This window comes from Ornithorhynchus anatinus, chromosome 1 (assembly GCF_004115215.2).
Source record: "Ornithorhynchus anatinus isolate Pmale09 chromosome 1, mOrnAna1.pri.v4, whole genome shotgun sequence".
Classification (NCBI taxonomy): Eukaryota; Metazoa; Chordata; class Mammalia; order Monotremata; family Ornithorhynchidae; genus Ornithorhynchus; species Ornithorhynchus anatinus.
This window is the reverse complement of record NC_041728.1, coordinates 49,027,397-49,171,575: the sequence shown is the minus strand read 5'-3', so window position 1 is coordinate 49,171,575 and position 144,179 is coordinate 49,027,397. Positions and strand designations below refer to the sequence as shown.

Genomic DNA, 144,179 nt, shown 5'->3' with positions numbered 1-144,179 from the left:
AAATGATTTCTGGGCCTGGATAAAAAAACCCTCATTCTTTTAGTGAAAACATATGTATTATCCAACTCCCTTTTTTGGAAAAATAAAGATGAACTAGTGTAGAAGGTACAACATTGATAAATATGTTTCTTTTAAGAGCCAGGTACCCTAAACAACCTTTAACCAATTCGGAATCATTAGACTATTGCATGACATAGTTGTGGTATTCCTTAACAAATATAAACATGGTATTTGTTAGCCACTTAGTAGAGTGATGGACACATAGTTAAGTGCTGGAGAAGATATACAATAACCAGGTTTGAAACAGCCCCTGTCTCATGGGGCTCACATTCTAAGTAGGAGGTAAATAATGGGTTCATAACCCCTATTTTACAGATGAGGAAACTGAAGCACAGAGCAATTAAGTGACTTCTCCAATGAAACCCAGCAGGTTACTAGCAGAGTTGGGATTAGAACCCAGGTCCCCTGATTCCCCGGACAGCGGTCTTTCCATGAGACATCTCTGGGCCCAAGCTGGCACACTTCTTTATATCAAACTGCTCAGTGCCTTGAACAAGAATTGTCTTGCATAGCTCCTTTAGTCTGAAGTGTAAGGGAAGAGTGTAAAGGAGGCTGAGAATGTTTTGGCAGTGAACAATCACCAGTGTGGCTCAGGGGAAAGAGCACGGGCCTGGGAGTCAGAGGTCATGGGTTAGAAACCCGGTTCTGCCACTTGTCAGCTGTGTGACCGTGGGCAAGTCGCTTAACTTCTCTGTGCCTCAGTTACCTCATCTGCAAAATGGGGATTAAGGCTGTGAGCCCCACGTGGGACAACCTTATTACCCTGTATCTACCCCAGCGCTTAGAACAGTGCTCTGCACATAGTAAGCACTTAACAATACCAACATTATTATTAAATGGTAAAATGAAAAAATTTAATTAAAACGTAGTCAAATATAAAAATGATTCATTCAATAGTATTTATTGAGTGCTTACTATGTGCAGAGCACTGTACTAAGCACTTGGAATGTACGATTCGGCAACAGAAATGATAGAACTTTCACTCCTCTCCACCATTCCCATTCCATTCTGTTCCATACACAGCCCCATTATATGGTTAAGCCTGGGTATACACCCAGATCACAATGATGATTGAATCGCCTAGTGGAAAAGGGATGATACTAATAGACAGGAGACCCGAGTTCTAGTGACAATTCTACTGCTGGCCTGCTAGATAATCTTGTGCAAGTCTCATAGTCTTTCTGAGTTACTGTTTCCTCATTTGTAAAACTGGGGATTAGATCTCTGTTCTCCTAACAACTTAGATAGTTAGCCCCAGGGGGGCAGGGAAGGTGAACCATGTGTTCATCTTGTAACTCCCCCAGTAGTTAGCATGGTTGCTTACATTTAAAAGGCACTGAGTAAATATAGCAATGATAGTAATTATTATTATTATTATTTGAGAATGAAGTAAGGCACACTTCCTCCTTATCTATTCACTCTCTTTTCCCACTATACCTCAGCTCATGCTCTTTGTTCCTTTCAAGCTAACCCACCCATTCATCTCCATGCTCTCTTTTCCTACTGCTGACCTCTTGCTTAAACCCTCTCTCCTACCCCAGATTCCTTCGCTCTCACATCTTCACTCCACTCTCCTCCCACCTTCGGTAATTCTTCTGAAATCATGTCTCTCCCAGGAGCCTTTTTGTAATTGAGTCCCAAACTTCTCATCTTAAATCCCCCCAGCTGCCCTTTTAGCACTTATGCGCCACAGAGCATTTCCAGATTTTCCTTTCTCCAAGCCCAGAAGCCTACTTTGTTGCCACTCTGAGTGGCTACAGTTCAGTCTCCCAAAGCCATGTGGTTGGTGGAGGGGGAAGGAGAGGACTCAGGAAGATGCCAGTCCCCTGTAGCAGTAGCTACCCATCAGATTCCTGCGTCAATCATACGGTATCATATAGTCAATATAATAATACTGAACTCTAATGTAAATACAGGATAATTAGGGTGGGCACAGTCCCTATCCCACAAGGGGCTCACAATTTAAGCAAGGAATGGAAGATAGGTAGTTGAACCCCATTTTACAGATGGGAAACTTTACAGAGAAGTTAAGTGATTTGGCCACAGTCATACAGCAGATAAATGTCAGAGACAGTGTTAGAACCCAAGTCCACTAGCTCCCAGGTCTGTACTCTTTCCACTAGGCCACGCTGTTCCTCTTTCAGAGTCAATCTGAAAGCATGTATGAGAGTTCAATCGAGTGCCAAAACAGCTCTATGTGCAAGGCTTCAAGCATATTCCTTTTAAAGTCTAATATGCTGAATTTCAACGAAACATTCTCCTAGCCAGTTTCCCAGTAGTTAACCAGCTAGCAAGCCAAACACCGCTTTCAATCGATCAATCAATCATATTCCTGGAGCATTTACTGGGAGCAGAACACTGTAGTAAGCACTTGGGTGAGTAAAATATAGCTCAGTTCCCTGCCCACAATGAGCTTAAAGTCTAGAGGAGGAGACAGACAACTCAGATTACTTAACTTTGGATGCATACATAAATGTCCTGATGCTGAGGGAGAGATTAATAAAGGGTGAAAATCCGAGGGTGACATAGAAGGAGAGGAAATGAGCATCTTTAAGACCCCTTCAAGAGGGTGTCAAGGACTATTTTTCAAACTGCTGTTGTATTTGCTCTGGGTAGAAACGGGTAATTCAAGTTGTACTGCAGTCTAAAGCTCCTTCAGTGCAGGCTCTGTCCCTTCCACTTCTCCCCTTGTAGGATAGAGATTATTTCCGTTCTGTTTGAATCGTATCTACCCCAGTGCCTGGCACACTGCTTAGTATATAGTAAGTGCTTAACAAGCACTACAATTACTACTGTCATCATTACTGATGCATTGTCTGTTAGTGCTTAGTACAGTAATCTGCCTCAAGTAGAAGCACATTAAATGTTATTAAACAAAAGAAGGAATGAAACTGAAGATGCCATTCTGAACACTTAAGAAGAGATATATGGCTTAACATGGCCCTGATGCATTGTCTGTTAGTGCTTACCTCAAGTAGAAGCACATTAAATATTATTAAACAAAAGAAGGAATGAAACTGAAGATGCCATTCTGAACACTTAGGAAGAGATATATGGCTTAACATGGCCCTGCCAACTTAATGTTGACAAGATTTTCTTTTCATGTTATTATAATAATAATAATGTTGGTATTTGTTAAGCGCTTACTATGTGCCGAGCACTGTTCTAAGCGCTGGGGTAAACACAGGGGAATCAGGTTGTCCCACGTGGGGCTCACAGTCTTAATCCCCATTTTACAGATGAGGGAACTGAGGCACAGAGAAGTTAAGTGACTTGCCCACAGTCACACAGCTGACAAGTGGCAGAGCTGGGATTCGAACTCATGAGCCCTGACTCCAAAGCCCGTGCTCTTTCCACTGAGCCACGCTGCTTCTCTAATTATTATCAAGTGCTTACTATGTTCCAGGCACTGAACTAAGCTCTGGGGTAGTTACAAGCTAATCAGGTTGGACACAATCCATGTCCCACATGGGACTTACAGTCTAAATTTCCATTTTACAGATGAAGTAACTGAGGCATACAGAAGTTGTCACTTACCCAAGGTCACAGATTTCAATTTGACACACAAGCAATTGATTTAGAAAAAGTGGATTTAACTTGCCATGGAGTAAAACACATTAATCCCCAAATTTTGTTCCATTTCCAAACCTTTCTGCTCAGCAGAACAGATAACAACCTTTTCTCTTTCTGCAATACCCTATTGTTGCATTTTACTACAGTGCAGCCCAGGATAAAAGGAGCAAAAGGAAGATGGCAGAGAGAGAGAGAAGGGGAGTAACAGAGCAAGTGTCACTGGCATTTTTTTTTAATGGAACAGTTCTTAAAGACTGCATTTGGCAGGAAACTGCTGGGCGATGAGTGGATTTAACAGATTAATTGTTAACCATCATCATCATCAAGTGTCTGTGTGCTTACTTGGAGCAAAGTACTGCTTGTTGTCATTTTCCTATATGTCCTCTAAAGAAACTGCTCCTTTCAGCTTGAGAATGGAGGGATATTCAGGAGATCTGCTTCTTTGTCAGCACTCACTGTCCAGGGAAATTGGACTTCTCTCCGAAACTGCTATTGGTATACAGAGATTAAGAGTTTAGATTGGTTTTATGTAAATGTATCCAGGGGTAGAGAGCATGGTCACACATTATACATGGAAAAAGAAATTGATTCAAGGAATCAGAAGCATGCATTCGTTGCCTTTAGGGGAGAGTAGGCATTTTTATTGGAGCTTCTGTAACCTGCAGTTTATACTGAACGACCTTGTGTACAATGTCTCGGCAGTCATTTCTATCTAAACATTAAACTCCTTGAATGGGCTGAATTGTGGGTTGATAAGTTCTCAACTCTGAAACAAGAACATTAGGTCCCTTTCTTATCTTCGCTATTCCAGAATAATTATGAACTGTCCTATAAAATTTAGATTTAGAAAACCAGGTAATATTTAGAAAAGGAATTTTGAAATATGCAGAGTTTTTTATGCTATTTAAGTGTTTATTATATGCCAGGACCATACTAAGTATTGGGGTAGATACAACGTAATAGAGTTGGATACAGTCTTAACCCTCATTTTATTCATTCATTCAATGTATTTATTGAGTGCTTACTGTGTGCAGAGCTTGGAAAGTACAGTTCATATTTTATACATGAGGTAATTTTATACATGAGGTAACTGAGGCACAGAGAAGTTAAGTGACTTGCCTGAAGTTCCATAGCAGAGAAGTGGTGGATCCAGAATTAGAACCCAAGTCCTCTGATTCCCAGGTCTGTACTGTTTCCATTAGGCTACATTCACTTCAGGGATGAGAAGTAAAAGTAAAGATTTGTTTGAAGGCACCTTCCTTTGATCTCATGGCTCCCTCCTACCATTCCTCTCTAAATTCCTTGAGGAAGTTGTCTATACCCACTGTCCCAGGTTCCTCTCCTTCACTTCTCTCCTTGATTCCCTCCAATCTGGCTCTCCTCTGCTCCATCCAAGAGACTCCATTCTGTCCTGTTTCTCTCCCCTCTAGAGGGAAAAAGAAAAGCACCTGCAGCATGAGCCCACCACAAAATCTTGGAAACTCTCATTACTATAGCTATGAGTATGCTTTGGACTCTGGGCCACAAGGTGCCTGAAATTTTGCTTCTATAGCCCCAGCTTCTGACTGTAAGCTTGTTGTGGGCAAGGAATGTATCTATTATATTGTTTTGTTGTACTCTCTCAAGAGCTTAGTACAGTGTCCTACACATAATAAGCCCTCAAATATGATCAACTTTTTTCTTTTGTGTATGTGTGCGCACATAGGTGCCTGTTTACTGTTCTTTAATGTTAACTTAACATTGAACTGTTTCATCACTTTTGTGTCTATTCCTTGTCCCCTCTTATAATATTAGACTGTGATCCCATTGAGGGTTAAGGACTGTGTCTAATTCCCTGTAAGCCTTATTTTCCTAGGACTTGCCCCCTCCTGCCTCACCTCGATGCTCTCCTACTACACACCATCCTTCACACTTAGCTCCTCTAATGCCAATCTACTCACTCTACCTCAGTCTCATCTCACTCAACACGTACCTCTTGCTCATACCTTGCCTCTGTCTTCATATAACAGACAATTGTTCTCCCAAGTTCAAAGCCTTATTGAAAGCACATCTCCCCTGAAAGGTAGTCCCTGATTAAGCCCTCATTTCTTCTCTCCCACTCCCCTTTATGTCACTCTATTTTGTTCCCTTTATTCACCCCTCTCTCAGTCCCACGTAACTTACGTATCCATAATTTATTTCCATTTACATTAATTTCAGTTTCCTCCTCTAGAATTTAAATTTGTTGTGGACAGGGACAGTGTATATAAACTCTGTTATACTGTGCTTTCCTAAGTTCTTAGTTCAGTCCTCTGCACACAGTAAGTGCTCAGTAAATATGGATGAATGAATGAACGAATGAATGGAAGAAAAGAGGTTGTGAACAAGAGGTCAGTAGTGAGGAGAACAGGGCACAATGAAGAAGTGGAATTGAGAAGTGTAAAGTGGGGCATCATGGAAAAAGAGTGATAAGTAAGGGGGAGAGAGCTGATTGAGTGCCTTAATGCTTGTGGTAAAGAGTTTCTGTTTGATTCAGAAAGGAATGTTAACCACTGGAGGGTTTTGAGGAATGGAGAATGTGAAAGCACTTAGTATGCTTTGCACACAGTAAGCACTCAATAAATATGATTAAATCACTGAAAAGAGCAATGTTTTAGAAAAATAATCTGTGCTGATCACCTCAAGTGCTTAGTACAGTGCTCTGCACATAGTAAGTACTCAATAAATACTACTGAATGAAAAACAGGATCTCCCCATAACCATATTCCAGTTGCGGTTTGCCCAGGGCCTTCTCAACCTCATAAGTAATAATTGGAGGGTGAATGCCTAGTAAGCTTGTTTTGTATAGGGAATTGTCTACCAACTCTGTTGTATCGTACTCTTCCATGTCCTTAGCATAGTGATCTGCATACAGTAAGCATTCAGTAAATTACATTGATTAATTGATAGTAAATTAATCCACTGGTTTCTTCCACAAGTAGGGGTGAGGTCTAGTTTCTGCTGGAATTAGCCTTGTTAAATAACTGAATTTGGTTTCTGCAGGAATTGAGAAACAACGTGGCCTAGCTGATAGAGTTCTGGCCTCGGAGTCAGAAGGATATGGGTTCTAACCGAAGCTGAGCCACTTTTCTGCAGTGTGACCTTGAACAAGTCAGTTAACTTCTCTGTGCCTCAGTTACCTCATATGTAAAATGGGGATTAAGACTGTAAGAATGGTGTGGGGCAGGAACTATGTCCAACCTAATTATCTTGAATCTATCCCAGTGCTTAGTACAGTGCCTAGTACATAGTCAGTATTTAAGAAATGCCATACAAAATGAACTTGTGGCATTTCCTTCCCTGATAAATTTGAATATTTAACAGAATGTTATCTACTCTGGAGGACTAGGTCACATGGGGTCTACTGTAGGCCACAGGGCTGGACCCGATGATATTTCCATGTTCCATCCACTTCTCTAATTCTATGACTGGAGAATGTCCACCTAGTTTGTTTCAACATCTGCAGTGTTGTTACTTGAACTGGCTAGTGAATTGATGAAGAATTCCTGATGAGGCCGAGCTGTGGCCTTTACCTTCCCCATGTATAGATTCAGAGGGTCCACAATGCAGGTGGAGTTTGCATAGGAAGCATTTGGTTGGTTTATGAATTTGTTTGGTTCTCCCAATCTCAAGGCAGAGGATTCAGCGTAAAGTGAGCTTCCCCAGCTGGTCATATGATTGAGTGTAACACCAGCCCCAGAGAGAGTCTGATGTGGATATCGAGGTGAGTGGCAAATTGCAGGCCTTTCTGGGAAAAGGAATTAAAATGTCAGATACAGATTTATTTTTTCATTGGTCTTTTAAATAAAAAGTAAAATTAAAATTAAAAAAAAAAACATGAGAAGGTGGATAAACCTATCTTTGCTACTTCTCATTCTCCGGCTCCAGCTTTGGAACCTGGACTAATGAGCCAGGACAGTGAAGGAAAACACGCTTTCCTGCTGTCTCTGCTCAGGCTACTGCTGCAGCAGACACATGTCCACATGTTCCCCTTGACCCACATAGACCTCTGCCACCTCCCTGTGCCCTGTTCCAGAGGTGGAAGTCATACACCCCCTTTACCCTCATGACCCTCCACCTGCTCTCTGACCCTTGGGCCAGTGGTGAAAGCTGCTCTCCCTTCGTCACCCACATGGCCCTCTAGTTCTTCTCTGCTCCGGATCCAGTGGTGGAATTCATGTGCCCCCTTCACCCACATGACCCTCCGCCTCCTCTCTGTCCCCTGGGAAGATGGTGGAAGCCGTTCATCCCTCTTCACCCACTTGCCCACCATCTTCTCTCTATCCCCTGATCCAGCAGGAGAAGCCATGTAACCTTCCCCCCCGACACAGCCCTTAAGCTCCTCTGTTGCTTCATCCAGGAGCAGAAACCATTCACACACAGCCTCCTTCACCCATACATGCTTTAGATTTGGAAAATGTGTGGCCTTGGTGGACATTCCACTAACTGCACGTGACTCCCTCCCTCCTATAGAGCTTCAGGGAAGGCCCTGCCTTTCTTTTCCTGCACACCACCCCCTCTTCAGAAGATCTGGAGAGCTAGTTAATGCATACTATGAGACAATCAATCGGTACTCATCAAAAACCCTTGTTAGTCATATCAAAGGGAAGGATTGCACCTCATTAACATTTCACAGCACAAAGTGTGCAAACCCATCACGGAGTTGATTCAGAAGTTTATATGGAATACGTAATAGAATGGAGAACTTTTGTTGCCTCAAACTTCCTTTTTTTTAAGTCTTTATTAGAAAGAAAAGTCAGAAAAAGTATCAAACATGAGTTCTTCAAACCCAATCCCTTTAAAATAGACCAAAGAAATTTCCTAAAGTGAAATAACTCTTCAGAGAGGGAGTGTGGCCTAATGGAAAGGGCAGAGGCCTGGGAGTTGGTTCTAGTTTCGGCTCCACTGCTTGCCTGTCGGCAACATTGGGCAAGAGAAGCAGCACTGCCTAGTGGATACAGCATGGGACTAGGAGTCAGAAGGACCTGGGTTCTAATCCCAACTCTGCCACTTGTCCACTGTATGACCTTTAGCAGGTCCCTTAACATCTTTGTGCCTTAGTTACCTCATCTGTAAAATGGAGATTAAGACTATGAGCCCTATACAGAACAGGGACTGTGTCCAAACTGATTAACGTGTATCTACCACAGCACACAGTACAGTGCATGGCACATAGTAAACACTTAACAAGTACCATAAAAATAAGTTGCTTAACCTATCCGTGGTTCGTTTCCTCATCCGTAAACTGGGGATAAAGTGTTCTGCTCATTCTCCCTCTTAAACTGTTAATCCTATAGAGACGATGTCCTATTTTATCATTTTATGTTTGCCCCAGGGCTTAGCACAGTGCTTGGTGATTTATGAATGCCATCATTCTCAAGACAGATAAGATTAGTTGGATCTAAACATTAACTGAATGCAGATTAGCCCTAGCCATGAATTTAAGAGAAATGAACCTCCAAGGGCAGACACAAAGATTTATTTTATCTAGAAAAGAAAAGAAAAAGGTTCACAAGAAAATGGGCAGCAGAAAATCTGTACAGCTTTTATAGTGATATTCTTATTTTTGCTCACTCTTAACCCTTTTCCCTCCTAATTTATCTCCTCTTGTAGGAATTAGGACTCTGGATGGGTTAGGGTTAGCACTGCTAGGAAACACAAAGATGGGCAATTTGGGTGCCGAGTTTATCTTCATTACTATTTACTGAGTGCTTACTTTGTGCAGAGCACCATAGTAAGCACTTGGGAGAGTACAATACAACAGAATTGTGGACATGTTCCCTGCCCACAGTAAGCTAGCAGTCTAGAGGGGAGAAAGATGTCAATATATAAATAAATAATTTATAATATATAGTTTTTATATACAGAGATATAAATATAGATAAAGTTGGGAAAAGGGAGTGCAGAAATCAGTAGCAATCCCCAGAAGATAAACCATGATTGTATTTTGTGTACTGGGTTGATGAGTTTGTCTCTTGGTCAAATAAATCAATAACAGTAATAGCACAAAAGATTTATTTATGGTTCTGCTTACTTTCTTTGGATCATGGCATTCCAAATAGACTTCCAAATCCTGTGTCATGTTATGGGAGTTCAGCATGCCAACTAATGCCTCCAAGAATGTATTGTTTTCTTTCTCAAGGACAAATCTGTGCATGAGTTCAACAGCTCCAATTCATGCTGCGTTTACATAGATTAGTGCATGTGCAGACAATGAGTAGTTGTGGCCATAAAGGAGGAGTCAGGGTTGATGTCCCCTGATGTCCCCTAGGTGGACACTGAAGTCCTTCTGTCTTGTAGGTGCTATAGAGCTACTAGGAGTCATCACATCAAACACACACAGGCAATGACAAAGATGAACTGGAGATGAAAACAAACATCATCATATTTACATTAGCTAGCAAGATAATGGTTCTTACTACTGCAGACCTTTTTTGTCTCCTACTACTAAATGGGCTCTGCAGTAAAACTGGCAAAGCCTCTAGAGTCGGCTGGATTTTGTTTTTTGGGTACCATGGAGGTATGTGATGAGACATTATTTATACTGCATGACTTACTTTAAAATCTTTCTCCTGCCACTGCAAAGAAGAGATAATAATATTTGTCACTTAGCTCATAAAGCTTATGTGAACACTACCAAACACAATGTATTAAGTGCTCTCATGCATACCACTGTGCCTGGCACTATACATAATTCATTTTTTTTAAAAAAAGCTGGCTCTTGCCTTCTTGGAGCTTACAGTGAAAGGAAAGGCAACACGGTTACAGTGTGAGTCCTAGGATGTCTTCCTGGTCAATGTGAGGGCAAGAGAGGAAGAAATGAGACAATTACTTTTGTGTTTTTTTCTTCCCTTCTGCAGTACTACCTTTCCATAATTTCATAAATCGTCCGGCAGAGAGGAGAACATGAAAGGACAGAGCAGACAGGGGAAAGGATGGGGAAGTTAATGTGGTTTAGAGAACACTAGTATACATTGAGGAGGGGGCTGACGATGTTGGAAAGTGTCAGCATGTTGAGGATAGAGGTGGCCGAATGGAACTTATGTCATTATTCTTTACGACTTCCCTCCATCCACGGCCAGTGGCTCTAAGGAGCTTTGAGGGCCAGAGAGGCCTCTAGGTAATTTGCATGCTATTAGCACAATGATAATAATAATAATAATATATCATTATTTATGGTATTTGGTAAGCGCTTAACTATGTGCCAGACACTGTACTGAGTGCTGGGGTTGTTACAAGCAAATTGGTTTGGACACAGTCCCTGTCCCCTTTGGGGCTCGCAGTCTCAATCCCCATTTTACAGATGAGGTAACTGAGGCCCAGAGAAATGAAATGACTTACCCAAGGTTCCCACGTGGGGCTCACAGTCGTAATTCTCATTTTACAAAAGCAAGAACTGATGCACAGAGATGTTAATTGATTTGCCCAAAGTCACACAGCTGATAAAAGGTGGAGCCATGATTAGAACCCATGACCTCTGACTCCTAAGCCTGTGCTCTTTCTAGTAAACCATACTGCTTCTCAAAGCATGCCTCTTTGTGTCACAGGCTTGCTAGAGTGAACATTCATAGGAGATAATCATTGCCATTTATTAGGTGTTTAAGGTGTGTAGAGCACTGTCCTAAATGCTTTGGAGAGCACAATACAGTTGGTAACCTTATCCTTGGCCCCGGGTAGCTTCCAGTCTGCCAGAGGAACTTAGGTTCTTGGGACCTGACTCCCTGGGAATGCTTGCCACATCATACCACCATTGCATCCCTCCTGCTTCCAGCTGTCCTTCCCAGGAGCCTCAGCAGGATATGAGGCAGAGATAGGTCTGGGGGGTGTGTGTGGGATGTGTGGGGTGTGTGGGGTGTGTGTGTGTGTATGTGGAACGCAGTGCCAGGGACTGCAGTGCCATATCACATCTTATCTTTCCAACTCTTCTTTCTACCCAAAGTAAGTTTGTGTCATGGACACATATAGTATTGACATATTGACATTTTCCAAAATAAATTGCTTAACTGAGTCTGGAAGAGTGGAGATAGAGTATGTAATAAAAACATTCCTGAGATTTCAGCCTCACTTTTCCCCTCTAATTTATCTGCATTTCCTTTTGCATTTCTTTGCTCTTACCCAGTTTGCTGCTGTTAATTCAGTGGATGTGATCATGTCTGCTATGTGCAAACCATTTGAAAATGCCCCTCTAGTGCTAACATTCTCACTGTACCTCAATCTTGCCTATCTCACTGCTGACCCCTAGCCCACATTTTGCTTCTGGCCTGGAATTCCCTCCTTCCTCAAATTCTACAGACAATTACTCTACTCCCTTTTAAAGGCTTATTGAAGGCACATCACCTCCAAGTGGCCTTCCCAGATCAAGCCACACTTTTCCTCATCTTCCATTCCCTACTGAGTCTCCCTGACTTGCCCCCTTTGCTCTTCCCTCCTCTATGCATCTGAAGTTTTATTTATTTTTGTTGATATCTGTCTCCCCAACTCTATACTTTAAGTTTGTTGTGGGCAGGGAATCTCTTTATTGTTGTACTGTACTCTCCCAAGCTCTTTGTATAGTGCTCTGCACACAGTAACCACTCAATAAATATGATTGAATGAATAAATGAATGAATGAAAGAATCTTTTGTGGCATTGTGATCTTGTGGAAATAGCATAGGACTGAAATTCAGGAAACCTGTAATCTGGACCCAGCTCTTTGCACTTGCCTGCTGTGTGACGTTGGGAAAGACACTTCACCTCTCTGTGGCTCTGTTTTCTCCCCAGAAAGATGGGGATAAATTACCTGTTCCCTAACTCTCTTGGAGTGAAAGCCTAGTATGGGACAGGGATTGGATCCAATTTAATTATCTTGTATATACCCCAGAATTTAGCACAGTACTTGGTATATAATATACACCTAATAAATATTATCATCATTGTTAATATTAGTTCCAGGAAGTTGAACTATTGTTTGTGCTTCTCCAGTTCCTTTCTAGGACTTATCTTCTCAGTCACTTATTCCTTGGTTTTTATGATGATCAATAACTAATTTCCAAAAGCAGCATAATCATATTTGCCTGTGGATGTGAGAAGCATGGGACTCCCAATTGAGCAGATTCCCCTTGTATTGTTAGGCAGTGGTAGGCCTTGCTAATCCCAGAACAAGAGGACTATGAAGGCCCGGGGACCACATGAGCCAATCTCATCTGTCTCGCCACTGACTGCTTTCTCCCATCTTCCACCTAGCCTAGAACTCCCTTCCTATCCATATCTGCCAGACCACCATTCTCTCCAACTTCAGAGCTTTGTTGAGGTCACATCTCCTCCAAGAGGCCTTCCCCACTTAACCCCTCTTTTCCCCAGCTTGCTGTCCTGTCTGCATTGTCTAAGCACTTGTATCTATGACCTTTGGAGATTTGATATTCTCTTCACCCCCAACCCTATGACACTTAAGTACATATCTTTAAATTATATATAATTCATCTATTTATTGATATTACTGTCTATCTCCCCCTCTACGCTGTAAGATCCAACAATCAATCAATGGTATTTACTGAGCACTTACTGTGTGCAAAGCACTGTAGTAATGTCTTGGGAGAGTATAATACATAATAAAACTTATGTACATATCCAGAATAGATTTTAATGTCTGTCTCCCTTTCTAGACTGTAAGCTCCTTGTACCATTGATTGATTGACTGATGTGGGTTTGAGATTCATTTCAATCTTTTTACAATAAGCTCGTAGTGGGCCAGGGAAGGTATCTACCAATTTTATTACACTGTACTTTCCCAGGCGTTTACTACAGTGCCCTGTATACAGTAAGTTTTCATTAACTAAATTGATTGATTCCCCTTTGCCTTCCCTTTGTTGTTTCAGTTTTTGTATTTCCATTGTCCTCATCAATGTGGAATTCAGTCAGTCATGAGAATGAATGAAATGTAATACTATAATTTAGGGACAAATTTCTCCCTCCAAGATTGAGCCCCTGATCTTCTTGGGCTCACTTTCCTCCCTCAACACCTAACAGTTATTTTTTTTAATGACACTTTCACTGAGCTCACACAACTAAACAGTTTGCTCATTTCTCCCTTGCATTAGCCTCTGGTACCATCTGTTTCTTTGTCTCTGCAGCTGATACACATTTAATAGGATTTTCTTGCATCATTGCCAGTTATATTCAACAGGATGGGGAAAGAGGGGAAAAGAGAAGGAAGACCACAAATAAATGAGCCACACCTAGGGATCATCTTTGCACACAGAAAAAAGAGGCTTCCTGTTGGCTGATAAGTCTAAATGAAAGATCAAGTACACTTTTTTGACTAAGCGCCCATGTCATTGCTTCCTCTTTTGAGTCTGACCCTTTGTGTTTCACCTGATTAGACTCATAGCATATGCTATTTCTGACAGAAGGTTGAAGACTGTACGACAACCAGGATTAAGGGGTAGATATCCTCAGCATCTTTGGAAATCACCATTGTGGTGCCCGCTCGACAAGCATTTTAGGTTTTGGTTGTGTTTCTCATTTTAGAAAGGAGAGAAGAGAGAAAAACTGGGAGGACTGGATCTCTGCATGCTTATTATATTAATGCATGTCAATCAATCAATAAATCAATCATGTTTATTGAGTGCTTACTGTGTGTGCAGAGCACTGCATTAAGTGCTTGGGAGAGTACAATGTAATAGAATTGGTAGACATGTTCCCTGGCCCATTACAAGCTTACTGTAAAAAGGTTAAAATGATTCTCAAATTGACATTAGTCAATAAATCAATGGTATAAGGAGCTTACAGTTTAGAGAGGGAGACAGACATTAAAATCTATTCTGGACATGTACATAAGTATAAAAATATGTACATTAGTGTGGGGCTGAGGGTGGGGTGAATATTAAGTCTTTAAAGGGTACAGATCTAAGTGCATAGGTGACACAGAAGGGAGAGGGAGTAAGGGAAATGAGGGCTTAGTTGGGGAAGGCCTCTTGGAGGAGATGTTATTTTAGTAGGGCTTTGAAGAAAGGGAAAGTGTTGGCCTGTTGTACATATGAAGTGGGAGGGAGTTCCAGGCCAGAGGGAGGATATGGGCAAGGAGTCAGTGGTGAGATTAATGAGATGGATATTCAGTGAGTAGATTGGCTTTGATGGAGCGAAGTGGACTGTCACATAATATACATGACTTCTAAACCTGAAGTGTCAAAAGACATTTTTGTCAGTGTATACAAACCTGGTTTTTTTATGTCCTTAGTCACATTCAGAAGAAAAATGAAGGAGCTTCAGAATATATTTTTATTGTTTAAAATTTCTCATGTATAAAGGAAATTATAATTTAACCTCTCTCTAGCACGTTTTACTTAGTAATATTAGAAGATTCTACAAACCCTGGACTCCAGTTTTTCCCTTTCTTCCAGAAGTTCATGTGAGCTTTTGTCCACATCTTTTTTTTCCCCCATTGTGACTTTTCTCTCTAGCTATGACTCTATCCTATCCTACCACAGAAACTGTCCCAAAAACACTGAATTAAGTCCCTGCAGTGTATAGAGCACTCTTCTGGATGTCTATTGTATATCAAGAACACTCTACTACTGGGCTCCTTCTCGAAGTAGAAAACTGAACAGGTTCTCTCTGGGTGACTAATTATGTAATAGTTGCAGAGTTTATAATGGGAAACTATTGGCTCCAGAGAACATGTACTGATTGCCTGTTATCTGAAAAGAGCTGCCCTGGGGTTCTGCTGTATGCATAGAGTACTGTACTGGGCTCCTAATGGGAGTCGAACACTGAGCTAGGTTCCTTCTGCATACAAAGCTCTCTACTGGATACCCTTTCATGTGGAGAGCACTGTAGTTTGTGTCTGCTGGATGTAGAGTACTAAACTGAGTTCCTTCTCTTGTATGCTCAATGTGTGCAGAGCACTGTACTGGGTGCCTGTCGTTTGCAGACATACTGAACTGCAGCGCTTTTGTGATACCTAAATATTCAAGTACTCTCCACTTCCTATAGAACTTATGTCGTATATTTTTGCTTTTCTTCCTATCTGTCATTTATTTTAATGTCTTGCTCCTCCTCTCGCCCGTGAACACTGTGAGGGAAGAGATCATGTCTCCCAACTCTCTTATACTGCACTCTCCAAGGAGCTTCGTCACAAATCTCTGCCCTCAGGTGGGGACAGACATCATGTTTAATTCCTAACTGTTTTTGGTACAGAACTCTACACATAAAAAGTGCTTAATAATAATAATAATGATGGTATTTGTTAAGCGCTTACTATATGCAAAGTACTATTCTAAGTCCTGGGGTTGATACAAGGTAATCAGGTTGTCCCACATTGGGCTCACGGTCTTAATCCCCAATTTACAGATGAGGTAACTGAGGCACAGAGAAGTTAAGTGACTTGCCCAAAGTCACACATCTGCTAAGTGGCAGAGCAGGGATTAGAACCCTTGACCTCTGACTCTCAAGCCCGGACTCGTTCCACTAAGCCACGCTGCTTCTCGTAAATGCTATTACTCCTGCTTAGAATCTAACAAAAGATTAGCTATTCAGAAATCAATATCACAAGGCTGGTTTGGATTCAGACTGATTTCTAGATTGGTATTTATATTAATTATTCTTTTAACATAGTCATTCTGGCTTGCTGTTTTCAACTCCATTTTATTGCTCATGAAAAAGATGTTTTGGTATTTGTGATGCTTGGATTTTCTTTTGGATTCAAGATGATATATAGACTTGAAGCCTATATAGGAGTAGCATGCCCTAGTGGAAAGAACATGGGCCTAGGAATAAGAGGACCCGGGTTCTAATCTTAGCTCTATCGCCTCCTGGGTGATCAAGTGGGCAAGTCACTTGAGCTGTCTGGATCTTAGTTTCCTCAGCTAGAAAACAATACTTGTTTTCCCTCCTACTTAGACTATGAGACCCTCTGTCTCACCTGATTAGCTTATATTAACAGAGTTTAGAAGCGTGTGACACATAGTAAGCACTTAAAAATACCATAATTATCATTATTACTCAAAATCAGCTAGGAAAATCATTCTATTAGTATTTTTCTATGTCTGATCTGATTGGATTGTGTCTCCCCCAGTACACACACAGTAAGAACTTAACAAATACCATTATGTTTTTTTTAAAAAATGGCATCCATAGCCAGTTGGTTCAGGGGTGGAGGGGGAGTCCTGGATGTCAGCTGACAACCAGGGATAAAACATCCCTCTACTCCCTAGGGAGAGCACAAACCAGAAAAACTCTCCCTGAGTTCACAAAAATTCTGTAGCAACTGTCCTCATTAACCTGGTGGTATATTAGGCTGAACAACTGGGTCCAAGGTCAGAATTGAAAGTAACTTAGATTACCTCCTGCACTATTTTCTCTTCAATTTTCTCTTTTTAGGTGGATCACTCAGCGATTCATAATATTTTCCAAGACATTGTTTTCAGTTTTTAGAACAGATTTTCTTGTACTAAACTTAGTAGACACTAAGACATACTACTATTCATAATCTTACATTTATAAGCTTAGTCCCCTCCTTCTTCCTGAATTGTGAACTACTTTGTCTCCCATGAGGTTGTTGGTTTTTTTATATACTTGTTAAGTGTTTACTATGTTCCAGTTTCTGTACTAAGTGCTGGGGTAGATACAAGCTAATCCAGCTGGACACAGTCCATGTCCCTCAGAGGGCTCACAGTCTGAATCCCCATATTACAGAGGAGGTAACTGAGGCACAGAGAAGTTAAGTGAATTGCCCAAGGTAGCGCATTAGACAAGTGGAGGAGCTGGGATTAGAATCTGACCCCCAGGCCTATACTCTGTCTTTCAGACAATGGTGCTTCTCTCTTGCTTATTTTCCCTCTTCAAATTACCCTATAAGCTTCAGTTTTTGTATTTGATTGGCTATCGCTACCTATCAGCAATGGACAATTTTCTGCACGAATCATGTTCCCACTCTAGACATGTGAACTGTCCTTTTATTCAACCCACATATTCAATCTATCACTAAATCCTGTCAGTTCCACCTTCACAACATCGTAAAAATCCACCCTTTCCTCTCTATCCAAAGTGCTACCTCATTAATCTAAGCACTTATCCTATTCTGCCTTGATTACTGTGTCAGCCTCCTTGCTGACCTCCCTGCCTCCTGTCTCTCCCCACTCCTGTCCATACTTCACTCTGCTGTCCAGATCATTTTTCTACAAAAACATTTAGGCCATGTTTCCCCATTCCTCAAGAACATCCAGTGGTTGCCCAGCCACCTCCGCATCAAAAAGAAACTCCTTACCATCAGCTTTAAAGCACTAAATGACCTTGTCTGCTCCTACTTCACCTCATTGCTCTACAATCCAGTCCGCAAACTTTGCTCCGCTAATTCCAACCTACTCACAGTACCTCAGTTTCGCCTATCTTGCAACCAATCTCTTGCCCATATCCTGCTTTTGGTGTGGAACACCCTCCCTCTTCGCATCTGACAGACAATTCTCCTCTTTCAAAGCCTTATTGAAGGCACATCTCCTCCACTAGGCCTTCCCTAAACCCTCTTTTACTTTTCTTCCATCCCCTTCTTCATCACCTTGACTTGCTCCCTTATTCATCCCCCTTCCCAGCCCCACAGGACTCATGGACATATCTGTAATTTTATTTATTTACATTAATGTCAGTCTCGCACTCTAGACTGTAAGCTCATTGTGGGCAGAGAATGTGTCTATTATACTGTATTCTCCAGAGCACTTAATACAGTGCTCTGCACATAGTAAGGGCTCAATAAATGTGATTGATTGATTGACTTGTAGTACTTTGCAGGGTAGAGGAGCAGAATATTCAGTAGTTGTTCATTTAGCTCATCTTGTAGAGAAATTCAGTGGATGGAGGGAATGACGAGGATGAAATGCCTGGCCTGTCCCCACCACCATGAAAAACGTGAAAGTGATTTCCACTGATACAAGAATGGAGGGAAAAAGGCATATTCACTGAATAAGTAAAACTTACTCAAAAGTCCTTAGTCAGCCTCCTGACTCAGTCCAGGAAAAAAAAAAAAAACAAGGGAAAAAAACAAGGGAAAATTAAGGGAAAATGGTCTCTGAAAATCATGAAAAGACTTCCTGCACATTAGTAGACTGCAAAGCTTCAACAATCGGTGTACCTTATGATAAAGTTTAACTGAAATGAACAGATCAAACTTGTCAGACAGACATTTCTCAGTTGAACTTGGTGTGAGGAACAGATTGTAGTCATCTTTCTGTGCATTGTGAAATAAGCTTAGCTCTTTGTAAGCTCCTTGAAGGTGAGGATTGTATCTAATAGCTCATGGGCAGGGAATGTGTTGGTTGATTGTTCCATTGTACTCTTCCAACCACTTAGTATGGTGCTCTGCACATAGTAAGACCTCAGTAAATACGACTGAATGAATGAATGTGATACTCTCTCAAGCATTTGGTATAGTGCTCCACATAGAACAATTCCTGAGAAAATACTTTTGATTGCTTCAATGTGGGTAAGAACTCTTGCTTGCAAATGTGGTCATTTTATTTTTAAATTTGCTTCATCATGCGACAAATCATCGTTCTGTTTTTTGTTTTTTTTTAAAACCAGAATTTGAAATTCAGATGAGGCATCCCTCATCCTCCAGCACTGTCACTATACACTGACACATTGCATTTGGTCCAGATCTTCCCCATCACCCATCAATAAATCAATCAATCATATTTATTGAGCACTTACTGTGTGCAGAGCACTTTATTAAGTGTTTGGGAGAGCACAGTGTAACAGATTTGGTAGGCATGCTCTTTGACCGTAATGAACTTGCACCCTAGAGGGGATAGGATGAAGAGTGCTCTGGGCCTGGAGTTGGAAATTTCTGGGTACTCTCAGGGGTAGGGTCGATCTTTGAGTGCTTACTGTCTGCAGAATACTGTACTGAGCACTTGGGAGAGTACCATATAACAGTATAGCAGTCACATTCCCTTCCCACAATTAGTAGGAACTCAAGGAAGCCTAACACCTTTTTCTATGGTATTTGTTAAGTTTTTATTATGTACCAGGTACTATACTAAGTACTGGGATAGATACAAATTAATCCCTGTCCCATAAGGGGCTCAAAGTCTTATTCTCCATTTTACAGATGAGGTAACTGAGGCATAGAAGGCCTAAGTGACTTGCCCAATTTCACACAGCTGACATATGGAAGAATCGGGATTAGAACCCAGGTCTTTCTGACTCCCAGGCTCAGGCCCATGCTCTATCCACTAGTATTTATTGATCATCTACTGGAAGCAGAACAATGTAATAAGTGAAAATGATTTTCAGATGGGAGGAAGATAAAGAATTGGATATGTACATGAGTTCGTCCTCAGGAAATTAGATGAGTAAGATATAATACTTAATTGCTATGGCAGGCCTTGGTTGTGATTTTAGCAGCCAACCCATCACCTACATCTTTGTCCTCTGGATCTGTGGGAATTTCTGTCAATCCACTAAATTTCCTGGAATGATCACCCTTAATATGAAGTTCATTATGGGCCAGAAACATGTCTGCTAATTCTGCTGTATTGTACTCCCACAAGTGCTTAGTACAGTGCTCTTCACACAGTAATGCTCAGTAAATACCATTCGTTGATTGATTTTATATCATTGGCGATACTTAAAGAACTTTTAAATGTGCCATTCATCCAGGAAGAAGGATTCAACTACCATGTCAAAATGCGCAAATATATGTGCAAATACAAGCAGAACTTTTCCATCATTGCTTTTAAAATGTTAAGTGTGCCAATTAAAAAAAAAATTATAATCGAGAAACAGCCAGTTGAGTTAATGACTACAGATGCTATGGTGCTTTTACCAATCTAATTAACAATTACAGCATCAGAGCTATGATGAGTTAAATGCCATGTGGGAAACTGAGTGCTAGAATGACTATTCTAAGCAGAACAATTCATAATAGTTTTACTTTTATAGTGACAACTCTTACCCTGTATTTACTTTCTACTTTGCATTCAGCTTATTAAGTTACACCAAGGCAATAGCTTTGAAATTAGATAAAATAAAATAATGGTGGTAGTAGCAGTATAGTATTTATGAAGTACTTACTATGGGCAAAATAGCACTGGGAGAGAATTCACAGGGGAGAATTAGACCAGATCCCTGCCCTTTGAGGGGCTCACAGTCTTTGAATGGTATTTATTCAGCTCTAATCTGTGGGGTAGATAGAAGAAAGATAAATCAGATACAGCCCCCAGACCATATAGCTCTCCCAATGGAAGAGGGAGGACATTTCCATTTAAGAGCTGAGAAAACTGAGACCTAGAAGTGAAGTGACTGGCCTATGGTCACACAACAGACAAATGGCAGAGGCAGAACTAGAATACGAGACTCCTGGCTCCCAGTCCGCTAAGCCATGCTGGATAGTCTCCCTGCCACAAATGGAAAAGCTTTAGAATCCACTTTTTCATGCTGCAAAGACTAGCAATGCCCCCTCCCCTGCCAACTTTCCTTACCTTCAAATCCTTCAGTTTGATTTAGATGTGGGTAGACAAAGCTAGTTCCTCAGTGGTTATCTGTTTTTATTTCTGTTTTCATTCTTATGGTATTAAGTGTTTACTATGGGCAAGGCACTGTACCAAGTGCTGGAGTAGATATAAGCTAATCAGTTTGGACACATTCCATGTCCAACATGTCCAATTTATGTATATAGCCTTAATTTATTTATTTACATTAATATCTGTCTCCCCTTCTAGCCTGTACATACCTTGTGGGCAGGGGATGTGTCTACCAAATCTGTTATATTGCACTTTCTCAAACACTTAGCACAATGCTCTGCATATAGTAAGCACTCAATAAGTATGACTGATTCATTGATTGATTGCAGTTATCTTCCCATTTTACATATCAGTCCTCTTCATCTACTACTCTCTAGCTCACTCCCTTTGTACCTTCCAAGCCAACCATCTAACTGTACCACACTCTCCACAATCCCACGTTGGTCCATTCATTCTTGCTGTTCCACCAACTTAGAATTCCTGCTCCCACCAAAACTTGTCAGACCACAGGTCTCTCCATCCTATAGACTGTAAGCTCATTGTGGGTAGGGAATGGGTCTGTTATATAGTTAGGTTGTACTCTCCCAGGCACTTAATACAGTTCTCTGCACACAGTAAATGCTCAACAAATATGATTTACTGATTGACTTAATAGTCCTTGTGAAATCCCAGCCCCTCCAAGAAGCTTTACTAGATTAACTCTTAATTCCCAAGCTGCACTGACCATCAGCCAACTCTAACACTTACATAATCATTTATTTAGACCTCAGTGCTTATTTACAAAGGTATGATCAGTTATGTAATTTATTTCTTCTGATTATCTCCTCTGCAATATATCGACATCTTTCTCCCCTAACATAATTTACAATATCTGTGGGCAGGACTCACACTACTTTTCTACTACCCCAAACCTTTAGTACAGAGCATTGCAACTGAATAGGGTTCCATAAATAACTTTGCTTTGCCTACCTCCACTGCTATAAGTAATGATTACTATTAATTATTGAGATTAATGTGTTCCTAATGTCAAAATAAACCAAAATGAGCTCTAGTTCACCCTTAGATGGATGGAATCCATGAATATATAGCATAAGCAAACAGGGTAAGGAAGGATGGGCCAATTCAATTTCCCCCATGCAGCTTTCCAGGTGTTCCAGGACTGCTTACTCCTTAGCCCTTCATAAATTTCCCAATCCCCTTTTTCAATCCTTGCACATCAGGATTAGTGACTCAGCTCATTTACTTCTCCCTGGAAAGCTGTCAAGAGGCCCACCATTTCTCTTCTAATCCATCTTGAAGTTTCCCTGGAGATTCTCTCCCTCTACTGAGAGATTTCATTTCTCCTTCCCTGGGGCTTCTGGTATCTTTTTTTCAGGAGGGTGGAAAAAGGGCTGAGAATTGCATGCTGAGCCAGCCCAAGGATATGGAATCTGATATCCCTTTCATTACTTAACATGACATCAGCATTCCAAGATCAGGGACCATTAATGTGAATGGCCATGCTAGCATCTGTGTTCTTCTGGGTTTTCACCTCGACCTACAGCAGTTTCCTCCTTTGACTAAGTAGATCCTCTTCCCCTTTGCAACTATTTCCTCCCCACCATTTCTGAGGTATAGCAATCCCATGTAGACCTACCACTCAAATTCCTCTCAAAAATATAATGGACAAACACAGTATGGAAGAAATGAAGAAAACTTTTAATTCAGTAACTTTCCCCAAGTCTCTTTCCCAGAAATCAGTCAGATTTGTTCAGTCTAACTTATTTAGGTTGAGGTAGGAGTATAATTTGCTAATTTTAACTGTTGAGCACATTCTTAGGACTTAAAAAATGAATCAAGATGTATCATTGTTTGCCTAGAAGTTGTGTCAGCCCCCTTGAAAACAATTTGGGTTCATCACAGATCTTCAATATATTCCTGTACCTGACTCATTCCAGCTGAATTTATCACTTCCTTAGAAACAGGATGGTTTTTCCAGGAAGAAATAAACCTACATATAAAATAATCCATGCATGAAATATAGGGACCATAAAGGTTTAAGTAGGTTTTCACTGTGGCAGGGCCTGTTAGTCTTCTTTCCTAAATTGTAAACTGCTCATGGGTTAAGTTTTTGCAGTTGAGGAGGCAGTTCAGTATGTAGCACACAGGCCATTGCCTTTAAGCTTGGCCCATTGTAATTTACTGGTGTCCTGCCAGTTCTGGGTGATATAAAGAAGAAAGATTGGCTCTATTAAGTGCTCACTGCTGTTTCATGGGCATTCTTCTAACATAGGTAGTGCTTCTTTTACAGGTAATAACAAAGAGCAACTTGATGTCATTTACCCTAATTTTATTGTAGCATTTGATAGATGATGGATTTCAGTGCTCTCTAAAGTAAGGGATGACTCATTGACCGCCAATGTCAGGAATAGTGTAGCGAGGAGCTACAAAAGGTCAATTTTGACTTGACATCAACCCTGCTGCTTTAGCTCTGGGCCTCTTTGAGTGCAATCTGACATTTGTGGCAAATTGTTTGGGGCTTTGGAAAGCAATTAAAAGAACATTTGGATGCCCTACCTTGGCCAAATTCCCTCTCCCTCCAACCGAGAGAGAAATTCCAAGCAGGCTCGGAATATAGGAAGAAAAAATTCCACATATATCCTGGTCTTTGTCTCTTACCTCCCTGCAAACTCTTAAAGTCACGCCATCCAGCGTCTGCCTTTCCTACCAACCTGTTCTTTCATTCAGTCTATAAAATAGATGCCAATCATCTCCTCACCCATAGCTATTTTAACCACTGGTTAGCCTTCAGGGCTCAGTGGAGACTGGTTATTTCTACAGCACTCACCCTTCAGTTCTTACGTTGGCCTCTCTTAAGTTCAAACTATTCCAAGCAGGGTCCAAGGAAAAATTGTGTGCATGTCTGGATTTTCTCTTATATGCGTGTTCATGTGAGTACATGTAATGCTCTAGGTGGAGTGACAGAGGGTGACTTTAGCCTGACTCCCTCCTTTGCTCCAAACTTACTCAACTAAGACTTAAGTCTGGCTCTGGCCCAACACCTTCATTGGAAAACTACACTTTACTCTTAAACATGGTGTTTTGCTACAGGTGAATTAGCTATCAGTTCACTTGGTTCTGCTGTAACACGTTTTCACTACATATTTTGGGTAGAACTTTGTTGGGGAAATAAGGAGTGTTCATCAGACAGCACATGTCTGTCTGGATAAAGTGTGGTTACTAAAGGTGGGCAGGGACCTGGTTGGCAGGTGATAGATGATAGAACAGGCTAGATCTACAAAGAGTTCTTAACACAGTTTTTTGAGAGAACTCCATCCTAGTGTTTCAGGACCATTATGCATTTTTATTGTTTGATATCAGTCAGTCAATTATATTTATTGAGCAGTTACTACATGCAGAGAACTGTACCAAGTACTTGGAAATGTACAATATAACAACAAACAGACACATATCCTGCCCATAATAAGCTTGGCATTTCATACAAGAGTCACAGAAACAGGGGGCAACACATCTTGAATTGTACTTACCCCTCATTGTGATGTTAAAATACAATCTCTACTCATTCCTTTTTTATAATCTGTACTGATGTCTTAAGCACTCTGATCCTCACCCCATCCCCACAACATTTATATACATACACTTATATTCTACTGTTTCTCGTATCTGTCACTAATTTTAAAGTCTGCCTCCCCCTTTGACTGAAAGTTCCTTGTGGACAGGGATCATGTCTACAAATTCTATTGAGTTGTACTTTCTCGAGAGCATAGTATAGTGCTTTGCACATAGTAATCACTCAGTAAATGCCACTGATCGACTGATTATAATGAGTAACCTGCTTTTTTCTTCCATTCAAAAATGGTACGGTTATTGAGCACGTAGTATCCATTAGTGTAGATACCAGATGATAAGATTGTTATAGTCACTGTAATCCCTGCCCCACACAGGGTTAACAATCTAAGTAAGAGAAGGAATACTCCAAAGGCTTCCTTGAAGATTCAGCACATTTGTGTTTCTGTGTTTTATTTTCCCTTCTCCCACCACAGCTCTCTGGTGGAATGTAATAATTCCTTAATGTTGATTGATATGAAATGCCCTGGAGCACTTGGAAGAATGAACTTGGAGGAGTGGAAAGAACCCCACTGGCCTAAGCTGAGAATGGCAGATTTTTTCCTGAGCCAGTTTTTTTGCTTCCTTTCTAATGCATTATTTGCCGATCAGTGTCCTCTTGTCTTGAAAATTATTTTGTGAACTTTCATTCAATAGTATTTATTGAGCACTCACTATGTGCAGAGCACTGTACTAAGCGCTTGGAATGAACAAGTTGGCAACAGATAGAGATAGTCCCTGCCGTTTGACGGGCTTACAGTCCAATCGGGGGAGACAGACAGACAAGAACAATGGCAATAAATAGAGTCAAGGGGAAGAACATCTCGTAAAAAAATGGCAACTAAATAGAATCAAGGCGATGTACATTTCATTAACAAAATAAATAGGGTAATGAAAATATATACAGTTGAGCGGACGAGTACAGTGCTGAGGGGATGGGAAGGGAGAGGGGGAGGAGCAGAGGGAAATGGGGGGAAAAGAGGGTTAAGCTGCGGAGAGGTGAAGGGGGGGTGGTAGAGGGAGTAGAGGGAGAAGAGGAGCTCAGTCTGGGAAGGCCTCTTGGAGGAGGTGAGTTTTAAGTAGGGTTTTGAAGAGGGGAAGAGAATCAGTTTGGCGGAGGTGAGGAGGGAGGGTGTTCCAGGACCGCGGGAGGATGTGGCCCAGGGGTCGACGGCGGGATAGGCGAGACCGAGGGACGGTGAGGAGGTGGGTGGCAGAGGAGCGGAGCGTGCGGGGTGGGCGGTAAAAGAGAGAAGGGAGGAGAGGTAGGAAGGGGCAAGGTGATGTAGAGCCTTGAAGCCTAGAGTGAGGAGTTTTTGTTTGGAGCGGAGGTTGATAGGCAACCACTGGAGTTGTTTAAGAAGGGGAGTGACATGCCCAGATCATTTCTGCAGGAAGATGAGCCGGGCAGTGGAGTGAAGAATAGACTGGATCGGGGCGAGAGAGGAGGAAGGGAGGTCAGAGAGAAGGCTGACACGGTAGTCTAGCCAGGATATAACGAGAGCCCGTAGCAGTAAGGTAGCCGTTTGGGTGGAGAGGAAAGGGCAGATCTTGGTGATATTGTAAAGGTGAAACCGGCAGGTCTTGGTAACGGATAGGATGTGTGGGGTGAACGAGAGAGACGAGTCAAGGTTGACACCGAGATTGCGGGCCTGAGAGACGGGAAGGATGGTTGTGCCATCCACGGTGATAGGGAAGTCTGGGAGAGGACTGGGTTTGGGAGGGAAGATGAGGAGCTCAGTCTTGCTCATGTTGAGTTTTAGGTGGCGGGCCGACATCCAGGTGGAAACATCCTGGAGGTAGGAGGAGATGCGAGCCTGAAGGGAGGGGGAGAGGACATGGGCGGAGATGTAGATCTGCGTGTCATCTGCGTAGAGATGGTAGTCAAAGCCGTGAAAGCGAATGAGTTCACCGAGGGAGTGAGTGTAAATGGAGAACAGAAGAGGGCCAAGAACTGACCCTTGAGGAACTCCAACAGTTAAAGGATGGGAGGGGGAGGAGGTGCCAGCGAAGGAGACTGAGAATGGCCGGCCAGAGAGGTAAGAGGAGAACCAGGAGAGGACGGAGTCCATGAAGCCAAGGTGAGATAAGGTATGGAGGAGGAGGGGATGGTCGACAGTGTCAAAGGCACAAAGGTGAACTAACCGTTCACCTAAGGGAGTACCAAATCCATTGCTTTATTCCCAGGCCAGACTCAACAAGGGCAAAAGGGGAGGAATTTACTGATATCAATCTCCATCCACCATGACCTGGAGGAGCCATGGATCAAGGTGAGAAAGTTGTTTAGTTTCATTGACCCTGTCAATCTGTGTCCTCTCTTCTCCCTGAGATTGTCAGGAGGACCAATTAGTGGCTGAGAGAGTGGAAGTGACTCATGTTAAAGCCTGTGGGCATTGTGGCAAACAAGTGGAAGAAGGAGGAGAAGGAACGGAGGAGAAGGAAAAAGTGTTATTAGTCACTGAGGAAACAGTTACCGATTGCCTGAAACCAAATCTTTCCAGGGCAGAAATTTCATCCACTTGGTATTTCACTGATGGATATGGGGAATGTTTATGGGTTTTGATCTCATGCATGTGTAATTTCACCAACTGGGGTGAATTATAATTTAGGGTAAATGCAGTTCTGCTCAGCTTTGTTGTATTGTGTATTTTCACTACAGGGTTTGGCTAGAATGTTGTTAGGAAATTAGGGCCTGCTTGGCCAACAGCCTGTATAAGCTACAATGTGAGTTTTCCTTAAACACAGGATTTTGCATGATCGCAACCTCCTCACTGAGTACAGTTCAAGCATGTCCTGGGATGTAATTTATTGCTTCAAAATTCTAAAGGTACCCACTCTGTGACCCTCTTGTGATAAAATATATTTTGGAATATCTAACTTCCTCCTTCTCTGAAGATGTTTTCCCAGGAATTGGGCTGGGCTTGCCCAAATCAGTAATATCCCTGGATTTGGTCTTATTTTGGCTTTTCTAGAGCTTTCTCTGACTCTACAAAGGTGGCTTTCTCCCAACTCTAAGGTAAGGAGCAAAAGCTGGTATTCTTTAGATAAGATAGGGGCATTATACAGAATAGGTCCCTTATCTCCATAGAGGTGGTGGCCCATTCTTCATCCATGGGGTGAGGGGTGAGAATTAAAACTCTCCTGTGGAAAAAAACCAAAAAAATTGGGATTTTTTCAGCAAAGAGCAAAATAACACCAACCCTCAATTTGTCCATATTCATGTTTTCAGCTTTAGCTGATGATAACCATTACATTTTAAAGACAATCAATCAATCAGTAGTACTTTTGAGTACTTTAAGGAGAAAGAATTAACACCAAGAATAATGAGCAAGGATTTGAAAAAAGAATTAAAATGATTAGGATTAAGTTATAGCTAAAAAAGAAAAAGGAATACAATAGATTATTATGAACAGCAGTAGTAGTAGTAGTATAGGTAGTTACCTACTGCATTGCAGAAGCGCAACAGAAGCACAAGAAAAGTTCCCTGCCCAGGAGTTTACATTCTTAGTCAGGGGCCCGACATTAAAATATGTTCAAACAGGTAAAATCAGAATTAATTAAATACATTGAAGGTCCAAACCACAGGTGCTGAGGATTGTAATAAGAACAATAATGATTTTTAAGGCATAGAATAGTGATTACTAAGTTTTATAAGCTGAGTGGTCTAGTGAAAAGATAAAAGGCCTGAAAGTAAGAGGATCTGGGTTCTAGTTCCTGTTCCGCTAATTATCTCCTGTGTGACCTTGGCACTTAACTTTTCTGTTCCTCATTTGTAAAATGGGGATTAAATCCTACTCCCTACTACTTAGACTGCGAGTCCCATGTGGATAGGGATTATTATTATCCTGATTATTTTATATCTACCCCAGCATTAGTACAGTGCTCAGTATATAGAAAGCACGTAAAACATACCACCACCATTATGTATTTAGCACTATACCTAAACACTGGTGTAGATACAAGTTTATCTGATAGTACTCAGTCCCACATGGGACTCCCAACCCATCTCTTGCCCATTTTACAGATGAATTAACAGAAACCCAGCGTGGTCTCGTGACTTGTCCAAGGACACATTGTAGGTCAGTGGCAAAATGAGAACTACAATACAAGTTTCCTGACTATAGTCTCATGTTCTTTGCACTAGGCCATGCAGCAGAGTGTGGATAAATAGTCAGGAAACAATAATGGTTGGGCAGGAGGTGGGATTTCAGGAAGGGTTTGAAGGAGATGCGGGCTGAGATCTGGTTGAAATGTGGGGAAGGAGATGTTCTTGATGAACTTATCATTATAGTATTATAAAAACTCACATTCAAGTATACACACTTTCATCAGTGCCATATAAATGTCCACAATTGTTTTTTTCGACATTGCAGATTCACATTTAAAGACCGTCCCATATGTGGTATGGGAGAACTGACTGTATTTACTGTCCTGTGCCCCTATATGTTCTTTCTTAGCTTGTCTCTACTGTAGCAAGAATTCCCCTCTTTTGTTTCTTCCATTCTCTGAATCATCGGTTGGGTACTTATCTATACTATCTTTTCTGCCTACCATCTAGGTTGTTGAGAAAGGGAAAATAAAAGAAACAACTCAAAGGTGACTCTGTTATCATTGAATGAAGAATGAAATATAATTGCATTTGAGATCAAAGCCCAGGCTACAGTTATTACAGGTAGAAGACCAAGTCTATTAAGGAGTTTGGATGAGTATATAGCTATAACACTGAGAATTCTCTTATTATCTGGAGACTGCTGATATTTGTAGTTGAGAGAGGATTCTTGAAATGTTTACTCTGCTCCAGATGTACCATCTATTGTGGAAGATACTTACTTGGGCTGAGGGACTAGGTACTGTGAGTTCTTACACCTGGGCTCCCCGCCCTCATTTGGTGAAGAGCTGTGTCAGGATGAAGGCTTTCAAATTCCCAGTGGTTTCAAGTGAAAATATAATGTCAGTGGATTAGAACCTTGTCAGAGCCTTATTGTTTCCCCTGCTGTCAAGCAGGAGAACTGATGATTTTCAAAACTGGAGAAACAGCTCCTCTGATGGTGTTCTGTTTTGATGTAATCCCAAATGATGGAGATAATTTGATTTAATGAATGCAGTGAAAAAAATTGAGATTTCTTTTCTTTTTTTTCTTTCCTACCTTTATTCATTCATTCATGTGAATTTATTCCATTAGAGAAGTACAGGATTGATGATTTTGTAGACTATTAACAACTGGATGGCATCAGTGCCAGCTTCCCCCACTTCCTGTCACCCAGAAATGGATCCAGAGAAGGTTTCACTAAGGGGAAGCCATCAATTTGTTCTACATTTTCTCTGCATTTCTTGAAGGAGTCTTTTTGCACTGGAAAAAGGAACAGATCTGAACTTCAAGTGTAATGGGAAAATTTTCACTTTCCATGACTAAATTGGTGGAATTGATGATATAATGGTGGCTTCTTTATCCATTTCTTAATAGTGGCATAGACAAGAACCAGAACTGAGATTCAATCAATCCATCTATCAATAATATTCAATAAGATGCTACTCTGTGAAGAACACTGTACTAAGTGATTTAGGGAGTACAATACAGTAGAATTGGTAGACATGATTGAGTACAATACAATAGAATTGGTAGAGATGATTCTGTGACCTTCGGCAAATCATTAATGTGTCTGTGCCAATTATTCTAATTACAGTCTAAATACAGACATCAAAATAAATTACAGATCAGGGAAACAACACAACATAAGGACATGTTCATAGGTGTTAATGGTAGGGTTGTCAAATTCAAGTGCATATATGGCACAATAGGGGGAGTAAATAGGATGAGGATATGAGAGGGTAGTGAGAGAACATTTCCTAGAGGAAGTGTAATTTTAGTAGGGCTCTAAATTAGGGGAGCATGATAGTTACTTGGTTAGGAACAATGAGAGGGGTCCAGGCAGAAGTGAAGGCATGAGCAAGGAATTGGAGGTAAGACATGGGAGTGAGGCATGGAGTAGTCTTGCATTAAAGGAGCAAGTGTATGGCATGGGTTGTGATGGGAGAGGTGAGGGGGCAGGGGGAAAGACAGTGGAGAGAGCTGACTTAGTGGATATATGGATCTGAAATCACATATTTGCATATCTGATCTCCACCAACCCTCCAACTCATGCTCACTTTATTTCGGGAAAGAACAGTTTTTCTTATTTTCCAATCTACATATAAAGGTTAATTTAGCATTCATTATTCTGGGAAATGCAATAATCATTTAGCCTGGCTTCCCTCCACCCCTCTAGAGGGGAAACCTATAGAAGCTCCACAATTTTTCAGCTTTGTATAAAGAGATCAAATTCTGTAGGAATCAATTCACAAAAGCAGCTTCCGTCCCTTACAAAACAGAATCGGTAATCATGCTCGGCCCCCTGCCCTGCTGGGTTTCAACAGGGAGAACAAAATGGATGGAAATTGAGTCACAGATAAAAGCATTAGTGAAGAAAAATGTCTCATTTTGCCTCCTCATACTAATTGCAGAAACGTGTTAGCAATTGTGGCAACAGCAATTTCTCACAAGGCTAATAGCTGTAAGAAGGTTTACACAATGATTGGCTGCCGTTCATACCCACACATAGAATTAATATGCCTGAGCATAAGCAGTGAAGGCGTTGCTTTCATAAAATTATGGATTTGGTAGGAGGTGTTCGATTAAGAGTTAGGTTACATTGGCTTTCAGTAAAGAGGAAGCCTGGGATGCTTCAAAATAACTGCACCCCTCTCCCCCCACAAACATTTCAGATAGCATATTCATCCATTCCCTTTCATTGCATCCAGAGAGGTTAGAAAACCCAGAAAGGGATGGATTTAGCCACAAACAGAAGACCTGCCTGGTGATACATGCAACGAACTTACCTGCCCAGCCAAGAAAAAGCACCCTCAAATTCCAGAACATAAATTAACCCTGGAGCGTAGGTGATACTTGTTTCTTCTCACCCCAAAATATATTGGATTTCTGCACTAGGAACCATGGAATCTGAAGTAAAAAAGTGTGCTCTCTTCAATTTGGTTGTGCAATTTAACACAGCCTAAATGCAGCATTTTGAGATTTTCTTTAAACAACTCAATATTGGTTACTTTTTTTAGGATTGATTCATCCCTTTATGTACATTCATCAATTTGTAGCTTCTTGTCTTTCCAATTAGATTGTAAAAAGATTTGTACTTCTTCTCTATGTCCTCCAAGAACTTTTTACTGAGCTCTGCACACTGTAGGGACTCAGTAAATGCTGTGGCCATTGATGAGAAGCAGTGTGGCTCAGTGGAAGAGCACGGGCTTGGGAGTTAGAGGTCATGAATTCGAATCCCTGCTCTGCCACTTGTCAGCTGTGTGACTGTGGACAAGTCACTTGACTTCTCTGTGCCTCAGTTCCCTCATCTGTAAAATGGGGATTTACTGTGAGCCTCACGTGGGACAACCTGATTACCCTGTATCTACCCCAGTACTTAGAACAGTGCTCGGCACATAGTAAGCGCTTAACAAATACCAACATTATTATTATTCCATACAGCAAAGCCAGGGCAGGCTAGGAAGAAAGATCTTCAGGGAAGTACCTGCGATGAGTGCGGGGAGGTAGCTAAACATCAGATTAAGGATGCCGATATTTGACACGTTCCTTTACTGAAATAAAATGGCACTAGTGAGGTGACGAAAATAGCCTTGGAGAGCTGGGCAGTTATTCAAACAATTCAAATACCAATATGCTCTTATGGCGGAGTAAATAAAAGCAGTGTAGCCTTATGGAAAGAGCTCAGGCTTGAGAGTCAGAGGATCTGTGTTCTAAACCTGGATTAATCTCCTGTCTGCTCTGTGACCTTGGGCAAGTCACTTAATGTGTCTGTGCCTCAGTCACCTCATCTGTGTAATGGGGATTAACACTGTTAGCCCCATGTGGGACTTGGGCTGTGTCCAACCTGATTATCTTGTATCTTCCTCAGTGCTTAGTGTAGTGTCTGGCACAGAGCAAGTGTTTAACAAATGCCATTAAAAAAAATAACTTGGTCTCATGGATCCATATTTAGATGCTAAATTGAATGCATTTACCAAAAAGCAACTCAAATATGGACTTCTTTGTTGGGATTGATAGAGGGATGCAGTTAATGGAGCTCTTTCTCATCACCAGAGCACTCTCCAGCAGGACCAGAGGAAGTGGTGCAAAGATGAAGCAAAGGACTACACAAAGCATAGTCCACTGATACTAGTGCTTGGGAACACACCTCCTGAGGTGGATTCAGTTAGTCAATCAGTCAAATTTATTAGGTTCTTACTTGTGCAGAGAAATTAGGAGAGCATAATATGACAACACTGGTAGACACAGTGCCTGATCATAAGAAGCTTACTTTCCAGAGCTAAGTGCTTGGACTCATGTGGTAGCAGTTTATATGGAGAGGAAAGCATGGATTTTATTGATGTTGTGAAGTCTGAACTGACAGGTTTTGGTGGCAGATTGAATACGTTGGTTGAATTTGATGATTTGAGGACAATGCAAAGGTTACAGGTTTGTGAGATAGTGAGGGTAGTGGTATTGCCTACAGTGATGGGAAAGATGCAGGGAGGACAGGATCCGGGGCAGATATATTAAAATAAATTACAATTATGTACAAAAGTTCTATTGGCCTGAAGGTGTAGTGAATAAAGGGTACAAGTTCAAAAGTAAGGGCACAGCAGAAGAAAGAGGGAGTAGGGAAAATTAAGACTTAGTTGGGTAAGACCCTTTGGAGAAGATGTGATTTTAATATTTAATATTGTATTTGTAAAATATTAATAAATTAATGTTTATATTGTACCCTCCCAAGTGCTTAGTACAGTGCTCTGCATACATTGAACACTCAGTAAATGTGTGATTTGTTAGTAAAGTTTTGAAGTCAACATATCATGTTTATTGAATGTTTACTGTGGGGAGAGCATTGTACTAAGAGCTTGGTAGAATACAGTATAACGGAGGTGGTAGTCACATTCCTTGCCCATAATGAAGTTACAATCTAGAGGGGGAGACAGACATTAATATATAAAAATATATAAAATTACAGATATGTACGTAAGTGCTCTGGGTCTGAAGGAAGGGTGAATAAAAGGTGCAAGTCCTCATGAAAGGGTTATGCAGAAGGGAATGAGAGAAGAGAAAATGAGGGCTTAGTGGTGGAAGGCCTCTTGGAGGAGTTGTGTTTTTCATGTGGCTTTAAAAGTGAACAGATTGAACATCTTTTGGGTATGAAGAGAGAGGGAGTTCCAGGCAAGAGGTAGGTCATAGGCAAGGGGTTGGCAGTGAGATAGATGAGCTCGGAACACAATGAGTAGATTGGCTTTAGAAGAGAGAAGAGTGTGGCTGGGTTGCAGTAAGAAACCAGGGATATAACGTAGGAGGGGGCAATCAATCAATCATATTCATTGAACACTTACTGTTGGCAGAGCACTATACTACACACTTGGAAGAGAACAATATAACAGAGTTTGGTAGGCACATTCTCTGCCCACATGGAGCTTATAGTCTAGAGGGGAAGACAGACATTAATGTGAATAAGTGAATTAGTTCCAGATATGTACATAAGTGCTGTGAGTCTGAGAGAAGGGTGAAAAAAGGTTGCAAATCTAAGTGCAAGGGTGACACAGAAGGGAGTGGAAGAAGAGGAAATGAGGGGTTAATTGGGGAAGGCCACTTGGAGGATATATGCTCTTAATAAGGCTTTGAAGAGAGGGAGAGAGAGTTTATTATATATGAAAAGGGAGGGTGTTTTAGGCCAGAGGAGGATATAGATGAAAGGTCGGTGGTAAGATAGATGAGATCGAGGTAGAGTAGGTTGGCATTACAGGAGCCAAGTGTGGGGGCTTGGTTGTAGTAGGAAATCAGGTATGTGAATTAGGAAGGGGCATGGTGACTGAGTGCTTTAAAGACTATAATGAGGAGTTTCTGTGTGATATGGAGTTGGATAGGTAACCACAGGAGGTTCTTGAGGAGTGGGAAAGCATGGAATTAATGGTTATGTAGAAAAATGACCTGGGCAGCAGTTGGAGAAGAAAGAATGGATTTTAGTGATGTTTTGAAGGTTGAACCTACAGGATGTGTTGACAGGTTGAATGTGTGAGTTGAGTTAGAGAGATGAGTTGAGGATAATGCCTAGGCAGTAGTTAGCCCATGAGAAGCCACTTTCTTGGCTAAGAAGCCACTCTACAAGTGATTGCTTTTTGAACCCATGAAAAACATCATTGAAGAAAGAATTCGAGGAGGAATTAGGCAAATATCCTGAAAATCACTGAATGCTGGATTTGTCTCTAATGTGTGTGAAAGTTACTTGTGCACCTGTGAGGAATGTGCACACCTGATAAGCTCAAATGCAGTCAGGGGGATGTACATGGAGGGAGAAGTATCCTTACTTCCCTTCTTTATTTAGTAATGGGCTTGGAGCAACAGAAAACTGCTCTAATGCTCAAGGCAGCAAATCAGGAACTGCCATGACACCCACAGCAGTGAATCATTAACTGCCAGGATTACCGAAGCAGCGAATCAAGAAGGACTTTTTCACAGTACCTAGTGAGGATAAAAGGGGGAAGAACTGGGCCACAGGGCGGCGGCTAAACCAACTCCATCACGAACCAGGTTGATGGCCATGAGCTAAGAACTGGACCACAGTGCTCACCATGAGCTAAGATCACGAACCAATGCAGCCGAACAACTGAAATGGGGCAGTACCATCTAAGACTTGTGGCCCAACAACCAAAACAAGGAGGTTGTCATGAGCTAAAAACCAGATCATCGCGCAGCTTCCACAAACCAGCTAAAACTTGTATTGGGAGTCCTCGCTGCTTCTCAGAGACATCACGAACCAGAGCAGCCACCACGAGCCAGCTGGACTCTTCAGGCTCCTCTGTGGGGCCAGCTGCCTGAATGTGGGTTGAACAGTTGGACGGGTAGTTAGGTGTGTGTGTGTGTTCATGTTTATGTAAATAGCAAAAATCTTTATTCAGGTCTTAATCTAATTAAAGGGGTAAGCACACATGCACCCATAAGCGCATACACAAACACACATATAGCAAAATCTAGCTAAGCACACATATACATATACATGCTATTTCCCCTAGTCAATATTGCTTCTCCCTAATTCTTAGCATAATGTTTCATTATTTGAGATTTGCTTTGAGCTCATGGGGTACATCATCTGTTTAAAGGGTAGTTAGCTCAGTGTCAAACACAGCCATTGCAGGTTGATTCTTTGTGTTAGGCTCATTTGTGCCTTATCATAGGAAACACATGTATGCAGCCCATGGTACATGTGTGCCAAAACCAGCAGAGTGCTATGGAGAAGCCCAACAGTCCTGTAAGAATATCAGCATTTCAACTGAATAGTGATCTCCTGGGAAAGTCCTGAGAGTACTTTCAAGGGTTATGGCAGTATCTATTTTTCCCTGTGTTGGTATGATAGATATATTATGTGCTTAGTGCTAGGGTTTGTGAGTGTGTGTTAAGATTTCCTGGGAAAGAGGGGGAATGAAAGTAACCAGAACTGGAAAACAATGTGGCCCAGAGGAAAGAGCACTGGCCTGGGAGTCAGATGACCTTGGTTTTAAATCCAGCTCTGACACTTATTTGCTATGTAACCTTGGAAAAGTCACTTAACTTCTCTGGGCCTCAGTTACCTCATCTGTAAAATGAGAATTAAGACAGTGAGCCCTATGTGGGACAGGGACTATGTTCTAACTGATTAGATTGTAACTTTGGTATGAGCAAGTAACATATCTGCTAATTCTGTTGTATTGTTCTCTCTCAAGAACTTATTACAGTGCTCTGTACATAGTAAGTACTCAACAAATACAATTGATTGATTGATCTAACCCAGTGTTTAATAAAGGTCCAGGAACATAATAAGCATTTAACAAATATTATTACCAACCCCCCCCAAAAAAAAACAACTGGAATGGGGGGTGGTGGTTGAGGTCCTTCCTTCACTCTACTTCACTTGGGAGAGGTAGCGTAAACCTTTTGATCTTCTCTCCAGACACAAACAGTGTTTTTTCACAGGAGATGGCATGTATCACAAAATAGAAAAAAATTTACTCCAGCCATGGAGGCTGACTTATTCTGCATCCATTCCAGGGTTTCTAGATTAGGTGAAGCCTGCAATTGCCCTGACTCATCCCTAGTCTGCCGAAACTGAGGCACAGGAAAGTTAAGTGATTTGATAAAGGTCACAGAGCACGCAAGTGGCAGACCCCAAAATAGAGCACCTTATCTGCCTAACATCAAGCCCATGCTCTTTCCCATGGGCCCTTCCATTTTCTATTTACACCCACTCCCTTGGAGAAGTCATTCACACCCACTGACTTCAACTACCATCTCAACGCAGTTGATTCTCAAAACTATCTTGCCAGCAGTGGCCTCCTCTGCCAGTCTCACATCTTCTCTTGATTTCAGAACATCTCTACTTGGTTGTACCACTGGCACCTCAAACTTAACATGTCCAAAACAGAACTCTTCAACTTCCTACCCAAACCATGGCCTCCCTCTGACATTCCTATCACTATAGGCAGAACCACCATCCTAGACTCATCTCCTTCATTCAACTTATATCTTCAGTCTATCAAGAAATCCTGTCAGTTCTACCTTCACACCAGTCTCCCTTTCCACTCTATCCACGTTAATCCAAGTACTTTTTCTATCCTGCCTTGACTACTGCATCAGTTTCAGGGTTGACCTCCTTGCCTCCTCTCTCTCCCCTCTGCAATCCTTACTTCACTCTGCTGTCCATATCATTTTGCTGAAAAGACATGCAGTCCATGTTTCCCCACTCTTCAAGAACATCTAGTAGTTGCCCATCCACCTCCACATCAAACAGAAACTCCTTACTAACAGCTTTAAGGCAATAAAATCAGCTCTCTCCCTCCAACCTAACTTTTCTGATCTCCTCCTACAACCCAGCCTGCACAACTCCACTTCTCTAACACCAACCTATTCCCTGTACCTCAGTCTCATCTTATCCTGCCACCGACCCCTTGCCCACATTCTCCCTTGGCAATGGAACTCCCTTCTAAACCCTTCTATAATCTCCTCTAAGAGGCCTCCCTAGAAAAAGCCCTGAATTTTCCTCATTGGCCTTACCCTCTGTGTCAGTTATGCACTTGGCTATGTACCCCTTAATCACTTTGATACTCACCCCGGCACCACAGTACTTATGTGAGTATTTTTATACTCAACTTTTTCCCCTATTCAAAATCTATTGTAATGTTTGTGTCTCTGTGTAGGCTATAAGCTCCATGTGGGCAGTGGGTCAGGTCTACCAATTCAGTCATGTTCTACTTTCCTAAGTGCTTACTAAGCACTCAATAAATATCATGGATCTATTGATCAATTAACTGATAGCACTTACTTGGGTTGATCTGACTGGAGAGGAATTGAGGTTGGAACTGCCCTTTTCTGAATCCAATCTTCTGGCTTCCCTCACTTAGAGCTGCCTAAACATAAAAGTGGTCTCTTGAGGCAAAAGAAGAAAGCCCAGTTTGCTGTAAATTAGACACATCAGTGCATAGCGAAGCATACTGGACCAAGAAAAGAAACCTGGATTCTGTTCAAGGCTGACTCATTTAAATGAACCAATCATTTGGTGGTATTTGTTGAGCGCTTATTGTGTGCAGAGCAATGTACTAAGCTCTTGGGAAAGTACAGTATATTAGGGGTGGTAGACATGATTTTTGCCCTCAAGGAGCTTACAGTTTACAACAAAATTACTGTAATTTCAAATTTTTTTCTCAGTGCATTTCTTCTTCCATAAAACAAGGATAATATTAACCTCCTACATATCTGAGAGAATGCCATAGCCCTGGCAATTCTGTGAACTATCATCCAGGAAGAATTAATTAAGCAATCCTGCAAAGCACTATATGATCAATATACATGTGCTTTTTTGAGGTTGACTCTTGCAGAATTGATGTCTACCGCTATCCACTTTCATCACTGCATTTTCTTCACTGTATTGCATTTTAAAAAAATTATTCATCTTTTATTCCTTTGCAGAAATGCTGATCAACCAGCAGATGTTGTTGTCTTGCATTAAACTCAGTGGAAATGTTTAATCCTGCAGCATGAGATACCTTAGCTAGCTGTAGGAAACATCCCAAACACCGCTCTGCTTGTAAGGTTTTAGAGGACACAGAGATTAGGGGAATGTCAGTTGGAGTGTCACATAAATTCTAGCCTAACAATTATCTTCCCATATGAAATGCCCAGGGAAGCTCCACAAAAGGCATGTGTGTAAGGGCAGGCTTAGAAGAAGGAAAGAAGAAAGAACGAAAGGTGGCTGGGTGTTGAAGGGTAGGGAACTGTAGACCATAAATTCCTTGTGGTCAGAGATCATTTCTACCAACTCTTTTGTATTGTCCTTTCCTAAACACTTAATGTAGTAATGTGCACACACTGAGTTCTCCCGAAATGCCACTGACTGATTGAGAAATGAAAGCATATGCTAACAAGACTATGTATAATGAAAATGTCAAACTGCTGTTTTTTTGACTGCTCTGGAAGAAATGGGCTCTGGTTAAATATAAAGATGATTTCCCTAACTTTGGACGGAGGAGGTTGGTAGACATTGAAGCATTAAAAAAAGTGGATAAAGGACTTCCTAAAGGCAGGAAGAGAAAAGATAACCTCCCAAATCCCTTCCATTCCTCTAAATCCTACGTTTTGTAATTGTTCTCACAGTGTTCATGTATATTAATGGTCTGAATTTTGATCGTCTATGTCCCTTTCCTGCTGGTTTGATCAAAGAGGTGGATGAAGGACATTTTAATCCATACCACTAACCTACTAGCACACTTAGGTAAATTCTTCAAACAATCTATCAGTCAAATGAATTTAGTGAGTGCTTACTGTGTGCAGAGCATTGTACTAAGCACTTGGGAGAGTACAATACAAAAGAGTTTGTAGACATGTTCCCTGCCTCTTTTCCCCTCAGTCATTCTCAGCAGCCCAGTTGCCTTTTTTTTATGGTATTTGTTAAGCCCCTACTATGTGCCAGGCACTGTATAAGCCATGGGGTAGATACAAGCTAATCAGGTTGTTCATAGTCTCTGTCTCACATAGGGCTCACAGTCTTAGTCCCCATTTTACAGATGAGGTAACTGAGGTAAAGAGAATTGAAGTGATTTGCCCAAGTTCAAATGGCAGAGAAGTGGTGGAGGTAGGACTAGAACCCAGGTTCTTCTGACTCCCAGGCCCATGCTTTATCCACTAGGTCATGCTGCTTCCTGCTCTCCTCTCCTTCCTCAGCTCTCCACCCCAACTCTCTCCCATCCTTTTCACCCCCCACCTACAGTCTGCTGGTAAAATCCAGGTCAAATTTTTCCCTGGAAGTGAAAGGGTTAATGACCAAGCAGGTATCCCTCAGTGACAAATCTGCTTCTTCTATAACCTTCTGTAACCTATTAGCCCTGCTTTTCTAGAGCTGTGTCCCTTGACACAGGTCCAGGACAATTCCTCTCAGATCTGATTCACTGCTTTCTTGTACACTTTAGGGGCCAAGGACTAATGCTGTTTGCATGTCAGTGTTGAGTGGTGCTGTCTTTTGTAAATTTGAAGAATGGTAGCCAAGAGCTAGCACTGTTCGGTCCTGGCAAGCATCACACATATACATGGATGTTGGAAAATTAAAGGGGAGAGAGAAAGAATGTAGGTGAGGAGCATAATCTTAAAAAGACTGGGCTGAGGGTGATATTCTACAGGAGATGGAAATCTGCATGGCACAAATAAAAGCCCTTTCAGCAAGGTCTTCTGCATCTGTGGACCAGTTACAAACTCGGCTACTGAAATACTTCCATTGTTCCATGGGTAATTATCTCTGTCCTGAATCCCTTCCAGGATGACGCATCTTCATTTCATTAAGGGAAAGAGGGACAGACTGGAATTGGCAGTGGCAGAATTCATTTATCACATTTTAATAGAGAAGCAGCTCAGGAAGGGAGGGACTAATGAGATATCTCTAAAGAAATTAGCCAGCTCCTATTAAAGGGCCATCTCCTGTGAGGCTGCAGCAGTGACGGATGGCTGAGGCCACAGCCCAGGCCTGCCTCTGCCCCCACCCCCATTTGCTCCCTGTCTAGAGACATAAGATTGCCTTTGGAAGATCCATTTCCCATTTGAATATGAGAATCATTAATATCAAGCAGCACTATTATCTGACACAGAGATAAAGTGCCAGGTTTGACTAATGGGAATATGATTTCCTGTGGCAAAGTCCAGCCCAGCTCATCCTAGCATATCCCCAAGAGGAGAAGTGCCTTTGCACAAGTTAGGCATTTACTAGTCTCACAGGTGCTCTAAGGGGCAAACTCTCTCTTCCTGTGTTTCCTTACTGGGTTTCACAACTAAAGCAATGATCTCTTTTCTCTTCAATCTTCACTTGCTCCCTGTTCACTCAATCAGTTCTCTTCCCCACTACTTGTCCTCACTCCTTACCATGACAAACCAACCCATGCTTTTAGGTCCTCTAATTCCAACCGTTGCACTGTTCCTTGTCATTGTTATCTTTCTCAGGCCATCCCTCCTACCCAGAATTTCTTCCCCTTCACATCTAGCAACCCACAGCCCTCCCCGTCTTCAAATCTCTGATAAATTCACATCTCTTCCAAGAAGGCTTCCCAGATTAGTCTCTTATTTTCTCTCCCTATGGCATCACTCATGCACTTGAGCCCTCACCCTCTAAGCACTTAGGTACTCACCCCATCCCTATGCCCCAAAAGCACCTATGTATCTATCTGTAATATTGGTTGTTTGCTCACACCTGTAATTTATTTCAGTGTCTGTCTCCCCTGTGAGGCTGCAAGTTCTCTGAGGTCAAGAGTCATGTTTTTCTATGGTACACTTAAAAAATGCTTAGTACACTTCTCTGCTCAGAATAAGTGCTCAAGAAATAACACTGATTGCTTGATTGAGATCCCAGCTGAAAATGTGTTATTTTCAATCCTCTCACTTTGATGAGGATTCTCTGTCTGCTAATAAGGTTGGCACTGGAGTCTGGCCTTCTAAATATGCTTGGCAATGACATGTTGACTTAGGCTGACTTGGAATTAGGTTGACTTAGACTTAGGCACCACTGGTGTCACAATCTGTTTCAGTGGACTAAGTGAAAGGGGCAGAGAACCTGAGTTCTAATCTGGCGTTGCCATTTGCCTGGTATGTGACCTTGGGCAAGTCACTTCACTACTCTGGACCTCAGTTTCTTCATGTGAAATGGGGATGAAATACCTCTTCTCCTTTCTACTTAGATCGAGAGCCCCCTGTGGGACAGGGCCTGTGTCAGAACTGATTATTTTGTAAGTACCTCAGTGGTTAACGCAGTGTTGGCACATAGTAAACACTTAATACATATAGCAAATATCATTATTTTAATTATCATCACTAATAATGAAAGGGATCTTTGAGTCAGTTGATCTGCATTCCCCATTTTTGTTCCATTCCCTCCCTAACACACTTGAGCCAGGCGCAGAGCTGTGAGAGGAACTGAGGTCTTTGGTTCTGCACAGAGGGGCCCAGGAGGCTTTAATGATAATTATGATATTTGTTAAATGCTTATGATGTGTCAAGCACTGTATTAGGTGCTAGAGTAGATATGAGATAATCAGATATAACATAGTCCTTGCCCCATAGGAGACTCACAGTCTAAGTAAGAAGGAATAGAATTTAATCCCCACTTTATGGAAAGGAAATAGAAACACAGAGAAGTGAAATGACTTGCCCAAGGTCACACAGATTGCATGTGTCTGAGCCGGGATTAGAAACCAGGTCCTCTGACTGCCAGGCATGTGCTCATTCCAGTATACCACGCTGCTTCTGGTGGTTTTTGGCAGTTTACGGTGGTTATGACAGTTGAGCGAGCAAAGCGCTGATGTTCCCAATGGGAGGTTGCAGCTCCCCACGCAGTCCTGATCAGAGCCAGACAAGACTCCTCAGGAGCTGATGGCAGCTGATGTTCCTCCATGGCCTAGTTGGACGTTGCTGATCTGTGGCCCCGGCTGTCGGTCCACTAAAGATGCCTCTGGGTTAGGACCCTTCATTACCAAACCACATCACAATTCTAAAGGTAGGATGAGAGGTTAGGGCAACCATAGAGTGGCCCTTCATGCTAGACATAGCTAATGGCAAGATCTGACCATAGAGGAACAATGGTGGCTGCTTGTGAGGGGATGGTCAAAGAATGAATCATCTCCAGCATGTGTAGGAGATGAAAGAAGTTGGCAATAGTGAAAGTTGGGCAGAGCATTGGAACCCCAAAGAGGGAAGACTCCCCCATATCCAGTCGCTGCACAGATGAAAATACATTTTGGGAGAAAAAGCCCTAGTTAAAATATTTGCAGGAGAGGAGCATAAAACCCCAGCAAAGGAACAGAGTAATCTCAGCAGGAAGCTTGTCAGTGGATTGCAGTGAGGAGGGGAGAGAGAGGTTGGGAAACATAGGATCTTGGTAAGCGAAGCTGGGGCAAGGACTAGAAGGTTGACTCTCTGCCTTATCAACCCTCCATCTGTTGTCAAGTTATTGCAGAAATGGCCTCATTTCTCTTTTGCTTTTACCTATCTTGTTCTTGAAAACCTTTCATGATTTTCCCGCATCACCATGTTGTTATTGGTGTTCATTCATTCATTCATTCATTCATTCATATTTATTGAGCACTTACAGTGTGCAGAACACTGTACTAAGCGCTTGGAATATACAATTCAGCAACAGATAGAGACAATCCCTGCCCAACAATGGGCTCACAGTCTAAAAGGGGGAGACAAACAACCAAACAAAACAAGTAGAAAGGCATCAATACCATCAAAATAGAAAAATAAAATCATAGATATATACACATCATTGATAAGATAGAGTAATAATATATATAAATATACACAAGTGCTGTGGGGAGGGGAAGGGGGTAGAGCAGAGGGAGGAGTAGGGGCAATGGGGGGGGAGCAGAGGAGCAGAGGGAAAAGGAGGGCTCAGTCTGGGAAGGCCTCCTGGAGGAGGTGAGCTCTCAGTAGGGCTTTGAAGAGGGGAAGAGAGTTAGTTTGGCGGGTGTGAGGAGGGAGGGCTTTCCAGGTCAGTGATAGAACATGGGCTAGGGGTCAACTGCGGGACAGGCGAGAATGAGGCACAATGAGGACATTAGTGGCAGAGGAGCAGAGTGTATGGGAGAGAAGGGAGGTGAGGTAGGAGGGGGCAAGGTAATGGAGAGCTTTAAAGCCAATAGTGAGGAGTTTTTTGCTTCATGTGATGGTTGATAGGAAACCACTGGAGTTTTTTTGAGGAGGGGAGTGACATTCCCAGATCGTTTCTGTAGAAAGATAATCCAGGCAGTGGAGTGAAGTATAGATTGAAGTGCAGAGAGACAGGAGGATGGGAAATCAGAGAGGAGGCTGTTGCAATAATCCAGTTGGGATATTATGAGAGATTGTACCAGCAAAGTAGCAGTTTGGATGGAGAGGAAAGGGCAGATCTTGGCGATGTTGTGAAGGTGAGACCGGCAGGTTTTGGTGACAGATTGGATTTGTGGGCTGAATGAGAGAGCAGAGTCAAGGATGACACCAAGGTTGTGGGCTTGTGAGATAGGAAGGATGGTCATGCTATCCACAGTGATGGGTAAGTCAGGGAGAGGACAAGGTTTGGGAGGGAAGATAAGGAGCTCAGTCTTTGATACGTTCAGTTTTAGGTGACGGGTGGACATCCAGGTGGAGATGTCCTGGAGAGACATCTGGAGGGAGGGAGAGAGAACGGGATGAGATGTAGATTTGGGTGTCATCTGCGTAGAGATAATAGTTAAAGCTGTGGGAGTGAATGAGTTCACCAAGGGAGTAAGTATAGATGGAGAACAGAAGGGGACCTAGAACCCACCCTTGAGGAATCCTTATGATAGCATCAACCTTCAAAGTGAAGGGCAGCTGTCTTTGTATATTGTAAACCCCTGGTTCATACTCTTAGATGGTTCCATGAAAATAGAGTATTAAGTGAAAGATTGCTAAATGAAATGTAGTTTCCCAGGGGAGATGATGTAAAGTACATTAATGCTCTGTTCCTTTGATCCAAAGTTGTGACCCAAACAATAGAAAACTATTTTTCAAAGGATAAAAAAAGGTATAGTTTGCATCAATAAAGAAAGGATATTTCTTAATTTAAAAATTAAATATGAACATGTTTACTTAAAACATCTTCTTCTTAGAAGCTGTAATTACACTGATTTGATGCTCACTTGAGTCCAGACACTTAAATATATCTTAAGCCCTTTAGAGAACCAGATTTCTCACAAAACTACTTGATTGCTGCATGCCAAGGTACATAGCCCTATTGCTTTTTAGCTTAACAATAATCATAATAACAATAATAATAGTATTATTATTACACTATTATTACACAGTATTAATTAATAGTAATTAATAATAGTAGTATTATTACAGTGTGCTCTGCAGTAGGATAGATACAATACACTCACTTCAGCCCCTATCTCACATGGGGCTCACAATCTATGGGGGAGTGAGAACATGTTTTTAAACTCCATTTTGCAAATGAGAAGTCTAGTGTCTTGCCCAAGATCTCACAGCAGGCAACTGGCGAAGCCAGGATTAGCACCTATATATCCGGACTCCCGTTCCTGTCCTGTTTTCATCAGACCATGCTGTGCCAAGCATAATCTTGCTACATTATATTATTCGCCACATGCTTGAAGCTTGTGGTATGCAATGTGGTTTATATTTGAGGGATAGTTAATTTCAGTCAATTGATATTTATTGAGAGCTTAGTATTAGCAGAGCACTGTACTAAGCATTTGAGGTAATACAATACAACAGAATTAACGGACATGTTCTCTGCCCATAACAAACTTTGGTGTCAAACATAGTATCTATGTGTTGGCATTTCGCAGTATGTCCATGATTTGCCCCAAAATACACAATGCACATATGCATGGCAAAACCAGAGCACTATGGTGAACCGTGCCTATTCTGCAAAGATGCTGGCATTGCAATTTAATAGGGGAACCCTGGAAGAGGTCTTAAAGAAGAGTGCCTTAAGGGAGGGTGACTTGTAAGTACTATTTGGTAAATGTAGGTGTGGATGATGGTGAAGAAACCATGTTGGTTGTTTATTAGAAATTCCTGGGTGTGATTCAGGAGTCTCTGACTGGTGGCTAACTGTCCTGCTGCTCTACAAATGACTTAGAAAGGAGCTGGTGGGCAAGCAGATCTCCTCCCCAGAGCCCTCTGGCTATCCTGACTCTCTGGGGTAGGCCACTGGGTACAGGCTCAAATGTTCTCTGGCCCATTTCCTCCTTGCACCCCATATGGAGAGATGGAAATCAATTTTATGAACAGTAATAATATGGGTACTATTTCCTGTCATTTGTGCTAAATTTCAATCCCTCTGAAATCCAATCCTATTTTATCGAACTCCAGATCTGTGCTGCTACAATTTTTCCCATTTCCTTTAGGAATCCAAGAACATCTGGTCACCAGTCTCTCTGCAGGAATACAATTCACAAACCTATTGCCTAAATTGCCTCCACTGTCCAAAGGACTACTGAGTCATCTTCGGTATGTATAGAGTGAGAGAGAAAGAGAATGAAGTATCCCTTATATTGAAGAAGTTCCTCCCCCTACCCTACTCCCACCCCGACCCCCGATGGGAAAGTTCACCAATAAGTATGTGGGGCTGAAAAGGATAATATGGAATCCACAGTCCTGGCCAAATTGGGGCCACAAAAAGTTGCCCCTATTGTGATTTAATGCTTGCTGTGTTTTCTCCATGGCATTCTTCTCTCTCTTTCTATGCAAAACTTTTACTCAAACAGAGACACTCCTTTCCTGATGATAGCAAACCACCATCTCTATCCTAAATTTAGATTTGGAAGAGGAGCACTGTCTGAGGCCCACCATTTCTATCCTAAATTTAGAGTTGGGACAGGAGCATTGTCTGAGACTTTGTTTAACCGTGTACTTAAAACACTTTCTCTGCTGTCCTTGATTTTGTTTTCCCCGTTTCATCTCTCCATATAGCAGCTATTTGGGTATACTGCTGTCATTCATTCTCCTCATGTGCCCCACCCAGACTAGCTGTGTTAAAGTGATCTTAGCTTGGATGCTTTGAGACTATGTTCCTGAATTTGTGTAGTTTGTGATCTTGTCTTACTATTTGATCTTGAGAATGGCTCAACAGAACTGTTCAAGAAACTAACAGAACTAACATAAATGCTGAAAAAACTGGATGTGATGTCTGCATGTGGTTCAGGTCCCTTAGCTGTAGAAAAAATTGGACAACACTCTAGCTCTGTAGGCCTTTAGTTGGTCTGGAGCCTGATAGTGCCCTGATGCCACACTCTATTTGATAGTCCCTTGGATGATATGCTGCCTTCTTTTTCCTTTTTCTACTTCCCTGCATAACATCACATCATTGATCAGTGTGCTGAGGATCATGCTGCTGAAGAAATCTTTGGAAGTGCCTACCTAAGACCATGTGAGTAACAGTTCTATGACTATTTAATTAATGACCCCATCATGGCTGCTGCAGATCTGGTTGAGTTGGAAAGCTGGTAATGCTTGAATGGTTTATTAATTCCAGATAACTTTCAGATGCATCTGTCTCAGATATTATTTAAGCCAACGTACATGCAGTATTTTAGGGAGTGGTGGGACTTTGTTTGGGTTTGTGGAAAAAGGAATACCTTTTCAGCTTCTATTTGGTAATCCAATGGCATCATTGCTATTCATGACCCTAAGCCTAATGGAGAACAAAGTCCTCTTTAGAGAATAGATGAATTGCATTATGAAACTCAGGGAATGGTCATACCATGTTTAAAAGTTCCTTGTTTAGTTCCATAAATTCTTCCAAGAAGAAGTATGTTATAGAACTTGAAAACAACAAGTACAGGGACACATTAAAATCAGCTAAAGAAAGACCTCGCCAAGAGATTCCCTTGAAATATTATTTCACTTTACATTTTTGTGACTTACCTTTCCAGACAGTAATTACCAGGCAAGCAATTAAGCTTATGATTATTTTAACTGCATTTTACATGCAACCTTTTAACCTCAAAATCTTAACAGAAAAAAGAGTTTTCAGACAAACGCATAGATAATTCTTTACCTACCATCTAACCAAAACCACTTCTGCAGGGGAGTGTGAGCTGACTGAGAAGCAGCTGACCTAATGGAAAGAGGAGACGGCTTGGAGACGAAGACCTGGGTTCTAATCTCAGCTCTGCCACTTGTCTGCTGTGTGGCCTTGGACAAGTTAATTAATTCTCTGTGCCTCAATCTCCCCATCTGTTAAGTGAGGATTCAATACCTGTTCCTTCATCTTCTTAGAGTGTGAGGTCTAAGGACTGTGTCTGATCAGGTTATATTGTTTTAATGCCAGCTCTAGTATAGTACTTGCACATAGTGAATGCTTAACAAATACCACTATTCTTATGCAGAAGCTAATTCTCTCTAAAATGTAATACAATAGTTCAGGGAAGTTTCCCAGAATCCTCTTCAAGACAAATACAATTGATTGATTGACCGCATTACCTCTTCATAAACCTCGAATGGCTACCCATTTCTCTTTTTATCAGTCTCTACAGTGGCTGTGGTTGTGCCTTACTTTGATTGCACTATGTAATTTAGTTTATGCAATATGCAATATTATATCTTATATACTTTAGAGTACAACTATACTGTACTTTTCTAAACACTTAGTACAGTGCTCTGCACACAGTAAGTACTCAATAAATACAAATTGATTGATTGATTATTGTATTTTCACCAGTCCCTGGTTCAGTGCTGTGTTCACAGTTGGGTGCATCCTAAATATTGGTGATAATGAAAATGATGATGGTGGTGGTGGGTTTTCCCTTTTGTTTACTGTGACTTCATTTTAGAATCATTTGAAATGATGAGAACTTTTTAAAAAATTGCTTTTGTCATTGCTATACCTCCCGATTGAAGTAGATTTTTCCAAGCAGTTGGGAATGACCTAAAGTCAGTCATTTGTAATAAAAATGATAGCAATAGTGGTATTTAAATGCTTACTATATGCCAAGCAGCATGGCCTAGAGAGCACCGGCTGGGGAGTCAGAAGGACCTTGGACAAGTCACTTGACTTTTTTGTGCCTCAATTACCTCATCTGTAAAATGGGGATTGACTATGAGCCCCTAGTTCCACATGGACTTTGTCCAACCTGATTAAACTTGTATCTACCTCAGCACTTAGAACAGTGCCTGGCAAATATGGTAAGCACTTAACAAATAGCATTAAAAAAAAGGAAAAACTGTTCTAAATGCAGGGGTAGCTACATAATCAGGTCCCACATGGGGCTTACCATCTAAGGAGGGAGAAGTATTGAAGTATTGAATCCCCATTTTGAAGATAAGGAAACTGTGGCACAGGGAAGTTAAGTGACTTGCCCTAGGTCATACAGCAGGTAAGTGGCAGTGGTAGAATTAGAACCCAGATCCTCTGACTCTCAGTCTTGTGGTCTTTCTAATAGGCTATGCTGCTGCTTTACCATTTGTCCATGGTATATAATGTCAATATAAGGCCTACACTGGAGCCTCCTCCCCCTCCCATCCTTTAACTGTTGGAGTTCCTCAAGGGTCAGTTCTTGGCCCTCTTCTGTTCTCCATTTACACTCACTCCCTCGGTGAACTCATCCGCTCTCACGGCTTTGACTACCATCTCTACGCAGATGACACGCAGATCTACATCTCCGCCCCTGTCCTCTCCCCCTCCCTTCAGGCTCGCATCTCCTCCTGCCTCCGGGGCTTCTCCACCTGGATGTCGGCCCGCCACCTAAAACTCAACATGAGCAAGACTGAGCTCCTCATCTTCCCTCCCAAACCCGGTCCTCTCCCAGACTTCTCTATCACCGTGGATGGCACGACCATCCTTCCCGTCCCGCAGGCCCGCAATCTCGGTGTCATCCTTGACTCGTCCCTCTCGTTCACCCCACACATCCTATCCGTTACCAAGACCTGCCGGTTTCACCTCTACAATCGCTAAGATCCGCCCTTTCCTCTCCACCCAAACGGCTACCTTACTATTACGGGCTCTCGTTATATCCCGGCTAGACTACTGTGTCAGCCTTCTCTCTGACCTCCCTTCCTCCTCTCTCGCCCCGCTCCGGTCTATTCTTCACTCCTCTGCCCGGCTCATCTTCCTGCAGAAACGATCTGGGCATGTCACTCCCCTTCTTAAACAACTCCAGTGGTTGCCTATCGACCTCCGCTCCAAACAAAAACTCCTCACTCTAGGCTTCAAGGCTCTCCATCACCTTGCCCCTTCCTACCTCTCCTCCCTTCTCTCTTTCTACCGCCCACCCCGCACGCTCCGCTCCTCTGCCGCCCACCTCCTCACCGTCCCTCGGTCTCGCCTATCCCGCCGTCGACCCCTGGGTCACGTCCTCCCGCGGTCCTGGAACGCCCTCCCTCCTCACCTCCGCCAAACTGATTCTCTTTCCCTCTTCAAAACCTTACTTAAAAATCACCTCCTCCAAGAGGCGTTCCCAGACTGAGCTCCTCTTCCCCCTCTACTCCCTCTGCCATCCCCCCTTTACCTCTCCACAGCTAAAGCCTCATTTTCCCCTTTTCCCTCTGCTCCTCCACCTCTCCCTTCCCATCCCCACAGCACTGTACTCGTCCGCTCAACTGTATATATTTTCGTTACCCTATTTATTTTGTTAATGAATTGTACATCGCCTTGATTCTATTTAGTTGCCATTGTTTTTACGAGATGTTCTTCCCCTTGACACTGTTTAGTGCCATTGTTCTTGTCTGTCCGTCTCCCCCGATTAGACTGTAAGCCCGTCAAACGGCAGGGACTGTCTCTATCTGTTGCTGACTTGTTCATCCCAAGCGCTTAGTACAGTGCTCTGCACATACTAAGCGCTCAATAAATACTATTGAATGAATGAATCAATGCTGTTTAAAATGCTGAGAGGATTCTAACTGTATCTAGAAGAGCAGCTGGGTATGATTTATGAGATTTCTTGAGGAACTAAGGATAGTCAACATTCCTTTCAGCCCTCACGAGGCCTAATAAGTTGCTGGGATGACAGGGAACATGAATTGTACACTGTTTATCTTGTACACCTGGTTCATGTTGATGGTGAGGTTTGGGTATTTAGTGACCTTCCCTGACCCTGCCTTCTGATGTTTTCACATAAATGTATAGCCAAGACTGTGATATCAGCTTGCTGGAAGTTTTCAGTAGGATTCATTATGATCTTTGGCCCTTGAGGAGAGATGGGAGCCAGGCAAATCTATAGAACCAGTATCCTCTCCAAATTTATTCAAGGGGGCAGACTTTCTGGGCTATTTCTGTGTGATGGGAGCCTCCCACAAGAAGCTCATCTCCTGCCAGTCTAGGTTTCTCTGCCTCCGGCAGGACTTTCTGCTCCAACAGATCTTGCACATTTATCTCAACCCTTTGGCGTAGGCAAAGTATGTCAGTCAATAAATCAAATGTATTTATTGAATGCTTAGAGTACACAGAGCATTGTATTAAGCACTGGGGAGTACAGTAGAGTTTGTAGACATGACCCCTTCCTTAAAGGTGCTTACAGTTTAGTGGGGAAGGAAAACATTTAAATAAATTACAGGTAAGAGAAGGAACCACATATAAGGATACATACAAAAGTTCTGTGGAAGTGGGTGTGGGGTGGGTATGCCAAGCATCGCATTATTTGGAAACTTCACCCACTGCATACCCCAGTGAGTTTGGGGTGCGTTGTTGTATCTCCCAAAAACTACCTAAGTCACTTAAGAGATCATTGGATTTATTATTATTCCTTAGCAATCAAGAACTAAGTTCCATAGTACTCATTGTGTTTGAGGAGCAGTATGGCCTAGTGGCCTGAGTCCTGATACTAGCTCCATTACTCCATCACTTGGCCAAATCACTTAAATCCTCTGTGACTCAGTTCCCTTGCATGGCTTAGTAGAAAGAGCATGGACTTGGGAGTCAGAGGATGTGACTTGTCTGCTGCATGACTTTGGACAAGCCATTTAACTTCTCTGTGCCTCAGTTACCTCATCTGCAAAATGGGGATTAAGACTGTGAGCCCCACATCAGACAACCTGATTACCTTGTATCTACCCCAGTGCACAGTATAGTGCTTGGCACATAGTAAGTGCTTAACAAATACCATAATTATTATTACTCTTAAAATGGGGATTATTAATCAATCAGGGGCATTTACTGAGCATTAACTGATTGCAAAGCACTATACTATGCTCTTGGGAAAGTACAATAAAAATAAGATTTGGTAGACATGATCCCTGCCCACAAGGATCTTCCAATTTCCAAGATTAAAGATCTGTTCTCCCTTTTTCTTAGATTGTGAGCCCCATATGGGCCAGGTATTGACTGATCATCATTATTATCAGTGGTCTTCATTGAGTACTTACTGTGGGCAGAACACTATAGTAAGTGCTTGGGAGAGTACAGTACAACAGAGTTGGAAGATGGTTCCTTGCCCACAACAGATTTACAGACTAGAGTCATACATGATTACCTTGTATCTACCTCAGCACCTAGTACATTACTTGGCACATAGGTACTTACTAAACACCACAAATCATAGAGGGCACTAAGCATATGCCATCTTGCCATCCCCCCCTTTTTTTCAATGGTATTTGTTAAGTGCTTACCTTGTACAAGACACTGTACAAAGAACTAGGGTAATCAGGTTGGATATAGTCCATATACCACATGGGACTCACAGTCTTAATCCCCATTTTACAGATATGGAAAATGAGGCACAGAGAAGTTAATTGTCTTGCCAAGGTCACACAGCAGACAAGTGGTGGAGCCAGGAGTAGACCCCAGGTCCTCTGACTCCCAGCCCCTTGATCTTTCCACTAAGCCATGCTTCTTCCCTTCCTCAGCTTCCCCTCTATAGCCAGGTCCAAAGGAAGAATCACTGGGTGATTTCGTTTCTTAGCTCCTTGGAGGCTGGGGACTGGACAAGATGGTCTCTCAAAGTCCCTTCTAGTTGTATGATTCTGTGGCCTCTACTTTAGCCTAACAGCCTTTCTGCAGTGCTAGAGCAAGACCTGCCCACCACTCAGGTTTCGGGCATCAATCAGTCAATCAGTCATTTTTATTGAGCAATTATTCTGTATAGAGCACTGTACTAAGCACTTGGGAGAGTGCAATATAATAGAGTTGATAGACAACGAGCTTACAATCTAGACGGGAAGACAGACATTAATATAAATGAATGAATTACAGCTATATGCGTAAGTGCTGAGGGAGGGGTGAATATGGCATGCAAATCCAAGTGGAATGGTGACATGGTAGGGATTGGCAGAAGAGGAAATGAGGTCTTAGTGTTGTTGGTATTGGCCCTGAGCAAATTAACGTATTAGTTCATGTCCTTCAGTTATTCAACAGCAGAAAACCGTTTTTACTGGTACAGAGATGAGTTTCCCAAGACAGAAAGCTTTCTCTACCATTAGACTGTCATCCTTCCCACCGGGCTCACAGTTGTATCATCCACAGTTCATGTGAGCAGCAAACATCTTTGGTCACTTCAGTTTCTGCCCACACAGTCTACCATTCAGGATTAGCACACACTCATATTTTACCTACTTTAGGCATGACCATTAAAGTGAGTCTCTTTTACAAATAAAATCACTGTCGTGGTCCCTGCACATGTTCAGTCTTCATGGTTAGGCTGCAGGTCAGCCTTTAAGTGGTCAGTTTCACCTACATTTCAGCAATGCTTTTTATCCGTTTCCATCTGGAGTCAGACAGTAGCCCCCTGCAGGGTCTCGAAGCATCCTTGGTGCTGTTCTCTCAATCCATTTTTCTACCTTCATTGTGGAGAGCTGGTCACCATGAAAGCAAAACTCCCCCTCTCCCCCCAACCCTCATCCCTCCCCTCTCACAACCAGAGGCACCTCAGTGATGACCATTTCATTCCCCAACAATTCCCTTCCATCCCCACTTCAGGGAACGAAGTCAAATGCCACATTTACTATTGTTGGGTAGAAGGTAAGAGGCAACAGCAAATAAAGATGTGCAGGTTTAGGGTTTTTTTAAAAATGATATTAAACATTTTTTAACTAGTATTATCCCTTTTTCCTCAGCCAAGTGAGTTTTGTATAACATACAGGTTTCTCTTGTAGTCAGTCAGTAGATTTTTTTTACTCCTTCAAAGTAAACAACAGATAAAAAGAGGCCTTAATAGTTTTTAAAGTCATTAAATGTCAATATTGTCTCCGTAATAATCCTTAATTAGGAGCAGCAGCCCTGGTATTAGCACTGCCAACTGCCTCCTATTTAAATGCAGATGCAGTTGACCTTCTACTTTTCTGAGGAGAGAACTGCAGCATTTCAAAGTCAATAAAAGAGAACTTTGATTAGAACAGCCAATGCAGAAAATTTTGGGGGTTGTTAGGTAATTTTTATTTATTTATTTTGGACCCAACATATTTTATCTCCTTTTGTTCATATTTTTATGGAGTGGTGTTGGGCCTTTCACTTACCAAACAATTGGATGTTTATTTGGAGTTCTTAAATGAAGCTGAAAATGGCATCTTAAAAAGATTTCTAGTAAAATATTGTTGGTTCCTTATCCCAGCAGCTCCCTGGCAGTAGCTTGTCTTCTGGGATTTTGGTACAAGAACTCAGGAACTCAGTGTAATTGTTTTAATGGACTTAGAGGAACCCACTTTACATTTGGCCTCAGTGATTCAATAATTGGGAGACTAAAATGTTCATATTTTCAAGCATGTGCAGGTTCAGGGTTTTTTTATGATATTAGTTAAACACTTTTTCTATGGATGGCACTGAACTAAATGCTAGAGTAAAATACAAGCTAATTAGGTTGACAGAGCCCATGTCCCACATGGGGCTTACAGTCTAAATCTCCATTTCACAAATGAGATAACTGAGCCACAAATAAGTTAAATGACTTGCCCAAGGTCACACAGTAGACAAATGGCAGAGCTGGGAGTAGAAATGATGTACAATTAGAGTTTTATCTGTAAATTCATTCATTCAGTCACATTTATTGAGTGCTTACTGTGTGCAGAGCACTGTACTAAGTGCTTGGAAAGTACAATTCAGCAACAGATAGAGACATTCCCTACCAAACAACTGGCTCACAGTCTAGAAGGGGGAGACAGATGACAAAACAAGTAGAGAGGCATCAATAACATTAAAATAAATAAATAGAATTATAGATATATACACATCATTAATAAAATAAATAGAATAATAAATATGTACAAATATACACAAGTGCTGTGGGGCAGGAAAGGGGGTAGAGCAGAGGGAGGGAGTAGGAGTGATGGGGAGGGGAGGAGGAGCAGAGGAAAAGGGGGGCTTAGTTTGGGAAGTCCTTCTGGAGAAGGTGAGCTCTCAGTAGGGCTTTGAAGGGGAAGGAGAACTAGTTTGGCGGATATGAGGAGGGAGGGCATTCCAGGCCAGAGGTAGGACGTGGGCCAGGGGTTGATGTCAGGACAGTCTAGAACAAGGCACGGTGAGGATGTTAGTGGCAGAGGAGTGGAGTGTGCAGGCTGGTCTGTAGCAGGAGAGAAGGGAGTTGAGGTAGGAGGGGGCAAGGTGATGGAGAGCTTTGAAACCAATAGTGAGGAGTTTTTGTTCCTTGAGAAGGTTGTGCTTATGTGTATGCATGTGTGTGCATGCATGCACGTGTGTATTTGTTTTTGTATTTGTGCTACAAAGAGTGAGAGCCTATTCATTAGTGTAAATACATGACCAAGGAATGACCGACAACCAATAAGTCAGTGGTATTTATGGCCATTCAGTGTAGTGTTTAGAAATTAAGTGTTTGGTAGAGCATCTAAGAGGCAGGACACTTACTCTCTCTCCTCAAGGAGCTCAAAATCTATTGGGGAAGACAAAAAGACCAAAATTATTTGCAAATAGTTTGAGCAGGAGAATGTGGAAGGAAGTAGTTCAGTTCTAACAGGGTAAAATAACAAGAGCCATTACTTGCTCATAAAGGTAGAAAAGCAACATGACCTAGAAGGAAGAGCACAGTTCCAGGAGTCAAGAGATGTGAGTTTTAATTCCAGTTCTACCATTTGCCTGCTGTATGACCTTGAGTAAGTCACTTAACCTCTTTGTGCCACAATTTTCTCTTCCGTAAAATGGGATTAATTATCTGTACTCTCTCTGATTTAGACTGAATCTCCTATGGGACAGGGACCGTGTCCTACCTATCTTGTGCCTACTCCACTAATTAGAACAATGCTTAACACATAGTAAGTGCTTATCAAATACCACAATTATTATTATTACATTTTATTTGTTGCACTAGTGGGCTTTGTTCCATTCAGGTCTGTATCTGTTTTTGAGCCTACCTTGTCACATTGTAATCTGTGTCATGCCTTAGCTGGAGGAGAGCACACAATCTCTTATTTGCTACCTAAAAGGCTATTTGTTTTTTGAAGTGGTGTCCCAGCAGTACACCAGCCTCTCAGCAGTCCATTGTTATGTCTCATTGTTTGAGCTTTTCACTAATTCAGGATGACACCTTAGCCCTACACAGCTTCCATGGCTGAATTATCACTGCTTCTTACAATTAGGAATGCCTCTGGAGAAATGATTTTTAATATGTTTTACTTGTAAAAAACACACAACAAAAAACCTTGAAATCCAGAGAACAAATGTGAGAAGAGTTCATCCTTGAAATGTAGTGATTCTATCTGAGATTATGCTGATATTTATCCTGGTGGATGCCCAATTCCTCTAGGGCAGCTGGGCCTGATGTACTGCTTTATATGTTAAGAGGCCAGAAGGAGGGCTTGTGAGCTCCTTCTGTAACCTGCCTCTGTCCTTGAACATCAGGCAGAAACTGCAGCCATACAGTGAGAGATTAAGGATTCAGAACCCCAAGTCACAGCAGAATTTGCAAACCTGTCTTCTGCATTGCTCATTAAGGAAAGGAGCAACATGAGGAAACAATATTACTTGTCCATCAATGGAGGAAATAGCAAAGCACTGTTGCCTAATGAAAAGAGCATGGGCCTGGGAGTCAGGAGACCTGGTTTCTAAACCTGACTCCACCTCTTGCCTGCTATGTGACCTTTGGCAAGTCCATTTAACTTCTCTGTACTTCAGTTTCCTCATCTGTAAAGTGGGAATTAAATTCTCCTCCCTCCTACTTAGACTGTGAGACCCATGTGGACAGGGACTGTGTCTTACCTGCTTATTTTGTATCTACTCCAGTGCTTAATACAGAGCTTGGCACATTCACTCATTCAATCAAAGTTATTGAGTGATTACTGTGTGCAGAGCACTGTACTAAAGTGCTTGGAATGTACAATTTGGCAACAGATAGAGACAATCCCTGCCCAACAACAGGCTCACAGTCTAAATGGGGGAGACAGCAGAACAGAACAATGAGGCATCAATACCATCAAAATAAATAGAATCATAGATATATACATTTTAATAAAATAGAGTAATAAATAATATATACAAATAAACGCAAATGCTGTGGGGAGGGGAAGGGGGTAGAACAGAGCGAGGGAGTAGGGTCAATAGGGAGGGGAGTAGGAGCAATGGGGAGGGGAGGAGGGGCAAAGGGAAAGAGAGGACTCAGTCTGGGAAGGCACATTGTGTTTAACAAATTCCAGAAAATAAATTCCAATACATATAAACAATTAGTGATTTTAAATGCAAAATGGCAGAATGGCTTAGAGTAGAAAGATCATGGGCCTTGGAGTCAGGAAACAGTGTCTAGTCCAAGCTCCAATATATATATATATATATTGGTAATTGCTAAGCACTTATTATGTGCCAAACTCTCTTCTAAGTGCTGGGGTAAGTACAAGTTCATCAGGTTGGACATAGCCTCTGACCCACATAGGGCTCACAATCTAAGCAGGAGGGAGTAGGATTTGATCCCCATTTTACAGATGAGGTAACTGAGAAACAGAAAAGTGACTTGCCTTTTTCACACAACTGACACATCGGAGAGTTGAGATTAGAACCCAGCTCCACTGTTATCTAAGCCTATGCTCTTTCCACTAGCTCATGCTGATATTAAACACTAACTACGTGTTGCTCACTGGGGTTAGGCAGAAAACAAACTCAGATCGTGCCTCATGGAGCTCTCCTCTTGTGTGACTGAGCAAATCACTTAGCTTATCTTTGCTTCAGTTTCTTCATCTATAAATTGAGGACAGTGTCCCCCTTTTCCCTTCCCACCTCTTAGATTTTGAGGCATTCTTATCGTCTTGTATCTTCTCCAACATATAGCAAATGCTTCATAGATGCCATAATTATTAATCATGACTTTATGAATAGAAAGGGGCTGTATAGTGAGTTAAACACCATCTTACCTTGATATGTGTGGAGATTGGAAACCCAAAACCAGTGTTTCACATATAAAAGTCCCTCTAGACTGTAAACTCCCTCTAGACTATAAGTTCATATGGGCAGGGAGCATGCCTGCTAGTTCTGTTGTATTGTACTCTCCCAAGCACTTAGTACAGTGCTCTGCATACAGTAGGTGGCCAATAAATGATTGATTGAAAAGTTAGAGATATTGGTAAGGGTTGGTGATTGTAGGGGAGGTATTCAGGATCTCTGGGGCAGCTTGAGAAGAGAGTAGGAGTCTGGCTGTAATGACACAAGGAAAGGAAAGGTCTGTGAAATGTCTGGTGAGAGAGGGAGGACACTGATGAAGATATGATGTGCCAAAGCTTCTCTCCCTCAAAAAAACTACTCCTATACAGATTGTTTCCCTGCAGCTGTTTGATTTGTGGTGAATTATTCCTTGCATTTTATTCATGGAGAATAAACTAAAGGTGTGGAGTCCTGCCTGACACTCTCTGTGTATGCTCCTGGAATGGGCAGGTAGGTGGGAGAGAGTTTTGTACAATAGTAATCTTAACTGTGGTATTTGTTAAATGCTTACTATGGATGAACCACTGTAACAAGCACTGGAGCAGATATTCGTTACTCAGGTCAGGTGCAGTCCTTGTCCCAAATGGGACTCACAGTTTAAGCATGAGGGAGAACAGGAATGTCATCCCCATTTAATAGATGAGGAAACTGAGGTAGAGAATGACTAAGGGACTTGCCCAAGATCACACAGCAGGCAAGTGGCAGAGTCAAGATTGGAATTCTGGTCCTCAGAGAGAGAGAGAGAGAGAGAAAGAAAATGAGAGAAGGAGATTGAAAATGAATATTTATTTGGCTTTGGGCGGACTTTCCCACAATAATAATCCCTTAAAATCAAGGACTCTGAAAACTTCAACTCTGATGTGTGGGTGTGCACAGGGATGAGATAACCCATCATTTACCTAAAATGAAGCAATGTATGATGCTCCAAACAACAGGAACCCAGAGAAGTTTAAGAAATGGGAGGGAAATCCTTTTATAAGAGTTTGTTCTATTACATTCTTTATTTACACTACTAAATAACATTTAATAATGAGGGGATTAGTTCTGTGGCAGTCTTCTATTTTCACCCAGCTATTAGTCATCTGGAAGACATGGAGCTTGTCCTGGGAGAGTCTTAAAATCATTCCCCTTAACCCCCCTTTCTACTCTTGGCATGTAGTCATAAAAAAATGTCAGTCTAAACACATAATATGAATAATGAGAATAACCTTAGGAAAAACGGGTGGAATCACTTGTGCAAAAGCTGAGGAAGAAGCAAAGGGAAACCCTTTCCTCCTCTTTCCCCAGCAAAGCATAAATAATTAAAGAGCAAAGCACAAAATACAAAGACAAAAATACCATGTACCAAAACCATTAATAATTCAAAGCCTTTACAATATATTACTTGTAAATTCCATTTAAAGGGTATGCCACACCATTTAGTCCAATCCATTAATCAATAGTGCAGAGAGAAAGAAGCCATCTATCTCACTCTGATATTCAAATCTGAACTTTTAATAAAAAAACCCTTTACTTTAGATTTCCATGTGAACCTTTCCTCCTTCACTTTCGTCTGAAGGGAAAGACTAGAGCAAAAACAGAGAAGCCTATGTTGTTTACTGTCAGCTCACGTCAATTTCAATATGAAACACATTTTTCCCTCTAAACACCCTATTTATTATTCTTCAGATACTGGCGGGTAATGAATGCTTTTCTATGCAAGTAGTTTATAAGCATGGTTTTTCCTAAGTGGTCAAAAGGTGTTTCCACCTTCATCAAAAAAGCAAGGTAACCCTCATGTAGGACTTTTCCAAAATATGGGAAAACTACATTCCCAGCCATTTTTTTTCTTTCCAGGAAGCATTGCAAAAACAGGGCAGAATGATGAAATGGTGTCAGTTTGGGTGTTACTGTTTGCAGTTTTACTCCCTGAAATGTTCTGCAATTTCATGCATACAATTTCATGCATACAATTTTCTGAACTCAGTCATTTGCCTGAGCAAATGCTACATAGTTTGGATATAGATTGGTCACCCAGTGGGTACAGAAATTCCACTCACAAAGGCATATTCTTCAGTTTTGAACTGGTCAGGAACTGTACATGGCAGAACTCCTAAATGAGCTTGTTGGAGCCCTTATTGAAGAGCTGACATTAGGGAACCCTACCTCAAAAATACGTTGTCTGTCTTATCAATCAGTCAGTTTATTTTCTGAGCATTTACTGGGTGCAGACCACTGTACTCAGTGCTTAGGACAGTCCAATAAAACAGGGGTGGTAGACACATTCCCTTCCCTCATTGAGCTTACAGTCTGCAGGGGAAAGACTCACTCAAGAGGGAATCTGAAACCACTCAAGAGCTGTACCTCACTTTCTTGATCTCTAGGTTAGTCTGGTTTCACCTGATCCATCTGGGTTAGGGGTTGGGATTTGTTCATCCAGGTACTTCCCTGGGGATAGAGGGGTCCATGGGTCTTCCATGCACAGAGTATCTTATGGAGCTGGACCAGGTTCAGTAGGTCCATTTCCAAGGATTCTGGGCAGGTAGATCAGTTCTTCCTCTCTCTCCCAAGGGGCTCAGGCTGCCTTTTCAAGGAACCATAATCTGTTACAGTCCGTGGTTCTCTAGAGCCACCCAAGCCAACGGAAAGCCAATATGAATCCCAAGGAGAACCTGGTGTCTTACTGTCTCAGGATCCGTGGGGCTGGAGAGGACATAGAAGCAATATGATTAATTAAAAAAAAATGCCAAGATTGGGTCAGATCAATGATCTTATGTGTCCTAGAGTTCTGTCTGAGAGTTGCAGTAAGCTGTTTAGAGAAACTGTGGGGTGACGTTCTCTTTTACATCTATTCATCCCTCAGGACTCTATCCAAGATGGAGCCAATCTAGACTCAAACTAAATGGATTTGGAACTGCACTTTACTTTGGACTACAGGGAGTCAAATTAGTGCTGCATATTTCATTTGCTCTTTCCAGATCTTTACAGAAATGAGTATGAAGGGTATCAGAGATTGATTTAGTTTGAAATGTTATGTTTCCTTCCTAAAATAAGGAAAAGATAAGGTGAAGGAGGTATATACTCACAAAAGTAGGGATGCACCCTCTCGGATAGTTTGACTAGTATCTAACATAACACGATGCATCAGTAAATATTTAAGGTGAGAATGATTAAAAATGTGGAATGCTATTCCCTAAACAACTTGCCATTTCCATAGGAACTTTTGGCCCAACCTCTAGCAAAGATTTAATAAATGTGGGTTATGAAATCTGCTTTTTTGGTGTAAAAAAAAAAAGCTAAAACACTGTGAGCAGACTGGGAGGGGGGAAGAAAAGAACTTGAGTTTAGTTGGAATTAGTCACTTTGAAGGGGTTGAATACATTGCAAGGAAACAAAAAAATACTACTGTTTTAACCATTGGGGAGATGCCAGTAACACTCAGTGTGACAGGGCACAAATACCATGTAATGACTGTTTAATAACATGGTAACTCAATAGGTTGCTGGTAAACAGTGTTCTAATTATGGGCTCCTACTGATTGCTCTGTAATTACACTTTGTAGATCCTGAAGTAATTGTCATAGAACCAAGTATTTTCTGTTAGAAGATAGTGAAAAACAAAAACAAAACAAAACAAAAAAACCAACCATGACAGTGATGAGCAAACTTCTATAGCTTCGGAATTTGGTTCTAATTCAGATAAGCCCTCTCTAACTTTGAAAGCACATCTGAAGCAAATTATATTCCAGGATTCTTCAATCTGCAAAATTGCACTGGGAACCTCCCCAAAATTGGATTTTAATAGAGGCTTTGGCTGCTGCTTGTTTCTGGGCTGTGAATTAGATATTAAAAAAAAGTCAATAATAGTGACATTTGTTAAGCACTTACTATATGCCAGGCACTGAACTAAGTGCTGGGGTAAATACAAAATAATCAGGCTGAACCCAGGACCTGGCCCACATAGAGTCACAGTCTTAATTCTCATCTATCAAATAGGGATTAAAACTGTGAGCCCCACGTGGGACACCCTGATCACCTTGTATCCCCCAGCGCTTAGAACAGTGCTTTGCACATAGTAAGCGCTTAACAAATACCACAGTATTTTTTTATACAGATGAGGTAACTGAGACACAGAGAAGTTAAGTGATTTTCCCAAGGTCACCCAGCAGATAAAAGGCAGAGATGGGATTAGAACCTAAGTCCTCTGACTCTCAGGCCCGAGCTCTTTCCATTAGACTGCATGGCATAAAGCATAATTCAATCAGTGGTATTTCTTGAGCACTTACTGTGTGTAGAGCACTGTACTTAGCACTTGGAAAAGTACACTACAACAGAGTTGGTAGCTGCAATCCCTGCCCATAAGGAGCTTACAGTCTACATTCTTCCAAGAGCCTAGACACCTTTAGATGTGTTATCTCATTTATCTCCTTATAAAACTGGGAGTGTTGTATGGGACAGAAATTGAGAATGTATTTATTTTTTTACAGATAGATGGAATGAGGACATCCACTTTAAATAAAGGGTCCTGGGTTGGAAGCAAAAATTAAGGTTCATGTACCTGATTTCTTTCTCAGTGCCTTGTTTGATCATTTTACTGCCTTTAGAGATCTTGATTAGCTCAAATATTCATTCTAAGATGCGTCTTTACCCCCTTAATTCAAACTTGGTTTTAAACTGAGAATTTCATGAAGAGAGCGAAGATTTCATTTTCTATTCAAATTGAACCCCTTGTCAGTCAATGATTAATTTCCTCCTGTCATCCTCCCTCTATTTCTAGGATCTTTGGGGGAATAAGTATTTTTAAAGAAGCATGCATCCACAAACCTCATTGGTTTTAGAAACAAAGAATGTCCTATTTTCAACTTAATCATCGCATCTGATCTCCATAATCGTTGCAGGAGTTATGGCCTAGTTGTGGTACACAGGGTGAGCCACCCCTTAGTATATTTCTTCTTTTGTTTATTCATTAGCATTTACTGGGGGTCTATGATGTGCAGAGTACTACACTAAGTACTTGAAAATGTACAATAAAAGTAGAGACATGATCCTTATTCTAGGAGCTTAGAATGTAAATGGGGAGGAGGCAGGTACATACTATGGGGCAAGAGGAAACATAATTTTCCACTAGAAGTATGGAAAAATGAATAATCAAATAAAAAATGATTAAATAAATGACATCTATGTACCGATATAGACATATGTGCCAAGAGCTGCTTTTGGGATCACCTGATCTGGGGAAATGGCAAGTTGGAAGTGGATTTCAGGAGGGATTTGAAGATTAGAAGAGGTTTGGTTTGGTGGATTTTAAAGGGGAGACCCTGGAAATGGTGCGAGCAGTGAGTTGGAGCTGGGAAGAGTCTCCTCCCTTTAGGCTGTGGACAGGGAACATGTCTACTACCTCTGTTGCACTGTACTCTCCCATGAACCTAAAACAGTGGTCTGCACACAGTAAGCACATAATAAATACCATGCATAATAGGAAGGTTAGTTTGGGAGGAGTGGAGAGTGATAAATTCTCTAACAGATAAAGAGTGCAGGTATGTATAAATGAGACAGAGTTGATGGATAGCCATGACATGAGCAGTCAAGAGTGTGCTTCATGCAGAGAGAAATGGATGGTCATCGAAGACCTTTGAGGAGTAGAGTAATGCATTTTTGAACATTTTTTTAGGAAAATAACCCGAGCACAGGAATGCTGGATAAATTGAAGATAGGAGAGGCTAGAGGCATGGAGACCAGTAAGAAGGCTGTAACATCTCTTTTCTCATTCTCCCCATTCCTTTCCAGAATCTCTCCTCTTCCACCTACCTTCCAATCTCCTCCACTAGAATCTCCAGTCTCCAAGAATCCACACAATAACCCAAGTTGGTCTGATTCTGAAATTCTTACCAGGAAATACTAATAAGGGAGAAGAGTTTGTGAAACAGAGCTCCTCCATTACTTCTACTGTGCCACTCCAACCACTGACTGCATGGTCAGTCCAATTTCCTAGAACCAAATTGCTTGTTGTCAGAGCCAGATGTGGTCAACATGGTCCACACTGGCTTATACAGGTTATGCCCACCCATTGGGATGGATTTTTCCTGTCATTCCACTGGGCCAATCCAGTCCTGTTATCAATAACCACAACAGACCTCTGAGATCTGTACACCCATAGACATAAGTTCTCAAGATCAAATTCAGGACTGAGAGACTTGTCCTGGGGTCCTATTCTTACAGCATTTACTTCATTCAGTTCTTCCCTAGGAAGTCACTTTGAGGGTGGCATCAGGTCTTCAAGTTCTCCCCAAGGTCACTTAGGAATTTACTCTGGAACACTAATGGCTTAAAAGAATGAATACCCCAGACTCCATTCCATGTAAGATTCTGGTTCAGGATAGAGTAAGGAAACTGAGCCAAAGAAAGTTCTGTGTATTTTGAAATTGTACTCTATTATAATTAAATTGTCAAGGTGCCCATAAAATATAATCTAAAAATGGATGACATTTTATCGTCTCTTTATCCCAAATGTTTGAATTTCAGACCTTGTAGTTTTGCCATCAACTAATCAATCAGTTGTATCTATTGAACCCTTTATTGTGCACAGAGAACTGTTCTAAGTCCTTGGGAGAGTACAATATAACAGATAGTAGACATGTTATCTGCCCACACTGAATTTATCATCAGGTAAAACAAGATTATGTGGGTAATTTGAATAGGCAAACACAGTGCCTTCTTTTCTCTTTAACTATTCCAATTCAGTGGCTTGTGTTTTTCATTATTATTATTTTTATTAATTCAATACCACAATAGTCAATCATTGCATCCCCTTCCAAAAGGAGTATAATTATTTTCCGTTGTTAAGTAACCGGCCTCCAAGCAGCTAAAAGAAATTAAAAGCCACTCAATTATGGTGTCACTCTTGTCTATTAAATAGAGTGGCAGTGATTGGAGAGATATTCAGAAGGAGTTTAACAGATTTGATTTATACAAGTTTAGCTTTGTATTGATCATGCATGGAAAAGGAAGACTGAGCAGGTGTGAGCTTTCTTTCCACCATAGTTCAAAATCATTTTTACTATTCCCCTTTAATTTATCATTTGACTACTACCCTGGGGTTTACATGTACTGCCAACCAGTGTGACTTATCCTTCAGAAGAGTCTGAATCAGTGGAGTTGCTTGTAAGGAACCACAAAGGAAAAAAATTTCAGCCACTCATTGTTGGTAAAGCCCACCAACTTAATTAAATCTTAGCCTTTATTATTCTCAGAACATTAGAATTGAGACAACTATGCCCAAACAAATATTTATATATTTCTGCCACTGCTAAAATTTTTCCTGGATATAGCCTGACAACTTCCCAGGAGTCACAAACACAGGGAGAAAATCCTCTTTTACCATGCTGCCTGACAGTGAATACCAGCTGTAGACCATTAAGCTTAATACTCCAGTTACTGACCCATTCAGATTCATTTTAATTAACTGATATAAATTTAATTAAATTGCCATAAAATTAAAAGCAATACTTTAGTACTTCAAAGAAAGGTCTGGGGTGAATTTAATTCTAGAGGAAAAAAAGTAAAAATCTAACTGATACTCTGACAAAATTGCAGTCCTTTCATTCCCCTAAAAGTTTTTTCATAAAATGTTTCCCTTTGAGATACTGTTAAACAGGGAAGGGGAAAACTGTCATTATTAGAAAACCTGGAGTAGGAGGAGCTTAGCATCTATAAATGCTGGTAATAGCTTTTATAGGGTATAGGCTGCTTGGGCTGGATCTTTCACCTCTTAGAGTAATGCATTGAGCAGTAATTCTCAGTTCATCAGTTAACGCAATTTTGTGTTTATGTGGGATTTCACTGTAATTTACCATTAAATGCTGCCTATGTATAAGTGCAGTTCATAGTTGTTTGTAAGTAGAAGAACTCCATTACAATGATCTCCAGTGTGGTAAAGAGTCACTTGACTGAGGAACAGCTTCACAACCACCAGAATTTCTTTTCACTCAGATTGAAAAGACTTGACTGTTGAATTCACTACAATTGCTTTGAAGGGTCTGAATAAAAAAAAAAATGGGGTTAGGTGAAATAAAGGAGTCATACACTAGGATATCTTGTAGCTCCACATGTGGCTTTACAATCTCTTTACTTCCTAAACTTTTATTCCATTTCAATTATGCATCCTTAAACATACAAACACACATACACACACACATATGTACACATATATTTAATACAATCACATCAGATATAGTCTCTGTACCACATGAGGCTCATAGTCTAAAGTCAAACCCATTTAATTCCCATTTTACAGATGATAAAACTGAGACAAAGGGAAGTTAAGTAGCTTGACCAAGGACACACAGCAAGCAAGTCACTTATAGAATCAGCATGGCCTAATGGATAGACAACAGGCCTGGGAGTCAGAAGGACCTGAGTTCCATTACTGACTCTGCCACTTGTCTGCTGTGTGACCTTGGGCAAGTCACTTCACTTCTCTGTGCCTCAGTTATCTCATCTGTAAAATGTGAATTAACACTGTGAGCTCCATGTGGATCATGGACTGTGTCCAACCTGATTACCTTGTGTCTGCTCCAGTGCATAGAACAGTGCCTGGCACATAGTAAGTGCTTAACAAATACCATAAAAAAGTGATGGAGCCAAGATTAGAACCTGGGTCCTCTGACTCTCATGCCCAACTCTTTCTACTAGGCCTTGCTACTTTTCCATATGGGAAAATTGAGTACAATGCTTTGTTTTCATATACCCCTGACTTTTGAGGAGCTCAGAAATCTTTCGCAGATGTGACCTTATTTGTCATTTCACTGTCGTTATGTGGAGGGACTGAGGTGGCAGGGGAAATACATTTCTCCATTTTACAGACAGATACATACAGACCCCAAAATGTCATCTCTCTTGAAACAGTTGCTCTTTGAATCCAAAGCCAAAGTTTACCTATGGGTATGAATATGACTGAGAAGAGCAATCCAATGCAGGAGTGGCCAAGCTGAACCTTCTATGGGCAAAAGAAGTCTCTCAATAGACGGCCCCTCTCAAAAAGGGACAACTTTTATTTCTAATTCAGAGACTTTGTTAACTACTGTCACTCTGAGACATTGAGGTACTAAGTCATTACTGTATCCATCCTTAAGATATGAGTCGGTAGATTGTTGATGGACCAGTGTGGGAGACCTCACTGGACCTAAAAGTTGTTTCATAGGTGTGAAAAATAGACTATTCCTAAATTATGTTATTTTAAATAGTAACCCTAACAGCTCTGCCTGGAAGCAAAGGGATGGTCTAAGTGACCACTCGAGGTTCACTCTAACCTGTGAAACTCACTGTTTGATTTGTAGTGGGAGAGATTGTAAGTCAGTAGATTCCCCACTATACTGTAAAATCCTTTAGGGTAGGGATCATGTATCACCAACTCTGTGGTACTCTCCCGAGTGCTTAATATAGGGCTCTGCACACAGTAAGATACAAATAAATTCCACTTATTGATTGAGAATATTCAGGGCTCTTAAATAAGTGCATCACATCCATTTTGTTGCCTTTGGGCATGGAGGGCTGATGGAAGGAAGGAGTTGGTCTGAACAGTGGAGTGCGGTAGGGCATGTTGGGAGATAAAGACTTGTGACACTGCTGGATTGCAGAACTTTGACTTCTTGGGCCAACTGGGGCAATGCTCCCTGCAAGGGAGAGAATGGTGATGACAGTTAAGGCATGCTGGGAGTCTGTACAAAGAAGCACCAGCTCAAGGGACAAATGAATCCCTGAGGAGACTCTGATTTCATGTCTCCCAATGGGTGAGCTCTGCGATCCTGCTCTGATCATGTCAGAGTACAGTGCTCAGTACAGAGCAAGTTCATCATTAACTCCTCCCCATTCTCTTCTCCCAGTGTTATGCCGTCGAGACTATAACACCCCCTTTTCATGACAACCCCTTCCCCTAACATCCCTTGGTCAATTTCCCACATAGATTTAATTGCTTTTTCCTGCCAGAAATATAATTTTAAAGTATTTTTAGATTCCAGTCACTCAGATACTGATAGCAGTAACAATAGCAGTACAAATACTAAATAAGTATAAACATATTGAAAATATGTGTCATTGCTAATTGTTCTGAAAACAGGTATGAAACAGGTTCCTTTATGTATAGAATCAGTGATAGAAGTTTGTCTAGTTCTGTCTTCTGCTGGTGGAGTCAGCTTTCCCTTTCTTCTGGGTCAGACGTTGGTAATATTAGAGAATATTAGAGAATATTAAATTAGAGAAGGAGCGTGGCTCAGTGGAAAGAGCCTGGACTTGGGAGTCAGAGGTCATGGGTTCTAATCCCAGCTCTGCCACTTGTCAGCTGTGTGACTGTGGGCAAATCATTTAATTTCTCTTTGCCTCAGTTACCTCATCTGTAAGATGGGGATTAAAAACTGTGAGCTCCACGTGGGACAACGTGATCACATTGTATCCCCCCAGCGCTTAGAACAGTGCTTTGCACATAGAAAGCATAATAAATATCACCATTATTAATGTGGTTTGGGGAAGGGAGAGCAGGGAGGAATGAGCCTCAAACTCTACTTCCTGGGAGGTGGGGGAATGTCAGACAACAGGAAACTCAGCTGAGGAGGGACCCCTAGTGCCCTGAGGGCCCCTACTTATGGGTAGTCCTCGTTCCAGGCCTGTGTCAGGCAGAGGAAGAGGGAATGGCAGCTGAACTAATTTGGCTTGTGATTCCCAGGGCTCAGCCTCCCCTCCCTCCCTCCTCCACTTCCCTCCCCTCCTCGGCCAGCTGCAGACCTCCCCTGAGAACTGGAGAGTCTTGGGAAGAAGAAGCTGATAGGTGCTATACCACATAGGAACAAACAGTCTATGATTACTATGTAGAGGAGGAACCACTCACCTAGTGGGTAGAGCACGAACCCAGGAGTCAAAAGGACCTGGGCACTAGTCCTGGCTCTGCCACTTAATGATAATTATGGTATTTGTTAAATTCTTACTATGTGCCAGGGACTGTACTAAGCGCTGGGGTGTTTACAAACAAATTGGGCTGGATATAATCCCTGTCCCACAGAGGGTTCACAGTCCTAATCTCCATTTTACAGATGAAGTAACTGAGGCACAGAAAAGTGAAGTGATTTGCCCAATGCCACACAGCATACAAGTTGTGGATCTGGGATTAGAACCCATGACCTTCTGACTCCCAGGCCCATGTTGTATCCACTACAACATGGTGTAGTTAGGGAAGCAGCGTGGCTCAGTGGAAAGAGCACGGGCTTTGGAGTCAGGGCTCATGAGTTCGAATCCCAGCTCTGCCACTTGTCGGCTGGGTGACTGTGGGCAAGTCACTTAACTTCTCTGTGCCTCAGTTCCCTCATCTGTAAAATGGGGATTCGGACTGTGAGCCCCACGTGGGACAACCTGATTCCCCTATGTCTATCCCAGCGCTTAGAACAGTGCTCGGCACATAGTAAGCGCTTAACAAATACCAACATTATTATTATTATTCACTACACCATACCTGCTGCACTTTTCTACCATTTGACCTTGGGCAAGTTGCTACATTTCTCTGTGCCTCAGTTACCTCATCTGCCAAATGGGGATTAAGAATGTGAGCCCCATGTGGGACAGGGACTGTGTCCAACCTGATTTGCTCCACCTACCCCAACTTTTGGTATAATGTCTGACACATAGTAAGTGCTTAACAAATACTCCTATCATTATTATTATTATTAATACTAATAACAATCCTTCCTGGGGGTGAGGGAGTCCAGGCAATCCCAAAGGGCTGAAAAAAGAAAATCCCCAATGTTTTTGTAGGTCTGAAACCTCACCCTACTCCAGTCTCAGTCATAGCATGGTCCCACAATGTGACCCCTTAGCTTCTGCATGGTACCCCCAGCCCAGGCTTAGTATAATTTCGTTATTTCATCATGTTATTACTTGTTGGGAACTCCTTAAATAAATGATTTCCTGTCTAGGTTACAAGAGGTTTTGAAACTAGACACCTTCTCAATTTATAGTTACAATGTTAAAAATGTGGCAGATATATTCAAAGGAACAACCCTTATCGGAGTAGTCAGACATCTGGAAGAAGAAAAGGAAATGCCCAGTATCTTAGAATTATTGAACCATAATTGGAAGGGGCCTCAAGAATCCATGGCCTATAGCTTTAATCCTCTGAGCAGGTCTGTACTGAAACCACCTGGGAGCACTGGCTATTTGCTGTACCTAAAGAGAGCTCCAAGATTGATATTCTCCAACTTTTTTTGAAAGTGTGGCAGTATTTATCAACACTGTTATCATTATTATTAAAAGTAACATTATTGAGAACATAAGCATTAAATACAGTGATTGCATTTGTTCAGTATTTACTTGAAGAAAGGATCGAGGAAAATAAATCCCACTCTGTTCCTGTCCCATAGGGTCTTTACAAATCTCAAAGATAAGGAGGAGACAAGATAAGCAAAAAAAAAAAAAAAGCCTAACGACAAGCAAAATCAATAAATTTAACAGCAGAGCTGCAACCCACTACTTTAAAAGGAAACAGAATTCAAGCTCTTCACCATTCTGGCATATCCATCCTCAGTTTAACCATCTTTTCAATGTCCAGAAATACATTCTAGAGTCTAATATGATTTTCTCTTGCTTCAATCTGAACCCTTACTCTCTTAATCGGTTCTCTGAAAACGTGTTGAGCAGATAGGACCATTTCACATACTTCAAGATTTGTCTTTCAGACTCAAAATCATCTCTTCAGCTTCAATGTCCCTGACTCCAAAGATAAACAGTTAATTGAATTTTTCAGTAGGAGGTACCATTAGGCATGATTCCTTATGGAGCTAGTCACCTGTTCAATGAAGATGCCACAAATACTGGTGGAGTCACAGGCATGACCGAACGAATCAAAGTTAGGGCCCCACGGCTGAACCATTTGCAGAGTCTCTCATGTGACCAGTGACACAGATGAAGTCAAGTAAAGCATGACATGATGACATCATCAAATAGCACTGTGCCAATCCAGGCAGCAGGAATGCAGAGAGAAAGGAGCTGCTGAGTACCTCAGATTTCTATATATTCCTGGGATCTGAAACCCTTGTACACTGTAGGGGGTAAAGGAGAGACCTCCCTCTGCCCAGCATGATTGAGGGGTGTTTCCTAGTGTGCCTCAGCTTCTGCTATTGGCATGCTCCTGTGAAAGGGGAGAGGTCAATCAATCAGTAGTATTGACTGAGTGCTTACTATGTGCAGAGCACTGTATTAAGCACTTGGGAGAGTCTGCAGAAGGGGACAGAGGGGAGGCCCTCTTTTCACACCACCAAATGTGGTTAAGTAATGTGGTTTAGAATACCAAAAAAGCTGCATGATATAATAGAACATGGGCCTGGGATTCAGAAAGTTCTGGGTTCTAATCTGGATCTACCAGCTATCTGCTGTGTGACTTTGGGCAAGTCACTTCATTTCTCTTGGCCTCAGTTACCTCATCTGTAAAATGGGGATTGAGACTGTGAGCCCCATGTGGTCCAGGGACTATCCAACTCTATCTGCTTGTATCTACCCCAGAGCTTAGTACAGCTCCTGAAACATAGTAAGTGCTTAACAAATGCCACAATTATTATTATTAGAAATTCAGTCACACCCGACCCTAGGCCAGTGTGAATGATTCAGGGACTGGTCCAGAAGCACCTGGAGGGGTACCACCAGGCCCAGTGAGGTGATTGTAGGTGTATGGGCAGTTGGATCAGATCTTGCAGCGAACAGCTGCTTTGCTGAGCAGCGGGACATGAAAGCTCCATTCCCATGTTGCCTAATCCTGCCTGCTCTGAGCTGGGGCTGAAGGATTTACAGGGCAACCCTTAACAGATTGTCAGAGGTAGGAAGAACTGGACTTCTAGACTGTAAGTTCCTTGGGGGAAGGAAAGGTATCTACCGACTCTGTTATATCATACTGTCCCAAGTGTTAAGTACATTGCTTCGCATGCTGTAAGTGCTCAACAATTACAGTTGATTGATAGAGTGGTGGTGAAGGGGGCAAAGCCAGGACCAGCCCAGGGTAGTGTCAGGGGCCTCCAGCTTAACACCAAGTGTGCATTCCAACGTGGTCTGTCCCTACTACTCCGTGCCTCCTTTCTAGGGAAGATAAATTTAAAATGGCTACCTTACATAGTAGCAATCAATCAGTCAGTGGTGTCTATAGAGTGATTACTGTGTGCAGTGTACTGTACTAATGCTTGGGAGAGTAGAGTACAACAGAGTTGGTAAACACATTCACTGCCTACAAGAAGTTTACAGTCTAGATGGGTATGAGCTGTGTTCCTTAGGAGATGAAGTCACCCTTATCTGAATATTGATTTCCTAAAACAAAACCTCTAAATCTGGTTGCTGAAACTGCTTGTCATACTGACTGCATGAAAAGTTAACATTTGCTGCCCAATAGGTTCATCCCCCTTTGCAATTCAGCGTCCTGATGATTCTTTCTGGTAACCATCTCATTGGGCAATTCTATTGTGTTCTGATGGCCTTCTTAACTCTAGACCTGTTGGAGTAGACTTTGTTCCCTGAGGAGTGGCAATTCCCATGAAAAATGACACCCACTGGCTTAATTGATAACCACAGGATGATTGTAGCATGGTAACCTATTTGCTTTCCCAGAGTTTTCATCTAGAGAAGTAGCATGCCTTAGTGGAAAGATCATGGGATATCTTAAATTCTAATCCCCGCTCTGCCACTTTCCTGCAATGTGATCAGGCAAGCTACTTCACTTCTCTGGACTTCAGTTTCTTCATATAAAAAATGGAGATTAAATATTGATTCTCCCGCCCCATTTGACTGTTATCTGCCCAGTGTTTAATACAAGGCTTGGCATGTAGTAAGCAGCTAACAGTTACTACAGTTGTTAGGATTACTCTAGAGAGGTGTTTGGCTATGCTAAATTAGGACATATAGCCAAATTATTTTGATGCAATTTGTTGCACTCATTCCATGACTGAAATAAAAAAATAACCTGAGCTAATGTTAATTTGGCACTTTTCAAAAGCATTACATCCACTCAAAAAGAAAGTAAAATTAATCCAAAGAAAAGTGAGCATCATAAAAGGTGATAAGTCTGAATTTGAATGGAATCCAAACAACATCATGTCAAATGCGTGTTGATTCCAATTAAATTTATGACAAGCAGATTTAGAAGCAGTTTCTAATTGGTATGTTTTGAGTCAGCAGCATGTTTAGCTCATGTGATATTGCAAGGCCAGATAGGAAAGTAAAAGCAGTAAAGTAATGATAGAGGGAGTGAAAAAGCTTCCTGAAGGGCAGGACAATAAACTCTCCCTATAGATAGTTTAATAGTTCCAGCATATGCATCCTTCTCCTGTTCAGAATTTGCGTTGACTTGAAAAAGAACTGTGTTGATGAAGGGAAACTGGGCCTCTGGAGAATTGGTTGGGATGGTGGTGATCATTTCCCCTTATTTTTTATTTATTTATTAAGCCCTGTCTCAAGGAATTATGGTGGATTTTCTTCTAGCAACAAAAGATAAGGGAATGTGATATTGGTGAAAGTGGTTTGACAGCACTGGGAGAAATGATTTCTTCAACACCCATTAGAAGCTGTACAGGAGCAAGAATCCCTATACTTATCTCCTATAACCTTTTCTTGTTTTTTAATGGTATTTGTTAAGGACTTACTACATGCCAAGAAGTGGGTTGTATTGTACTATGCCAGAGTTGTAATGGCTACTTCCAGGCATTAAGTGTGTATTCTGCTGAGGTCTACATAGAGCACTGCTACCAAGACTATCAAAAAGAAGATTAATACATGCCAGCCTTTGATGTGGGAATTTCTGACATACATCTCCAACTCATTTGCAGTGGAGGATCAGAACTTCCTTCCTTGGGATTTCTGGCTTGACCATTTTCACTCGATGAAACAGGTTTTATTGACATCCTTTTTAAGCCTGCTTTAGGATGGGAGGACTGCTTTGGAGGAAGTGATGATCCTTTCAAATGATTTTTTCTTATAATAATGTATATAATGCATTTGATGCTGAAGAAAAGTGCCAAATGGAAGACTTCTGGGGATGCATTTCTGAAAATAAACAAAACAAATGAGTGAGAAAAATCTGGCAACTAAGGAGCCAGTGGTAATAACCAGAGCTGAAATGCTGGAATTGATGACTTCAACAACCATCTTTGTGTGGATGATTCTCAAATCTACATCTCCAGCCCTGATATCACTCCTTTTCTACAGTCTTGCATTTCCTCCTGCCTTTAGGTCATCTCTATTTTGAAGGCCCATTGACACCTCGAACTTAATATGTCCAAAAAGGAACTCCTCATCTTCCCATCCAAACCCTGTCCTCCCCATCTCTTTTCCATTACTGTAGATGATACCACTATCCTCCCTATCTCACAAGCCCTTAACCTTGAGGTTGTCCTCGACTCATCTCTCTCATTCAGCCCAAATACTCAATCTGTCACAAAATCCTATCGGTTCTACCTTCGCAACATCACTAAAATCTGCTTTTTCATCTCTGCTGTCTGTCCAAACAGCTTTCTTGCTGATCCAAATACTGTGGCGTAGTAGTTAGAACACAGGCCTGGGAGTCAGAAGGTCATGGATTCTAATCCCAGCTCCACTTGTCTGCTGTGTGACCTTGGGCAAGTCTGTTGCCTTCTCTGGGCCTCAGTTACCTTATCTGGAAAATGGAGATTAAGACTGTGAGCCCCACGTGGGACAACCTGATTACCTTGTATCTACCCCACCGATTAGAACAATGGTTGGCACAAAGTAAATGCGGTACAAATACTATTATCATTATCATTTTCAGCCTATCCCACCTTGACTACCACATCTGCCTCCTCATTGACCTCCCTACTTCCTGTCATTCTCTATTCCAGTCCATACTTCACTCTGATGAATAGTTCATTTTTCTTAAAATGCATTCAGTCCATATCTCCCCACTCCTCAAGAATCACCAATGGTGGGCCATCCACCTCTACAGCAAACAGCAACTACTTACCATTGACCTTAAAGTACCTAGTCTCCCAGCCCCCTCCTAGTTTCCTAGTTAATCTCCTACTACATTCCAGCCCACACACTTTGTTCCTCTAGCACTAGCTTACTCACAGTGCAAGACTCTCAACTGTCTTGCCACTGTCTCTTTCGACACATCTTATCCTATGCGCGCGCACGCACACACAGACACATATATAAATGCAACACACACAAACATATGTATTGCACAAATATACATGGAGAGAGAGGGATAGGGAGAAAGCAAGGACTGGGGTGCAGGGGGTAAGAAAAAGAGAGAGACACAGAGAGAGAGAGAGAATATGAGAATAAATATTGCTCACCTCACTTGGATAAGTGTAGAAAAGTCCACCGATCTATATTGGAATTGGCAACACAAAAGAGACAGTCCTTCAACTCTAAATCACATTTCCAGCTTCTTAGTTAGTACTTTACTACTTCAATCTCAATAGTTGAGGTGAAAAGATTCAGGGAATCAGTTTCTTAAACACAAATATTCAATTTAGAGAACATTCTATATTCACATGCCTAGAAAATAAAACCTCGAATCCTAATTTGCATTTTCTCAACGTCTGTTTAAGGCAGAAACTTGAAGCTAAACACAAGCACTGCCTGTTGATTCTTACTGAGAACATTAATTGTCTCCAATCATTGTTAGAGCATCTGTTTCACATTTTGACAAGTGCACTTATCTTCTTTTTCCTTTCATATTCTTCTGGTAAAAATAATGAATAAATTATAGGGAGATGACAAACGTGTTGATAATCAAGATGGAACACAAATGAAATGGAAGAGGCTGCATTTCTTTGCAGAGTTGTAAATTGCTTTCTTTTTTTGTGTGGTGGCATGCCTGACTATGAATCTAAAAATACCACCACATGGGGAAATGAGCAGACTAGCTAAAACAGAAATGACTTTTCAGTGGTGAAATGTTCAGATTCCTTTTGGGAACATAGTTTTGATGTGTGATTCTTCATCTAGGAGCCCCAGGATCATATTAGGAAAACCAAATTTGAGCTAAATTTTTAAAGGAATGTTTAACTCCACTCTTCCTGATGTGGTAGTTGAGGGAGCAGTGGGGGAGATAATGAGGTGTGGAAAACTGTGTTTGGGCATGGCATGTGAGGCCTTACACTTGGGTCAAGGGAAATAGGCAAAATTGGTGCACTCCCTGAGGATAGCTCTGACTGGCCAGACCTAGATTGGAAGGTCTAGGAAGGAAGGGCTGCAACTCAGTGGAAGACATAGCTGTGGTTACTGTATAACAATCACTTATTGCAATTGTATAGTACTTTTAGTTTTCCAAACCATTTTCAAGTGACAAGTGATTTAATTTTGTCCTCATTATCTCTGCAAGCTGAGGAGGGGTAGGCATTACTATTCCCTTTTACAGATAAGGAAAATGAGATACAGGGAGGTTAGACTACTTGCCCTAAGTCACACAGCAGGATTGTGGCTGAACTAGACCTGAAACATCGGTCACCTGACATTCTGCCACCATGGTTTTTCTGCTAGACCAAGCTGCCTCTACTGTGGCTGTGAGACACTAGATCCAGTAGCTAAGAAACAGCAAAACTAGCTCTGCCTCTTTTGCTATATGAATTTCCTGTTCTTTACTGCGGCCCAGGATCGTTGAATAGTGGTGCTGTTTGGAGAGTTCAGAAAGGGGTCAAAGAGTAACTCCTGTGACTTCCAAACTCAAGATGGTGGATTGCTATTTCCCTTCATCACCACCATCATCATAACAGTAGGGGTGCTTGTTAAGTGCTTATTCTGCCAAGTGCTATACTAATCATGGGGTAGGAACAAGATAGGCTAGCTAGGCTAGATGCAGTCACTGACCCACAGGGAGCTCCAGGTCTAAAGTAGAAGGGAGAACAGGCATTGGATTCTCATTTTACAGATGAGGAACAGAGAAACTAAGTGGCTTGCCCAAGTTCACATAGCAGGTAAATGGAGAAGGCGGGATTAAAACCCAGGTCCTCTGACTTCCTAGGCCCGGTCCTTTCTACTAGAAATTGAACCTAGTGAACATTTCTGGTGGAATTGGGTAGAGGAGCAGCATGACCTAGTGGACAGAGGATGGGCCTGGGAGTCAGAAGGACTTGGGTTCTTGGGTTCATTTTCTCTTCTCTGGAGAGGGTCTTAATAAGACAAATAACACTTACTACAGTGTCTGACACATAGTAAGCACTAAACAAATGCCATAAAAATTCTGACTATAGCCATAGAAACATTCAAAGATTTCAGAAAATCATCGCCTTACAGAGAATTCCAAGAGGGTGAGAGTGGTGGTTGGTAGCCAAAGGGAGGAATGAGGTACCAGAGTGCTGCTAAATCTTGCCCCCGGAGAAGTGGGGTGGAGGAGAGAGAGGGCTGTTGGACCAAGATAAAAGAGTTGGGTATGATTGTTCTGCTCTCTGAAGCTTTTATGTGGTTCTTTGATGTTCCCATTTTAGCCTGCCCTGGGTTAGAATCCTTATTCCATGTATCACATCCCACCTATTCCCAAGTGTAGGCAAAAACTGATGAGAGGAGAGCCTTGGCATGTTTCCTGCCTTGGGCACTCACAGCTGTTGCAAAAGCTCTGGCTAAACCTCAGAGGTATTTCCTATTGATGGAAAGCATCCATAGGGATGAAGAAAACCACTGGATGGATAATATAATTTGTGTCTTAAATTGTAATAAGCCAGTGGCATAAATCTTGCATAGTTTGTATTCACTTTCCCCATCGCAAACTTTACAAGCATTCATTAGAACACTAGGCCCATAAAGCTTGTGCAAATATCACATGCTTATAGTAGCTAAATAATGGGTGTTTAACTTGCATCTATTTTAGGCACACATATATATGTAAGCATGATGCATTAAAAATGGATTTATATGAGCAAGTCTGTTATGTGCAAAAATCATTGTTCACAATTATGATTTCTATTTTGTGTATGTAAATAGAGAATGTATATAAGTCTCAGTTACTGGACTGCATCTGAAAAGGCAGTTAATATCAGTGAGATGAAACAGCTCATGTTCAGGAATTTCATCCTCCAATTAAAACTAAAGAGATAAGGAACAGCTCTAGTGATGATTAAGACATTTCTCTCTTCTTAGAAAACAGACCTATAGCGAATGGAGAAAATTGCCACTTCTTAAATAGATTATGCAGTTACTGTCATAGGTGGTGTTTCCTGGCCAATTTAAAAATGCAATTATTGAGGATAGATTTAGGATAAAGAATGAATCTGAACTTTAGCCTCTAATGCAAATTGAATCTTGGATTTTAAGTGTGTGGACATTTAGTTTGTGGCTCTGGCCATTCCACATGCCACATTCTGATTCAATTCAGGATGGAAGATAAACATAATGAAGCACTGAGGTAAAGGCAAATCTCTCTGTATTTTGAATGCAGGAAAAAATGGTGACTTTTGAATAGCTCACTTGAAAATGCTAACTCTCTTGAGACTTTCCAACCAATGATCAAATATTTTCCTAAATGAATTTCTGTGCCCCTTAAAGACACATGCTGGTTTTTAGTAATTAGCACCATACCATTTCAGTGTTAGCCATTGATTTCATTGAAATTAAAAATGTAAATATCATTTTTTCTCCCTTAGTTATTTTAACTGCAGGGGGCCCAGTCCTTAGAACTAACTCACTCCTATTAGAAAAAAAAGAACATGATGACTATGAAATAATAGCAAAACTTGGTGAATATTTGATACCTTGACACCTTAGAAGGCTTTCTCTTCTGCAGAACAAAGAGCGCCTCAAAAGTAGAGGTGAAAATCATCTGGTATGTTCTGATAGTTGATACTGGGAAAACAACACAAGCTGGCATGGTGTATGGGTATGAATTATTTGAGACCGGATGCTCTTCTGCCCTTTTTTTAAAAAAAAAATAGTTTCCTTGGCTGAGACTCCTGCCCCCTTAAGGAGGGGTTAGGAGGGATTGGTGAGGAGGGAGTGGTGAGAAAGGAACATTGAGGAGGGAGCATTCAGGAGGGAACAGTTAGGAGGGAGAGGTCAGGAACGTGGCAGGCACCTTTCATTCATTCATTCAGTCATTCAATTCATTCAATTGTATTTATTGAGCACAAACTCTGTGACAGCACAGTATTAAGTACTTGGGAGAGCAAAATACAACAATAAACAGACACATTCCCTGCCCACAGTGAGCTTCTGTCTAAATAAAATTGCTGCTCTGTCATTTTCATTCATAGATTGCAAGCCCTAGAAGCATAGGATCAGGACTGTAAGGTTTTTTTTTGCTTTTTATGGTGTTTGTTAAGTGCTTACTATGTGGTAGGCATTGTACTAAGCACTGGGGTAGGTATGGGAAAGCAGCGTGGTTCAGTGGAAAGAGTCTGGGCTTCGGAGTCAGAGGTCATGAGTTTGACTCCCGGCTCTGCCACTTGTCAGCTGTGTGACTGTGGGCAAATCACTTAACTTCTCTGTGCCTCAGTTTCCTCATCTGTAAAATGGGGATTAAAAGTGTGTGAGCCCCACGTGGGACAACCTGATTACCCTGTATCTCCCCCAGCGCTTAGAACAGTGCTCGGCACCTAGTAAGCGCTTAACAAATACCAACATTATTATTATTATTATTATAAGCTAATCAGGTTGGATACAGTCCATGTCCCACTTGGGGCTCACAGTCTTAATCCCCATTTTACAGATAAAGTCACTGAGGCACAGAGAAGTGAAGTTACTTGCCCAAGGTCACACAGAAAATGAGTGGCGTAGCAGGAATTAGAACCCAGATCCTTCTATTCTCTAAACCACACTGCTTCTTTTAGCAATTTGTGGGCAGGGAACATGTCTGCTAACTCTGTTGTATTGTACTCTCCCAAGCACATAGTATAGTACTCTGCACATAGAAAGTGCTCAATAACTACCTTTGATTGATTGGCTGATTGACTGATGAAGCCTCTGGACCAGGGCCTCCCTTGCAGTTCAGGGACTAGGGGCTGCCCCCACTGGTTCGGGGGCCTGTAGTAGTAGGTGCGAGGGAGTGGACAAACCCCACCCCTCAGGGAAGCATTTCTGCCCTACAGCCCACTACCCAAGGAAGCAACATGGCGTAGTGGATGGAGCACAGGCCTGAGATTTAGAAGTTCATGGGTTCTAATATCATCTTGGCCATTTGTCTGCCGTGTGACCTTGGGCAAGTCACTTCACTTTTCTGTGCCTCAGTTACCTCGACTGTAAAATGGGGATTAAGACTATAAACCCCATGTGAGACAGGGACTGTGTCCAACCTGATTAATCTGTATCTACCCCAGCGCTTAGAACAGTGATTGGGCACGGAGTAAGCATTAAACAAGCACCATAATTATTATTATTCTTATTATAGACGCTGCCAGGGGCTGGTGGAAGGGGTGGCAGTGGCAACAGCAAGGAAGGAAGGGGACATGGTGAAGGGGAGCCTGCAGGGTAGATTTTCATTCACCAAACCTACACTGTACGGAGGGTGCAGCCTGTTCCTCAGTCAGTCAATAAATCGTATTTATTGAGTGCTTACCCAGTGCAGAGCACTGTAATAAATGCTTCGGAGATGGAGAAGCAGTGTTGCTTAGTGGATAGAGCACAAGCCTGAGAGACAGAAGGTCACAGGTTCTAATCCCAGCTCTGCCACATGTCTGCTGTGTGACCTTGGGCAAGTCACTTCACTTCACTTTTCTGGACTTCAGTTACCTCATCTGGAAAATTGGTATTTTCCATTTTTCCATTTTCCATTTTTCCATTCCATTTTCCATAGGCCTGTGAGGTCTATGTGGGAAAGGGATTGTGTCCGACCTGACCAACTTGAATCTACCTCAGGTTTTAGAATAGTGCTTGGCACATAGTAAGTGCTTAACAAATATAATAATAATACTAATACAATCTAACAGTAGAAAAGACACATTCCCTGCCCACAACAAGCTCATGAAAGTGTTAATAACCCATTCCTGAAAATCCTAGTCCCAGAACGTCCATCCACCCGTCCGATGCTTTAAATGCCTGCATGCACAGAAACAATCATTCACCCCTCACTGCTGACAAGGGCAAAAGACATGTCCATTTAAGCTTCTTTAATTCACTCAAGCTTCTGTCACAGCAATAGTTATTACCCCCTTTTATATTTGGGTAAAGTGGTGCAGATAATAGCTTAACAACTGCATTAAGGATGCACAGTAAGTGTCAGAACCAGAAGCCAAACTCAGCTCTCTTGCCTTCCAGACCAGTGTTCTGTCCCCTGAGAGCACACATCTACTGAAAGTATGGTCTTTCAGTCAATCATATTTATTGAGCACTTACTGTGTACAAACTTACTGTGTACTAAGTGCTTGGGAGAGTACATGAGAATGGTAATTCATTTATTTCACAACTGAGGCATTTGTTGCTTTTCATTTTAGATGGATCTACTGGGATCCTCTTAATCATTTCAGTAGCTCCAATTTGTAAAAAAGAAATATCTTTACGAGTCAGAGAGCTTCATATAAACTCTTAAAGACAAATATTATCTCTCACCCATCCCCAACATTTTGGAGAAAATGCCAGTTATGGTCTAAATTTACTAACCTGACTTATTGAGAATCAGTGTGGCTTAGTGGATAGAGCATGAGTTTGGGAGTCATAAGGACCTAGGTTCTAATCCTTACTCTGCCACTTCTTTCTTATTTTTTTCTTTTAATGGTATTTGTTAAGTGCTTATTATGTGCCAGGAACTGCACTAAGCACTGGGGTAGACATAATAATAATAGTTGTGGTATCTTTAAGGTCTTACTATGTGCCAGGCACTGTACTAAGTGCAGGGGTGGCTACAAGCTAGTCAATTGGACACAGCCCCTGTCCCACATGGGAATCAAAATCCTAATCTCCATTTTTACATATGAGATAACTGAAACCCAGAGCAATGTAACTTGCCCAGGGTCAAACAGCAGACAGGTGGTGAGATGGGATTAGAACCCAGGTATGTCTGACTCCCAAACCCAAGTTTTATCCACTGAACCACACTTGGGTAAGCCAGCTTCTCTGTACCTCAATCACCTCATCTGGAAAATGGGGATTAAGACTGTGATCCCCATGTGGGATAAAGACTGTGTTCAACCTGATTAGTTTGTATCTATCCCAGTGCTTAGTACAGTGCTTGGCACATAGTAAGCACTTAACAAATACCATAAAACAAAACAAAATTTTAATAAAACCTGACAGGCACTGGATGAGCATAATGAGCTGGCCCAGTCTCCATTGTCACACTGCAAGTGCTGTTGGGAGAATCAGAATCAGAGGTGGCTGCAACACTGCAAGGAGACATAGTATCTCTCTTCAGCACTAGTGTTATCCTCCTTCGGGGAGATCACATGATACTCCCTTCATTCTGACCATGCCAAGAACTGGCAGCTTTCCACAGATCAGCTTGTCTGTAGCCCCACAATACGTAGGGTGGCCTTGCCTCTGACTTTACAAAGAGGACACTTTTTCCTGGAGGATTCTACAGCAAGAGTTAAAACAGTTGATTATCCAACCCTATCCTTGACAGTGGTTGTCAAGGTGAGGGAAGACAACACACTGTTCTTCCAAGCATCTGTTACCCCTGCCAGAAGTTGAATTGGCAGGATGGACCATTAGACTAACCCAGGGGTTTCTTGTTTTCTTGTAGTCACTTTCAATACATAGGAGTGCTTTTTAAAATGAATCATTTAAAGCTAGATTGCATTTGAATCAGAGGACCTGGATTCTACTTCTGGTTCTGCCACTTGCCTAATGTGTGATCCTGGTCAAGTCACTAAACTTCCCTCTGGCTCAGTTTCTTCACTATAAAATGGGAATTCAGTCCCTTTTTTCCCTCCCACTTAGAATTTGAATCTCAGGTAATAGTATTAATAATGGTATTTGTTAAGTACTTACTATGTGCCAAGCACTGTTCTAAGTACTGAGGTAGATAGAAGGTAATCAGGTTGTCTCACATGGGGCTCACAGTCTTAATCTCCATTTGATAAATAAGGTAACTGAGGCACAGAGAAGTTAAGTGGCTTGCCCAACATCACACAGATCTCGTCATCTCCTACCGTTGCACTCTCTCTTCCCTCACCAATCTGAAATCCCTCTCTAGGACCATAACCTTCTCACCTGTCTCCTCTCTCACACTCTCTCCCCCTGCAAATCTGTATTACTCCCCCACAGAGACCTCCACTATTTTGATCCCATCCATCTCTCCAAAAGCATCTCTTCCCACCTTGCCTCCCTATCCTCTCTTCCAACTCTTGATGATCAGGTTACCGCTTTCAACTCCACCCTCTCTACGCATCTCAACTCACTCGCCCCGCTTTCCCTCCGCCGCTCTCGCTCCACTAACCCACAGCCCTAGATCTCTGCCTCTGTCCGACTCTTTCACTCTTATGCTCGAGCTGCTGAGTGCTGCTGGTGAAGGTCCAAGCACCAAGTCAACCTTATCTATTTCAAATTGATCTTTTCCTGCCTTATCTCTGCCCTCTCTTCCACCAGGCAAAACTACTTTTCTTCCCTCATTCATGCCCATGCCCGTTACCCCCGCCAATTGTTCCGGACCTTTAATTCTCTCCTCAGGCCCCTTGTTCCTCCCCCTCCCCCATCCCTCACCCCCAACCATCTGGCTACCTACTTCATCACGAAAATTAACAAAATCAGGTCTGAGCTCCCCAAAGTCACCGCTCCCCCTTCTGCCTCTCCCCCTCCTCCCAACCCTCTCCCCTACTTTCCCATCCTTCCCTTTAGTATCCTCCGAGGAGATCTCCTCCCTCCTCGCAAGGGCCACCCCCTCCATTCCCGCTCACTTTATAAAAACCATCGCCCCGTCCCTCCTCCTGTCCTTAACTTCTATCTTTAACCGCTCACTCTCCAGTGGCTTCTTCCCCTCTGTCTTCAAACATGCCCATGTCTCCCCCATTCTAAAAAAAACCCTCTCTCAACCCCACTTCCCCTTCCAGTTATCGCCCTACTACCCTTCCTTTCCAAGCTCCTAGAATGAGTCATCTACACTTGCTGCCTTGAATTCCTCAACTCCAGCTCTCTCCTGTACCCCCTCCAATCTGGCTTCCGTCCCCTCCACTCTACCAAGACTGCTCTCTCAAAGGTCACCCATGACTTCCTTCTTACCAAAACCAATGGCTCCTACTCCATCCTAATCCTCCTCGACCTCTCAGCTGCCTTTGACACTGTTGATCATCCCCTTCTCCTCCACACCTTATCTCACCTTGGCTTCACGGATTCCATCCTCTCCTGGTTCTCCTCTTATCGTTCTGGCCGTTCATTCTCAGTCTCTTTCGCAGGCTCCTCCTCCCCCTCCCGTCCTCTAACTGTAGGGATTCCTCAAGGGTCAGTTCTTGGCCCTCTTCTGTTCTCCATTTACACTCACTCCCTTGGTGAACTCATTTGCTCCCATGGCTCCAACTATCATCTCTACGCAGATGACATCTAAATCTACATCTCTGCCCCTGTTCTTTCCCCCTTCCTTCAGGCTCGTATCTCCTCCTGCCTCCAGGACGTCTCCACCTGGATGTCTGCCCGCCACCTAAAAACTCAACATGTCCAAAACTGAGCTCCTTATCTTCCCTCCCAAGCCCTGTCTTCTTCCTGACTTCCCTGTCACTGTGGATGGTATGACCATCCTTCCTGCCTCTCGAGCCCACAACCTTGGTGTCATCCTTGACTCAGCTCTCTCATTCACCCCACACATCCAATCCGTCACCAAGGCCTGCCGGTCTCACCTTTACAATATCGCCAAGATCTGCCCTTTCCTCTCCATCCAAACGGCTATTGTGCTGGTACAAGCTCTCATAATATCCTGGCTGGATTATTGTGTCAGCCTTCTCTCTGATCTCCCTTCCTCCTGTCTCTTCCCGCTCCATTCTATTCTTCATTCCGCTGCCCAGCTCATCTTCCTACAGAAACGCTCTGGACATGTCACTCCCCTCCTTAAAAACCTCCAGTGGTTGCCTATCAACCTCCACATGAAACAAAAACTTCTCACCATAGGCTTCAAGGCTCTCCATCACCTGGCCTCCTCCTACCTCTCCTCCTGTCTCTCTTTCTATTGCCCACCCCGCACGCTCCGCTCCTCTGCCGCCCACCTCCTCACCGTCCCCCGTTCTCACCTATCCCGCCGTCGACCCCTGGCCCACATCCTCCTGCTGTCCTGGAATGCCCTCCCTCCTCACCTCTGCCAAACTAACTCCCTTCCCTCTTCAAAACCCTACTAAAATCTCACCTCCTCCAACAGGCCTTCCAAGACTGAGCTTCCCCTTTTCCTTCTGCTCCCTCTGCTGCTTCTCTGCCCCCCACTTCACCTCCCCTCAGCTAAGCCCCCTTTCCCCCCATCCCTTTGCTCCTCCTCCCTCACTTCCCCTCCCCTCAGCACTGTGCTCATTTGCTCATTTGTATATATTTTTATTACCCTATTTATTGTGTTAATGAGGTATACATCCCCTTGATTCTTTTTACTGCTATTGTTTTTGTCTGTCTCCCCCTATTAGACTGTAAACTTGTCAATGGGCAGGGATTGTCTCTATCTGTTGCTGAATTGTACATTCCAAGCACTTAGTACAGTGCTCTGCACATAGTAAGCGCTCAATAAATACTACTGAATGAATGAATGAAAGTGGCCCAGCCGGGATTAGAACCCACATCCTCTGACTTCCAAGCCTGTGTTCTTTCCACTAAACCATGCTGTGAGACAGGGATTGGGTCTGACCTGATTATCTTCTATCTACTCCAACACTGATTACAGTGTTTAGTACATAGTGAGTGCTTAAACAATACCACAATTGTTATTATTACTGTTATTATTATTAATAATAATGTTGGTATTTGTTAAGTGCTTACTATCTGCAGAGCACTGTTCTAAGCACTGGGGTAGATACAGGGTAATCAGATTGTCCCACATGAGGCTCACAGTCTTAATCCCCATTTTACAGATGAGGTAACTGAGGCACAGAGAAGTTAAGTGACTTGCCCACAATCACACAGATGACAAGTATTAAACAATGGAGTGAGTTTGCCACCTTGATCAATATTATGTTGTTTTAAATGCTCTCTGTTAAACACTATTATGTGCCAGGTAGTGTACTATATGCTCAGAAGATACAAGCTAATCAGGTTGGACACAGTCCATGTCCCACATGGGGCGCATAGTCTCTATCCCCATTTCACAGATGACATAACTGAGGCACAGAAAAATAAAATGACTTGCCCAAGGTCACATAGTGGATAACTGGCAGAGCCAAGATTAGAATCCAGGTCCTTCTGACTCCCAGGTCTGTGCTTTATCAACTAGGGGAAGCAACATGGCAGAATGGATATAACATGGGCCTGAGAGTCAGAAGGTCCTGAGTTCTGAACCTGGCTCCACAGCTTGTCTGTTGTGTGGCCTTGGACAAATCACTTCTCTTCTCTGGGCCTCAGTTACCCCCATCTATAAAATGGGGATTAAGACTTTGAACCTCAAGACGGACAGGAACTGTGTCCAACCTGATTTGCTTGTATCCACCCCAGTGTTTAGTAGAGTGCTTGGCAAATAGCAAGTGCTTAACAAATACCACATTTATCATTATTATTATTAGTTCATGCTACTCTTTTAGAATACTGACTTTTCTGAAGAAGGGCATTTAAAGAAAATAACAAAAAGAGCATGTGTGATTATTGATGAGATTACTGCTATTTAGAAACCAGAGGATCAGAAGAGGTTGGTTTACTTTGACATTCCCATACATCAACTCCATGGACAGATCATCCTAGGGACTGATTTTCCTAGGTATTCCCAGCTGCCAGAGCAGATGAAGGCTTGGTAAACCAGGATCCTGTTTCTATGCAGTTTTCCACAGCAATAAAACACAAAGGGAAGACATAAAACCAATGCACTCGATAAAGAGAACAGTTTCTGAATGGAGGATTTCTAAAGCCATTAATTAGGCCTTGGTTGGTTTTTTAGGAACACCTTTAATGCTGTTAATTCTCTGTGTGCAAAAAATTCCCTTAAGGACAAGGTTGTGAACTGCATGTGAAACTCAGCGTAGGTGCTGTCAAATGCTGAGTGGATTGCTAACTTTTTAGTTTTTTTGCTAAGGCAGTTTTAGCTGCCATGTGGTGAGACTGTGAGATACTGAAGCTCTATGGTGTACATATCTACCAGATTACTGGCCTGTGACAGCAAAACACATCTTTCCCCCAGCTTGTCCTAATCCTCAAACGGTTAGCTTATCGCTGATGCTGAACACTCTAAACGATCCATTTGTCATGTCTGGCTATTCATCTTCACATTTTAACTTGCAAAAATGAGACACAAAAGGTAGGAGGGAAGGCTGGTGAGCTGAGGTGGGAGAACTTGCACCACTGATGCTGGTTTAATGCAATGCCTTTTTCCAATGAAATGACTGAGTTCTAAAGACTAACACTATAACCTGATTGGGTTCTAAATTAATTCAGGATGAGGTTGATCTAATGTCAGGAGATAAGGACAAGGAAAGTTAGTGATCTCCATTTTTTACCAAACCTGGTACACAGCACAGTTGATTCCGATTTACCCCTTGATGAAAAACTGCACAGAGGACCAAGGGTTGGCAACTTGTGTCTGCTCTGCTCCCCTATGAGATTTAAGCCCTTTTTTTATGATACTTGTTAAGCATGTTCCATATGCCAGACACTATATTATGTGCTGGGGTAGATAGAAGATAATCAGATTGGACTCAGTCCCTGCCCCACGTAGGGCACTCAGTCTTAATCCCCATTTTACAGATGAGGTAACTGAGGCATGGAGAAGTTAAGTGACACAGCAGGCATGTGGTGGAGCTGGGATTAGAATGCAGGTCTTTCTGAAGTCCAGGCCTGTGCTCTATCCATTCGGCAACACTGCTTCTCCTTGGGGGCATGTTCTGTTGAATGATCCCTAGTCCCTAACTGTACCCAGAAGTGAGTTGTTCTCACTAAATGCTGTGGTGCTGGTGATGATAATGGTGATTATACCCTATAAATCCAAGATTGCTACCGTAAATCAGGGATAACAGTATGGTCTAGTGAAAAGAGCCCTGACCTGGGAGTTAGGAGACCTGGCTTCAAATCCATTCTCTGTCACTTGCCTGCTATGACCCTTAACAGTTTTGCACAACTGTAGAGAACATTGGATAAAACTACAGCTCTGTAAACCTTTGGTTTGTTCTGATACCATGTTGCTCCCACACTGTTTGGCAAAATGATGTGCCAGCCTTCTTGATTTGATTTTTCACCTCCATTTCTACTTCTTTAACCCTCCTATGTCAGTATGCTGCTTAAGTATAATAACTCTTTGACAGCTTATGGCTCAAGGTTTCCAATCAAAAATTTTGATTGGTGTATGGCTTACCCACAGTGGGGTTGAAACATTAGGTACATTTTCTTTAAACTACTTGTCAGTTCACAGCACCTCACAAATTCAGCTGAGTGGTTGGGGAACAGCGAGGCTTAGTGGAAAGAGCATGAGCTTGGGAATCAAAGGAACTAGATTCTATTCCTGGCTCTGCCACCTGTGTGACCTTGGACAAGTCACTTAACTCTTCTATGCCTCTGTTCTCTCTTCTATAAAACTGGGATTCAATTATCTCTCTTACCATTTAGTGCAGTGCTTGATACATGGTAAGCACTTTACAAATTCCACCATCATATTATTATTATTTGGTTGAGTATCAACTGTTCTTCTTCTTGGATACATGCCTCTAAGGAGCAATTATCTGCATATGGCAATTCCTGAATGAGCTTTTCTAGGACTTTGGATAATGCTCAGAGTCTGTTGAATTGGAAGACTGAACTCAACAGTGGAAGACATGAATACTGCTTTGACCTGTATAATGATTTTCTTTCTTTTTGATAGCTTCAATTCAAAAGGCTCTTTTTGGTGGCATTGAATTGTCTTTGAATTGGACCATCCTAGAGTGATTTCAAAGTCCCTTTCTTGAAACCACTCTAAACAACTCCACATCCAAAGAATGATCCCACCCATTTTGTACAACCCCGATACTTCATTAGAGCAACATAATCACCGGCAGTCCAGCAGGTTCCCTCCTCCATGGTATCTTCCCAAGACTTGAATGAACTAGTCAAGCTGGGCTCTCCCAGAACTGCAAGATCCTCAGGTCCAGAGCAGAACTCACAACCTAATCCCAGATGGCTCCCAGAAAATTAAATGAATAAAGTCAATAATCTATGCTACTTACTTGTTACATTCTGGTTCCTTTACTTAGACAACTGACCATTTTTCATGGTATTTGTTAAAGTGTTTACTATGCATCAAGCACTGTTCTAAGCACTGAAATAGGTACAAGATGATCCGATTGGACACAGTCCCTGTCCTGCAAGGGGTTCAAAGTCTTCGTAGGAGGGAGTAGAATTTAATCCCCATTTTACAGATGAGGAAACTGTGGCACAGAGAAGTTAAGTAACCTGCCCAAGGTCATATAGCAGACAAGTGGCCTGCTGGCAACTGTGGCTCAGTGGAAAGAGCATGGGCTTGGGAGTCAGAGATCATGGGTTCAAATCCCAACTCAGCTGCTAGTCAGCTGTGTGATTTTGGGCAAGTCACTTAACTTCTCTGTGCCTCAGTTACCTCATCTGTAAAATGGGGATTAAAACTGTGAGCCACACGTCGGACAACCTGATCATCTTGTATCCTCTCCAGTGCTTAGAACAGTGCTGTGCACCTAGTAAGTGCTTAACAAATGCCATAATTATTATTATGATTATTAACTGGCCACGAGAAGCACCATGGCCTAATGTATAGAGCACAGGCCTGGGAGCCAGAAAGACCTGGGTTCTAATCCTAAATCACTTCTCGGGGTCTCAGTTAGCTCATCTGTAAAATGGGAATTAAGACTGAATTCTATGTTAGACATGGATTGTGTCCAACCTGATTAGCTTGTATCTATCCCTGTATTTAGTACAGTGCCTGGCACATAGTAAGTGTTTAATAAATACCATTAAAAAAAAATGTGGCAGAGCCAAGATTATAACCCAGGTCTTTTGACTTGCAGGCCTGGGCTCTTTCCACAAGTCCACAATTTGCCAAACATGGCTAAAAGCCTTTTCTTCCCATCTGTAGATCTGTATTTCAACTTGGTAGCCTGTGAAGTTGGGAAAAATTTTTTTTCCCCCCTTAAACAATATTGTGTGTGTGTGTGTGTGTGTGTGTTGGGATGGGGGGGGTCTCTCTGAACTGCTTTGTGGAAGATGAAACTGCTGACAGTAAGATTCCCAGGCAACTGGACAATGAAATGGTTAGAAGAGTAAGAGTTGAAAGTGTTTCATTTGAACCGTTCCCTAACACCATGGGAGTAAAGCAGGGCAGTGGAAATGGCCATGTGTTGTTCAACCTATTCTCTGTTGCTCTGCTTAAAGATGAAGTGAGAGATCAGTAAGCTCAAGTTAAAATAAGCTGTTGACAAACTGGGAAGCTCTTTCACCTCAAGAAGCTAAGAGTGAGTTCAAAAGAGACAGTAGTTCAGGCACAGCTCTGTACAGATAACTCTGCATTAGAAGCACACACAAGAAGCATGCAATTGATTTTGAATTTATGGATTCAGCACAGTGCTATAGCTTGATGAGAAATCTGAAGAAAATGAAAGTTTAGTACAACCCAATAATTGCGAAAATTTATATGCAACAATAGAGAAGCAACATGGCTTAGTGAAAGAGCTTGGGCTTGGGAGTCAGAGGACATGGGTTCTAATCCCAGCTCTGCCACTTATCACTGTGTGACCTTGAGCAAGTTGCTTAACTTCTCTGTGCCTCAATTACCTCATCTGTAAAATGGGGATTAAGACAGCGAGCACCATGTGGGACAAGCTGATTACCTTATATATACTCCAGTACTTAGAACAGTGCCTGACACATAGTAAGCACTTAACAAATACCATTATTATTATTATTATTGTCTGGGTCTCCATTTAGGAAGTTTGTCTTGCAGCTGAGGAAATGGAATCTATGGGAGAAATGGTCTTACCTAGCAAAGTCAATCCTGTGTACCTGACTTTAACTACATTAATGCAATAAGTCTTATTTTTCTTCAGTTTAAATCTGTTTATTTGAACTCTAGTGTCATGTGACAAGCCTTCCCCCAAATGAATTTCCCTCTATAGCTGTAGGTCTTCTGATAATTACCAAGGGTCACTGTTATTCCTGAAGCAAAACATCTTTATCATTTTATAAATCTAATCAGATTGCGGTATCAGTGACATCTTTTGACATGAGACAACTCCTTGAGGGAATAAACGACTAGATGAGACTGATGGCAGGAAGTAAAGCTGGGAGCCATCACTTCTACCATCACTTTTTTTAAATTCCCAGACCAAATCTCTGCTTAGACTGCTATTTCTACTCATAAACACTGCCTAGATTATTATTATTATTATTACTTAGTAAGTTTCTTTTGCTTCCATTAAGTCCTCACTCTGGGCAATGAGGACTTCTTCCAGAACACTAGCTCTCGTTCATACTTTGACTGTACCTCAAGACCATCATTAGAAAATGCTCTTCCCACAGAGTGAACATTTCTAGATACGGACAGCGAGGTGTCAGAAGAAATGGTAATGTTCAAGCACATGTGCATATGTGGACATATGTGCAATATAGGTGACCATCAGGTATTGCTCAATGCAACAAAGTGCATTGCCATAGTGCTCCAAACCATAGCTTTGAAGGGTCTATTTTTATCTCAGAAAAATAATATGTGAGGTGTGATAGATTTGGCTCCTCTTAGACCTTCCCTTCTCCCTTCCAGTGAGGCCAAGCAGGAAAACTTTGGTGCCCCAAAATGTTTACATGCTGAAGTCAAGGGTCCACTTTTACTTTCAAACAAACATTTCATATTCTAACTTGATTACTGCATCAGCCTCTTCACTGGTGTCCCTGCCTCCAGTCCATACTTCTCTCACTGCCTCAATCATTTTCCTAAAACATCCTTCTAACCTGTATTCCCACTCCCCAAATTCTCCAGTGGTTGAACATTCTTCTCCAAAACATAGGCTTTAAAGCACTCAGTAACTTCCTATGTTTTAGCCATTCTGTTCTCCTCCTATACCTCAACTCTCACTCTTCATTTTTGTCATTAACCTCCTCTCTTTGCCCTGTTCTCATCTCTTCTCTGCCTATCCCTCGCTCACATGTTTCTGCTTACTTAGAATTCCATCCCACTTGAAAAGCAGGAGTCCCCAGCTTTCCCCACTTCAAGTCTGTTAAAAGAGCTAAGTTACAACCAGCAAAGGGTACTTTAAGATCTTAAGAAGGCTTGGCAGGAGAAGAATACATTGACTATTTTGATGATGATGATAACAATGATAATAATAATAATTGTTTTATTTGTTAAACTCTTACTATGTGCCAGGCACTGTACTATGCCCTGGGATAGATATAAGATAAGATTATCGGGTTGGACACAGTCCCTGTCCTACATGGTCTGATACCCTAGCCCCACATCATTTATAGAAATATCTTTATGTTCTACTATTACCTCTAGCTATAATTTATTTTGGTGTCTGAGTCCCTCTGCAGACTATAAGCTCCTTTTGGGGAAAGGATCAAAAGTTCCAATTTGATTATATTGTACTTAGTACATTCATTCATTCATTCATTCAATCGTATTTATTGAGTGCTTACTGTGTGCAGAGCACTGTACTAAGTGCTTGGGAAAGTACGATATAACAATAAACAGGTACATTCCCTGCTCTGCACACGGTACTAACTCAATAAGTACCATTAATTGATTGATCGATTGCTTGATTGATCAGTCAAGGAGGAGTGAGGGGACTGATTTTGCCAATAATAATAGTAATAATAATAATAATGGTATTTTTTAAGTCTTTAATATGTGCCAAGTACCGTACTCAGTGCTGGATGATGATATGAGATAAACAGTATGGACCCAGCCCCTGTCCTCCATGGGGCACAGAGTGTTAGGGAGAGAAAATGAGTATTTAATCTTTGTTTTACAGATGAACCCTGGAGAAATGAAGTTCTTTCAATAGTATTGATTAAGTGCTTACTATGTGCAGAGCACCTTACTAAGCACTTTGAATGTACAATTCGGCATCATATAGAGACAATCCCTGCTCAATGACGGGCTCACAGTGACTTACCCATGGTCACACAGCAGAAAAGTGATGAATTTAAGGTAAGAACTCAGTGTCCCTTATTCCCAGCTCCATGTTCCTATGTGCTAAATGTTGGGGGAGATATGAGGTTATAAGATCAGAAAGTCTCCATTCCCCAAGTGGCTCACAGTCAAAGAGGTAGAGGGTGGCAGATATCTTATACCTATATTACAGGTGAGAAAACCAGAGACTCTTAGAGGTTAGAAATTGTCCATGATCACACAGCAGGCCAGTGACTGAGCTGAGACTAGAATCCAGGTGTCCTGACTCTCAGACCCTTCCTTGTTCCATTGGGCTAGATGTGTTTATGTTTTGAAATGGGTTATTCTTATTGATCAGTGAACCTCTCTTACACTTCAACTGTGAGACCCCGCAGGACCTGGAACTGTGTCTTAATTGATTTTCTTGTAATTACCCTTGTGGGTCTTAATGTCTATTTGTATATTCCAGTCTTATAATTGAAGAATAAATCCCTTGTGAAAGGACTTTGTGTTCCTTCTGAGCCATTGTTGTTGCAAATGGGGGTATGAATACCTTGGAACACAATAAGTACAGCTATGTCTCTTTATTAAAACTATATAGTCATTAGCTAAAGCCAAAGTTAGATTAAAGTATTCAGTTAAAGAATACATATATATATTTAACATTATGGGCCCAACAATTCTAAGCAGCATTAATACTAAAGAAAAAACAAAATGTAAATCCAGTTACATAACCCAGCCATTCCCTTTTATAGACTCAATCCCAAACTCAAATTCCACAGTGTTATATTCTGGAAACGGTTACCCAGAGCCTTCCAAATCTGGAATAGCCTCTCGTTCACAGTTAATCAATCACTGGGGGGTTTATTGAGGGCTTATTAAGTGCAGAACACTGTACTAAGTGCTTAAGAGAGTACAATTTTTTATGGTACTTAGGTGCCTATTATGTTCTAGGTACTGTACTAAACACTGGGGGTAGATACATGATAATCAGGTTGAACACAGTTCCTGCCCCACATCAGGCTCACAGTCTAAATTGAATGGAGAAAGATTTCATCCCCATTTCACAGATGAGGAAACTGAGGCAGAGAGAAATTAAGCAATTTCCCTAAGGACACTCAGCAGACAAATTGGCAGAGCCGGGTTTAGAACACTGGTCCTCTGACCCCCAGGCTCATGTTTTTTCCATTAGGCTACACTGCTTCCCAGGACAATAGAGAGGTGATATACATGATCCCCACCTTCAAGGAGTTGGCAATCCAGTGCAGGTAGACAAACATTAGAATGAGTATAAAGATATGCACATTTCACTTTTACCTCAGATATTTGGATTTTTTTTCATGCTAAAACTTCTGCATGGTCAGAATTACTAAAACAGTGGTGTCCACTTTGCTGGTCTCTCTGTCCATCTATCTGTCCTTCAGTTTCAAGACAACTCTATTGTCTGAAAATCCTCTACCCATGAGTGTGAGTGTGACTTATAAAGTGATATAAGACCAACACTTTCTCTCAATCCTTGGTGGGTTTGACCCCAGCTGAACCAGTCTCCGTTTTAGTGCTTGCTATTTGGTAGTTGGACCTATGGAGTGGAGACCAACCCTTCTCCTAGTTTTTGCACATCAGACTGGTTTGTCAGTTATGGCGGTCTCCCAACAGTGCATTGTTATGACATATTGTTGCAGACTGTCCTTCATTCACCTTGTCTTTAAATTATTCTGCCTTCTAAGTTTGCATGTGACCCTTTCAGGTAATCAGTTAATCAATAAATGGTATTTATTAGGCAGCTTCTGTGTGCAGAGCACTGTACTAAGCATATAGGAGAGTTCAACCCAACAGAGTTGGTAGACAAGGTCCTGCCCATAAGGAACTTACAGTCCAGTGCACGTTAAAATACATTCCCAACGAGAAAATATCAAAGTATTAGGACATGATTCCAAGTGCTATGGGACTGGTGATGGGATGAGTAGCCAAGAACTTAAGGGGTACAGATCCAACTGCAAAATGATGCTAATTAGAGGATGATTAGAGTGGGGAAAAGAAGGGTTAGTCAGTGAAGGCTTCTTGAAGGAGATATGATAAGTAGAATTTAATGAGCATTTACAGTGAAGAGAACACTGTACTTAGGAGAGTATGATAGAGTTAGTAGACACTATCTAACAGGGGAGACCAGCACTAAAATGAATTACAGTTAGGGGGAAGCAACAAAGTATAAAGACATGAACCAAGTGCTTTTGCCATGGTTGGTTGGGAAGATGGTGAAGTGGGGCAGGAAAATACCCAAGTGCTTAAGGGATGTGGAAATGCTAAAGGGGCAGGGTTGGAGGGAGGGTGAATGGAAAGATAAGAGATATGTCAGGTCCCCAGACAACAGCTGCTTGGGTTTCTTCATGTTCCATTCTCCTCATAGACAAGGGCCCAGCAGAGTTGTGCAGTTTCAAATCCACCAGTGCTGCTGAGCTAATTGCATTCCAGGACCTCACTGTTGAAAATCCTGTCCTGCCATTTGATGATAATGATGATGATGATGATGATGATGATGATGATGATGATGATGATGATTGTGATACTTGTTAAGTGCTTACTTTGTGCCAATCACTGTTCTAAATCCTGGGGCAGAAACAAATTAATCAGCTTGCACACAGTCCCTGTCCCACATGGGCTTTACAGTCTAAATAGGAGGGAGTAGGATTTAATCTCCATTTAACAGATGATGTAATTGAGACACAGAGAAATAAGCAATTTGCCCAAGATCACATAGCAGACACATGGCATTAAATAGAACCCAGGTCCTCTGACTCCCAGGTCAAGGCACTTATCACTAGGCCATGCTGCTTCTCAATGATGAGCTGGTGAGTAACCCCGTCTAAAGATATACACACTCAAATAACAAGTGGTATATTCTCAATTGAAATTAATTTAGGAAGAATAAAGTACAGTAGATTATTCTTTCTGCTGTATTGTAAGCATTTTATCTTTAGATTGCTAATCAAACTACCCAAGACCCATATGATTAAGCCTTTTAATTAAGGCACTATTTTCAATAATTTATTAATTATTTATGTAGTATTAATAAGGGTTGCTGAATGATTAATCATGCATTAAAATACTTTAAAGTGTTATGGGGACATGTTAATAACCTCAGACTACTTATTAGATATTTTATCTCCAGTTCCAAAGGATATTATGAGCTGGATAATATTACCTAATTTGTATACAATTTTACAGCACTAAAGACTGCATCCTGTGAAATGCAATTAAGAAATCCAGACAACTTCTATTATTGGTCATACTCATTATCTAAAGTCATGTGCCTATATAAACATATACATTTTTTTCTCTAAATATATTTTATATTGCTAATTAGTTCAATTCCTGACCTATGGTTTACAATTCAGATGGACTTCTCAAGCAATTCCCCTACATAGCATTCTCTCTTTTTACCATCACTGAGTTTCAACTTGGTTTTCATTGGTACCGTAGTTAATGAGATGGCTATTAACTGTGCAAATAAGAAGTTATCGAGTCAAGTTTTGAGAGATGATAACTCTCCCTTTTCAGAAATAAGCAAAATTCCTATTCCTTGAAGCCCATAAGGAAATGATTATTTAAATTATTCCATGACAGCAGCATAGCTCATCATTCAGCTCCTACTTGAGAACATGAAGGTGGAGATGGGACCAAGGGTAGAGAAGCAGCATGATGTAGAGGTTAAAGCATCGACATGGGAGACAGAAGATTCTATCCTGGCTCTGCCACTTGTCATCTGTGTGACCTTGGGCAAATCACTTCACTTCTCTGTGCCTCAGTTACCTCATCTGTAAAATGGGGATTGAAACTGTGGGCCCCATGTGGGACAGGGATTGTGTCCAGCCTGATATGCTTGTATCCACCCCAGTGCTTAGTACAGTGCCTGACACATAGTTAGGGCTTAGCAAATACCATAATTATTATTATTAGAGGGAGCAGATTAACTACTGAAAGCCACACTGTGAAAGTCACAAGAAGTAGTGTGATCTAGTGGTAAGAGTGCTGGCCTGGGAGTCAGAGGACCCCCAGGTTCTAATCCCATTTCTGCCAATTCCTTGCTGTGTGATGTTGGACAGATGACTTAGTTTCTCAGGGCCTCAGCTTCCTGATCTGTAAAATGGAAGTACAACACCTGTCCTCTCTACTTCTCAAACTATGAGCCCTGTGAGGGACAGGGACTGTGTCCAAACTGATTAACCTGTCTCCACCCCAACACGTAAAAACAATGTTTAATGCATAGTAAATGCTTAAGAGATGTAATTACAATGCTAACAATGCTACTACTACTACTACTACTACTACTAATGATGATGAAGTAGCTCAGTTTTAAACAGTGTGACAGATGTAAATTGCTTGGAAGCAATAGTGACAGTTAGATAGTCCTGGATCTAGTCAGAAGTGGAATAATTCTTTTATTGTGGAGACTTCAGGAAGACTGAGATATTACAGGACAGAATCACAGGTAGCTTTCAGAACTGTAGTTCACAAGTATCCTAACCCAGCAGAGGACCTTATTTATAAGTCCCATATGACTCTGCACCACACCTTCAAAAGTGTATAAAAGTTCCCCATCATTACTCTCATTTTAGCATACCCAAAGGATATTTCTACATGAGGTGGTTACATTTATTTTTTTTAGAAACATGATCCAGTTTCTCTTTCTCTATTTTTTTTCCCTGGAATAGTTCTTGTGTTAAATGGTTTTTTTTTGGATTTTGTGAGTTCTCTCTTTGGATATAAAAATCTACCAGTTCTGGAAGGGGTAGATTGTGCAACCTGAAGCTTCCAACATCCAGGAGAACATATTGCCGAAAGTAAGAACTGAAGTCTTATTTTTCCTTAGTATATTATATATGTTTACAAGGTGAATAACTTGCCCAGGATCATCTCTCAGTTTTTGGAAAACTATAAAACATAAAATAAAAAAGCATTTTGGGTAGACCTGGTGCCGGGGGAGGTTGCACCTTACACATCTATGTGATTAACTGAAAAATCTTTCCATTAACCAACTGTTGCATACGTGATGCATTGAACTACCCCAGAATTTATAGGTGCTGTTTCAGTTACAATTTCCTTCATAAAAAGAGTAGCCAAGATGTAACAGAATTCAAAGGGAAGCCCTTGCAAACTGAAGCTTTGCAAAGTCCATTTTATAGGTGACAATATATTGAACAAAAGGTTACTTGAGTAGAATCTTTTTTGCCAGTACTGCTTCAATGCCACATAAATGTTTCCGAATCAATTACTTTCTCACATTTTTCATCGTTGTGTTTAGCAGTGATCAGAAGATTCCTTTTAATCCCCACTTCATTAATCTGTGAAAGTGCTATTTTCATTAGTTGATGAAGTTTTCAGCCTGTTAAACTGCAGGGAATTATGACACATAGAATAGCTTGAAAAAGTCCCATAGGACATTCATACATGCTTGCCTTGTTTTCCCTCTAATTACTCTAACTATCTATGCTCTATTCCACTCCAGGTTCACTAGTATGAGGCTGTGCAAACCTTTCAGCCCTGAACACCTTCTCACAACCCTTACAGTTCGTTAATTACTTCATTGTTAATTAATTACTCTATTCTATCACTGAACTATTCATTTAAGGTTGCATAATTCACAAAAGGCTTGAGATGAAACAATTTCCTCTCTACCAATTAATGAAAATGTTAAAAGAAATCTGTTCAGAAGGAGATAGCATGAAAAAGGAAATACACCACCTCTTCCGAAGACCATCTAGCCGAACTTCTAGCCTTTAACAGGGACAGTCGTAATCTTCTTGATTCAGATTTCATTGCTGTTTATTTCTCCTTTGCTGCATTTACTTTATGTAAGGTCTCTCTGGATTTTTGCTGATACTATAGTTAATGAGCTGGCAATTGTCTATGCAAATGGGAGTGCATCAACTCTAGTTTTGAGATGAGGTAACTGTCACTCAATAGAGACTTAATTCTGCCTATTAAGTATGTTTATGTGTGGCTCATATTTTCTCTGTTGCCCAGAATATTGCACCACTTCATTCCTTTGCCTTTACAGAGTTGAATCTCAGCCTTTATATATTAAGCAGGTAATCTCACCCTTTATACATTAGATAATCTCAAGCAAGATTACCTGCCTAATATTTGAGGGACACATTACTCTGAAAAAAATAGGTAAAATTCTCCAACTCCCTCAATACTGGCTATAGGCCCAAAAGCAAAAGAAACAAAGGGCTTGACCCAGAATCTAAATCTAAACAGTTCAAAGATCTGTAGTGGTTAGTGAGGAAAGCAATTTTCATTCACCCAGAGGATAATGAGCCATCTGCACTGAAATCTTCCCGGTAATATAAAGGAGGAAAGAGCATACTCCAAACCAATTAACTGAAAAAGTGCTATAGGTTCATCTTGATTTAATATGGCTTCCCTGGAACTCATTTCCCAAGCCTCCATCTACTGTGAGTTACTGTCCAGCCTTTCCCCATCCTTCCTTACAATAGGCCATTCTAGGTTATTCTCTGGTCCACTCCTGATAGGGAAAACCTTCCTACCCTTCTAGACATGAATGGGACAGCCAAACCATAGGTGATACGAGTTGGAGGGGTTGGAATAGGCTTACTGCTAGCAGTTTACCTGAAAGGAACAAGGATCATATTTTCTAGAAGGTCCTTGGGTCATCTGTTCAAGAGGGATGGTGTTTGCTCCTCATAGCCTGGATTCTGCTGTCCTAGGCAGCAGCAGCAGCCTGGGAAGGAGTCGAGTTTACTGTGCAGAAGAAGGCGATGGTAAACCACCCCTGTATTTTTACCAAGAAAATTCTATGGATACACTACCATGTGGCTCAGTGGAAAGAGCACGGGCTTGGGAGTCAGAGGTCATGGGTTCAAATTCCGGCTCGGCCACTTGTCAGCTGTGTGACTTTGGGCAAGTCACTTAACTTCTCGGTCCCTCAGTTCCCTCATCTGTAAAATGGGGATTAAGACTGTGAGCCCCACGTGGGACAACCTGATTCCCCTGTGTTTACCCCAGCGCTTAGAACAGTGCTCAGCACATAGTAAGCGCTTAACAAATACCAACTACCCAAATGATTGCAGATGGAGGTGGGGCATATTGGGAGGTACATGTCCATGGAGTCGCTATGGGTTAGAGACTACTCGACAGTATAAGACAAGAAGTCCATACCAAAGCTTGGATAATTCAGAGCCAGGTGAATTTTGCCTAACATACCTGCTCCCCCATGTAACTGAAAAAATGGGTTGATTGTGCTTTTGAAATGTTGCAGAAAGGTCTGGAAAGGATTGTCTCTATCTGTTGCTGAATTGTACATTCCAAGCACTTAGTACAGTGCTCTGCACATAGTAAGCGCTCAGTAAATACTATTGAATGAATGAATGAATGAAAAAGTAATGGGGTTACTCAGTGATTAATTTTAGGTCTAGTATTCATTTAATACTTTGCTTATAATTGAATGATGACATTGAGAGCCTATTTAGAAGGAGTGACTAAAAGAGTAACTTAACACTTTAGAAAATTCAGTAGACTTTCAAGGAAAGGGATTTTCAAGACTGGGATGATGTTCTTGGTAATCAGGGGTAGTTCACAAACAGTTTATCATGGTATCTCATTTATTCAGTATAGGTTGTTATGTACTGGGTTACTTTAGTAAATATAAAATATTTCACTCATAATTATCATTATGGTACTTAGCATGGAAAGAAATCCCATATTACTTTCCAGAGGTGCCAAAATGGATCTTCATTTACAGCTGTGGTGTGTCACCCTTGAATTTATTTTGATCTAAAGATATGAAGAAACTGTGAGAACAGATATTGATTTGGGTGTCTGGGAACTAGAAAGCTGGACACTGATTATGAGTGATGTAGAGGCAAGTTGGGAGGCTGTTCCCATAGCCGAGGTCTGTCAAGAGCCTTATCTGAGTCAAAGAGGATTATTGATAAAAGTCTTTCCTCATAACAAGGCAGGGGAATCAGGAGGTCTCATTTATCCTGATTGCTATTCCCAATAACTTTTATTGACATAGATAAGTGAACAACATGATCAGGAGGAAGGATAATTCACATTATGTGAACCCAAATAATGCGAATTTATAATTCATATTATGAGATACATATTTCCCCTGATTGAAAGTATGACTAAGAAAGAGGCAATGAGAAAGAGAAAATGAATGAGAGCGTCGGCTAACCAGTTAACAAGCGTTGAGAGACGTGGGCAAACAGTGTATAAAAATGAGGCAGAAATACAGAATCTTTAGACCTTTGGACAAGACTATTCGCTCCTTCTCTGGTCCTTGGTCCAAGGAGCTGATGTATGCATGTGTCCCTGAGATGTTAGAGATGATTTTTTATGCTGTCAGCTGCACATGCCTCAAGCTGACTAAACCCAGGACTTCTTGAAGGATTCTAAAAAGGCTGGGGAGGAAGCAGCATGACCTAGTGGAAAGAGCATGGACCTGGGAGTCAGAGGACCCAGGTTTGAATCCCAGCTCTGCCAAGTTCTGTGTGAACTTGGGCAAGTCTTTGTACCTTAACTTCCTCATTTGTAAAATGGGGATCCTCCCTCCCACTTATGACTGTAAACCCCATATAGGACAGAGACTGTGTCCAACCTGATTATCTTATATCTACATCAGTGTTTAGAATAGTTCTTGGCACATAGTAAATGCTTAGCATATTATTATTATTATTATTATATTCAAGTGTTCAAATGTAGTAATTTAAGATCTCATTAACTTTAATATAGGGAAAATGATTCTAATCGGGATTTCTGTTTATATTCTGTCCATTTCAAGGAAATGCATATTTTATACCCTATCAACACTACTATTATATCTAACCAAAGTGGCTGTAGTGAAAGCAGGTAAAGAACTCAAGTGTATGGAATGGAAGAGATTGTAGAATCTACAAAGGGCAGAAAAAAAAACTCTTTAATTTCTCAGACTAGACTGTAGTGAGGGGAAAGTGGAGGAAGGGAGGTCAGTGAGAAGGCTGATGCAGTAGCCAAGGCAGAATTTTTTTTGTTTTATATTTGTTAAGTGTTCACTACTTGCCAGGCACTGTACTAAGTGCAGGGGTAGATTCAAGATAATCAGGTTAGACACAGTTCCTGTCCCACATGAGGCTCACAGTCATAATCCCCATCTTACAGATGAGGTAATTGAGGCACAGAGAAGTAAAGTGATTTTCCCAAGGTCATACATACAAGTTGCAGAGCCGGTAGTAGAAAGCCGATAGTAGAACCCAGGTCCTTCAGACTTCCAGGCCTGTGCTCTCTCCATTAGGCAACATTACTTCTCAAGGTCTATGACAAGTGATTAGACCATTTTGGTTACACTTTGGATGGAGGGGAAGGGACAGATTCTAGAGATGTTATACAGCGAAGGTAGACTCAATCAGTGGTACTTAATGAGCACTTTGTTTGCAGATCACTGTACTAAATCCTTGGAAAAAGTACAGTACAATGGAGTTGGGTGACAAAATCCCTGCCCATAGGGAACTAATCCCAGCTCTTCCTCTTGTCTGCTGTGTGACCTTGGTCAAGTCAATTCAATCCTCTGAGCCCCAGTTACCTCAACTGTAAAATGGTGATTCAGACTGTGAGTCCTATGTGGAACAGGGACTGTGTCCAACCTGATTAACTTGTATCTATCCCAGCACTTTGTACAATATCTGGCACATAGTAAGCCCTTAACAAATACCATTAAAAATAAAATTAAAAAAAAGTGTCTATAAGAAGATTCAAGCATTAAAATAAATTGCAGATAGGGTAAACTGTAGTGTATACCGTTAAGTTCTTAAGTGTTGTGGGGCTAGGGTGAGTATCAAAGTGCTTAAGGAGTTCATAGCTAATTGCCTAGGCAATGTAGAGGGCAGAATGGGTAGGAGAAATAAAAGGCTTAGTCAGGGAAGACTCTTGGAAGAGATGTAATTTTAGGAGGGTTTGAAGGTAGCAACAGTAATCAACTGTCAGATATAGTGGGAAGTGAGTTCCAGGCCAGAGAGAGAATGTGGGCAAGGGGTCAACAGTGGGATAGATAAGATGGAGTTGCTGTGTTAAAGGTGTTTGTATATTTGGTCATACTAGGGGAACAGGGAAGTAAGGAAGGAGAGAAAGAGCTGAGTGCCTTAAAGACAACAGCAAGGAGTTTCTGTTTGATGAAGTTGGACAACCATTGGCAGTTTCTGAGTAGTGGGAAGTTACAGAATGAACATTTTGTCAGAGAAGTGATCTGGGCAGCAGAGTGAAGACTGAAGAAGAAAGGGACAGGAGGAAGGAGAGGTCAGTGAGGAGGCTGATGAATAGCAAAGGTGGATCACTGTGATAGCAGTTTGGAGGGAGAAGAAAGCCTGGATTCTAAAGATGTTGTGAAGGTGAAACTAACAGGATTTGGTGACACACTGAATATGTGGGTTGACAGAAAGAGATGAATTGAGGGTTAGGCCAAGGTTACACTCTTTTGAGACATGAAGTGTGGCTGTTGTCTGTGGTGATGGGAAAGTTAGGGGGAGGACAGGGTTTGAGTGGGAAGGTGAAGAGTTCTGTTTTATATATTGAGAGAGTGGTGTCAGCAGGACATCCAAGTACTGATTGATGTACTGAAGGCAGGAAGAAATGCAAGACTAAAGCAGAGAGAACTGGAGAGGACTGAAGAGGACTGGAGAGGAAGACTTGAAAATCATCAGCAAAGTAATGGCAGTGACCAAATGACTTGTCCTAAGAGAGTGGATATAGATGAAGAATAAGCAGCGTGGCCTAATGAACAGAGCACGGGACTGGGAGTCAGAAGGACCTGAGTTCTAATGTTGGCTCCTCCTCTTGTCTGCTGTGTGACTTTGGGCAAGTCACTTTGCTTCTCTGGGCTTCAGTTACCTAATCTATAAAATGGGGATTAAGACTGTGAGCCCCATGTGGGACAGGGACTTTGTCCAACTTGATTTTCTTATATCCACCCCAGTACTTAGTACAGTGCCTGGCACATAGTAAATGCCTAACAAATGCCATCATTATTATTGTAATGGGGCCCAGAACTGAGCTTTGAGGGACCCCCATAGCTAGGGGGTAGGAGGCATTAGCAAAAGATTCTTAGAAAGAACTACGAGAAGCAATGTGGCTTAGTGGATAGAAAATGGGCATGGAAGTTGGAAGAACATGGGTTCTAATCTCAACTCTACCACTTGTCTGCTGTAGGACCTTGGGCAAGTCACTTAAACTCTCTGTGCCTCAGTTACCTCAACTGTAAAATGAGGATGAAGACTGTGAGCCCCATGTCTCCATATGGACTATGAAGTGGGACAGGAACTATGTCCAACCTGATTAACTTGTATCTATTCCAGTTCTTAGAACAGTGCTTGGCACATAGTAAGCACTTAAGAAGTACCATAATAATTATTATAATTACTACTAGTAACTACTGGAGAGATGGGAGAACAACCAAGAAAGGACAGTGTCTGTGAAACCAAGGGCATTCTTCAGTTTCACATGAAACATAATTATCCCTCTTTACCCCTACTCCCTCTTCCTTCTGCATTGCCCTTTAAACACTTGATTCATCCAACCCACAACAATTATGTTGTCCATAATTCATGTATTTATTTATTGATATTAATATCTGCCCCCTCTCTGGAATGAAATTTCTTTAATATTAATGATAATGATAATAATAATGATAATATTTAAGTGCTTACTATGTGTACTTAGTGCTGGAGTAGATACAAGGTAATCAGGTCCACGTGAGCTTGTAACTTGAGTAGGAGGGAAACAGGTATTTAATTCCCATTTTGCAGATGAGGGAACTAAGGCACAGAGAAGTTAAGTGACTTGCCCAAGGTCACATAGCAGACAAGCTGTGGAGCTGGGATTAGAACCAAGGTCCTCTGATTCCCAGTCCATGCTCTTTCTATTTTCTAGGTCACTATATTTCTCTGTGAGCAGGAAATGTGTCTACCAGTTCTGTACTGCAGACAGTAAGTGCTCAATAAAAACCATTGATCAACTGATTGATTGAAAGGAAACTGCACTAAGAAAGTTGATTAGACATGAAGGAGAGCTCTTTGAAGGAAATGATGACTAAACAGAGTAGGAAGATGAGGGAGACTGTGGAATCCTCTTTCTCTAGTAAGGCGAGATAAACCAGCTGCTTTGGTGCCCTTCCTCAGAGGTAAGAGATTGGAAAAATTGACCTGGAGTTATTGGATTCTAATTAAAGATACCCACACTAGTATTGTTAAGTAAAATTCAAAGACAAGTTGCCCTTTAAAAGTCTGGTGATAAAAGCCTTGAAACGTAAAAATTTTCTCCGGATATTGTTGGTCCTTTTCCTTTTGAGTTTGAAGGCAAATTTCTTCCTGCCAGTCTTTTCTACGCTGAATAATTCTCTGCATATGCATTTACTGTGAATAAACCAGGCAGATTAGTATAAAGCATTTTCAGGCCTCCCGTAAGTTTATACATATTATATTTACTGGACTACCTTTCCCCTTGACTACCATCCTGAACTACCCAGCCAGAACACATTATAGACATTTACTTAGCAGGTAATATAATACACTTTTATTTAGACCCATGTTTAAGCAAGCAAACTGAGATTCAGTGAGTAGCAAATCTCAGTGACTTGGGACAGCTACCCCCAAAATTATCTGGCATAGCTGTTTTCATTTCTGAGGGAGATTCTTTTCCCCCTCCTTCCTAAGGCTGGCATGAACTCCGGTTGAATGACTTGTGAGGCACAGAGCCCATGGGAAGACATCATTGTGTGGTAGGTCTCCTAAGCTACTGGAGTCAGTATCAAAACCGGGAAAATAATGAGCTGGGTAATTATTCAGTCAGCAAAAGGCAAAACTAAATCTGCCTTTCCAAATGGCCCTAATGAGTTCTATTGAGCCCTCTGTTAATCAGGTGGAGAGAGAGCACGGCTCTGGAAATCAGGTGACCTATGTTCCAGTCCCAGTCCTGCAAGGAGAGAGAGCCGGCTGGGGCTATGCTTTCAATAGTGAAAATTTACGACTGGAGAACCGCATAGGATATTTCTTCAGCAGAAATCCTGAAAAATGGCTAACCTGAAGGGCAGAGGCTGTAGTGGCTGCCAAGGCAACTGCCTGATGAACTATGGTGCTAGACAGCCGAGCGTCAGCACTGGAGTGCAGTCACTTCACACCTAAATGAGCCTTCGATTTAAAACCTTTATGGCACTTGTCCAAGTCCTGCAACCCTCCTGGCTACTCGTTTATTGCACTATGCGCCCCAGCAGGCACTTGATGGGCAGGGAAGAGTGTCACTTGCCAAACCACTAAAACGAGAATGATTTCCTTCAAGCAGATGCCCAGTCCTGAAGTCTCAGGGTTGGTTCTTTTTGTTTTTTTTTTTTTTAAATGGTATTTGTTAAGCATCTACTATGTGCCAGTCACTGTACTAAACACTGGGGTAGACACAAGCTAATCAGGTTCGACTCAGTCCCTATCCCACATTGGGCTCACAGTCATAATCCCCATTTTACAGATGGTATAACTGAGGCACAGAGAAGTGAAGTTCCTTGCCCAAGGCCACACAGCCAACAATTGGAGGAGCCAGAATTAGAACCCAAGTCCTTCTGACTCCCAGACCCCTGCTCTATCCACTAGGCTACCTGCCATTCAGACTGTGAGGTGTCACATTAACCATATGATGATAAGGAAGATTTTGTAACCTCATCTTTGTGATTACATTTTCATACAGAAATCAACCAGTGGTATTTATTGACCACTTCTTGTATGCAGAGCACAGTGCTAAGCATTTAAGCAGTACAATACAACAGAGTTGGTAGACTCGTTCCCTGCCCACAAAGAGTTTACATTCTAGAGGATGAGATATACATTAAAATAAATTAGAGAGAGAGTAAATAGGAGTTTCCAGTACTCTACCAGTCTTGGCCAGGAGAGTGTGAGTCAAACAGAGGCTTACCCTTCCATTCCTAGCAAGTGAAAAGCAATCTGCTACACACATCAAAACTTACCTGAACTGGGCAACAGTGGCATGGGAGAGAGTTGAGGGTGTAGACTCAGGTTTACTGCAAGGAAGATGGCAATGATAAACCACTTCTGTATTTTTACCAAGAAAACTGTATGGGTACACAACCAGAATGATTGCAGATGGAGATGGGGTGTTCTTGGAGAAGGTGGTCATGGAGTCGCTATGGGTCTGAAACTATTTGACAGAATAAGGATATGTATTTGAGTGTTGTGGAGTGAGGGTAGGGTTGATCTAAAGTGCTTTAAGAGTACAGATCCAAATGCATAGGTGATGGCGAAGGGAGAGTGAATACAAAAAATGAAGGTTTTGTCAGGGAAGTCCTCTTAGAGCTAATATGATTTTAGGAGAGCTTTGAAATTGGGGAGAGTGGTGGTTTGTCAATTTTGAATGGAGGAATTCTAAGTCAGAGGAAGAATTTGGGCAAGGAGGAGTTAGTGTCGAGATACACAAGTTCATGGTACAGTGAGTAGATTGGTGTACAGTAAGTCAGGTTTGCAGGTTGGGTTGTAGTAGGAGATCAGAGAGGTAAAATAGGAAGGAGAGAACTGATTGAGCACCTTAAACCTGAAAGTAAGGAGTTTCTGTTTGTGGAGATGGATGGGAAATAATTGGTAGCTTTGGAAGCCTGGGACTGAGGGGACATGGATTGAATGGTCTTGAATGAACCCAAATGGGGCTCACAGTCGTTTCTGGAGATTTAAGACCTTGGGTGGTTTGAGTAAGGTTTTGAAAAGAAAATATTATTAAAAAACCAGAAGAGGTTTTTGGGGGCTGAAGAGCTACTTTTTTCAGTTTCTAATAAAACTTTTGAAAATCAATACATGTGACTTTGCTGTCAAAGAAAAGGACATTAATAAATAGATCAAGGCCTATACACTAAAAATGTGACAACAGCAACAGAGGGAGGAGGGCATGTTGGAATTGCAGTAATTCCCAGAGAATTGAATCAGGGCTATCAAACTGATTCTATTTCGGAATGGCAACAGTGTTCTTTTATAGAATGTTGTTCTTCAGCCTCTTCTCAAAAAGAGATGATGTGATAAAGAAAAGACGAAATTGACTTCTTAGTGAATTTTGGCATGAGAAAGCAAAGTTGCAAAACACATTTACTCATGAAGAATCTAACATTACGTTGTTCTTGATTTTTTCTGCCATATAAAATTGCTATCTGCAGACATTTCCTTTAATCAGTTATATGTCAGTTATATATGGATATACAGAGAGATGTAGGTGTTAAGTAGGCAGAAATACAGATTGATAGGTAGATAGCTATCTACATTGATATGTAGTGCCCTTCCTTCTTTATTTATTTGTATTCTTGCTGAACCCATTTCCATGGATTATAATAATAACCACTGTGGAATGTGTTAAGTAATGATGATGGTATTTGTTAAGCGCTTACTATGCACCAAACACTGTTCTCAACCAACGGTCAGTCAGTGGCATTTATTGAGCATTTACTATGTGCAGAGCATTGTACAAAGCTCTTGGAAGAGTAGAATATAAAAGGTTGGTAGACCCAACAACAAAAGGTTGTTAATGAATTGTACATCGCCTTGATTCTATTTAGTTGCCATTGTTTTTACGAGATGTTCTTCCCCTTGACGCTGTTTATTGCCATTGTTCTTGTCTGTCCGTCTCCCCCGATTAGACTGTAAGCCCGTCAAACGGCAGGGACTGTCTCTATCTGTTGCCGACTTGTTCATCCCAAGCGCTTAGTACAGTGCTCTGCACATAGTAAGCGCTCAATAAATACTATTGAATTGACCCGTTCTCAGCCTACTGTGAGCTTACAGTCTAGTGGGGGAGGTAGACATTAATAGAAATAAGTAATATAGAGACAGGTAATGTGGGGCTGAGGGTGGGGTGAATACTAAATGCCCAAAGAGTAGAGATCCAAGTGCATTAATGATGCAGAAGGGAAAAGGAATCAGGGGAAAGAAGGCTTCACAGGGAAAGAAGTCTTCACTGGGAAAGGCCACTTGGAGGAAATGCAATTTTAATCAAGTTCTGAAGGTGGGGCGAGTGGTGATCTAGTGTATATGGAGAGCGAAGGCGTTTCAGGCCAGATGGCGGATGTTGGAAACAGGTTGGCAGCAAGATATATGAGATGAGTACCAAGCTGGTACTAGAGGAGCAAAGTGTGTGAAGTGTGTCAAGCAGTGTATGAAGCACTGGGGTAGAAAAAAATAATCAGGTAGGATACAGTCCCTGTCCCACATGGGATTCACAGGCTAACTAGGAGGGAGAACTTGTATTGACTCCCCATTTCACAGTTGAGGAAGCAATTCAGGGCATGAATCTGGTGTCAGTGGCAAATATTCTGGCATGATAAAAAGTCACTTCCAGCAAGAAATTCCTATATTTTGCTGTAAAGGAAACAATAACCATCTGGTTCCATCTCCGTCAATCAATCAAGGGTATTTATTGAACACTTACTATGTGAAGAGCATTCCATATTACCATTTCCCTCCTTGACTACTGCATCAACCTCCTTGTTGACCTCCCTGACCCCTGTCTCTCCCTTCTCCAGTCCAAATTTCACTCTGCCTAGATAGTTTTTTCTAAAAAAAAATAATCATGCCATTTGTCCCCACTCCTCACAACCTGCTAATGATTGTCCATCCACCTCTCCATCATAGAGAAAGAGAAACTCCTTACCATTGTCTTTAAAGTTCCCTCTTTCCTGATCTCACTAATCCCCTACTGCAACCCAATCCACACCCTTGGCTGTTCTAAAGCCAACCTACTTGCTGTACCTACATCTTATCTACTGCTTGCCCACATCCTTCCTTAGACCTGGAATTCCCTCTCACTTCATATTGCACAGAACACCACTCTTCCCATCTTCAAAACCCTCCTAAATTCATACCTCTTCCAAGAGGCTTATCCCGACTAAACCCTCATTTTCCCTACCTGCTGTCTCCTCTGCATTGTTTAAGCAATTGATTATGAACCCCTTAAGTACTTGGATATTCTCCACAATGTTTATGTATATATCCTTGTACTCTACTATTTCCCTCTATTCCTAATTGTAATTTATGTTAACTTCCATATCACCCGTAAACTGTTTATGTGGGCAGAGATTGGTTCTTCCAATTCTTTTGTATTGCACTTTCACAAGTTTTTAATACAGTGCTCTGTACACAGTAAATTCTCAGTAAGTACTGCGGATTGATAGTCCGTTCAGGCTGATAAGGTTCTGATGCCTTCACTGCTAAAATCACTTTCACTTAGTTCTCCCTACAGTCAATCACCTATCTTCCGTCTATCTATTGTATTTACCTCTGATGGTGCTTCTCCATCTTATCTGTCCTATATATCCTTGAGGGGTGGAATTACCCACTTGATTGTTTTCACTGTTCTTTGGATCCAATATGCTAATGGTTAAATAGTAGTAACTATGAGTAATGGTTTAACTGAGTTGAATAGTGATAGCACTGCATAACTAGCTCAAATACATCTTCTCAGACTAGGGAGGAGGGTACAGTGGTATAAACTGAGATCATTTTAGAACTACAAAATTCATCTTCACTGACCTTTGTAGTTGTGATGTAGGGTCAAGGATCTGGCAAAATACTCATCTGTTTGGGTCACTGGTACATAAAACAAAACAGAAAAATCATGCAAGAAATGACTTAGCATTGAATCATTCCATTATCATATGCTCATTTACTGATATGCCAAGGAGCTTCCAAATTATGTTTTAACCCTAACCATAAAATAAAAATTCTAACTTGAATTCTAAATACAAATTCTTAACCTCATACTAAAACCTAAATGATCCATCCCACACTTACTTTCCTTAAATTTTAAATCTAACCTTATTCTTGATCCTAGTCCCTAAAACTCTAACCCATGCATTGATGATTAAATTGTTCAGGGATGGAAGTGTTGAGTTAGAGAAGCAGCGTGGCTCCGTGGAAAGAGCATGGAATTAGGAGTCAGAGGTCATGGGTTCTAATCCCGGCTCCACCGCTTGTCAGCTGGGTGACTTTGGGCAAATCACTTAACTTCTCTGTGCCTCAGTTACCTCATCTGGAAAATGGGGATTAAGACTGTGAGCCCCATGTGGGAGCTGATTGCCTTGTAGATACCACAGAGCTTAGAACGGTGCTCGGCACATAGTAAGCGCTTAGCAAATACCAAAATTATTATTATTATTATTGACAGTTGAACTTCTATTTTTGACTTAACGTGAAATGCACTTGTCAGTCCTTACTCATTATTTGTTTGATTTTTGACAGTGTGTTATCGGAAACATAACGAGAAGTGAATCTATCATATTGCTTATGTTTTATCAATCACCAGTCACTAAATTCATGGAAATAAAATCAAGGAGGGGAAGACCATTCCGAGACTGAAAAGAAAGTTAATCAAAGTAGAATAAGAATATACAACCCTTATTCAAAATAAAACCTTAGTAATGAATAATGATCAATTTTTATTAAAACAACAACAAGTAATCTGTTTCCCCCTCTAGATTGTAAACTCATTTTGGGCAGGGAATATGTCTGGTAATTCTGTTGTACTGTATTCTCCCAAGTGCTTAGTACAGTGCTCTACTTTGATCAAGTGCTCAATAATATGAATCCTTCATGGAAAGTGGGGGGATGAAAGAGATTTGATTTTAAAATGGCTTGATAATGAGAACAGTAGTAGTCTGCTGTATGTGAAGGGGAAAAGAGTTTCAAGCAGGAGGGAGGGTATGAGCAAGAGGTCAACAATGAGAGAGAAAAGAGTGAGGCACAGAGGATTAGAGGAGCATGGTGTACAAAGTGTTGAAGTGAAGAGAAGCAAGTATATATAGAGGGGAAATAGATAATTGCTTGCCTTAAAGCTGATGATGAGCAGTTTTTGCTAGCAGTGGAGATGGATGAGCCATTGGAGGTTTTTTAGAAGTGGGGAGAAGTGCACAGAATATTTTAGATGATATGGGCATCAGAGTCTACTATGGACTACTGAGAAATGTGGCTTGAGGCAGAGAGATCAGTGAAGAGACTGATGCAGCAACAGAGATGAGATATAACAAAGGCTTGGACCAGGGTGATGGCAGTTTGAATGGAGATGAAGGGTCAGATTCTGAAGAAGTCATGCAGATAGAACCAACAGGATTTAGTGAGTGACTAAATATACAGGTTCAAAGAGAGACATGTTTAGAAGATAATGCCAAGATTGTGGGCTTGGGAGACAGAGAGGATGGTGGTGTTTTCCATAGTAATAGAAAGTTTGGGAGGGGAAGACTTGGGAGGGAAGATGAGAAGTTTCATATAGACATGTTGAACTGAAGACATCGTGGGACATAGAGGTAGAGATGACCTGGAGACAAGGGGAAATATGAAATTACAGAGGAAAGGGGCCAGGGCTGGAGAGGTAGATTTGGAAGTCATTCATGAAGGAAAGGTGGATGAAGCTATGGGAGCAAGTGATCTCCCCAAGGGAGTTGTGTGTGTGGATGGAAAATAGAGGGGAATCCAAAACTTATCCTTCAAAGATTCCCAAAATTAGAGGGTTGGAGGCAGAGGAGGAGCCAGCGAAAGAGACTGAGAAGTAGGAGGAGAATCACTTGGAGACAGGTACATTGTCGGTGAAGGGTATATGTTACTTAAGTCAGATACAGTCCCTGTCCCACATGGGGCCCATAATGCAAGTAGTGGGGAGAACAGGTATTTAATCCCCATATTACAGTGGAGGAAACTGAGGCCCAGACAAGTTAAATGACTTGTTCAAGGTTATACAGCAAGCACTTGGCAGAGCTGAAATTAAAACCCGGGTCCTCTAACTCACAGGCCCATGCTTTTTCCACTAGGCCATGCTACTTCTCATGTTTTTGACAAGCAAGTTCCATTTAGGATCAAAGATATGCTGCTTATGGTTGATGCTGTGCCACAGCCTCCAGACCCAGAAGGCAGCTGCCTCAGTTTCTCACCAGATTTGGGTACATCTGGGTATAGAGATTGCAGGAGTCAGAATAAGGGAGACCCATGAGCATCTGCAGATGTGGTTGCAGCCACAACAGCTAGTTTTATTGTAAAAGTTGCAACAGAGAAAAGCATCAACCAATTAATCGAGGATCTCCACAAGATCACCAGTACCTCCTGGTTAGCATGGACCCAGGGCAATTTGTTAGGGGAAATACCTCCAAAGGGGTGCATCTGGCATCAGGAAAAGCATGAAGCCATAAGTAAAACCAAACTGCTGTTCAGGGAAGGGGAATACTCACAAAAACACCAGAAAACTGTGAGCTGGAATTCCATGATCATCCCAACACAAGTCTGCAGGAGCCTCATAAGCTCTTTGGGAAGGGTGGAGGGAGGGAAATGGATCACTGAGAGCCAAGAGTTATGGTAGCTTCTAATTGGTTGGCTACAGAAGAGTGCACCCTATTTTTGAGGAACTTGAAACTGCATGGGCAGAAGCAGAATGTTTACCCCATGAGCAGGTGATTGAGCAAGCCCGTAAGGCCATGCCTACATGTTCCTTACAGGGTCTTGAAATGGAGGCTTCTCTAAAATGCAGTCAGTCTTGTCAAACTAGCACTTGGTAACTGCTGCAATCTTCACCACCCATGGCAGCCAGCTATTTTTCAGGAACCCAGCAGACCCTGCCCGGCTTGTGGACTTCCCTAGATCTTTCTTTGGTCAGAAACTTTCACCACCTCTAGCCTAGCTCTAGCAGGCATTCCCCTACTTGCACAGGAGGAACCAGAGCTCTAGCCACCAGATTCCCAGTGCCAAGTAGGTGTAGCCCATTGTGGGCAGAGATCATGTCTACCAACTTTGTTGTATTGTACTCTCCCAAATACTTAATACGGTATTCTGCACACAGTAAGTTCTTTGTAAATATCACTGATTGATAGTAACCACAGTGAGTTGTATTAGCAGTAAATTCTTGACCACAATTCAGTTGGTAATCAATCAATCAATGGTATTTATTGAGCACTCACTGTGTGCCAGCACACTGTATTAAGCAATTGGGAGAGTACAATATAAGAGAGTTGTTAAACATGTTTCCTGCCCAAAATGATTTTTTAGTCTAGACGGGGAGACACAGACAATTCCTCAAATAAATTATGGATATGTATGTGAGTGCTGTGGGTCTGAAGGAGGGGTTTATAAAGGGCACAAATCCAAGTTAAAGTATGAAGCAGAAGGGAGTAGACAAAGGGGAAAAAAGGGGTTAATAACGGAAGGCCTGATGGAGGAGATGTGCTTTTAATAAGATTTATTGCTCACACAATTGCACCACTCTTGGCTTAATTTTGGTAACCCCCAGGTGTACTGGGCGGGACCGGAACCTGCGTAGACTACCTGTACCCCTTGTATTGATAATAATGGAATACTGAAGAAAGAGGTCGATAAGTCCAGGTTGATAGTTTATTTAGAGTGGAACACAGGGAGGCTTACCCACGGAACAGTCCATGGCGGCCGGTGGACTTGGAGAGATCACACCGCACCCTCCTCCTGCATGCACTGCCTTATATCCCCTCTGGTGTGCCAAGAATAAAGGGGCCCTGTATGGGTGGAGAGGAGGGAGGCATCGGCCACCTGGCTCAATGCTCCCTTCGAGATATCTCTGGGGCCCCAAGATTCACAAGGTGGTATGTCCTTGACAGTCGTTCACCGTACTGTCTTGTTGCTGCTGTGGGGCCTCCTTCCTCCGGCAGGTCCATCTTCCTCCCAACCGGGGTTGACACTATGCCAGTGCTGTGCACTTAATGAGGCAGGATGGAGCAGGGGGTCAGCCTTGATTGTGCTAGCCCAAATGTTTCCCATGGAATCTGACCATACACCAGGGAAGTGCTGTTTTGCCGGAAATTCCATCTAGCAATAGTGGCAGGCAGGAGAAAAGAGAAGAAAAGAAATAAAAAGAAGGGAAAAGGTAAGAGGGCATTTAAGACTGCTTCTCTTCTGTTTCACTCTTCCAAATGTTGCATGAAATAGGCACATCCTTACTATGTTGTCTACTCCACTGTATCTCCCAAGAGCTTAATACAATGCTCTGGACAGAGTTCAGCACCCACATAATTGACTCAAAAGGCTATTATTTTTTGTATCTGGGACACAAGGCAGAAGGGACTCTAGAATGTTCTGTTTTGGCAACTAATTTGGTTGGTATGAAAGTGACTTCACCCTCCTTCCAGAGTATTTATTGATTATCCATCTGAGGCTGCTGTTAAATTCATGAGAGGATCATTCAGGAAATGTTGACCTATTTTTATAGCTTATCAAGTTCTAGTTCCCTTCAAGCATTAAAGATTATAATGGCTTCCAATGCCTAATTAAACAATTTACTAGAATAAATATGTTGGATTAAAACACCCTAATAACTTCCTCTTCCCTATGTATCTGCGTCCATGGAAATGGTAAAAGATCATTAGCACAAGCACATATCAAGGGATTTTTCATGCTTCCAACAGCAAGCTGCTCTTAAGCAAAGCTACCTTTCACTTCTTTATAATACTAATGAACTTCTATGATTTGAGGAAGACAATTGATAAAGTTGACAATTGGACATAGTTATAATTCTCTAAACAAGTTACAATGGATTTAGGTTTATTTTTAACTGTAGTGCACCCATTTACCCTACAGATTAAACAAGGGTGATCTATTAAGTAGATTTCAAGATTGATGTAACTATGAAATGTAACAGTGAAAGTGTAAACTAACAAACAATTACTAGGCAATTGCTGAATTTATGTTAGAAATTATTAATAATAGTAATGGTATTTATTAAGTGCTTACTATGTGCCAGGAACTGTACCAAGTGCTGCAGTGGATATGAGCAAATGGGGTTGGACACAGTCCCTATCCCACACGAGGCTTACAGTCTCAATCCCCATTTTATAGATGAGGAAACTGAGGCATAAAAAAGTAAAGTGATTTGCCCAAGGTGACATAGAAGGCAAGTGGTGGAGCTGGGCTTAGAACCCATGACCTTATGACTCCCAGGTCTGTGCTCTATCAACTAGGTCATGCTGTTTCTCAGCCTTAAAATAAGACTAAGATACATATGATACAAATAAAGATACAAATTAAGATACATATATCATTTAGGACCTCTTTAACTAGGCTATTGCCAAGGAAAAAAATTATTTTACTCAATTTGAGTTTCACTTGAGAATAACTAAGGTAACAGATTCTGTACAGTTAGAGAAGCCTTACTCTTTGCTATTCTGTTGTTAGTTAATAAGTGACATTGGGACTGAGGATACTTTAGTCCTCATTTTCATCTAGGTGTGCTCAGCTTTGATGATGATGATGGTATTTTTGTTAAGTGCTTACTACGTGCAAAGCACTGTTCTAAGTGCTGGGGGCGATACAAGCTGATCAGGTTATCCCACGTGGGGCTCACAGTCCTAATCCCCATTTTTTACAGATGAGGAAAATGAGGCACAGAGAAGCTAAGTGACTTGCCCAAAGTCACATAGCTGACAAGTGGTGGAGCCGAGATTAGAACCCATGACCTCTGACTCCCAAGTCCATGCTCTTTCCACTGAGCAATGCTGCTTCTCAGTATCTTTGAAAGATGTTTCACTCCAATTCATCCTTCAGGATTAACTCAAATATTTCAGAAAGTTTGTAAAATTATTGCCATCCACAATTTCTTAATCTTAAATTGTTGGCACATATTACTTTGTATTATAATCTTCCTCCTACTTAGATTGTGACCCCCATGTGGGATAGAGACTGTGTCCAACCTAATTAATTTGTTATCTACCTCAGCTCTTAGAACAGTGTTTTACATATAGTAAATTGATAAAGTTGACAAATACCTTAAAAAAATTCTAGATGTTAAAAATATCTTCAATCAGTTGTATTTACTGAGTGCTTACTGTATGCAGAGCACCTGTACTAAGTGCTTGGGAAATTACAATGAAAAAGAATTGGTTGACACACTTCCTGCTCACAAAGTGTGCATTCTAAAAGGAGAGAACAGATCAACAGGTACTTCATATTCCTTCCCAGGAGTTAGGAGAGTCCCAAAGCCACCTTCCTTCAAATATTTGTCAATACCAAATCAAAAGCATCCATAGATATTCAAGTCCTCTTTCAGAGAAAATATTTGTACCAGTTGAAGGTATTCACAGTGGTTCAAGAAATCCACTGACCCTCAGATAAATCAATGTTATGTCCACAGGCCTCCGAAGCACTATGAATTTGCTGGGCCTTTATTTTTCAGCTATAAAAGCTGTTACCTTTGGCAATACTGATAAAGTATAGAGAGATATAACCTCTATCAAACTTCATGCCTTCAGTGATTTCCAATTCATCATTCAGTGTCTTTCTGTTCACTGTGATGGCTCCCTTCCATCCAACTTTTTAAATTGCATCTGATATTATGGTGCCAAATTCTTGGTCTCCATTTGCTGAGATTGTGGCCACCTGAGCAACTTCCTCAAGGGATGTGACGGTTTTGACCATTTCTTGAGTTTGACACTGACAATATTGACAGCATCAGCCCCTCTTCTGATCTCCACTAATTTGGCACCTTTGCTAACCTTCTCAAAGCTTTCCTTGGCAAGGGAGAGGGCCAGGACCATGGCAGTGGTCATGTCCTCCCAGGCATCTTCGTTTCTGTTGCTGGCAACATCCTGGACTAGCTTGGCACCTGTGTTTTTTAGTCTTTGTCCTTCCAGTTCCACAGCTGTCACAACATCCGTGGTGACTTCGGGTCTTGCCAAATTCTGCTCAATGATCACAGTTTGGTCCCAAGATAATTGTCATGGTTTCGGCCAGCAAGTCCACGCCCTGGAGAATTGGGGCTCAGCCCTCCACTCGAAACTTGGGGTCCTTGGCATACTTTGTGTGAAGTGCAGGGCCAAAGCCCGGGGCACCAGCCTCAGCTGGCAGAGCACAGGGAGCAAGAGCACCATTCCTGTGAGAAGTAGGGCATAGAGCAGTGCAAGTCAGTAGCAGTGAGTGAGAACAAACTCTTGACAGTAAAATGCGGGATTGTTCCTTATACGGGATTGTTCCTTTACTTCTATGATCTTAATTTACTGGAGTAGAAATGAGAAAAAAAAACAAGACAAACAGAAGGGCTTTCAAGAAAAATCTCTTTTCAATTCAATGTCAATTTGGAGGGACTTTATTATGGCATTTCTTAGTAGATAGATATTTTAAAGATCTATTAATTATATGGTGGATAACCTAGACCAATGGAAAATTATGTTAATGGGCATATTGAAAGTCATTAAGAAGCTTTGTAATGCTGTCCATGGAAATGCAATCATTTGTAAATCCATAAATGGTATACACAAGAGATAGAACAGTTATGTGGCAACTTTCATCCAAGATCTGTAGAAAATGCTTTAACTTGTGCAGAAAAGATTTCTTAATTTATAACATTTATCACTTTAGACATTTCCCTCCTCTGAGCTCTTGCCAACTATTGATGTTGGCTGCTGAGAAGTGACTCAGAGTATGATCTTCGGTGAAGATTGCTACTCTGCATTTTTTGATCTGCTTACAAGTTTTATGAAGTTGAAAGTCTTTCTCACAGCAGCAGGAACCAAGGCAAAAGGAGAACAACTTAGCTGAAAACAGAAAGGTAGCAATCCCTACAGAATGTTCTTAGGGATAATTATTAGTTCAACCAGCTTTCCTATAATTCAAGATTTGATTCTGAGAAACTTCCATGTTAAGAAAAGTTTATGTTGTGGTATTTCAGAGTTTCATGCTTCAGACCTAAACACAGAGAAATACACACATGCCATTTCTTCTGACACTATATCATGCCGTAGTAATAATAATAATAACAACAGCATTTGTTAAGGGCTTATTATTTGTGAGGCACTGTTTTAAGGAGTGTAGATACAAGTTCATCAGATTTGACCTAGTGCCTGACCCTCATGGAGCTCACAGTCTTAATCCCCATTTCACAGATGAGGTAACTGAAATACAGATAAGTTAGTGATTTGCACAAGGTCACACAGCAGACAAGTGTCAGAGTCAGAATTAGAACCCAGGTCCTTCTGACTCCCAGGCCCATTCTCTATTTACTAAGCCATGCTGCTTCTCCTAACTAACTTCTCCCTAAACAGGCTCTCACTGTTGGAAGAATGTCCCTAATTATCTATGGGATTCTAACCAAAGTGCATCATGAAAACCTGTATTGTGGCAAAACCTAAGTATGCATTCTGTTATAGATTAGAACTACCAATCAATGGTATTTATTGAGCACTTGCCACTGTACTAGCCACATGGGAAAGTAGAACAGAGTTGGTAGAAACATTCCCTGTCCACAAGAGCTTACAGTATAGGACTAAATTCTTAACCTAACTAACTGCTCATAATGCTGGATAACTAAAACTGAAAGTGATCATTGTTGCTACTTTGTAACAGGAATTTTTTTTAACTGCTTAAAATTTTTTTTTCCTGTCCTTTGGGCTTTTGCGTGCATTTTTTTCTTTTCAGAGCCTCATGTAAGAACTGCTTGGGCAACTTGATATCTGTCTTCTACTCTGCTCACATATTCTATTCAGCTCAGTTGTGTTGCTGTGAGCATTGTTTCAGTATTGTTGAGCAGATGGCATTTTGTTACCAAATTGTTGGAATCTTGTCCTGTTATTTGATGTTGAGTATAGTCTGCAGGATAGCCTTGAAATTATGCTCCCCTTATCAAAGATATGCTGGATGGGATGTTTAGAAAATAAGTGCTAACAGGGGACCCAAATGGCTACTGTGTGGAGAGCTGAAACTGGGGAACCAAAAGCAGGGAGGACAGAGAAAGTTCCTCATGGACACAATAGGATTAAGCCTGAGACAATGTTGTAATCAAGAATGGAGTAGCTTTCTTTTTTGGGAGAAAAAAAGGTTTTGATGGAAAGAGACAGGGTAGTAAAAGAGAAATCAAATCAAGCCAGGCAGTACAAACTTGGATATCACATTGACTTTTTCAACCATACACACACACTATCCTTAGTTGTGAGCCAACATAGCTACATTCACAACATAGATGACCTCCCCATGAGTATCATTTATATATGGCCATTTTTACTGACAAACTGCACTGCTAGCACTATATTTTTACAAGCTCTGCCAGCAAAAAGATGCTATTAGACGTTACCTTTTGTATTGGAATTCTTGCCTATTCTAACCCACATCAAAATGGCAATACTCTACTTTCTTTATCTCTTTGAGAAGATTGTAGGGGGAAAAGAAGTAGAAATATAGTCTTGTAAATTACTTCAGAAGACAGTTCTGTGAAGTGATAAAACCTCTTGCAAAAAAGAAACCCATCATATTATCTAATCATTGCAGAAAAGGGACACAGCACTCCTGATTATATTGAATTTATTTGGCTCAAGAAACTGTAGGATGCACAAACACCGCTGGGCTTCATTTCCTTTCCATTGCCTTTTCAGAAAATGGATAGCATGAACAGTAGAACTGCAGATGTGATGGCAGCCTGCCTGGCTTCCATCCAGTTATATTGCCATCAGCAGTGGTACACCAGTGTATTCATGGAAATAACATCATGATCTAGTGAAAAGGGCACAGGAATGGGAGTCCTCAATTCTAATCCCAGCTCCTTCACTTGCCTGCTGTATGACCTCGGGCAAGTCACTCAATTTCCTTAAACCTCATTTTCTTTGCCTGTAGTGGAAAGAGCACGGGCTTGGGGGTCAGAGGTCATGGGTTCTAATCCCAGCTCTGCCACCTGTCAGCTGTGTGTCTTTGGGCAAATCACTAAACTTCTCTGTGCCTTAGTTACCTCATCTGTAAAACAGGGATTAAGACTGTGAGCCCCATGTGGGACAACCTGATTACTTTGTATCTCCCCAAGTGCTTAGAACAGTGCTTGGCACATAGTAAGCGCTTAACAAATACCGTTATTATTATTAAAACAGGGATTAAATCTTTCTCCCTCCCCATTAAACTGTGGGTTCCATGTGGGTGAGTGAATGTTTCTGGCCTGATTATCCTGTATCTACCCTAGGTCTTAATATGGGGCTTGGTATTTAATAAGCAAATGATAATAATAATAATAATTGTGGTACTTGTTAAGTGCTTACTATGTGTTTTAGTAGGTAGAGCACGGGTCTGGGAGTCAGAAGGACCTTTGTCACTTGTCTGCTGTGGGACTTGCGCAAGTCACTTCACTTCTCTGGACCTCAATTCCCTCGTATGCAAGATGGGGATTAAGACTGTGAGTCCTTTGTGGAACAGGGATCCTGTCCAAACTGATTTGCTTATATCTACCCCAACACTTAGAACAGTGCTTGACACATAGTAAGTGCCTAACAAGTGCCATCATTATTATCATTATTATTATGTGCCAAGCCCTGTTCTAAGCCCTGGGGTAGATACAAGATCTTCGAGTTAGACACAGGCCCTGACCCACATAGGGTTCACAGTCTCAATCTCCATTTTTACAGATGAGGGAATTGAGGCACAGAGAAGTTACATGATTTGCCCAAGGTCACACAGCAGACTCCTAGATCCATGTTCTATTTATTCACTAGGCCATGCTGATTCTTCCTATACAAGAGACATAATAATAATAGAGAATAGTCATCATCATTTGACCGTAATAATTATCATCATTTATATTATTGTTATGCAAAGAGTTTATAGCCTTTCTCTTCTAGAATCATTCAGTGCTGCTCATAAATATCTTCACCAGTCATTGCAACCCCAATTCTCAATTCAAACTTGATGACAAGAATGTGGAAGTGCTGTCAGAACTTCAGACATGTGCTTTGCATTCCCCTAGTTGAACATCAGTCATTATTTCTAATATAAACCCCATATTACCAGGGGTTTTAAAACTCAGCTGCTCATGCCTGAGTAGAAAATGTTGACTCCAGAGGCGATTAGTTCTGTTGTTTTTCATTTTATCATTTGATTGATGAAAAATGTGTAAGGTGTTCAAGGGACTTTAGAATTTCAGTGTTTCAAATTTATAGGATGCGAAGAGGTTTTCTCTTTAAAAGGACTGTGTAAAGAACAGCTTGTAACATTCACAAAACACCTAGTTCAGGGACTTTATACACATGCTTTTTCAAGCAGTTCTGTGTGAAAGATAAAAGGAGTTCACCCAGTATTTTACCACCAACTACTTGGCTTAGGAATTGGAAAACTCAATGCTTCCCATTAGTTCATAAAGTGCATTGGTGTTATGGGGGACTTCAAAGTGAGAAAATCTTAAAATAAAATGGTATTACAGTTATCTCACCAGCTCTGAGCAAAATGTTCTTTGTTATTTGACAAGCTGTGTTTGGGTCTCCCAATTTTGAGTCATTCCTGCTGAGATCATATTGGGTTTCAACCGTCGTTGAGTATTACTATGTTTTTTCTTAATGTCATAGGTTAAATTGAACATGGCTCTTCCCAAAGTAGAGAAGAAACAGCATAATTCAGACAGTGACAACATGTGTGCAGCATCAGACATAGTGAGTACTACAATATATATTTTCCTGAACTCAGGGTTTTGCAAGAATGCAACCTCCATATTGCATTTTTATTTTGGGATGTATAGACAGTGAAGCTGTTTTTCCTGTTAATGTTAATAAATAGACTTGCTAGTTTGAATTGTAATTAGTACCATTTTCAAAGTAGATACAACTTTGTTTCTTTAACAAACATTTCTTGAGAAAATGTCCCAAATAAATCCATGTTGAAGGCATTCCCAATTCACGTATTGGACAATGATCATGTATATAATAAACACTGGTAAGCATAAATACATTCATTTTTATGCAAATAAATACACACATGTATGTATAATCTTGTTTTTCCTTATGCAAATGTTTGTCCAGGATTAGATATAGAAAAGTCTAAATAAAGATTGAAAACTGCTGGAAACTGCTGGAAAACTGCTGATTGAAATCTGCAGGTACTTGAAACTAGCCTTTTAGCACTTTGTAATCCCTGTTTTCTGCTCATTCTCTTCAAGGTTTTTTTGGATGATATTTACTTTTGACAATCTCTATTTTGTGGAAAGGTCAGGTATTTTATCTTGTGGGTGATTCCATCCTGGGAGACTAAAATGGATGATGAGAAGCCTGAACTATTTCTTCTCCTTTGTTGGAGTCTAAATTCAGTCACATAAGGTGATTGGACTGAGCTATCCTTTTCCCTCTGCTCCCTCTCTGCTTGCCCTCTGCCCTCTGCTCCTCCCCCTTTCCCCTTCCCCTCCACTCAGCTAAGCCCCCTTTCCCTCTACTCCTCCCTCTCCCCGCCTCCCCTCAGCACTGTGCTCATTTGTATATACTTTTTATTACCCTATTTATTTTGTTAATGAGGTGTACATCCCCTTGATTCTATTTATCGTGATTATGTTGTCTTGTTTTTGTCCATCTGCCTCCCCCAGTTGGACTGTGAGCCCGTCATTGGGCAGGGATTGTCGCTGTCTGTTGCCGAATTGTACATTCCAAACACTTAGTACAGTGCTCTGTACATAGAAAGTGCTCAATAAATACTATTGAATGAATGAATGAATGAATTGGAAAAATGGGTTAAGATCCTTAGTAATCCTTTCAGGAAAGTAATTCTTTTGAATTCTAGTCAAAAAAGAGGAAAATGGGAATTGTCCCAATTTCCTCTTTGTCTATTCCCGGGAGACAATTAAGGCACTTGAAAGCATTTGTCTGGTGGGGATAGAGAAGGAAGAAGGATGAGACGTGGACAAATTATTTTTGAAAGATTAGGCTGGAGAGGGTCATGATGATCTGGGAGGAAAAATAAGAGACTTTTCTTAGAGGGAACTTTCAGAAGAATGGAGCTCTGAACAAAGGAACATGAAGAAATCATTTCCTTGGTCTATTTTTTGTTCTACATGCTCTGAGCACTAAATGAATATCATCCAGAGACTGCCAGTGAAAGTAAAACAAACAGGTAAATAGAACATGTAATCCAGCTGGTAAGAATTTACAGTGAAACATACTAGCCTCCTTCCTCCTGCCCCTTCTTAAAAACTCTCCCCTTATTTCTCAGCAGTATCTCAAGAGGAGGTCTCCTGCCTCATCTCAAAATCCTCCTGCTTCAGCTGCATCTCATTCATTCATTCATTCATTCATTCATTCAATTGCATTGAGTGCTTACTGTGTGCAGAGCACTGTACTAAGCTCTTGGAAAGTACGATTCAGCAATAAAGAGAGACAATCCCTGCCCAAACCAGGCTTATCTCCAACACCATCCCTTTACACCTTATCATAGCACTTGTCCCTTCTCATCTTCCCTCCAAAACCATCATCTTCAAACTGTTCATTCTCCAATGGCTTTTTCCCCAGTGCTTTCAAACATGCCAGTGTCCTCCCAATCCTAAAAAAACTCTCCCTTGACCCCACAACTCCCTCCAGTTATTGCCCCATCTCCCTCCTACCATTCCTTTCAAAACTCCTTGAGTGAGTTGTCTAAACTGCTCTCTCCACTTCCCCACCTCCAATTCTCTCTGTGACTCCATTCAATTTGGATTCGATCCCCATCACTCATTCATTCATTCATTCATTCATTCAATAGTATTTATTGAGCACTTACTATGTGCAGAGCACTGTACTAGGCACCTGGAATGTACAATTTGGCAACAGATAGAGACAATCCCTGCTCAGTGACAGGCTCACAGTCTAAATGGGGGAGACAGACAGCAAAGCAAAACGGAACAAAACAAAAACAAGACATCATCATCAAGATGGTAATAGAATCAAGGAGATATACACCTTATTAACAAAATAAATAGGGTAAGAAATAATATTTGCAAATGAGCACAGTGCTGAGGGGAGGGGAAGGAGAAAAAGCAAAAGGTGGGGGGGAAAGGGAAGGGAGGGGAGCAGAAGGAAGGGGGTGCTCAGTCTGGGAAGGCCTCCTGGAGGAGATGAGCTCTCAATAGGGCTTCGAGAGGGGAAGAGAGTTAGTTTGATGGATATGAGGAGGGAGGGCATTCCAGGACAGCAGTAGGACGTGGGCCAGGGGGTCAATGGCGGGATAGGCATGAATGGGGGACCGTGAGGAGGTGAGCGGCAGAGAAGCGGAGTGTAGGGGGTGGGCAGTAGAAAGAGAGAAGGGAGGTGAGGTAGGAAGGGGCAAGGTGATGGAGACCCTTGAAGCCTAGAGTGAGAAGTTTTTGTTTCACTCGGAGGTTGATAGGCAACCACTGGAGGTTTTTAAGAAGGGGAGTGACATGCCCAGAGCATTTCTACAAGAAGATGAGCCGGGCAGCAGAATGAAGAATAGACTGGAGCGGGGAGAGACAGGAGGAAGGGAGATCAGAGAGGAGGCTAAAGCAATAATCCAGTCGGGATATTATGAGACCTTGTACCAGCACGGCAGCAGTTTGGATGGAGAGGAAAGGGTAGATCTTGGCGATATTGTGAAGGTAAGACCGGCAGGTGTTGGTGACAGATTGGATGTGTGGGGTGAATGACAGAGCAGAGTCAAGGACAACACCAAGGTTGCGGGCCTGTGAGATGGGAAGGATGGTCATGCCGTCCACAGTGACGGAAGTCAAGGAGAGGACAGGGTTTAGGTGGGAAGATAAGGAGCTCAGGGGAAGATGCGGAGCTCACTCCACAGCAACCTCCCCTTCAAAGTTCACCAATAATTTCCTCCTTGTCAGATATAATGGCTTCTACTCCTTCCTAATCCTCTTAGACCTCTCAGCTGCCTTCAACATTGTGGAGCATCCCTTTTTCCTTTGAAATGTTGCCACCAACCTCTCATCCCCAACCTCTCACCCACATCTTGCCTTTGGCCTGAAATGGCCTTCCTCTTTGAATCTGATGGACTTTCACTCTTCCCACCTTCAAAGGCTTATTAGATGTACTTCTCCTCCACCAGATTTTCCCTGACTCATTTAATCTTCTCCCATTGTCTTCTGTGTCACCTTTGCACTTGGATTTGCACTCTCTATTCACCCCTCCCTCAACCCCATAGCACTTGTGTACATATTCATAATTCATTTATTTATCTTAATGTCAGTCACCCCCTCTAGACTGTAATCTCATTGTGGGTAGGGAACATGTCTACCAACTCAGTTTTACTGCAATCTTCCAAGCATTTAATACAGTGCTCTGCACACAGTAAGCACTTAATATATATGTTTGATTGATTGGCAGAGGTACTACTAGGTTGGTCATTCACCTAGGCACATACCAAACAGTCTGGCTTGCAGCTAATCTACCTCTGTAACAGTTTGGACTCAGTACTGGATGCCTTTATGGTCAGTATTTTTATTTTCTAGACTGGAAGCTCATTGTGGGCAGGGAATGTGTCTGTTTATTGTTATATTGAACTCTCCCAGATGCTTAGTACAGTGCTCTGCACACAATAAGCTCTCAATAAATATGATTGAATGAATGTATGAATATTTTCACCATTCACTGTTTACCCCATGCCTTAGATCCTGCCACTGAGTTCTAGTCTGTGTTCAGCTGGACCTAGGAGTGTAATGTATGGGCTTTGGATAAAATGAAGTGGTCAAGGGTCACTCTAGAGAAATGGTCTAAGTTCAGGGGGCTTCAGGTGTTCTTCCATACACCTAGTTAAAATGAACCCACATTGGATATATGCATAATTGTAATAAAGCATTTATGTAGGGGGTAATCTCGAGAAGCAGCATGACTTAGTGGAAAGAGCTCAGGGTTGGGAGTCAGATTGTTGGTTTGAATCCTGTCTTTGCCACTTGTCTGCTATGTGACCCTGGGCAAGTCTGTTCATTCATTCAATAATATTTATTGAGCACTTACTATGTGCATAGCATTGTACTAAGCGCTTGGAATGTACAAATCAGTAACAGAAAGAGTCCCTGCCCTTTGATGGGCTTACAGTCTGTTGCCTTCTCTGGGCCTCAGTTCCCTCATCTGTAAAATGGGGACTAAGACTGAGAGCCCTACGTGGGACAACCTGGTAACCTTATATCTTCCCCAGCCCTTAGAACAGTGCTTGGCACATAGTAAGCATTTAACAAATACCATCATTATTACCAAGTGCTTAGTATAGTGCTCGGCACACAGTAAGTGTTCGATATTTACAATTGAATTAATTTACTGAGATAATGGGGGAAGAAGACATCAGATTTCATGCCAAAGGGGAAGCCCTACTTTTCTTCAAAAAACAATTAGGGAGGCTTCACAAGTAAGGCAGTATCTCAGGAGCCATTGCATGTTAGAAGGGAGCTGGAGGGGGGGAATGGGAACTGGGTATGAATCTGAAGCAGGGATGGGATAAAAGGAGCAGTGAGTAAATTTGGGAGGAGCAAACAAGAGAAGGGAGACAAATGTATGGAATCAATCTAGGGGTTCCACGTTAAGGACTATAAACTAGATGAACTTGGAAATCACTGGAAGGAAGGTCAGATAGGACAGATCATTTTAGAGGTAAAATTGAAGTTCTAAGGGAAAGGATAGGTCAATCCTACAAATGGGCAATCTGGAAACCAGGAGCTTGGAATAATCATGGCAAAAGAAGACTAAGGCTTGGACGAGGGACAAATTGGAGGGATGGAGAAGAGAAAAATGCAGGTGATTTCAGAGGTTGTATTTCTCTCTCTGGTGGGGAATAAACGAGTAAAACTGAGAAAGAAACAAGTAACTAATTCACCCCTGAACAACTGTTGAAAACGTCATCCATTACCCAAACGAATGGGGAGTGAGCGAGCAAAAGGGGGAGCTTGGAGTTTGTCAGGATTACTCTAAGAAAGTCTCATGGCTTGGACTTATTAAGAGTAGAAATGATGACGCACTGACAATCAGAATACCAAAACAATCTCAGCTTTCCCCAGGAGCAGTCACTATGGTTTTTTGCTTTTTGTTTATTTTCAATCTGGTGTTGCAGAAAAAAAAACAACTTGTTCTGTTCTAAGCAACTTAGAAATGAATTGTGAAGTCCCTGACCCCTACTCTAGGCATAGCTGCTTTGTTTGGCATTTGTTCAATTGATACAAATTGATACATTTTTTCTCTCCCTCATTTCACCAAACTGTTTGTTAGAAAGTAAAATAAAAAAAATTCTTCCCTCTGGAAATCAAGCTGATTTGCCTTCTTCTACTGCATTGCAATAAAAAAGGAAGGGGACAAGAGACTTATTTAGATCTTCCAAAGTGTTTTCAGTCTACAAAGCACAATCTCCTAATACCCTGCACATGTGAGAACTAAGCTAGGAAATTAAATGAAGGGAAGGACTTGAGTGTGTAATCTGAATTCACCTCACAGCATTGTCTTAACAGATGCGCTTGTAGATAGAGGATAATAGAAGCTTCTAAAATGGAAATGCTCATGGCTCAAATCACTGAGGCCCCATTCTCAATTTTTTGTAATAACAATGGTGATGGAGATGGCAGTGTCTTTGGCGATGGCATAGTTTCCCCTGCTGCTCTCTCTGGGGGTGGGGGACACCTCATTTTCATATGCTCCTCTGGACACACTGGCAAAGGGGGAAGTGTTGGCTTTCTTCTTGTGATCCATTGCTACTTTGCCAAAATTCTACTTCCCCCATTACTTTCTTTCCCTTTCTTCGAAACCCATATATCCACCTCTGCCACCCACTCCAGATTCTAGTAAAGGTCATCTACCAACCCCCAGGTTCCACCTCCAACCTTTTCAACCATTTTGATCCCTTTCTCTAATATTCCTTCTCTCTTCCTCTATCCCTACATTGGTCCTTGGGGACTTCAGTATCCACATAAATGTTCCTGATAACCCTTCCACTGCCTGCTTTCTATCACTCCTCAACTCCACAAATATCCTACTCCACCCCTCCTCACCCACTCACCAACTTGGACACACATTCGATCTCATCATCTTTAGCCACTGAACAATGTCTACCCTTACCAATTCTGAAATCACTCTATCTGACCACAACTTCCTCACCTGACTTCTCTTTCACAACCTCCTTCATGCAAATCTGTGCTGTTCCTACCCAGAGACCTTGGGTCTTTTGACTCCATTCAATTATCTCAATTCATCATGCCCCATTTAGCCAATTAACTGAAAGTTCCTTCCCTTGATGGCCAAATTGATGCTTTCCACACCACCTCTCTACTGGACTCAATTAACTCTCTCCTCTATCCCTTTGCCAATCTTGTACCACTAACCCACAACTTTGGATCACCTCCACAGTCCGCTTACTTCACTATTGTGCATGAGCCACTGAGCACTGCTGGCAGAAATCTAGATATCAGGCTTATCTCTTCCACTTCAAGTTTATCTTTGTGTGCTTTAACTCTGCCCTCTCCTCTGCCCAGCAAAATTATTTCTCTATCCTCATTGACACCCATGCCCATTGCCCTTGCCAGTTGTTCCAGACATTTTACTCTCTGCTCAAACCCCCTTCCTGCTCCCCCCACCTCCCCAATCCCTTGCCCTAATGATCTGCCCACCTATTTTATTGAGAAAATTGAAACCATCAGGCATGATCTACATAAGATCTCCCCTGGCCCTCCTTAGTCCCTCACCACTCCTGCCAATTCTTCAACTCTCCACCTTTCCCAGCAGTATATCAAGAGATCTCCTGCCTTCTCTCAAAATCCACCTGCTCCACCTGTGCATCTGACCCCATCCCTTCACATCTTAACAAAACAGTTGCATCCTCTCTTCTTCCCTTCCTATCTTCAACTGTTTGCTCTACAATGGCTTCTTACCCACAGCTTTCAAACATGACCATGTCTCCCCTATCTTAAAAAGCAACAACTCTCCCTTGACTCAGTGGCTTCTTCCAGTTATCACCCAATGTGCCTCCTACCATTTCCCTCCAATCTCCTAGAGTGAGTTGTCTAGACCTACTGTCTCAAGTTTTTCTCTTCCATTCTCTCCCTGACCCCTTCTGATCTGGCTTCCATCACCTTCACCCCAAAGAAATAGCCCTCTCAAAGGTTAGCAATGAGAGCTAGGCACATAGAAAGTGCTTAACAAATACTACAAAGACAAATCACCTCCTTGCCACATCCATGTATTCAATTGCATTGTGCTCTTACTTTGTGCAGAGTACAGTACTAAGTGACTGGGAGACTACAATACAACAATAAGCAGTCACATTCCCTGCCTGCTACGAACTTACATTCTAGAGCCAGGAAAACAGACATTAATAGAAATAAATTCCAGATATGTACATAAGTGCTGTTGGGCTGGGAGGAAGTACAAAGGGAGCTAGTCAGGTGGAACAGAAGGGAGTCGGAGGAGAGGAAAGGGGGGCTCAGACAAGGAAGGCCTCTTGGAGGAGATGTGCCTTCAATAATGCTTTGAAATAGGGGAAAGTAATTGTCAGATTTGAGGAGGGAGAGCATTTCAGATCAAAGGCAGCATGTGGGTGAAGGGTTGACAGTGAGTTAGAGAAGACAGAGGCACAGTGAGAAGGTTAGCATTAGAGGAACAAAGTGCAGGCTGGGTTGTAGTAGGAGAGTAGTGAGGCGAGGTAGTAAGGGGAGAGGTGATTGAGTGTTGTGAGGAGTTTTTGTTTGATGTGGAGTTGGATGGGCAGCCAATGGATGTTTCTGAGGAGTGAGGAAACATGTTCTGAAAGTTTTTGTAGAAAAATGATTCAATGGTCTCTGTTCCATCTAATCTTCCTCAATGTCTCAATGTCAATGCCTTTGACACTGTGGACCATCCCCTTCTCCTCGAAACATTATCACTAACACTCTCCTCTCATGGTTCTCTTCCTATCTCTTTGGTAACTCATTCTCAGTCTCTTTTGTAGCCTCCTCTGCCTATGACGCCCTAACTGTGGGGGTTCCTCAAGGTTCATTTCTGGGTCCCCTTCTATTCTCCATCTACACCCACTCCCTTGGAGAACTCATTCACTCCCATGTCTTCAACTACCACCTCTCTGCAGATAATTCCACAATCTACATTTCCAGTCCTAATCTCTCTCTCTGCAATCCCGCATATCCTCCTGCCTTCAAGACAGTTCTACTTGGATGTCCTGCTGTTACCTCAAATTTAACATGCCCAAAACAGAACTCTCTATCTTCCCATCCAAACCCTGTCCTTCCCCTGAGTTTCCCATCACTGTAGACAGTACCACATCCTTTCTATCTCACGAGCCCACAACTTTGGCGTTATCCTTCACTCTCTCTCATTCAACCCATATATTCAATCCATCACTAAATCCTGTCAGTTCAACCTTCTCAACATTATTAAAATCTGCCCTTCCCTCTTCATCCCAACTCCTACCATGTTAATCTAAGCACTTCTCCTATCTTATATTGATTACTGTATCAGCCTCCATTGCTACTCCTCCCTGCCTCCCGTCTTTCCCCACTCCAGTCCATACCCTACTCTCCTATCCAGATTATTTTTCTACAAAAACATTCAGGCCATATTTACCCACTTCTCAAAAACCTTCAGTGGATGCCCATCAAAAAATACTCCTTTCCATCAGCTTTAAAGCACTCAATCACCTTGCCCCCTCCTACTTCACCTTGCTACTCTCCCACTGCAACCCAGCCTGCACACTTCACTCCTCTAATGCCAACCTTCTCAGTGTAACTTGATCTTGTCTATTTCACTGCTGACCTCTTGTCCATGTCTTGCCTTTGGCCTGGCACACCTTCCCTCTTCATATCGGACAGGAAATTACTCTCCCACCTTCAAAGTCTAATTGAAGGCACATCTTCTCCAACTCCCTTCTGTGTGGCCTTGACTTGCTCCCTTCATTTCTCCCCCACAAAAGACCCACAGCACTTATATACATTTCTGTAATTTAATTTATTTATATTGACGTCTGTCTCCCCTTCCAGACAGTAAAGTCTTCGTGAGCAGGGAAAGTGTCTGTTATATTTTTATATTTTACTTTCCCAAACACTTAGTACAGTGCTCTGCAGAACAGTTAGCACTCAATAAATATGATTGATTAACTGACTTTTAAGCCTCAGCAACTTAATGCCCAATTATTTTAAAGCTGGGGTTGCTGAAGTGGGCTTCTAGTCCATAGTACTGCGACACAACTCATATAAAACTGAAGATTAGCATCACTAGAACCTCATAAACTCCCAATATTTCTCTTCAATTTAAAATACCCTTTTTGAATTTTGAAAGTAATATGTTTTACCTACAACTTTGGTAGCATGATTCAGGTAGTAAAAAAAATTTCCCTGAAAATAAAATGTCTGATGTGAATAGTTAGAATCCTGGTTGTTAATTCTAAGATTGATTTACATAAACTTCTCTCACTCTCCCCACCTTCATAGGCTTAATAAAATCTCATCTCCTCCACAGGTCTTCCCCATAGTTTCTACCTCCTATCTCACTGATTTTTTACTACAACCCAATCTACAAACTTCACTCCTCTAATACCAGTGTAATAATATTCACTGTACCTCGATATCATCTCTAAAAGCTGACCCCTCACCATGTCCTGATTCTGGCCTGAAACTCCCTCCCTGTTCAAATCCAACACACCATCTCTCTCACCACCTTCAAATCCTTGTTAAAAACATATCTCCTCCAAGAGGCCTTCCCTAAGTCTTCATTTTTTCTTCTCTCACTCCCTTTTGTGTCCCCTTGCACTTGAAATTTGCTCTCTTTATTCGCCCCTTGTTCAGCCCACAGCACTTATGTATCTGTATTTTATTTATCTTTCTGTTCCTAGACTACACACTCATTGTAGGCAAGTAATTTTACCAATTCTGTTTCAGAGTGCTTTCCCAAGTGCTAAATACAGTGCTCTGCATAAGTGCTCAATAATAATAGTAGTAATAATAATGTTAGTATTTTTTAAGTGCTTATTATGTGCAGAGCACTGTTCTAAGCATTGGGGTAGATACAGGGTAATCAGGTTGTCCCACATGAGGCTAACAGTTAATCCCCATTTTCCAGATGAGGTAACTGAGGCACAGAGAAGTTAAGTGACTTGCCCACAGTCACCAGGCTGACAAGTGCAGCGTGGCTCAGTGAAAAGAGCATGGGCTTTGGAGCCAGAGATATGGGTTCGAATCCCACTCTGCCACTTGTCAGCTGTGTGACTTTGGGCAAGTCACTTAACTTCTCTGTGCCTCAGTTACCTCATCTGTAAAATGGGGATTAAGACTGTGAGCCCCATGTGGGACAACCTGATTCCCTTGTGTCTACCCCAGCGCTTAGAACAGTGCTCTGCACATAGTAAGCGCTTAACAAATACCAGCATTATTATTATTATTATTATTAAGTGGCAGAGCTGGAATTTGAACCCATGACCTCTGACTCCCAAGCCCATGCTCTTTCCACTGAGCCTGCTGCAATGCTCAATAAATACAATTGATCAATTGATTGAATAACTGGTGCTTGCTATAGGGATCAAGGGAGAAAGAAGGGGAGGTAGTGGTGCTGAGCGGAAGAGAGGCAGGGTTAGATTAAGTAAGATGAATTTGAAGTGTCATCCCAAACCCATTCTACTAGAAGCTCATCCTGAAGTGTTTTTCCTGGAACAAGCACAGTGATTATCCATAGTCTTTAGAGGTGTGGGAGTGAATATTTTATTTAATGAACTTCGTAACATATTAAATTGTTCTGGCTGGATATTGGAACTAGGACTGAGAAGTCATCTGTATGGCATTTACTATAACCAGGGGTGGATTGATTCTAATAAAGTACAAATGCATTTAGAATCCAGATTCATATGTCATGTTAAGAAAACTGAACCCAGTCTACTACTTGTTTTGTCACTTCTTATCATGTGTCATTTGAAGGCAGATTTTTATTTGTTTTCTCTATATTACTGAATTGCATTCATTTAACTATAATGCTCAGAATGGCAAAGCAACAGTTAATGGTACATGCAGATTGTGGTTATGAGCCTTCATTTTCAAATATTCTTAATATTTCCTGAAATTTCTTCTTCTAGGTTCTGAAACTTTAGAAGCTTCACCCTAGCTCAAAGATGAACTAAGAGAAAAGTGAAATTATGGCTATGAACAAATTATTTTTAGTTATTTTTGAATTGCAGGATAATATAAGAAACCTAGAAATGCTTAAGTTTAAGAATAGTTTTCCTACTCCCTTCTCCATGGCACATGACTCCCCAGGAACATAACTACAGCTGAACAAAAAGAAAATTCACTTTTTCCATCTAATTCATGTTGTTTCTTATGCAAATATCCCTGAATCTCTTGAAAATGTATGAAAATTGCCACTCTTGAGAGCACATTCCTATCAATTTTTTTTAAATTTTTTTTATGGTATGTGCTAAAGGCTTACTATGTGCCAGGCACTGTACTAAGCGGTTATAGAGTTACCAGCTAATCAGGTTCGACAGTCCATGAACCATTCATTCATTCATTCAATAGTATTTATTGAGCGCTTACTATGTGCAGAGCACTGTACTAAGCGCTTGGGATGAACAAGTCAGCAACAGATAGAGACAGTCCCTGCCGTTTGACAGGCTTACAGTCTAATCGGGGGAGATGGACAGACAAGAACAATGGCAATAAATAGAGTCAAGGGGAAGAACATCTCGTAAAAACAATGGCAACTAAGCCTAAATCCCCAATTCACATATGAGGTGACTGAAGCATAGAGGATTTAGTTGACTTACCCACTGTCACCCAGCAGACAAATGATGGAACCAGAATTAGAACCCAAGATCTGATCCCAGGCCCATGTTCTATCCACTAGGTCATGCTGCTTCTCAACTTGCCAATGCTTAAAGACAGTTTATAGACTAGTTTTGACGCTGTAACATCTTAATTTCATGGAATTGGTACAATATTATTAACCAAAAAGTGAATAATATTGAAAAAGAAAGACATACAGTTATGATTAACAAATGTTCTGCCTTGTTTTGAGATGATATTGTAGTGTGCACTAAAATATTTGCATTTTCCCATAAGTTGCTTTTAGGTCTAAGTTTTAGGGAGATATAATTGCAGGGGAAATAGTATAATAAGTAGGTGCCTGGATTCAGATAGTGGCTACCTTACTGCTACAGGCTCTCGTTATATCCTGGCTAGACTACTGTGTCAGCCTTCTCTCTGATCTCCCTTCCTCCTCTCTTGCCCCGCTCCAGTCTATTCTTCACTCCGCTGCCCGGCTCATCTTCCTGCAGAAACGATCGGGGCATGTCACTCCTCTTCTTGAACACCTCCAGTGGTTGCCTATCAACCTCCGCTCCAAACAAAAACTCCTCACTCTAGGCTTCAAGGCTCTCCATCACCTTGCCCCTTCCTACCTCTCCTCCCTTCTCTCTTTCCACTGCCCAGCCCGCATGCTCTGGTCCTCTGCCGCCCACCTCCTCACCGTCCCCTGTTCTCGCCTAGCCCACCGTCGACCCCTGGGCCATGTCCTCCCATGGTCCTGGAATGCCCTCCCTCCTCACCTCCGACAATCTAATTCTCTTCCCCTCTTCAAATTCCTATTTAAAGCTCACCTCCTCCAAGAGGCCTTCCCAGACTGAGCTCCCCCCTTTTTCCCTTTGCTCCCTCTACCCCCCCTTCACCTCTCCACAGCTAAACCCTCTTCTCCCCCCTTCCCTCTCCTCCTCCCCCTCTCCCATCCCACCCCCTCAGCACTGTACTCGTCCGTTCAACTCTATATATCTTCATCACCCTATTTATTTTGTTTATTTTGTTTAATGAGATGTACATCACCCTGATTCTATTTAGTTGCCATCGTTTTTATGAGATGTTCTTCCCCTTGACTCTATTTATTGCCATTTTTCTTGTCTGCCTGTCTCCCCCGATTAGACTGTAAGCCCGTCAAAGGGCAGGGGTTGTCTCTATCTGTTGCCTACATGTACATTCCAAGTGCTTAGTACAGTGCTCTGCACATAGTAAGCGCTCAATAAATATTATTAAAAAATAAATTGATAAAGTCTAGTTTACCTGGTGAGGTTTCTGGAGAGGAAATCTATCTTCTTACTGAGAATGGTTTCCAGCAACTACCTTCTGGCCTTTAGCTAATCATTTTGCAAATCAAATCTGCTCTCACTGTAGATGGCTTTGGGGAAAGAAAAAAAAGCCCAATAGGCACAGTATAAATCTCACCCTTTTTGGCTTTTGTCTCTTTTAATGGTAGTGTTTATCAAACTAAGATAAAAAAGTAATCTGTACTCTGGCATGCTCATCACTCACAAACTAGGTTGAGCCTCTTTGTCCTAAGAGCTGTGGGTGCATGGCTTGTAAGTGGATCAGAGAGAGAAAGAGGAATAGAAGACAGATTTATCAAGAAATATTGCACATTGTTCCAGAGCGTGAGGCATTGAATAATATTGCTTCAGGAGAGAACAGAAACCATCTGAGGCTTAACTGACCAGCTTCCCAGTATATTCTGTCTCACTATCTGCAAGGTGAAATGACATCTGCATGAAAGGTGCAGCCCAGTCATGCTTGGTTTGCCTCTGTAATATTTCCTGACTCTGCTTCTTTTCTCCCAACTCTTATAACCACTCCCTTAGTCTACGTCCCCTTCACTGCCCTACTAGAGTATTGAATCAGTCTCTTTACTCCTCTCCCTGCCTCCAGATTCTCCTCACCAGTCTACTGTAAACTCAGCTGTCTGCATCATCTTTCTTAAAGGCCACTTGGAATGCATAACAGCCTTCTTCAATCAATCAGTGGTTACTTATTCCTCTAGATCATAATCTCCTAGTAAGCAGGGAATATGTTTACCAACTCTTGTTGTATTCTACTTTCCTAAGCAGTATAGTGGTTTGCACAGTAAGTGGTAAGTAAATACCACTAATTGATTGTGTTTACTGTGTGCAGACCATAGAAGCAACATTGCCTAGTGGAAAGAGCACAGACCTAAGAGTCAGAGGACCTAGGTTCCAATCCTAACTCCATCACATGTCTGCTGTATGACCTTGGGAAAGTCACTTAACTAATCTGTGCTTTAGTTCCCTCATTTGTAAAATGGGATGAAGACTGTGAGCCCCATGTGGGACAATGAATTGGGCTTAACCTGGTCAGTTTGTATATAGCCCAGTGCTTTATTACAGTGCCTGGCACAGAATAAGTTTAACAAATGCCATTAAAAAAAGAAAAAAATATTTCATTGACTATCAGTTTCCCTCTGCATCAAAAAGTAATTCTTTATCATTGACTTCAAAGCCCTCCACCAGCTTTATTCTTCTGACATTTCTTCTCTTTTCTCTTGACTCTTTAGCTAAACTATTCTTTCAAACTAATTCACCCAATATTCTCCTATCTCTGAATGATTGCACATTTTCACCTGCAGGTAACTCCCTCCACCTTCAGAGTCTCCGAAATGAGACCTTCCCTACCATCAGAGACCTCCTAACAACCCACTTCCTCCAGATGACAGTCTTAAATTAATCCCACCTCTTTTTGTCATCGTTCCCATCAGACACCCTAAGGAGTTGTAGGCATCAGTTTATGTATTCCATTTATTTTTATTTGCCTACTTTTGTTTTAGAGTTATAGCCATGCTATCATTCTTGTTCCAATTGTACAGGAGAAAAGAAATGTGTTTGCTGAATTCTCCAATTAGATGTTAATTTCTGAAAAAGGGACCACATCTTATACTTTTATAGCATTCTCCTAAACACACAGTGCAGCTGTCTGTAAACTGTAAGGCCCTCCAATAAATACTGATCATAGTAATCAAGTGGATGTTCCACTTCAAAATTAAAACAGAGACCTCAGTTGAGTCTTTTAAGGCTAATGTATTCAAACAATTCTTTTAGTCATCCTTTCCTTTAAAAATAATGAAATTGCATAACAAATGGACCTTTTGGTGCATCTTAAAGTTTACCAGCTTAATTCAAATGTCAGAAAATACGAATGTACAGTTCTTAGAGTGTCACTGTGAATATGCGATGGAGGCAATTTGATATTGCTGTGAGAATCTTAACTTTCTCATTTCCTGACAATTTGTATTTAAATTTATAACCTTAGTATCGCATTAACATTTTTTCCACATTTAATTTAGATTAATTTAGCTCATGACTCATTTAAGATGTCTGAAGGTGTGAGGTCTTGATGCCTTAGGCATGTTTTAATTTTGTTGCTAGATTAACTGAGAAAGTGTCTCAAATAGAGGGATAGCATGCTCTGTGACCAAGGCAGAAATAAATCTGGTGCCTGCATTTTAGAACTAATAATAATATTAACAATATTATAATCATGGCATTTATTCAGCACTTAATCTCTCTTTGTGTAGATATATGTCACTGTTTTCTCTTTTGCTCCTTGGTCTCTTTTTCCTTATGAAAATTTTGGTTCAAAAGAGTTACCCCTTTCCTTGATAGCCATGCAAAGTGCTAGTATTTTCTCTGTAATTGGCTCAATTTTCAGCTTGGATGCCACATTTTGGGAGCTGTTATTTTTTACTGTGTCCCTAAAGTGTTTCCTCTGCTCTCTTTGCTTTTGTTTTCCCAGTTTCAGCTCTCTAAACATCCTGCTGTTGCTATCCTCCACTTCAGTTCCAGCCAAGTGTAGCTGGGTTAAGGTGAACCTAACTTCAATGACCTCATCTGTAAAATGGGGATTAAGATTGTGAGCCCCATGTGGGACAACCTGATTCCCCTGTGTCTACCCCAGCGCTTAGAACAGTGCTCTGCACATAGTAAGCACTTAACAAATAGCAACATTATTATTATTATTGTTATGTCAGTGGGAATGCTCAAGGAGCCAGATATGGCACTCTATGAAGTCTGCGACTCACAGCCATAGAGAAGATTGGACAACACTAAAGCTCTGTAGACTTTTAGTTTGGTCTGGAACCTGTTATCCTGCTACCATACTCTTTTTGACAATCTCCCAAATCAGTCAGTCAATCAATCAGTGGTATTTATTGAGCACTTAGTGTATACAGAGCACTGAACTAAGCACTTAGGATAGTACAATACAACAGAGTTGGTAGACACTTCCCTTGCCCACAGTGAGCTTATCCGTCCCCAGGATATGTTGGCTTTCTTGATATGGATTTCTGCTCCTCTGTCTATCACTGAGTCTTTAGTCATTGTGCTGCTTAGGTAACAGAATTCTTCCACATCTTTGAGCACTGTGTTGCCAATTTACAAATTTGGTTGAAGATGTAGCATACCTGGTGCAGTGTATTGTATGCTCTCAGTTTTCTTTAGACTTATTGTCAGCCTGTAAAACCTGATGGATTTGGTGAAAGAGTTTCCAATATTTTAAATTTCTTTATGGGTGTGGGTGAACACCTAGGGCTCAGTAATGTACAGTCATCAAGAATTTATTGAATGACTTTATGACTTTAGGCACGTTAAACACAGGGTTGGATTCAAGTTTATGAAATTGGGCCCAGTCAATCGATCAATCATTTGTATTTATTGAGCATTTACTGAGTGCAAAACACACTACTAAGAACTTGGAAAACTAAATACAATAATATAACAGAGTATGTAGGCACGATCCCTACCTACAGTGGGCTTACAGTCCAAAGGGATTGCTCTTGATTGAAGAATAGGGAAAGAGAAGAAAGCTCAGCTTGAACCTAAGGATTGTCTTGCCCCTACAGACCTGGAGCAACAGATGTATCCTTGTCTGAATTGGGGGCACAAAGGCCTCTTGGGAAACTGGTTTCACCTCAAGGTGGGCTGTGCAAATTCTGCAACCACCATGATCCAGGATCCCCCTGTGCCTTTGTTGTCCTGCCTGGCCTAGTCCTCCTCTCTGAGAGGCCGCAGCCAATAATTTTCAGTGAAAAAGTATATATTTGATTAAAAAACTGAGAAAGAGAAGAAAATTCAGCCTGAACCTAAGGATTCTCTCACCCCCATCAACACCAATAGAGTTGGAGCAACAAATGTATCCTTGTCAGATCTGGGGGCACAAAGTTCTCTTGAGAGACTGGTTTCTCCTCTAGGGAGTCTGTGCAGATTCTGCAGCCACCATGTTCCCAGATCCTTCTGTGCCTTTGTTGACCTACCTGGTCTGGACCTTCCCCTCCCCTCAACGTCACCTCAACTCATTCCCTTTGTCTTCTCTAACCCCTGCCCCACATCACTTATGCATATTTGCATATATCTATAATTCTATTTTCATTGATTCCTGTTTACTTGTTTTGATGTCTGTCTCCCCACTTCTAGACTGTAAGCCCACTGTGGGCAGGGATTGTCTCTATTGCAGTATTGTACTTTCTAAGTGCTCAGTACAGTGTTCTGCACACAGTAAGTACTCAATAAATAAGATTAAATGAATGAATGAATGCTGAGGCCTAGAGTTTTCAGACAACAGGATTACTTTTAATTGAAAGAGCAGGAGAGAGAAAAAACCTCATCCTGTTTTGTGAATCAAAAATAATCCCTTTCCACTGAAAGCTCTAGGCCTCAGCATCTCAGAAAGCCCCCTCAGCCAACAAAGCTGTAGCAATAAAAGTATCCTTGTCTGAAGTAGGGGAAACTAAGGCCTCCTGGGAGACTGGCTTCTCCACAAAGAGGACTGGGCAAACTCTGCAGCTACCATGTTCCAGGATCTCTCTGAGCCTTTGTTGGCCTGCTTAGTCTGGGCGAAGGTCTGCAGAAGGCTGCAGCCAAGAGCGTTCACTGAAAAGTGATTGCTTTTATTAAAAAGAAAAGCAGGAAAAGAGAAGATAAGGGAAAGAGAAGTCAGCCTGAATCTAAGGATACTTTCACTACGGTCAAACTATAAAGCTGTAGCAAAAAATATATCCTGTCTGAATTGAGGGCACAAAGACCTCTCAAGAGACCGGTTTCTCCTCTAGTGAGGCTATGCAAATTCTGCAACTACCATATTCCAGGATCCCTCTGGGCCTTTGTTGGCCTGCCTGGTCTGGACCTTTCTGGGATGCTGAGGCCTAGAGCTCCAGCGAAAGGGAATTGGTTAGATTCAAAAGGCAGGGAAGACATGAAAATTCAGCCTGAACCTAAGGATTGTCTCAAATCTTTCAACCTACAGAGCTGGAGCAACAAATATTTCCTTGTCTAAATTGGGGCATGAAGGCCTCTTGGGAGACAGGCTTCACCTCTAGGAGGGCTGTGCAAATTCTGCAGCTACCATTTCCAGGATCCCACTGTGCCTTTGTTGGCCTACCTGGTCTGGACCTTGTAGGGATGCTGAGGCCGAGACCTTTCAGAGAAAAGGGATTGCCTTTGTTTGAAAATGCAGGAAAGGAAGAAACTCACCCTGAACCTAAGGATTCTTTCACATCTGTTAACCTGTAGAGTTGGAGCAACGAATGTATCCTTGTCTGGATTAGTGGCACAAACTCATCTTGGGAAACTGGCTTCATCTTGAATAGGTCTGTGTAAATTATACAGCTACCATGTTGTAAGATTCTCCTGTGCCTTGGTTGGCCTGACTGGTCTGGATCATTCTCAGTTGCTGAGGCCTAGAGCTGTCCGTGAAAAGGAATTGCTCTCGACTCAGAAACAGGAAAGAGAGAAAAACTCAGCCTGAACCTAAGGATTCTCTTATCCCATCAGCATACAGAGCTGGAACAACAAATGTATCCTTGTAAGAATTGGGGAACTAAGGCCATATGGGATACTGGCTTCATCTCAAGTAGGAGTGTGCAAATTGTACAACTACCAAGTTCCATGATCCCCCTAAGCCTTTGTTGGCATGACTGGTCTGAATCTTTCTGGGAGGCTGAGTTGACGCCTACAGCTTACAGCAGAAAGGAATAGTTTTGATTAAAAAATAAGAAAAAAAGTCAGCCTGAACCTAAGGATTCTCTCACTCCAGTCAATCTACAGAGCTGGAGCAACAAATGTATCCTGTCTGAATTGAGGGCACAAAGTCCTCTCGGGAGACCAGTTTCTCCTTCAGCAAGATGTGCAAATTCTGCAACTACCATGCTACAGGATCCCTCTGTAACCTTTGTTGGCTTGCCTGGTCTGGATGTTTCTGAGATGCTGAGTCTTAGAGCTTTCAGTAAAAAGGGATTGCTTTTGTTTAAAAAAGCAGGAAAGAGAAGAAAACTCAGCCTGAACCTAAGGATTGTTTCACCACCTTCAGCCTATGGAGCTAGAGCAACAAATGTAAACTTGTCTGAACTGGGGGCACAAAGTCCTCTTGGAAGACAGGTTTCACCTCTAGAGGGGCTGTGCAAATTCTGCAGCTACCATTTCCATGACACCCCTGCCCCCCTGCCCATGCCTTCATTGGCCTGCCTGGTCTGGATTTTTCTGGGATGCTGAGGCCTAGCGCTTTCAGTGAAAAGGATAGCTTTTGATCAAACAAGAGGGTAAGAGAAAAATAGTACTCCTGAACAGTAAGATTCTCTCACTCCAGTCAGCCAATGGAGTGGCTGGAGCTGGAGCAATAAATGTAAGCTGTCTAAAGTGGGGGCACAAAGGCTTCTTAGGAGCCAGGCTTCACCTCGAGGAGGACTGTGCACCTGTTCTCAGTTCCCCCTGTGACTTTGTTGGCCTGCCTGGTCTGGACCTTTCTGGTGCACTACAGCCAAGAGCTTACAGCAGAAAGGGATTGTTTTGATTAAAAAAGCAGGAAAGAGAATTGTTTTGATTAAAAAATAAGAAGAAAAGTCAGCCTGAACCTAAGGATTCTCTCACTCCAGTCAATCTACAGAGCTGGAGCAACCAACGCATCCTGTCTGAAATGAGGGCACAAACTCCTCTCGGGAGACTGATTTCTGCTTCAGCAAGCCTGTACAAATTCTGCATCTACCATGTTACAGAATCACTCTGTAACGTTTGTTGGCCCGCCTGGTTTGGACCTTTCTCGGATGTTGAGGCCCAGAGCTTCTGGCACAAAGGGATTGCTTTTGTTTAAAAAAGCAGGAAAGAGAAGAAAACTCAGCCTGAACCTAAGGATTGTTTCACCGTCCCCTCAACCTACAGAGTTGGAGCAACAAATGTTTACTTGTCTGAACTGGGACACAAAGTCCTCTTGGGGTCAGGCTTCACCTCTAGAAGGGCTGTGCAAATTCTGCAGCTACCATTTCCAGGACACTTCGCCCCCCTCCCCCCACCACCTCCAATGTCTTATTTGGCCTGCCTGGTCTGGACTTTTCTAGGATGCTGAGGCCTTGTGCTTTCAGTGAAAAAGGATAGCTTTTGATCAAACAAGAGGGTAAGAGAAAAATAGTACTCCTGAACAGTAAGGTTCTCTCACTTCAGTCAGCCAATAGAGGTGGAGCAACAAATGTATCCTGTCTGAAGTTGGGGCACAAAGGCCTCTTAGGAACCAGACTTCACCTTGAGGAGGACTGTGCCCTATGTTCTAGGATCTCCCTGTGCCTCTGTTGGCCTGACTGGTCTGGACCTTTCTAGGATGCTAGAGCCAACAGCTTTCAGCAAAAAGGCACTGCTTTTCTTTGAAAATGCTGGAAATAGAAGAAAAGTAGCCTGACCTTTAGGTTCCTTCACTCCAGTCAACCTACAGAGTTGGAACAACAAAATGTATCCTTTTCTGAACTGGGGACACAAAGAGGCCTCTTGCGAGACTGGCTTCCCCTCTAAGGAGTCTATGTAAATCCTGCAGCTACCATGTTCCAGGATCACCCTGTGCCTTTGTTGACCTGCCTGGTCTGGATCTTTCTGGGATGAAGAAGCCTAGAATGTCCAGTGAAAAAGTATAGCTACAGATTAAAATAGGGAAAGAGGAAAAAAGGTAATTTTGAACCCAAGGATTTTTCACCCCAGGCAGTTTATAGAGCTGGAGCAACAAATGTATCCTGGGTCTGAATTGGGGGCACAAAGACCTCTTTGCTTACCAGCTTCATCTCTGGGGGTGCTGTGAAAATTCTGCAGTCACCATGTTCCAGGATTATCCTGTACCTTTGTTTATCTGACTGATCTGGGTCTTTCTGGGATGCTAAGGCCTGGAGTTTTAAGCAACATCCTGCCTTCAGTATTTGACAGCAGCATGATTTGTATAAAAGACATTTGGATGGCTTATAGAGTTGTCTGGGCACCCTATCAATTCTACCAATTAGGAGATGAAGGATTGAACTATGGTCCAACATGGTGCCATCTCCTATTTCCAGTCATATGATGTAATCTTAAACTGGCCTGCTGCCCAGCCACCTCACATAGCCTGGTTCATGGTGTTTCCTACCACGGCTGGTGGAATCCCTTGTCAGCGTGGTGTCGCCCCC

The 144,179-nt window shown here is 41.7% G+C and overlaps 1 pseudogene; it reads right to left on the bottom strand.

Moving 5' to 3' along the window:
- Positions 1–64,147: 64,147 nt before the first annotated feature.
- Positions 64,148–118,133, bottom strand: LOC100074784 (annotated as a pseudogene).
- Positions 118,134–144,179: the final 26,046 nt, after the last annotated feature.